At 44.3% G+C, this 144,179-nt stretch overlaps 1 long non-coding RNA gene and 2 other non-coding genes across 3 annotated transcripts; 1 reads left to right on the top strand and 2 right to left on the bottom strand.

Moving 5' to 3' along the window:
- Positions 1–33,610: 33,610 nt before the first annotated feature.
- Positions 33,611–91,625, bottom strand: LOC133369775 (uncharacterized). Its single transcript, XR_009758977.1, has 3 exons — positions 91,379–91,625; positions 85,857–86,088; positions 33,611–35,065 (listed from the first exon to the last, which is right to left on the bottom strand). It is a non-coding gene; the product is annotated as an uncharacterized LOC133369775 (long non-coding RNA).
- Positions 42,267–42,339, top strand: TRNAV-UAC (transfer RNA valine (anticodon UAC)). Its single transcript has one exon. It is a non-coding gene; the product is annotated as a tRNA-Val (tRNA).
- Positions 91,626–117,903: 26,278 nt separating the features above from the next.
- TRNAS-UGA (transfer RNA serine (anticodon UGA)) lies at positions 117,904–117,975 on the bottom strand. Its single transcript has one exon. It is a non-coding gene; the product is annotated as a tRNA-Ser (tRNA).
- Positions 117,976–144,179: the final 26,204 nt, after the last annotated feature.

The raw sequence follows: 144,179 nt of genomic DNA on the forward strand, positions 1-144,179 counted from the left end.
CCACGAATCCCAGGTGTGGAGAGGTTGGCTGTGGTTGCGTAGCGTTAAGAGACATGCATTCTGCTTGAGCTCAGAGATACTCTTTTCCTTACTGTTGAGCAAAAAGGTGTTTGTAATATACATGCTCTGTATTTTAAAAGTGTGCTGTTCAGCTGTAAGGGAACCTCTTGTTATGTAAACATGAGACCTAGAAACTTATGTTATTAAGGTACACTTGCGTGCACGCTGCTTTAGCAAAATGATGGGGTATGATGATGTGCTGTGTTGTTGGGTGGTGGTGGGGTGTGTGTAAAGAGGCTGCCTTCCTCATTTATAACTAGTGCATGCTGAAACAAATGTAGAGTGTATTCATGTGTTTTTCTCGCCTGAACAAACAGATGAGCAGACCCAGGAAGTTGGTTTCTACTTCTTCTGCAACCACAAAACTCCTTAAGAGTTTTTTTTAAGTGGACTTAATACTGTAGCAACAGTAGTGTGGTGGCAAATTCAGAAGTGCAAGGTCCCTTCATAATAGTCATACCACGCCCCCTCACTTGCTTGCTCTCCTTCATCATCTCCATGCTCCTCAGTCCTTCCCTTTCTCCTACAACAACATGTTCCCAGGAGCAAATCAGCATGAAAGGGGAATGTGCTGGCTGCTGAGAAGAGTCTTCACCCTGATCTGCTCCAATCAGCAGAAAAGGACAAGGAAGTATGTTAGAAGATTCTTCTCAGTGGCTAACACACTCCCCTTTCATTTTGGTTGGCTTGTAGGATGCTAGAGACATAGGGACTCTGCTCTCCAAAACACTAAGGGTTCTAAGACCCCCAAGACCCTGGATGACTACACCCCTGGACAGCAGCCCACTTCAACAGATTAGGAGACCCTTTGGGGGCTCCCCAGTATCTCTGCCCAGACCATTACTGTTAACAAAACTCAAAATAAATCTTGTTTACTTAATGGCCCGTTCGGTAAAACATCCCTGACAAAGAATTCTGTGTGTGTTTGTAAGCCTGCCATGCTACCTTTTACAGAGAAATGTCAATTCAGACAGTTAATGAAATGGCTCACAGTACAACCATGTCTACTCAGAAACAAGTCCTCTCAGGTGAGGTTAGTGTTTTAGCCTAAAAGACAGGACCTTGAAGAAGAACTTTATATCTTTAAAATCTGGGAAGCAGTTGTGTTTTGTTTTTAAGAAAAGAAAGTGACACAGGAAGGGCCTTAGCTCAGTGGGAGAGCATCAGTTTTGCGCGCAGAAGGTCCTAGGTTCAACCCCAGCATCTCCAGGTAGGGCTGGGAGAGACAACCTGATCTGAAACACTGGAAAGTCGCTGCCAGCCAGTGTAGTTAATACCAGAGATGATCGCACTGGGAAGGAACCGACTGTCCAGCCACCAGGGCTCATCCTTTCTGCCAAATCATCACACTCCTTATGTACCTCGTAGGGCTGTTGTGACGGTCAAATGTGGCAAATCCTACGTCAAAAGGAAAAAAAAGAGCCAGGTTGGCTCTGAAATGCCCTTACGAGAGCACTTTGGAGGGAGTCCATCGGCAAGGCTCCTCTCCACTAGTTGATTAGCAAGGATTTTCTTCACTTGCAGAGTTCATTCCTTTTCCCCCCCTGAAGATGGATTATTGGGAGGGGGGACACTGATCCTGTTTCCTCGCCTGCCATTCGCCTCCACTGACTTCTGTCTTACCTGCTTAGCACAAACCCTTACCTCTAGTGTATGTCTCTTAATATCATCTCAATCCGGCCTATTATTATTATTATTAATAATAATAATAATAATAATAATAATAATATGCATTCAGAATCTGTAGTGTGTGTCTCCTTAATATCATCCCATTTCCGCCTTGATATCGTTTCATCATCATCATCCCGAATCTGTAGATGACGCGTGATAACCTCCCTTCGCACGGACTCCGCTTCCCCTGGCTGCATCTCCGTTTCTAAAGGCCGATGTTTGTGTATTTTCTCCCTTCTTGCCACCCTCTTTTCTCCCGTCCCCTTTCCACCCGCTGCTGCGTCGGCGCCCCCTCCCCGATCTGCCTCCTCATGTTAATAGCATGCAAATCGCCTCATTTGCATGTTTCTCTCTCTGGCCCGGAGAACGGCTCGGAGCCGGCGAAGGTAATATATTTCCTAACGTGGCGCGCACAGTTGCTTCCCCGCTCCCCCTGATCGGCGGCCGTGAAAGCATCCGCTCCTTCTGGCGAGGGCGCGGGGAGGCGGGGCTTCGCCGTCCGCGCCGTCTAATTGGCCTGCACCAGCCTCGGCACAGGCACCTGCTACAAAATGGCGGCCCGCGAGGGGGGGGAGGCGGATCTTCGGGCCTGGCTCTCATTCCCCCCCCCCCGTCTCAGCCTCCCCGCTTGCTGGAGGGCAGGTGACCCAGATGAAGCTGCTGACGGGGGTCGGTGAGATCGCGCTAGCCAAGGTGCTCGCCCACGTACCTCTCTCCCCGCCCCCTCTAGGCTTGCGAGAAGCGCAGGTGTAGTTTGGGTGGGAGGGGAAAGGAAAGGGTGCGATTCCCCCCCCCAAGGATTCAAAGAGGCAGGGTGATGCTGCTGCGGCTGGTCTCCCACAGGCGCGCCCACGCAAAGGGTGGTTATCCCTGTTTACTCAGAGTAGATCCATTGACGTTAATGGACCCAGGTTAGTATGGGAAAGGGTCCTCGCTCAGTGGCAGAGCATCTGCCTTGGATGCAGAAGATCCCAGGTTCAATGCCTCAGGGGAGATAGAGCCAGGGTCCTCCAGCTGGCTAGGCTGCCTGTCCTTACCTGTGCTCCTCTGCCATCTTCCTTTCGTTGTAAACTGATACTCTCAGGGAGCTGACCTCCCTTCCAGGCTCTCCTTCCTCCTCCTTCTTGGGCCATCTGAGGGAGAACAGGCATCTTCCCTTTGTCTCTCCTGTAGCAAGGGGGCAATGACCACGCCTGGCCATTGCGCCTCCAACTTAGTTAGCTAGAACTGGTGTCCTTCCCGGCAAGTATGTATTTCTATTAATAAAGTGGCCTTTTTTTTAAAAAAAATGAAACAAATCTAAAGTCTCAGCAATTCAAAGTGAGGTACAAGCTTGCTTTCTCTCTGGTAAATCACAGTGCAAAAACCCTGAGCAAACTACACGAAGCTAAGCTCTGCTAATTTACCAATGCTCTAACATTTTTGTAAAAAGCACAGCAAAATGAGTAACAAGACATACAGGATCAAAATCTAGCCAAGGCAATTAAGGCTCCTGTAAAGGCCTGCTGGACTAAGTGGGTTTCCCCGTTGGCCTCTTGTGTGCTGTGACCTAATGATTGAGGGGAGGGAGGTTAGGGGGCCCTCAAGGAAACTCACTAGCCTCTCCTCCTGACTCCCTCCAGGTTTTGGCCAATCATGCCCCCCCCTCGTTTAGGCATTTGTAAAAACAGTAGCTTAGGGGGCCATCTCAAAAAGCTTCTGTTCCCCCCCCACTTCATTCATGTTGGAAGTGGGGTAAGAGCAACTCCTGTTTTGTTCTTTCGTTTATGTTCCAGAAGGGAGATAGAGTTGGGGTCCTCCAGATGGATAGGCTTGACTACCTTTACCTGTGATGCTCGGACTGACTTCCTTCCCTCACAGACTGATATGCTTAGGGAAGCTTATCTGCCCCTCCTCCTTCTGCCCTTTCCTTACTTCTCTTCTTCAGCTGTCTGAGGAGAGAGGAGACATCTTTGTCTTTGCTCTCCCTCCTTAGCCATGAGGACAATATCCACATCTGGGCATTGCGCCTCCAACTTAGTAAGTTAGTTAGAACTAGGTATGCCTTTCCTGTCTAAAGTAGCTTTTCTTATTTTACTAAGTCTTAAGTCTCAGTGATCTCAATGCAGGGTAAAAGCCTGCTACTTAGGTAAATGCCGGACCCGTTGACTCTGCTCATTTATACAAATTTACATAACAATTCAAGCCCTATTTGTGTAAAGTAGTATTTCCCTTTCTCTGTCTTGGATTTCTTGCAAGTCAGTTTGATAAGGCAACCCATCCATCCATCCACCAGTTATAGAGAGAGAGAAAAATCTTCCTCTGTCCACTCTCTCCAGACCTCCTCCCACCTGTCTTAGAATCATAGAATAGTGGGAGGGGCCTATAAGGCCACCGAGTCCAACCCCCAGCTAATTGCAGGAATCCAAGCGAAGACTTCCCCCCCCTCTTCTAAACATAAAAAGCAAAAAAAAGATGTACTAACACACACACAAACACTTTCCCCTTCTCCTAGCTGAAAAGTGGTCATATAGTATAAAGGATTTCTTGGGAGTCGTTTACAGCCCCTTCTAAAAGTAATTGGGGATACACACACACAAATAATGTATTTCCAATCTGGAGGAGAGGATTGGTAGTCAGTTAAATGCACACCCTGGGTAATGGAAGTAGCCTGAATTTGAGTTCTGGAGGGTCCATATAAATCAGTGGGGATTGGATTTTTTAAAGTAGATTCGGGCTACCACTTACATTGATATAATCTCCCTTTGAAACTTGGAATTCTGTAAAAGATAACTCTAGTCTTAGCCTCGCAGAAGAATCCAGATTGTAACACACATTGGAATCATTGAAATGTCCGAGTCTTTTCGGAAAATGGTGAATACAAGGTACCACTTGAACTGTGGTGATGTTACTGTATAGCATGTTATCATGGTATTTGAAATACCTGAAAGTATATTATTTTTATGATAATTGTAAGATTTCACAGATATATAATAAGGCACATGAAGCTTTATTGAGATAAATTCGCAAAACAAACAAGCACAGGCCCCTGACCTCTAGGAATTCACTGTCTGTCACCAAAGGTCTGCACTTTAGTGTCATGCATCCTAAGAACACTTGAAAATGGAAATGGACTGCCTTCGATTCTGACATAGTGACCCTATCAACCCTTTCATGGTAAGCAGTAAGAGGGGGTTTACCATTGCCTCCCTCAGAGGCTGAGAGGCAGTGACTGGCCCAAGGTCACCCAGTGAGCTTCATGGCTGTGTGGGGATTCGAACCCTGGTCTCCCAGGTCATAGTCCAGTATCTTAACCACTACATCACACTGGCTTACTTGAGAGTAAAGGATCACTGAGGTCCATGGGCCCTATTGTCGAGTAAATAACATGCATAGGCTTCAGTGGCACAAGCCCCATTGATTTCAATGGGAAAGGAAAGGGTCTGCTTAACATGCTCCCATTCAGAGCAATGGGACTCCTGGCTGAGTTGCATTTGACAGCTGGGAGGGAGGGAGGACTGTTCACAGAGATAAGGAAGGATAATAAGGGATGAATGTTGGAAGAAGCAAGGATATCTTGGAATGAAGTGTCTGTACCAGAAAGGCCTCCCCTGCCCCTTCCTAAACATCAGGAAACATTGCAAAAGATGTGTTTCCACATTCTGTGAAGCTCCTTGAATGAAAACCTCTTATATTTGGCAAGGGGCATAGCTCAGTAGTAGAGCAGAAGGTCCGAAATGCAATCCCCAGCATCTCCAGGTAGGACTGGGAGCGACCCCTGTCCTGGAGAGCCACTGCCAGTCAGTGTAAGCAATACTGAGCTAGATGGATCAATATATATATATATTTGTTGCACGTATATCTCAACTTTCCTCCAAGGAGCTCCAGGTGGAATACACAGTTCTCCTCCTCTCCCTCTCCATTTTATCCCCACAACAATCCTGTGAGGTAGGTCAGACTGAGAGAGACAGTGATTGGCCCAAGGTCACCCAGTGAGCTTCGCGGCCAAGTGGGGATTTGAACTCTGGTCTCGCAGAGTTACACTTTTGAAAGGAGACTATGTAGTGAATATTTAACATTTAATAACTTAATTTAAGATACAGGAATGGTATCCTTTGAACTGAAACAGGTATGTCTGTATTTTATTCCTTTACAATATTTCTCTCCCACTTTTCTTCCAAGGAGCCCAAGGTGGTGTACATGCTTCTTCTCCCCCTCTATAGAAGTCCCCCACACCTGCTGTAGATGGATGGAAGGTGTATAAGAGAGCAAAATTAAATAGAGTAAGCAGTAGTGTAGTGGCAAATTCAGAAGTGCAGGGTCCTTCATGATAGCCACAGCCATGTCCTCTCACAGCCACCTCCTTTCTAAGATTATTGTTGTTGCTGGTATGTGCCTTCAAGTAGATTGCGACTTATGGCGACCCTATGAATCAGCGACCTCCAATTGCATCTGTTATAAACCACCCTGTTCAGATCTTGTAAGTTCCGGTCTGTGGCTTCCTTTATGGAATCAATCCATCTCTTGTTTGGCCTTCCTCTGTTTCTACTCCCTTCTGTTTTTCCCAGCATTATTGTCTTTTCTAGCGAATCATGTCTTCTCATTACGTGTCCAAAGGATTATAACCTCAGTTTCATCATTTTAGCTTCTAGTGGTAGTTCTGGTTTAATTTGTTCTAACACCCAATTATTTGTCTTTTTCGCAGTCCATGGTATGCACAAAGCTCTCCTCCAACACCACATTTCAAATGAGTTGATTTTTCTCTTATTGCTTTTTTCACTGACCAACTTTCACAACCATACATAGAGACTGGGAATACCATGGTCTGAATAATCCTGACTTTAGAGTTCAGTGATGCAACTTTGCATCTGAGGACCTTTTCTAGTTCTCTCATAGCTGCCCTCCCCAGTCCTAGCCTTCTTCTGATTTCTTGACTATTGTCTCCATTTTGGTTAATGTGCCAAGGTACTGATAATCCTTGACAAGTTCAGTGTCTTCACTGTCAACTTTAAAGTTACATACATCTTCTGTGGTCATAGATTATAGAACCTTCTAAAATTATAGAATAACTTGGCCAGGTTTGAATACTGCTTTTTTCCTCTCTGTCCTTGTTAATGCCTTTTCCTACAAATGTCCCTAGGAGCTAACCAGCATAAAAGGGGAGTGTGTTAGCTACTGAGAAGAGTCTTCTCCTCTGATTGCCTCCAAAACATCAGGAAAGGACAAGGAGCTGCCAACACACTCCCCTTTCATGCTAATTGGCTGGAGACATAGGGAACCTGCTGGCACCTGGCTCCCAAAAAAGTACAGGGTTTAAGATCCCCGAGACCCTGGAGGTAGAAAAGGAGGTAGACCTGAAAGAAGTAGAAAACAGGGGGGTGACAAGCAATGCTACATGATAACTAGAGTGTCTTTGCATGGATCCCACTGGCATCCTTACCCTGAACATATTCTTAGCAGTTGTATTTACAATCAAGCGGTATACAAATTCTGTTATATTAAATAGCCGATCATTGGCCTAGCTAGACCGACATTGCCTACACCACACTGATTGGCAACGGCTCTTCAGAGTTTCCCAGCCCTACCCTGAGAGATGCCAGGGATCGAACCTGGGACCTTCTCCCGCATAGAACGGGCTTTGCCTCTGAGCCGGCCCTTCCCCGCCCTGTGTCTCTGTCTATCAGGACAAGGTAGGCGGGTTGGGACCGGGGGATCCAGCGCAGCGGCCTTTGGAAATGGCTTCTTTCCCCTTTAACTGTGCAGATGAAGGCGTTCCCGAAGGCCGCCTTCCCAGCTGCCCACGCTGGCATGGCAAATCTGATGCCATATTCGTTGCTTAGTGCTGAGCGTCTTCCTTTGCGCATCACGAAAAAGAGGGCTCGCCTTGGATGTTGACAGAGGGGGAAGGCGTGGGGCTTTCCGCCGCTTCGAATTTTCCTTCACAGGAGCGGATTCTCCTGTTAGCTGTGTTTTGTTACCCCCAAGAGCTTGGCCGGATTCGCTTTCCAGTCGCGTGTCTTTTGTAGATGTGCGGTAGCCTTGCGTTAGGTTGTTCATGAGCTTCTCTGCTGACTGGCAGGCGATTAGGGGCAGGCCCGTAGCCAGCCTACATTTTTTTTGGGGGGGAGCAAAAATGTAGGGGGGGGCAGACCTTTTTTCTGTAATAAATTTAATAATTTATTTTTGTAAAAAAAAAAGTATATTACGGGGGATTTTAGCGGGCGGGATAGGATTTTAGGGGGCAGGCCCCCTCCCCCCCTCCCGCTATGGGTCTGCTTAGGGATACATCCAGGATGGATTTAAGTATTCTTAAATTCAGAGATACCCAAAGGACCTACTAGCCATTAGCCCTGGGAGCAAAATGGAACCTACATTTGCAGACGCAGTCTGCTGCTGGAACACACAAGTAGAGAGGGCTGCTTGCAAGCTTCACAGAAGCCTTTGCTGTTGGAATACTGACTGTTCTGAGATATTATAGATCTACTTGTTACAGTTGCAAGTCTATGCATGTCTACTTGGAAGTAAGTCCCACTGTGGCCAAGGGACTTGCTGCCTAGTAATTGGATTTAGGATTGCAGCCTCACTTTGTATGTGTATATTTGTGTGTGTATGTCTGTGAGGTCTGTGACTGTGTTCATATTCCTCGTACCTTCCTTAAGTACCAGGTGGGTACTTAAACATAGGTTCACCCTGTGACTCATTTGATGAGAGCAGCCTCAAGTGATGACATCTTGCACAAGTAAATGAATCATCCAGGACCAGTCAAATGATACAATCTGGTTTATACACTTTCAAATGGCTTCCATATACATCTATACAGGCCTTTGCAGGTCAACTGGCAATGGATATCAGAACAAACACATCATTATCCAATGTTGTACCATCCATAAATCAGGTTTGCCAAAGAAACAATCGAACTATTGCACCTTACACCTATAGTTTGCAACAAGCAAACTATTTTACCTTGGTCTGTGACTTCTTTAACCGGGGTGGACTAAGACCTGTTGCTGGCAGAATTGTTGGAATATGTGGTTCAACTCCAATTTGTGGGTTGAGGCTGCATGGGATTAAAAAGGGTAGCTAGAGAGGAGACCTCCTGATTGCTAGGCTATATCTATCCTTTAATCTCCTGCTGACTCTCCCTTCCTGGTAGACTGATATGCTTAGGATGTTGACCACATCTTCCTGTCTCCTCCTTTCTTCTTTCTCTTGAGAGGGAGAGCAGATATCTTCACTTTGTCTGTCCCTCTCCTCCCAGCATGAGGGCAAACGCTAGGTTTAGTGTTTGCATCTACAACTTAGCTAGTTAGCTAGATGTAGAACTCTTTCCTATCAAGTATGTACTTCCAGAATAAAGTAGTTATTTCTTCTTTTAAAGCTTAAAGTCTCAGTCTGACTAATTTGCAGGGAAGGTGTAATCTTTAGCAAGGATTCAAACACACAAAGCTCACTCAGATGCTCAACTGCCTAATTTCGCTACTCTGCAACAAGCGGCACATCCACATCACACATTAGTCACAGACAGCAGTGGCTGGTGCCAATGGGACCAGTAAGGCAAAAGGGAGCGAGCCCAAACACTAGGTGGAGCAAATGGCAGGCAGAGACAAGTAATTCTAGTTTTGTCTCCATCCTTTTTCATGCTGAGTTCTACAAGGGCAACACTGAAGCTAAGGAGGATGGAAACTAACATGCTGTGCCACCCCATGGAGAGGTAGCAAGCAAGAAGGCAAGCAGTGGGGGCTGGCAGAGGGCAGACTGAGGTTGGTGGGCTGTGCCTATTTGCCCAAATGGACCAACCTCCACTGGTCATAGAGCATCTCCAACACTTCATAGTAGGGGTGTAGTTATCTGGGGTATCGGGGGGCCTAGACCCTTTACTTTTTAGGGGGCAGGGTCCCAGCAAGGTCCCTATGTCCCCAGCATCCTATGAGCCAATCAGCATGTGTGTTCACCACTGAGAAGAGTCTTCAAATGTACTTCCTTGTCCTTTCCTGCTGATTGGAGCCAATCAGAGTGAAAGGAGGTGAGTCAGCCACTGAGAAGACTCTTCTCAGTAGCTAACACCCTTTTCATGCTTATTGGCTCCTAGGGATGTCTGTTGTTATGGGAGAAGGCATTAACAAGGATCACATTCTCAACCCAGCAGCAAAAAAGGGGGTGTGGCTATGGCTATCATGAAGAGACCCTGCACTTTTAGATTTGCTACTACACTACTGATTTTTATTGTATGCCTATGCTTTTTATTGTATCAGCAGGTCACATTCATCTCAGGGATGGGGAACCTGTGGCCCTCCGTATCTCATTGGATTCCATCATCCCTAACCATTGGCCATGCTGTCTGGGACTGATGGGAATTGGGAGTCCAACAACATCTGGTTTCCTATTCCTGCTTTAGCTGATCAAGTGTTGAGAAAGCAAGTGATTTTATGTCTTCAGGCAGGCTCACTCATATATTTTTATGTAGTTATTTTTTCTTATTTAAAAACACTTCTAAACTCAGTATTTTAAAAATCTCTTAAGCAGTATACACTATGTACAATATAAAAACAACAGCCATTAAAACAAAACTATAGCCTAAAATCAATAAAACTGCATAAAAACATAAAGACATATAAAAGCAATTAATACAGGGGATCCATACACATAAATCAGGGCCCAATCTTATGGGTCAGAGAAAGTCTGGGCCAAAAAATATATGTCTTTACTGATGGTTGCTGCTTCACATATGGCAGAGGAAAAGGCATTCCACAGAACGGGCCACAGCAGAAAAACCTGCCCTGTGATATTCTGTCAGGTATGGTGCTGCGAGTATTATTTCTCCAGGTGATCTAAGGGATCTTACAGGTCTGTACAGGCACAGGTGGCCTTTCAGGGAAACTGGTCCTGAGCTGGTCAGGGCTTATATGTTAACAAGACCTTGAACATGGCCCAACAGCTAAATGGCAACCAGTGCAGTTCCCTCAGCACAGGTGTAATATGTGCACATCCAGGGGGTCCACTCAATAACCTGGCTGCAGCATTCTGCACCAGCTTCAGCTCCTAGACCAATCTGAAGGGACGCCCCACACAGAGTGCATTACAATAGTCCAGTTTATATTCTTCGAACGGGAAGCCATTGCCACAAACACAGCAAAAGAGTCTGATGGCACCTCAAAGACTAACATATTTACGATGGCATGCGCTTATGTGAACTAGAGCCTGCTTCTTCAAATGCGTCAAGCTGTAGGCTTATTATTATTAAGCCACAATATTTTTTTTCAGCTTTAAGGAGCCACAAGCCTCTTCTTCTGTCTTGGTTGCAACAGACTAAGAAAAGCTGCCCATCTTGGGGTCCACCCAAGAAATTTTGCTGCCAGAGGCAAATGATAAGATGGTGACTCCCTCCATTTCACGTAGGGAATGCAGCTGGACTGGACATTTTTTCTCACTTCAACACTGGCAAGGGGACAGTGTCTACAGCTGAAGGCAGCAGAGCAAGTGGCATGGCACACACAGCTCCTTCCCACAGAGATGAATGAAATCAGAAAGAATGGCAGGATGGCTCCCATTGCTGCACACACACACCCTAATCTGCCTACTGAAGTGGTCACCTCACTGTACCTAATGGCAGGGCCAGCCCTAACATCCCTAGAAGTACATATATGTGTGCACCTCCTCAAAGACACACACAAAAATAGAAATTAAGGGTGGGGGAAATCAGGTGTGCCCACCGCTCTTAACAGGTGTGTGTGGCGTAGTGGTTAGAGTGTCTGGTTAAGGACCCGTGTAGACTGATTTTTTTTATGGGTATATTCTGCAACATGTCATTGACACAAGAATAGTGCATTAGTGGTGGCTTTATACTAGACCATCCACACATCATTCTGCTTTATTAGTTCTGCAATGCTTCCTGCATTTCACCCACTATTACACATTATTGCCATCTGGCGGGACCCTCTCACACTATAGAGCAACAAAGTAAGACACACACAAAAAACCTAGAACATTTGCGGAATAAAAAATTATGGCATTTCAACAGAAAGCTACAGGACATGCATGGAAGGAAAAAGAAGCAATATGTCTGCCCCAAAATATTTGCAGACGCAGACAGTATTGAAAGTGTACAGGGTGCATACAGCAACCTGATACAATGATGAGCGCAAATCATCATGAGTGCACAATAAAAGGGATGACTGGAGGAACCCTAGGAACTGGGAGACCAGCATTCAAATCCCTGCTCAGCCACGAAGCTGACTGGATGACTTTGGGTCATTCACTGTCTCTCAGCCACACTTCCAACAAGCCCAACCTTACAAGGTTGTTGTAAGGATAATGGTGGCAGAGTTAGGCTGTTGATCAGCAGCAGCACAGTGAATGGAGAGTGTGTGTGTGTGACTTCACCTGTAAGGAGGCAGACTTTTGCAATCACTGAGGCCTCAGATAAAGAAAAGGTAAAATAAGAAAAGCTTTCTTTCAATAAAGACGTAGCAGATAGGAAAGGGATTCCAGTTCCACTAACTAGCTAAGTTGGAGGCACAAAGACCAGACATGGTCATTGCCCTCATGTTGCAAGTGAGAGACAAAGAAAAGATGCCTCCTCTCCTCCAGAGTTAGAGAAGAAAATGGAAGGAGAGTTTGGAATGTGTGGTCAGCTTCCCTAAGAGTATCAGTTTACAGATTGGCAAATGAGCAAAGGACAGGTGCAGTCTAGCATCCTGGAAGACTATCTCCCCTCAGACATGCAAGTATCCAGTTTCAAGGTGCATTCCCACAATTCCAACAGATAAAATGGAGGTGGTAAGAACCCACTGCTTTGAGATCCTTTGAGGAAAGGCAGGATTTTAATGCAGTAAGAAAAATCCCACAGATATCCCTATCCAACAGGGTTATCCTCTTTTCCTGGCAGAGCTCCTGGCCCTTAAACAACTGCAGACAAACTACTGATCACTAGGGAGAGTGTGACTCCCATAGTACAACAGCGTCACTGGCTACCAGGCCATTTCTGGGCACAATTCAAAGTGCTGACTATGGCCTACAAAGTCCTACAAAACTTGGGACCATGTTATCTGAAAGCCTGCATTATCCCATATGAGCCTGCCCAGATTTTAAGATCCCCAGGAGAGACTCGCCTTTCCATCTTTCCATAATCTGAAGCATAATTGGCAGAGGGTCAAGACAAGCCCTTCTCAGTGGCTGCTCCCAAGTTCTGAAACTCTCCTTGCCGAGGGTGGCTTGTCTCATCCTTGCATTTTAAGAGATGTATTTTATTGCTTCCTGCTTGGGAGGAAGAGAGGGATATAAATAAAATAATAAATAAATAAAATTTTGGCATTCGCTTTTTGTTAATTAGAGCTCGCAGCATTAGATGGACCAGTGATTGAACCAGTGGTTGAGTTACAGAAGAAAACATCATTAGATTTTATTTCATTGTTAAAAGCAAAGATTGTGCCAATCCCAGCATCCAGCCATCTTTGGAGTGATGTTAAATTCTATTTAGGCTGCATTCCTATGATACTTACCTGAGAGTAGCTCCTATTTATGTGAATCCAGAAGGAAGCCCCATTGCAATCAATTGGACTTGGTCCCAGGTTAAGTGTGCAACATTGGGTTGCAATCTTAAGCATTGTTTAGCCTTGCAATATCTGGGGTCCTTGTGGTATTTTAACTCTTTTGCACCAAATTAACTCCTGTAATACCATCCAGTTTTGCAATATTGCCTCTCAATTTCTTATTGCACCAAAAAGACCTTTGTAACTCCATCTATATTTACCCCTCAAAAGTGCTTCAGTGCCATTCTGACTCAAAAATGAAGTTTTAAGGTCACAAAACCCAAGCTGCAGCATAACTGCAACTAAATGTGCACATGGGACAATATCTGTGGCATAAATTGAACTGATTAATAGATTAAGCACTGAACAATGAATGTGTGCAGGTGGAGCGGAGTCAAATTTGGAAACAGCTCATACAAAAATCTACTGCTTGGAATTGAGAAAATGCATTTATTGAAAGATACAGCTGGTATAGCACAGTGAGGAGGAGAGCCTGGCTGGGAGTCCAGAGTCTGTGAGTTCAAATCCCCGCTTGTGTCTCCTGGGTGTAAAGGGACAGCTAAAGATCACCTCCACAGGGAGTGGCTCAGGGGTTACGTGCCCTGTCACTTGTGCAGCCGTGGGCAAGCTGCATAGTCCATAGGAGCCCAGTTGCCCCCCAGCTGGCAGTTGTGCACAAGGAAGGGGCTGGCTTGTGCAGCTGTGGTAAGCTGAGCAGGCCCTAGCCAGCTGGGGAGGACTAGCCTCAGAGGGAGACAATGATAAACTCCCTCTGAATACCGCTTACCATGAAAACTCTATTCATAGGGTCGCCATAAGTCAGGATCAACTTGAAGTCAGTAAAAAAAAAAAACCATATTGAAAGAATCCCTCTTGCAGGTATTATCCATCTCCATAATTCCCGGATGTTGCATTACACAGAAGCCCAGTATGGTTACTGATGATGCCCCCCCCTTTTTTAAGTGACAGGCAGGGATGGGCAGGGGTGTAGTCATCTGGGATTGCGGGGAGTCATAGACCTGTTACTTTTTAGGGAGCAGGGTCCAAGCCAGGTCTCTATGTATGAGCCAATCAACATGAAAAGGGAGTGTGTTAGCCACTGAGAAGAGTCCTTGTCCTTTCAAATCAGAGTGAAAAGAAGTGAGTCAGCAACTGAGAAGATTCTTTTCAGTCGCTAAAACACAACCGCCCCTTGGGGATTGGAAAAGGGGGTGTGGCTATGAGGGAGTGTGGCGTGACTATTATGAAGGAACCCTGCACTTCTGAAGTTGCCATTACACTACCAGGGAGCAGGGGTGTAGTTGTCCGGGGGTTTGGGGAGGTCTTAGTCCCTTTACTTTTTTAGGAGCAGGGTCCCATCAGGGTCTCTATATCTCCAGCATGCTATGAGCCAATTAGCATGAAAGGGGAGTGTGTTAGCCACTGAAAGGAGTCTTCTACCATGCTTACTTATCCTTTCCTGCTGATTGAAACCAATCAGAGTGAAGGAGGTGAGTCAGCCACTGAGAAGACTCTTCTCAGTAGCTAGCACTCTCCTCTTTCATGCTGATTGGCTCCTAGGACTGTCTGTTATTGTCAGAAAAGGCATGAATAAGGATCTCAATCTCAACCCCACAGCAAAAAAAGGGGGAGGGGGCGTGGCTGTGACTAACATGAAGGTACCCTGCACTTCTGAATTTGCCACTACACTACTGCCAGGCAGGGAAAACCTGTATCCCTGCAGATGTTGTTGGACTACAACTCACATCAATGCCAACCAGCTTGACCAAAGGTCAGGGTAATGGGAGTTGTAGTCCAACAACATCTTGGGGGACACAGGTTCCTTATACCTTTAGAACATAGGAAGCTGCTGTATACTGAGTCAGACCATTGGTCCATCTACCTCAGTATTGTCTACACTGGCTGGCAGCAGCTTTCCAGTGTTTCAGGTAGGAGTGTCTCTCAGCCCTACCTGGAGATGCCAGATGAAAGGAGGTACGCAGTCAGAGGAATTCACTAGATGGCTTCTAAACTTCATCTTATCATCCACCTCCCCTGACTCCACACCTAGTACTGGAAGGGATATTTGTTTGTTTGTTTGTTTACTTATTACATTTACATCCTATGTCATTCAAGGAGCTTGAGGTGGCATACAGACATGGTTTTCTCGCTCTCGATTTTATCCTCACAACAACCCTGTGAGGTAGGTTAGGCTGACAGACAGTGACGATTCCAGTGCCACCCAGTCAGCTTCACGGCCAAGCAGAGATCTGAACCCTAGTCTCCCAGGTCTCAGTCCAACACTCTAACCACTACACACCACACTGGCTCTGGGGTAACTAGCTACTCCCCCCCCTTCCCGGTCTGGTTTAGTTATATCTTTTCATATCCTACCATCTGGTATTGGGGAGGGATGCTCTTTTCACAGGTTACTACTGGCCTGCTGCTATGAAGGGAGAAAAGAGGGTTGTATGTGCATGGGGAAGTTATAAAAAGAGGGCAAGTTTTTAAAGTCTCCCCAAAGGGAGAAAAAAGAGAGAGAGAGACAGAAGGAAAGCATACTTATACAGATAGGTAGATACAGGTGCATTAGGTCTTGAGGGTGCACGAGAGCACGTATGCACACACAGTTATTACAACCTGACCTTTGCTTGACCTTCTTTTCACCCTTGACGCAATAGGAGCCCACCCACCCCTCTCTTCACACAGGACTGGGATAGTGACCCTAGCCCTTTGTAAGGTTTATTGCCTCCGTCAAGCGAGAGGAGGGAGCCTGAAGGGAGTAGTTTTGCTGTTTTAATGGCAGCAGTCCTCATTGTGTCCTAAAGACCCTTCGCAGACCAGAGCGTCAGCAGCCCACCTCTATGGCGATCTTGCCCAGGGTCAAAAACGGTGACCTTCTTAAACCGAACAAGGCAGGGCTCTGCCAAGATACAGCAACCTTTGAATTTCTGCTGGAGCCTGCTGCCATACTGGGGAGGTGAGGGCTGCTTAGGAGGAGGTGGGGGGGAATTGAAACCCCCTCCACACACCCCATCCTCAGAAGAGTAAAACCTTCAAGGGAGAAAGTGGAGAATGACAAAATAATAATAACAACAACAACAATAAATAGGATTTTCTCTCCTTACCTGCGTGCAATTTCTCCAGGGCACTGCTTCAGATGCACCCCAAACTGGTCTCTCTTTCCTGCTTTATCCTCTGGACCTTTTTTTTTTTAAAGGATAGATTTTGCACAGCTTCAGAAAGATCTTTTGGAAAAAAAAAAAACTTGGAAGGCAAACTCTCTTTGAAACTCCCCACCCTCCCATCCACCTTCCTTCCTTCGGATGTTGGGCAAGAAGGAAACCTGCCTGGCGCTGGTCCCCTCCATCCACCTTGCACAGCCTTCGAGTGGAAAGGGCCGAGAGCAGGGAGAATATAGTCAGATATACATATATGTGTAGAAAGAGAATAGGAGTGATTTGAGTGCTTATAGAACCAACAAACCGGAGCGGTGTGAAGTTTTTGCAAGCCCAGGCAGCTCAACGGTGCCAAGTATAGAGAGCGGGGCAAGGCAGGCGGGAGGGTGTGTGTGTTAGAGCTGGATAAAGAGCGATTGTCAGCGGAGGAACAAAAGGCCGGCTTGGAAAGGAGTGGAGAGCGCCGGGGCCAAGCGCCCGTCCCGTCGACTGAACTTGAACTTCAGCGTCGGGACTTTGTCTGATGCGGAGACAGCCTGAGAACCTTGGAGGGGGGGGCATGTCGGGGCCGCCTGTCTGGGTCTGGGAAGAGGGTTGGAGGGGGATGGGGGGAAGAGAGAAGAAGGGGGCGGCTGTTTTCCTCAGTCCCCGAGTTCCTGCGCAGAATGCAAAATCAGGCTTGCTGGGGATGGGGGGCGCTGCAGAAAAAAAGGGGGTGAGCAGCGTCTGTTTTCCCAAAGCACAGTTGATTGAAGGAAGGGGCCCACAAACTTTGCACCCCTCCAAACAGTGATGCAATTAACCCCCTCTCTCTTTTTTGGAAGGGGAGGGGGCTGAGAGGCAGCGTGTCCTCCCCTTTGAAGTACAGTTAGTGGAAGGGGGCATAATGACTGTGCCCCCCAACACTGATGCAATTAAACACCTCGTTCTTTTATTCACACACACCCTTCAGAGACACAATTAAACCAGCCTTTTTTTAAATACATGCTCTCCTCTAATAATGTATTATTGTCCTTCCTATAATGCTTCCAGCCCGCCCCTCCCACCCTCAAAATTGGGTGAAGGAAAGAAAAGGCTGGATAACTGGCATCGGAAAAATAAATCTTACTGCAACGTCTTTTGAACCATTTTCTTGGCGACCCACTCACCCACCCTCACTTCCTCGCCTCCTTTTGGACATTTTAATTTTTTTCCGTTGCAAAATGAATGGCCTTTTTTTTTATCAATGCGTGTGTGAGGGTTTTTTTTGGGGGGGGGTTTGCATTAGAAGTCCTCATCCGTTCCAAAGAAAATGTGGCACAACTGGCAGTTTAAATAAAGAGCCTGCATTGTCATATTAAGAACTCACTGGGTGACCTTAGGCCAGTCACTGCCTCTCAGCCTAACCTACTTCACAGGGTTGTTGTGAGGATAAAATAGAGAAGGGGAAAACATGTACACCACTTCGAGCTCCTTGGAGTAAAGGTGGTATATAAATGTAATAAATAATAATAAAAGAATAACAGCTAGCAACTCCAACAACTTTACTTTGCAACAATATGTTGGGAACCTGCCCTCACTCCCCTTAGATTTGCCTTCCCCAGTCCCATTGCAAGAGTTTAAAACTCTGTCTGTAACAAATTGTGTTGTTGTTTTTTTGGTGGGGGGGGGAGACAGCAAAGTGGAATCAGCACCTACTGTCCGATTCCAGGCATGTTTATTTTATTTATTTATTTATTTATTTAATTTATATACTGCCCTAAGCCAAAAAGGCTCTCTGGGCGGTGTACATAAAAGATAAAACATTTCTATTTCTAACTACTTGTTCTACACTGCATTGTCCTCCATGTTGACCCGCAAGGCAATCCAGTGGCGCTTACTCCAGAGTATACAGGTTTAGGAGTCCAGTTTTGCCATCGGATCCTATGCATTCTTATTGAACTGGTTCAGTGGGCACTTCCTTCCTGCTACTCGTGAGGCCGTTTTGCCACCTTAAGCCTCTATCCGTTTACAGGGAGGTCAACCCTGCTGACTTCAGTGGGGCAATTCCTCCTGAGCGCGGGAGGACAGCTTTTAATAGTGGGCGACGAAGAGTTTACTTGGCAGCCATTGAGGCCAGTAGGGTCTACCCCCTGAAATAGACATGGACTGCTTTCAAGTCGATCCTTGGCGACCGTATGAATAGGGTTTTTATGGTAAGCGGTATCCAGAGGTGGTTTACAATTGCCTTCCTCTGAGGCTGAGAGGCAGTGACTGGCCCAAGGTCACCCAGTGAACTTCATGGCTGTGTGGGGATTCGAACCCTTGTCTCCCAAGTCCTAGTCCAGCACTTTAACCACTACACCGCACTGGCTCTCAGGAGCTACTTCTTAGTAAGGGCGTTTTTTGAGGGCGGCCTAATTTCCCTTTACAAGGCACAATTGTGTGGTTTTTTGGGGGGGGGTCTTAAAAAGTGGTGGGGAAAAGATTGCAAAGCAACGATCCAGAAAGTCAAACGTTGACCAGGTTTTCAGATTGGGGAGACGTGGGGGGCATTTAGAACAAGCTCTTTCCTCTCCCCACCCCCTGACCACAGCATAACTGGATGGGTGCGGAGGGGGGGACAGTCAGCTCTGGATTGCTCTCGGCGCCCCTCCCTGCATTCCACCAGAGGAGGGAGGGGAAAGGGCGAGAAGGGGGGGTAGAAGGAGCAGTTTCTCACACTTTCCTGGCCCAGCCTGGATTCTCTGCACGTCCCAGTCTGTTCTCCCAGTGCTTGTTATTCAGCATATAATTGAACGTTAATGGCAGCTGGGGATGAGGTCATTGGCGCCGTCTTTTCTCACACATTTTCCATGCAAATCCGTTCAACTCTAAACAAATTTGAATAAAACCCCCATTGTGCCGGCCCTCTATGGGTTGTTGGGGTTTTTTTTCCAAAAAAAAAAAAAAATTCCATTGGTCTCTCTCAACAGAAAGCTCCACCAACTCGAAATAGAGAGAAGAGCGGCAGAGGAACGTGGCCGAATGCCTAGGGCTGGCAGGTTGCTTTTCTCTCCCCTCTCCCCTAAAAAAAAAAGAAAGAAAGAAATTAGTGGTGGGTTGGGAGGAGGGAGGAAGGCCAGTCTGGGGCAAGTCTGAAGCTGCATTGAAGGAAGAGGTGGGAGGGGGAGGGAGTTTGCTATAAATAGTGAGCAAGACCTAAATAGTTAGATGGCGAGGTGGCCCTCAGCAGGGATGATGAAAAAGATGGTCAGGACTCCTGGGGCTCCAGGAGTGAGAGCTGTTTAGGGCAGGGAAGCCAGATGCCAAAGGACAGGGCTCCCGAACCTGAAAGGAGAAGTGTTCAAACTCCATCCTCTCCATAGGAACACAGGCAGCTGCCTTTTGTTGAATCAGACCCTTGGGCCATCTAGCTCAGTGTTGTCTACACTGACTGGCAGCAGCTCTCCGAGGTTTCAGGCAGGGAGTCTCTCCCAGCCCTACCTGGAGAAGCTGAGACTGAACCTGGGGCCTTCTGTATGCAAAACAAGTGCCCTGCCTCTGAGCAAGGGCTCTTCAGTCACTGCTACTTGAAAATTATTGGAGGTCTTGGCAGGATCACTTAATACACACAACTGTGTCTTCTTCTGTCGTCATCAAGAAAAGGGCTGTATTCCCAGAAACCCCGATGAGTAGCTACCAGGCAGGGTGGACAATACTGAGGAACATGTCCTAATGGTCTGACTGAGGCAGCTTCTTGGTTCCTGTGCTCTTATTATGAAATTCATGGGGCCAGGCCAGAGTTTTGTTAGCTTGTTTGTTAATCCTGCCCTTATCAAAACAGCTTCCATCTGTGTTGTCAGAGAGAGAGAGAGAGAGAGAGAGAGAGAGAGAGAGAGAGAGAGAGTGCAGATCAAGTGCAGATCAAGTGCAGGTATTCTCAACTATTCTACAACTTATCCATGGACCACTTTGAAAAATTCTGCCTCCAATAGCAATACAGACGAGGACATTTTGGCAGGTGCAGCTTGCTGTCTATCTCCTACTCACCTCTCCTGCCCCCATAGCTGGCTTTGCCATGTCTTAATTCAATTTAAGCTGGCTATCTGTCCCTAAATATCTGTTCCTTATACAGGAAAGCCTTTTCTCTTGACACGCTTTATTGCCTTACCCTCAAAGCTTTCAGAGGGCAGATATAATAAAGTTCCTGTAAATAATAGATACTGTCCTTGTAATCATGAATAGGTGGGGTTGCTTTTACATGCCCTTTTTAAACACGGTTTTTACCAGCAGGCTAGAGAAACTCTGACATGGCTAGGGATGGAGAGATCTGTCAGTTTCAGTTCTTTCAGTTTCTCATTTTTCCAATGTTAAATTCTGTTTACCATTTTAGTGCGAATTTCTCCAAATAAACACATTTTTGTGGGCAGTTCTGACAAAGGTACACATTTTTGCAAGCCATTTCTCATCGTTCAATTCCTTTTTGCATTTTGTTTTCACTCGTATTCATTTTTATGCATGCTTTCCCCTAATATATGCATTTTGGTAAATGTTGTTGGCGAACTGCATCCCAAAATTCTAATAAATGCAATTTTTGAGGCATGGCTGTATTTCGGTTGTCATATTGTTTTGGAAATTGCAAATTTGACAAATTCTGCTTGAAATGCGAACTGAATCGAAATTCTCACCCATCCCTAGACATGGCCCATCACAGAGTCCTTCCCAGGCTGATCTTCAGAGCCCCTGTTGATCATGATCCTGGAGGCGTCCAGTTTATTTAAATTACAGAGCATGTTGCAAAATTGTAGCAGTCTCACTTAGACAATCTAGGCTTGCTTTCTTATTCATCTCCCTCCCCTGCTGCCTTTTAATGAACTTACATATTTTATATGCTGTCATTTTTCTATTTTTATTTGTAATCTAGGACAGGGTATACACCATACATTTAAAGCACTTTTAAAGCACACACACCCCAAAAAAGAATCCGGAGAACTGTAGTTTACCCCTCACGGAGCTACAACTCTCAACACCCTTAACAAATTAAAGTTCCCTGGATTCTTTTTGGGGGTGCTTTAAATGTGCTTTACGTTGGGTATTGGCAGAGATTAGCTGTGGGGCATCAGTGGCAGCAGAATTGAGAGCAGTTGTGTGTGTGTGATTCACCTGTAAAGGAGCAGACTTTTACCCTGCTTTAAATCACTGCAGACTTGGTTAAAATAAGAAAAAAATTGAAATGGACTGCCTTCAAGTCAATTCCAACTTATGGCAACCGTATGAATAGGGTTTTCATGGTAAGCGGTATTCAGAGGGGGCTTACCATTGCCTTCCTGCGACGCTGAGAGGCAGTGACTGGCCCAAGGTCACCCAGTGAGCTTCACAGCTGTGGGGATTTGAACCCTGGTCTCCCAGGTCATAGGCCAACACTCTAATCACTACACCACACTGGCTCTCACAAAATAAGAAAAACTTTTATTTATGGAAATACAGAGTTGATAGGAAAGGCAGTCTAGTTCTAACTTACTAAGTTGGAGGTGCAATGGCCAGGCTTGTCTTTACCCCCATTTTATAGGAGAGGGGGGGAAGGCACGATGTCTCCTCCCCCTTCTGTGATTGGAGAAGAAGCAGGAAGGAGAGTTTGGAAGAGTAGTTACCTTCCCCGAGAGTATCAGTTTCCAAAGGAAGGTACAGGTCAAATGGACAGCTTAGGCTCCTTGGAGGACTGTCTGTTTCCCCTCTGGCATGCAGAAATCAACCCCCAAATTTAAATTGCAGTCTTCCACACTTGCAATGCTTTAAATGCCTTTAGGTTGAGACCTACCCCAGTCAGCATCTGTATTAGAATTGCTAAATATGTTTTTTAATAATGTTTTTAACCCTTTAAAAAAAATTTAAATGTTTTTAACACTGTTTTGTTTTAATGTATTTTAAGATCTGTTTTTATGATGTTTTAAAGTGTTTTTAGTGCTTTGTTTGCCGCCCTGGGCTCCTGCTGAGAGGAAGGGCGGGATACAAATTAAATAATTAATAAATAAATAAATAAATAAATAAATAAATAAATAAATGCATATGCTGCTTGCACAGTCGAGGGATCATTAATTAACTATATTCCAACTGAGAGGATACACCAGCTGAACTTCTCCTTTCTATACAACTATTCAAGGCGCAAGTTGTTTTTATTTGCATCTGGCCACCCTAGTTTGATGGCAAGTATATTGTGTGTATGCACGTGTGTGGTGTAGTGCCACATCTTGTACCCTGACTTACAGTAAAACCTTATTGCACATCAGTTCAGAAGCCAGTTGCACTGAGTTCAGTGGGACCTAATCTCAGATTAAGTGTGCATAGAATATTTGAGTTTCTTTAGAGAAAAGGTGAGTAAGATGGAAATGTATAAAATTATGCATGGCTTGGAGAAAGTGGATAGAGAAACATTTTTCTCCCTCTCTCATCACTAGTACTCATGGACATCCAATGAAGCTGAATATTGGAAGGTTCAGGACAGACTTCTTCACACCAGTGTGTAGTTAAACGATGGAACTCGCTCCCACAGGAAGCAGCAATGTCCACCAACTTGGATGGCTTTAAAAGAGGATTAGAGACATCCACGGAGGATAAGGCTATAAATGGCAACTAGTCATGATGGCTGTGCTCTGCTTCCAAGGTGGGAGGTAGCATGCTTGTGAATACCAGTTGCTGGAAACCGCAGGTAGGGAGAGTGCTCTTGCACTCAGGTCCTGCTTGTGGGCTTCCCTTGGGCATCTGGTTGGCCACTATGAGAACAGGATGCTGGGCTAAATGGCCCACTCGCCCACCAGCTTCAGTCTGCCCTCAGCCAGCTCCCACCTGCCTGCCTTCTTACTGACATATAGTCCAGTGGGTGGCAGCACAGTCTGTTCCCTTCCTCCTCCTTGGTCTCCGTCTTGCCCTTGTAGAACTCAGCAGGGCAGAGGGTAGGGACAGAACTAGAATTAGTTGGTTCCACCTGTCGTTGACTCTGATACTGCTTTCTCTTGGCTTGCCAAGCTTCTGCCCTAACTAGCGATGGCTGGAGACCATTGAGATTGGTGGGGCGGAAGGCAAGGAGCCCAATAGTAGGTGGAGCCAGATCCAATGGCAGGCAGAGCCAACAAATTCTAGTTTTGTCTCCAGTCTCCTCCCTGCTGAGATCTATAAGGGCAGCACTGAGACTAAAGAGGATGATGCTGACAGGCAGTCTCTCTCTCTCTCTCTCTCTCTCTCTCTCTGTCTCTCTCTCTCTTACACATACACACACACACACACACACACACACAGAGGGGGGGGGTTAAGGAAGAAGGCAGGCAGGTGAGGACTGGATGCATGGTGAGGTTGATGGGACAAGTGCTGCTGTTGCACTAATGGACCAGTCTCCCCTGATCCTACCAGTCCTATTGGGCACCAATCACCACTGGCCCTGACCTGAAGTGAGTTGTTTTACCTACATGAGCCTGCAAGATCCCTAAGCTCAGTGAGGTTTACTTCTGAGTAGATGTGGATTGTGCTCGGATGGAGCAATCCAAATGACTGGGAGCTGGCTGAAGGGGGGCCGGTGGAGGAGGAGTCGGCAGAACGCCCCACAGGATCCTCCTGCTTGGGAGCTGTCCGCCTGGCTGAATGCCGGCTCTGTCAGGAGCTGTGTGCATGAGCTGGCTGGGAAGCATTGGCTCCCCTGAACAGGCCTCCCAGGGAGTAAGCACTCCCTGCAGGCCACCATGGAAATGTTTTCACTGTGCCGGCCTTTGGCCGGTGGAGATTCTGGGTGGATTTGGAACCAGGGGAGGGCTCCAAATGTGTGGAGGGCCTCATGCAAGTCCCCCCCCCATGGATCTGCCTGTCCCCACCATGCCCTGTTTTGATGGCTTTCGCTGGCCCTCCGTCTGCCTGGCTGGCCATCCTGGTGGAGCCCCTGCAGTGCCCGCAGTGCCTGCCAGAGCAGCCAAGGAACAACAGGATCCAACTCCCTCCAGCCTAGCAGAAAGGGGAGTTGGGTTGTGCCCTTAGTCTAGAAACATTCTTTTCACAAGCCAGAAATCCACACACACCCCAAATCATTATGGAAGCCAACAACAAAAGTGGCTGCACATATCACTGTCTATTCAACCAACCTGCCATACCTTTTTTTAATATTTTCTACCCAATATCTAACTTATCCCATCTATATTTATATTTTAATATGTAAGAGTGGTGATGAAATCTAATATCTAACTTTTAATCAGGTCGACCTCTCTAATAACTTTCTCTAATATCTAATCTAGTCTCCATCTAGCACATATATTTTCTTTCTCTTGTTTCCATCTAAGAACATCAGAAGAGCCCTGCTGGATCAGGCCAGTGGCCTATCTAGTCCAGCATCCTGTTCTCACAGTGGCCAATGACATGCCAATAAGAAACCCACAAGCAGGACCTGAGGGCAAGAGCACTCTCCCCTCCTGCAGTTTCCAGCAACTGGTATTCAGAAGGATGCTGCCTTTGACCATAGAGGCAGGCAGAGCACAGCCATTTTCGGCAAGGTGCTCGAGAAGGTGGTGGCAGTCCAGCTTTAGAAATACTTGGAGGAGATCCATTTCAGTCTGGTTTTATGCGGTCATGGCACTGAAACTGCCCTGGTTGCCCTGGTTGATGATATTTGTCAAGAGAGAGATGGGGGGAGTGTAACCCTGCTTGTTCCTATGGATCTCTCAGCAGTTTTTGATACCATTGATCATGATATTCTTCTGGAGAAGCTCAGGGAGGTAGGGGCTGGGGGCACTTTACTTCAGTGGTTCTGCTTCTATCTCCAGGGATGTCTCCAGAAAGTAGTTATGGGAGGCTACTGTTCATGGGAGCTTTCTTGTAGAATCCCTCAAGGTTTCATCTGTCCCCATGCTCTTTAATATCTAAATGAAGCCACTGGGAGCTGTCATAAGGAGTTTTGGAGTAAGTGTTATCAAAATACAGATGACACCCAGTTCTGTTTCTCTATTCCATCTGAATTCGGAGAGGTGGTTGAGGTGCTAGGCAGGTGTTTGGAAGCAGTGATGGACTGAGTGTGGGCCAATAAACCGAAACTCAATCCTGAAAAGACAGAGGTGTTATGTTTTTCAGGTTGTTGAGTCTGGGAGTTGAGAAGATGGCCTGTTCTGAATGGGGCTCCATTCCCCTGGAAGGAACAGGTTTGTAGTTTGGGGATACTCCTGGATCCAACATTATCACTTGGGGCCCAGATGGCCTCAGTGGCTAGGAGTGTCTATTTCCATCTTTGGCTGGTTCATCGACAATGGTCCCTTTTGGACAGATAACTTGGCCACAGTACTCCATACTTTGGTAACTTCCAGATTGGACTATTGCAATGCACTCTACATGAGGCTGCCCTTGAAGACAACTCAGAAACTTCAATAGGTTCAAAATGCAGTGGCCAGATTACTGGCTGAGGTTGCTTTTAGAACCCATATAACCACTGATCTAAAACAGTTGCATTGGTTGCTAGTTCATTTCCAGGCCCAATTTAAGGTTCTTGCGCTTGTGTATAAATGACTCAGGGCCCAAATACCTGAGAGACTGTCTCCTTCCCTACAGACACTTTCGGGTGATAAGATCAGCAGAGGGGGCCTTCTTCACAGTTCCACCACCCTTAGAAATCTGGGGGGTGGCCCTGGAGATCGCATACTCTGTGGCACCCCATACATTGTAGAATTCCCTCTCCACAAAAGTGTGCCTAGCACCTTCGCTGCACAGTTTTCAGCAAATACTAAAGATACACCTCTTTACTCTAGCCTTTGGCGCTTCAGATGTATGTTTTCAGGACCCACTCTATTCTTGTGAATGTGATTTGTTTTAATTGCTTTTAATCCTGAATTTTAGGCTGCTGTAACTCACCCTGAGACCTGCTGGAGAAGAGCAGGTAGTAGTAGCAGCAGCAGCATTATCATGGTCATGGTCCAAATGTCTAAGTGATATTTTGTGGGTTTTTATTGAATCAATTGCCTTCACAGAACTCAGTGCAATATATGGAAATTCACTTTATTTATTAAAAATGTCATTTCGTTTTCAAAAATAAGTATAACAATGCAAAACAATGAAACAAGGTTTGGAAAGCCTATATGTTTTTACACACATTTGCACAAATAAATACCCAACTATACATTAAGCCTCATTGGGGTCAATGGGACTTACTTCTAATTAGGCATGCATAGGATTGCACCATAAAAATAAATGTGTAACATCTGTAGAGGTAGGTGCCTTGTTTTGCCAAAACTCAATCAAAGGTTTCCATCCCAACAAAAAAAACTGTCTTTCTGTGTGTGTTCCTTTTCTTGCTCTGATATAATTACATAGTTTAAATATCACTATGTAATTATACCTTTTATTTTTCCATTCCTCAAAGGTAGGAATTGATGTTGTTCTCAGTTTAATACCATGGCATATTCTTGTGTTGCTAACATTATACATAATCATTTCATGATATGTATATTCTTTGAATAACAATTACAAAGAATAAGGTATCCTTCTGAAGTTTGATGTGTGTAATTAGTTCTATACTATTTCTAATTGTTACACAATATGCCCTTGCTATCGTGCCATCATAGAGCATCATGTGGGGGGGTTGGGGTGCGGCAGCAGGGCGGCAGGTGAGGTGAGGGCATCAGGGAAGTGAGGATGGCTGGCATGGGTGGGATGGGTGACCAAGTGACCGGGGTGGCTGGATGTAGGACAAGAGAGGTGAGTAGGCAGCTGTGGGGTGGGCAGCTGGGTGGGCAAGCAAGGTGAGTGGGTGGATGTGGACTGAGCAGGCAAGCAGCTAGGGGTGGTTGAGCAGCTGGGGGCCAGTGGTGGTGACAGCCTGGGTGGGAGACAGGTCAACACCCTAGGATGCAGACTGTGAGTGCTGTGTGGAACTATGTGGCAGTGTCATTTGTCGACTGAGAAGTGGCAGTGAAATGCAGCAGTGGTGCAGGGCAGAAACAGGTGAGGAGAACTGGCTGGCCCATGGTGGCCAGCATGCGCCAGTGCCTGGAGGCACTGGGGGAATTGTGGGGGTGTGTGAGTGGATTGGGGTGCCTGGGGGCATCTGGGAGGCATTTGCAAGTGCCTGGAGGGCCATATTTGTGTGTGTGTGTTGGAGTCTGTGTTTGTGTATGTGTGTGTATTTGGGAGGGCCTGGTGTGTGAGGGAAGTCCGTGTGTGTGTGTGTGTGTGTGTGTATTTGGGGTGCCTGGGATTGTTCCGGGTATTTGGGGGTGCCTGGGTGTGTGTGTTTGGGGGTGGGTTTGGTGAGCAAGGTGATCAGGGGAGCAGAGCCCCCCTAGCATTGCATGAAATTTACAGAGAGATAGCAGTCTGTTGCAGCAAAACAACAACACAGAGTCTTGTAGCACTTTAAAGACTACCACATTTATTCTGGCATAATCTTTTAGAGTATAGTCCACAAAGGTTTATGACACAATAAATATGTTAGTATTTAAAGGATTGTGAGAGTATCACTTTAAAAAAGAGGGGGAGGGTAATGCCTTCAGCACTGGAGTAGAGGACAGCTCCACTGAAAATACAATTTTTAAACCTGAGATTAAGCCAAAGTCATTCTTGCAGCTCTAATCTCAATTTTAGAGAATTGTATTTATTCGGGGATATATATATATATATATTTGTCCTGCTCTTCAGCCAAAAAAGTCTCCCCGACCACACTAACACATGGACATCTGTAGCTGGGGCCAGGCAGTCCCAATGCTGGGACCGGAGCAGAGCCATATTCCTTAGTAATCATGCGATGCTCCCCTCATGCGAGCAATGTATGAAGGGGGCTTATATGAGATGGAAAGCCTATGTCTGAGTTGTACCATTTCAGATTGCAGGTGAAGGTTCATATGACAATCTTTCCCTATTAATTTTTTAATCCCTTTACCTGGAAAAGTAGCATGTCAGAGGGCAAGGCTAGAATCCCTCTTCTTGATATTTAGATTTCTATGTGCAAGGAATATTTTTCATGGAGGAGCATTTAGTTAGATCTGAAGTGGTCCAGCACAGCCAAGATGCAGTTTTACCATCTTATCAACTGTTTATGAAAAGATATGTGACACAGGAAAACTTGTATCTTGGACTGCCACATATTGAAATATCAGGTTAGCAGACAAATAGCATATTGATCCAGTGACACCCATTGAGCTGCAACCCTTGTGGGATTTAGGAACATAGGAAGCTATCTTATACTGAGTCAGACCACTGATCCATCTAGATCAGTATTGTTTACACAGACCTGCAGCAGCTCTCTTGAATTTCAGACAGGATTCTCTCCTACTCCTACCTGGAGATGCTGAGGATTGAACCTGGGACCTTCTGCGTACAAGGCAGATGCTCTACCACTGAGCTAAGGCACTTCCCCAAAGATAAAGCCTCATCTGCACTATACATCTAAAAGTATTATAATACCACTTTTACAGTCAACAGAGTTGATAGGACACCCCTATTCCCCCCCCACAGCTACAGTTACCTGTAGCTCTGCAAAGGGAGTAGGGGTCTGCTAACAAGAGACCCTTAACTAGCACCCTTAACAAACTACAGTTCCCATGATTCTTTTGGGGAAGCCATGACTGTTTAAAGTGGCATAATAATGTTTTATTTATTTATTTATTTATTTGATTGCTTTTGTATACCGCCCCATAGCCGAACCTCTCTGGGCGGTTTACAACATTTTAAATGCATAGTGTAGATGTGGCCTTAAAACTCACTTATTTCAGCAGGCTTTTAATATATATCTTTCACCTGCCATTTTTATGTTTTTAATGATAGCACCGTTCATATGATTTGTATATTGTCAGGTTTTATTTTATTCAAAGATCACTTGGTGCACAGCTTTTACAGCAGCCTTTCCCAACCAGTGTGCCTCCAGATGTTGTTGGACCACAACTCCCATCAGCCTCAGCCAGCATTGCCAATGGTCAGGAAAGATGGGAATTGTGGTCCAACAACATCTGGAGGCACACTGGTTGGGAAGGCTGTTTTACAGGAATGACATTTCATAAGGAAATACAAATGAGACAAAGAAATGATCAATATATGATCCAACCACAACTGGCTTTTATGAAGCTCACCAGATGGGCCCTTGAGTTACTTGCTAGCTTTGCTAAACTTCTCTTGTAGCGTGGCTGTGAGACACAAAGTGTAAAGAACTTTATACACTTCAAAAATGCCATAAAGTTATGAAATAATAATAATTAAATAGAGATTAGAGAGTCAGTGATGGGATTCTGTAGATCTGACAAGCAATGTGTAACTGACAGCAACAATGACCAATATTAGAATGATATGATATACGATCAACACTCTTTTATGCTGTCTGATAAGAGACCTGCTACATAATAATACATCTGTCTGCCTATCAATCCATCCATCTAAACTGTCATTTCTCTCTCTCTAAGGTACGTGAGGGGGAACCTTGTCTCTCTTTCCACCCATCCCCCTTTAAGCAGAAGGCAATCAGCCTCCATTGTTTCTCTTTAATGTGCTTGTGGGGGGAGATCAAACAGAACCAGCCTGTGGTGGTGGTGGGGCGGTGAATATATCACCTCATGTAGATTTTCTAGCCTTTGCACAGTCGAAATTAGCATGCCATCCCCACCCTCTAACAGTCCCAGCCAACCCACCCTCTCAATGCTAGCCTTGAACTTGGCCTTGCAGGAGATCCTGCTTCCCGAGAACAATATGGGCATTCTTTATCCCACCTCCTTTATTTTGTTTGTGGAGTTCTGGATGGGAAATTTACATGACAGCTGGGAGAAGAAGAGCCTTGAGAGACAGAGAGAGAGAGAGAGTTCTGAAAGCAACAAACAACTTCACCCAAGCTTGTTCTGGATCCCTGTAAGGATTCCATTAATCACCTAAAAATATATGCACGTAACTGTGATTAACAAAACAGAGTTTTTTATTGTTCTGCAGAAATGTTTCAGCTTCCGCCTTCAGCAGCTGCTGTCATACAAATGCTGTTACCAAGGTGGCAGTTATAAAGTTTTGAGGATGGAATGCTCAGAGGGGCTTCCTTTGCAGAAGCCAAGTAATGCTGGTACTGCACTCCGGGTTCAGGCCATGTGGTGCCAATGAGTCCAGAGAATATATCCAAACGTCCTCCCTCTCAGTCAGTGCTGCTGGATCTGTTGGCATCTCTATAGCTGTTATAGAAAAGTCCAACAGACTGTGTCCCTCAGTACTGAAATGTTTTGCAACTGGTTGCTCCACTTTTTTATATACACACTTTTTTTTGTATACTCTCTCTCTCTCTCTCTCTCTCTCTCTTCCTTGGAGCTCGGCCCAGGTCAAGATCATGCAGCCATTGTGTGTATGAGGTGAGTTTATGTATGGCAAGAGCTCCCAGCTGAATGAGATGTACCTGCAGAGTTGTTAACTGGAGGAGAATATGCACAAACACTGGGCATTGTGTCTATTCAGTGGACATCACCGGTCAAGCAGAACAAACAAGAAATTTCACATATCAAGCTGCCGATGTGCATTGACTCCAAATGGTGTTGTGGATTAAGCCCAACTTGATAGCATAATCTGGTTATTTCATAGATTTCATGGCCATGATAGATATTGGCCTCTCTGGACATGATTCAGCTTTCCCAGCCAAGGTCTGAGACACTTACATCCTCCAGCCTCACTTGCATATTGACCAGACAATATATACGCAGCTCCCTATTCATGCTGCTAATATGTGCATCCCTTATGGCAAATGTGGACAATGGCCAGTATTTATGCACATTCACCATTCAACTCACATTAACCCCAACATATAAACTGCTGACAGACATGCAGAGAGACAACTCAGACATCAGGGGTCCCCAAACACTGTTGCCAGGCTGTCAGCAGTGAGCATAAATCTCTTCTCTGGCAGCTGCCTGCTTGGCCCAAGATGCTCAGCATAAAGGGGCAGGCATTTATTGTGCCAAGTTCTCTGGCACATACACAGAAGTCCGCAGGAGGGTCTAGTCTCATTTTGCACTGGGTTTGTCACCTCTGGGAGCACCAAGAATCTCTCATCCCGATTCTGAATATGTCCAAAGGCTGGCACAATGAGAAAGATTGCCTCTTCCCTTCACTAGAGTCTTCTGCATGTGCCCAGCGACTCAGAGGAGAGGCAGGTTTGGTGACAGTGACACAGCTAGGTAATTTTAGACTGTTAATTTAATGGTCTTAACAGGGAGCTCTTAAGATTGTACTGTGTACCGGAGGTCACTGGGTGACCTTGGACCAGTCACTATTTCTACACCTAACCTACCTCACAGGGTTGTTGTGAGGATAAAATGGGGAGGTGGGGAAAAACAAGTACTTCACCTTGAGTGCCTTAGAGGAAAAGTGGAGTATAAATGTATTAAATAAATATTTCAAAATGTTGTAAGCCAGCCTTATTGAGGTTTGTTTTTTTAGTTCTTCAGCTCATTCTACTCGGGGGAGGTGTGGAATTTGGCCTCCAAATCTTGCCTCATCAGTACAACTGGGTGGAAACTAAATATGATGGCTGGCTACCAAGGCCATCAAAATATGTGAACCTCTGACTTCCACCCACCCTATTGTTCAGTCACAGCAAAACCCACATAGATTGATTGTGATGCCATCAAAATGGTTTACTGTGAAAATGATTGAGCTTTTATTGTAAAAATAATTAGGGATTAGATTACAGACAATCATTTGTTTGTGATAACGGCAGCTATAAAAGAATGTAAAAAAATAGCAATCCAACAATAAAATATAAAAACATATCACAACAAGGGGTGAGGCAGCAATAAAACCACAAAACTGATAACCCACAGGGAGCCAAGACAAAACAAGAATCCAAACAGCAGAAAATTCAAACACTTGTAGAAAAAGAAAGCTTTCCAAATGGCAATGTTTGAAGTCAGCCAGTGCACATCTGGCCAAAAAAGATACTTCATGGCAGAATCCTATACATATCTACTCATATTACTCCCAGGTAAGTAGATACAGGATTGCAACTTTAGTAGTTACACTCCAGCATTGATAGTTTACAGTGTGGGAAATGCTTCATGTCATTCTATCTTGTTATATCTTTACAATAACAATCCCATAACGTGGACTTCCTCAGCCTGGTGCCCTCGGGCTGTTTTGCACTACACCTCCCCTCAGTCCCAAGCAGCCAATGGCCATAGTGGCTGGGACCAAGGGGAGTTTTGGTTGAACACAGCTGGAGGGTGCCAGATTGGAAATGGATGCCCTAAGGTAAGTATCATAGCATCCCCACATTGCAAACTTAAGCCCAGGGGCCAAATGCAGCCATCCAAGTCTCTCTGTCTGGCCCTTGAGACTATCTTCAGGCCACGCCCTCTCCTGAGTCACATCCTTCAATTGGCTCTCCTTCATATCTTCCTTGAGTGTTTTTGCCTGGTTAGAATGTCCTTGAACTCTGATAATGGCTCCCGTTTGCCTGGATGGAGGATAGAGGAGCATGCAAGTGTGTTTAGAAATTAGCCTAGCATGTAAAATTTACATTTGCTTCTTTGCCCACTTTTACTTTTGGCCCCACTCACCACTGGCATGTGGCCCCCAGAAGGTGGCCCAGGAGTGAATCTGGCCCTTGGGTTGAAAAGTGTTCCCTACCTTTGAAGTAAACCATATCAGCTCAAAGCTTTCAGGAAAAGCAAATTGTAGGCCGTGCACCTAAGACTATGTTGTTGGGACCTGGCAAATCATTAGGCTGGCACCACCACCCAGAAGGTCCTGCTCCTGAAGGATCCACTTCATTTGGCAATAGCATCCAGGGCAGATGTTGAATGGAACATACATGGAGACATATACCAAAGGTGGCATTGAAATAATTGGGACTTATTGCCCAACCCTGTACAGTCTATCCAAACACAAAAACCATTGAGTGGATTTCTCCCCTCCTCATTTTATCCTCGCAACAACCCTGTAAGGTAGGTTAGGCTGAGAGACAGTGACTGGTCCAAGGTCACCCAGTGAGCTTTATGGCTAAGTAGGGATTTGAACTCTGGTCTCATAGTCCAACACTCTAACCACCATACCACATTGGCTTTTTCCTTTGTGTTAACATCAACCTATAGAGACTGTCAACCTTTTGTTCTGTACTAGAGATGCCTGAGGAATTCTTTTAGTGCATTCTGAAGCACATTCTGAAAATGACCTGATCTGAACTTTCCAGATGAATGTTGAATGTTCTTCTTCTCCAAATTTTGCAAGACAGTTTTTGGCTAAAACAATAACAAAGCCATTCATTTTAAGCTAAAATGGGTTTAGAAAAGCACACATTTGAGATAAGTTTACACGTGTATTTTATTTTATAAAATGTGAAATTTACAGGTGCAGGCAATAGACTGATTTGTCCATCCATCCCTATTCTGTACTCAGAAACAGTTAAGTGCCCATGTCCTTTCCTGATCTTTAACGACATTATAAGTTAGGCCCAACTTGAGTTTTTATGTGTGGTGTGGCAGCTTCCAAAAATGGCGTCTCCATGGTAAAGGTCCATATCCCACCAGTAACGTATCGAAAGCTCCAATTGCATGGGTAAGCAAGGTCATGTGGCTGTTCTCCACTATACTTGACACATCTTCATGGGGGGGGGTCACCAATGCTGGCCGTCAGTGCTTTGAGCCAGGCAACCAGCTTGACTCTGGACAGTACACTCAAGCTCTCTCCCTCTCAACCTAACCTACCTCATAGAGTTGTTGTCAGGATAAAATGGGGGCAGAGCGAACTATGAAACCATCCTGAGCACCTAGGAGGAAGGATGGGACAAAATAAAATAAATTGTTGCTTCCATATGTCAGTGGGGAGCCCAACCAAAAGGGAGAGTATTGTTGGTGCACCTGTAAAAGTAGGTCATAGACAGGCTGGTTAAAGATTTAACTAATCTATGGTAAGTGGTCTTGAATTTGAAGCATAGGTCAGTGCTTGTTTGTGTTCTGGAGAGCCCCAGGGTTCCTGAGTTAAGATGATCAGTAACAGCAGACAAGCTTCCCAATCACTACTGACTTTCCCCCTGAAATTCAAAGCCATGGGGAACTCCTTGGTGAATTCTAGAGCACACTCTTCAGGACCAACAGTGAGGCTTAATAGGCCTACATAGTGCCCTAGATGAACTGAGTTTGCAACCAAGAACATGCCTAGAACCTTTTGCAATGGGCTGGTGTTCTGTGCTAGCCAAGTCAATGTGGAAATGACATGTCTCCAATAGGTAGAAAGTTGGAAAGACTGTCTTTGTTTGTTCATTTTCTGATGCCTGTGCCAAAAAGGCTGAGCAATCCTAGGTGAAATTATGTCCCCCAGCTGTATGTCTATCTCCAATGAGTCACAAGCCATCTCAGTGATATCATATCCCTCTTAATGACATCAGTGACTACAGATAAGAGAGTTCACAATTCAGACACTTCTCTTTCAGCATCCAGCTGTTCAAAGCATTCAGGGGAAGCTTCTAGTTTCCATGTTTGATCCAAGGCAGGGTAGACCCTAGAAAGATGGAGAATGAACACTGCTTGATTTACATGGTGAGAGAGGGACTTTCTGGTTCAGTTTCCCCATCTCACTAGGCAATCCAGAATATGCAAAGCTGGGAGTCTCAAGAAAGTTCTCTCTGTGTAGGGCATCCCAAACACAGCCACTTTAAAAATCAGGTCCATGTGAAACAGGAAAAGCAGGTGTGCCTTCGTCTGTAGTAAACTCGACCAATAAATTGTTTTCCAAGTTCTTGAAATTCTCCATCATAAGAATCTACAACAAGAAAACAGTAGTTATTCATTTCGTTAACATAGTCTCTTCTGAAACGAAATGACAACACAATAAATTGCCCGTATCATTTTATGCCATGGCAAAAATTTCATCGTGGTTTGATTCCTATTCAACCAAAGCAAATGAGAAGTTCTCCAATTATGCAAAAGAAGACAAAGTCAAAGGAACCCAGAAAACAATGAAAATCATATAAAAATGATTTATGAATGGACAACCAAGACTGCATGTGAAACATCTATCTGTATGTATGTATGTATGTCTATGAGTGATAGTCACTATATGTAACAATATAACAGCATCTTCAAACTCCTCAAGAAGTTGGCCTCCAAATACTTCAGTTGTTAGACATATTGCATCTTATTTTGAACTTCATCAAAACATATATGGGGACTATCATGCAGATGACAGCTTTAGATCTCCTTATAGCCTGATGTATACTTTGTCAAAATAAAAGCTGAACAAGATCCAATAGTAATGTTGGGCTCGGGATCCCCCAAAGTGCATTCTAAAGCATCCTCTTCACCACTACAATCAGTGGAGACTGGTGACTTTCAACTCCTTGGACAGCTTCTGGAAAGTGCAGACTAAAACCCAGAGCTGATTCACTGCCCCTCTGACATCTGAGCCACCGGTCTCCACTGACTACAATCCCAAAGTCATAAAACCAGTGGTGGTTGGAGCCCATTGGACTGATAGGGCAGAAGGCAAGGAGGCCCACAGTATGTGGAGCCACAGACAATGACAGGCAGAGCCAACTCATTCTACCTTTGTCCCCATCCTACTCCCTGCTGTTTTCTACAAGGGGCAACACTGAGACGGAGGACGAGGAGGAAGCTGGTATGCAGGGTCACCCCTAGGTCTCGATGCAAGTTAAGAAGGCAGACAGGTGGAGGTTGGCTGAGAGCAGAATGAGGTTGGTGGGGCAGTGCCCCACTCACCCTGATGGTCCAGCCTCCACTGCAATAAAACTGGTATAAAACCGATATCCACTTGTAGCATAGGATGTGCCTTGAGCTCATGCTGACAAGCAGGAAATGCTTCTTCTGCCGCAGACTGCCAGAGCAGCAGCTGCTCTGGAAATCCCATCCCAGAGTTCAAGTGATATAAGTGGAGGGAACCAATGCCAAATTGAAGATAGGAGCACCTGCTCCTTTGCTCAAAACCGCTACCTTGTGAGCAAAGAGTGTGTGTGTGTGGGGGGGAGGTTTCCTCTACTGTGCAAATCAAAAAGAGGGGAGCACTAATTGGTAGGAGAGACACCCGGCATCCAGCCACCCCCACCCCATGAACAAGAAGCTCTGCCATCTGCCATCCTAGAAAGTTTGCACATTGGCACCCCTGAATAAATAAAAGGGAGCCCAGCGACTTGAGAGGGAGAGCCATCTCTGTTTTAACTTCTCCTTTTGCAAAGGTGGCTTTCAAAATGCCAAGGCTCTTTGCAAAAGGTGGACATGTTTTTATTTCATGTTTTATTGATGGTTGGCAGGCTGGGGGAGGGATGGGAGACAGAAAAAAAACACAATGATCCATTGAAAGCCCTTTGCTGTGTTGTTGACCACACTGGAATCTGTCAAAACACAAGCCTAATCTCCACCCTGCTGGAAAATAATCTTCAGACAGGATGGGTGGATTTGTACAGATACACTTGCCTTTTACTTTACTGTAAATCACTGCAATCAACCCACCTTTGCCTCTTATCTGAGACCCTGAATAAGAAGAAATTCTCCTTGTCATTGTTAGAGAACTGTTATTGTCACATAGCAACTGAATGTTCTGGTAAAGCTTGCGATTCTGTTTGGACTTGGATAGTAACCATGTTGTGTAGTGGTTATAGTGTCAGACTGGGACCTGGGAGACCAGGGTTCAAATCCCCGCTTGGTTATGAAGTTCACTGGGTGACCTTAGGCCAGTCACTGTCTCTCAGCCTAACCTACCTGACAGGATTGTCATGAGGGGGAGAACCATGTTTGTCCACCACCTTGAGCTCCTTGGAGGAAAGGTGGGATATAAATATATTAAAAAAAAACCCTAAAGCACAGAAATCTGTCAGTTTTTGGTTACCCTTCGTTTCTCATTTTTCCAGTCTTAAGTTCAGTTCACCTCATTTCCACAGCATTTTGGGAATTGCTTCTAAAGTCCTCTATTCACCAGCATTGTAGTGCAAATTCCTCATAGTATATACATTTCTGTACACAATTTTGCCTAATATACATGTTTTTGCAAGGCAATTTCCCCTGATGTAATGCATTTTGGTATGTTACTTCGGCTAATACGTGCAATCACACTTTACCTAAGTACACGCATTGTGTGCCCATTACTCGGCTGGAGAACTACATGGCAAAATCTGGAGAAGTGCAGATTTCGAAGGATATCTGTGTTTCAGTCTGCGTATTGTTTCAGAAAGTGCGAAGTAGGTAAGTTTGCTGTTAGATGCGAATTGATTTGAATTTCTCCTCTAGCCCTGCACAGCACCAAACTGGAGATGGTAAGTTTTGACCAAGAGGTAGGTGTGTGTGTGTGTGCGCGCACACATAATCATAATAAATAAAATGTCAAGGATTTTTCTGCTTAATCGGATTCTTTCCCTTTGCCAAATTTTCTATTCATGCTCTTTGGAAAGGAGGGACTCTGTCCCTCCTCCTTCGCCTCACCCCATCAACCATTTCATCAACACATGGGGAGAAACTTTCTGGACAATTTAATCTCGCCAGGGTATTACTTAGCAAAACCCCTTTCACTGTCAATTTTTTCCACCAACCCACCCTTTTCCACCCCCCTCTGCAGCCTCAATTGAATGTTGCAGGCCCCTGATATCTTTCTTTTCTTTCTTTTTTTTTTTGTAGAGACACATGCTATTTATGCAAATCAGGGCTTTTCATACCCTTTCCCTGGCTCAAGACCTGCTACCTCCTTAGCACAATTACACCTCCATTCTGCTCCAGGGGCCTGGGGTGGGGGAAAAATATCATTTTAAACCAATTGTGCATGCTGTTTGTCTTGGATAATTACAGGGAGCCTCAGATGCTAAAAAGGTAAGAAATATTCCATTCAGAGAGGGAAAGAAAGGGAGCTTCAGAGTGTTATGCCTACACAGCATGTTTTATCGTCATTACTGGAGCTGTGTGTGTGTGTATAGGACGCACACACAAGGTTTTTGCTAGCTCCTTCGCTTGTCCTGAGTTAAAGCTCCTCCAAGGCAATCATTTACATTTTTTTTACTATAAGCAAGAAGTTTCCCTGTGCTTTTGGGGGGCTTCTTTGGAGGCAGAGGGGGTGGGGGCAAACACGCAGCTGACATTTTCTTATCTCAAATTACAATTTCCTGCAAATATCAAGATAATAAGGACATCAGTGATTTGAAATCCAAAGTCAAGCGAGGCCCTAATCTCTCGCTGGCAGATGCGCTCACGGAAATGGGAAGGGGGTTCAGAGGAGAGGCCACAAATATGGGGCGCACAGAGGGAACTTCAAGGGATGCAGACAAGGCAAAGGAGGTAGACAGGGAGTCTGTCTGGGGCCTCCTTGTCTGAATAGCCCTCCTTGGGTCATTGTTCTCCATCTCTGCCTTGTCTCCCGGGGAGGGTTACGCATGGGAGAGGGTGGGGGCTTGCTGAGAAGTGGAGGGAGTAGCTTCAGCAGTGGCACCCAGGAATGCATCAAAAGAAGGACAGGAGTTGGGGGAGGCAGAGACACAAAACGCAAGAAGGGGGAAGAGGAGAAAGAGAGGGAATGTCAAGGACTACCACCACCCCCACACACACTAATGAATAGCAAGTTTGCCCTTGAACCTCACAGGCCTGAGCCATTCCCAGGCCCCAGACAAGAGCTGAGGCATGCCTGAGCCCAGCTGTAGAGGGTCTGGCCTATGGTTTATCTCAGACATTTTGACAGGCCAGGCTGTTCCCTTGCATAGCTCAGCCTCGGCTAACGGCTTCCTAGCAACAGCTCAGGGCAGGGCCCCAGGCGGAAGCCTTGCCTGCGTTATGCAGAGGGAGAAGGAGGCGAGGCTCTGGCGGCGGCAGCAACGTGGAGAAGAGGAGCTGGGAGAGGGGCCACGTACTGACCTATCCCATCCTGGGCACCCACAAACAGCAAAAGCCAAAGCGCCCCCAGAATGGAATGCAACCAGGAAGGGGGCTGCTTTTTACTGTGCTAGGGCTTAAATGGGCACGCAGGGGTGACGTCAGGGCTACGTGGGGGGCAATGCAGAGGGCCCAAGGGCCTGTCCTGAGAAGGTGGGATGTGTGGGTCCAATGCAGTGAAAGGGACAGGACACAGCATACAAAGCTTGCAACTCATTCTACATTTTAAAGGTGTGCCGGTCCTCAAGCCTCTTAGGAATAATCCTATTTTGGAATGACCAGGGGTCTGGTGATCCAGAGTCTCGGGGGGTCTTAGACACTGGGAATGACATAAGATGACGTTACTGTCCTCACATTGTAAATGAGGTGGGTAGAGTCGAGACTGATATCGTAACACAGGGATGGGGACCCTGTGGCCCTCCAGATGTTGTTAGTCTCCAGCTCCCACCAGCCCTAACCAGCAGGGCCAATGGTCAGAGATGACAGGAGCTGTAGTCCAGCCACATCTGCAGGGCCACCTCGTTATGAGGCCAGAAGGCTTACGGCAAGGGTTCAGAACCTTTTTCAGCTCCAAGACCACATTCCTTTCTGGGCAACTTTCCAAGGGCCACATGCCAGTGGTGAGTGGGGCCAGAACAATGAATGTAAATTTTACATTTGTGGAATAGGCTACTTTCTACACACATTCACCCATCTTTCTCTATCATTCATCCAAATAAGCATGAGGCATTATTGGTGTTCAAAGCACATTTCAGCCCAGCAAAAAAAACCAAGGAGGGTGCCAAGCAAGACCAGTGGAGGGGGTGCCCTGGGGAAAGTCCAGAGGGCCAGACAGAGAGACATGGAGGACCGCATTGGGCCCTGGGTCTGAGATTCCCCACCCCTGGACTGAAGCATAGGCCAGTTTCACGCATACATGTTTATCACACAATGACCACGTCATCAAGCAAATATGCTACATAGGCCACCACAGATATAAAAATCCTGCTGGTTGTGTTGCATTCCCTTAAACCACAATGGTCTTCCCACCACCCAGCCATGCATTCATCTGCCAGACATCAAGGAGGCAGTAAGTCTGTGTCAGAATTGCTTAATATTTTAATAATGTTTTTAACCCTTTTTTAAAAAGTTTTTAAAATGTTTTTAATGCTGTTTTGTCTTAACGTATTTTAAGATTTGTTTTTATGATGTTTTAAAGTGTTTTTAGTGCCTTGTTTGCCGCCCTGGGCTCCTGCTGAGAGGAAGGGCGAGATACAAATTAATTAATTATAATTATAATTATAATAAGTCCAGGCAAGTATAGCTAGATGCATTCATGGGCGACCGGATCAACAGCTGTTGCAAGACCTGGTAGCTCCATGCAACCCCTACATTGAGGGGCAGCATACCTTTGAACAGGGATGAGGAAACTTTTTTCAGCCTGAAGGCTGCATTCCTTTCTGGGCAACCTTCCGAGAACCACCTGCCAGCAGCGGGCATATTTGGCCTTTGTACAGTAGGGTAGTTTCTACACACGGTCACACATACCCCTCTCTGTCCCCCATCCAAGCAAGCAAGGGGCTAAAAGCAGGGATGTGGCACACCAGCTGAAGGACACATTGTAGCCAGGCAAAACACTTGGGACGCAAAGTAGACCCAGCAAGGGTTGTGGCCAGGGAGAGTTCCAAGGGGCACATAGAGCGGCCTCGAAGGCCACCTTTGGCTCCCAGGCCTGAAATCCCTAATTCCTGCCTTTGAATATCAAAGGGGAAAAAAGAAAACCAGCAGCAATCTCCATAATGATAGGAGCATCTGGCTGGCTGCTCTTGGAAGACAGAACCCTGCAGAACATGTGGCTTTGTTTCACCTTATTTTGTTACACAATCCCACTAAAGTTGGCTTCCTTGGAGACACTTTGGGTAACAAATGAGACGACTGGTTAAGGCTGGCCAGAGAAATGGGAGCCAGAGGGGAAAGCATGCAACCCCATGCCTGACAGTCTCTCCTTGTGCGTAGTGGTGCCATCGGGTCAGGGCATTGGGGCAGAGCATCCAGGGCCCACTCAACAGTATAAGCAGGAAGGCAGGACCCCAAACACAGCAGCTCTAACTTACCACATGCTGTAGCTAGTAATACACATTGGGTTGTATCCAACATCTGTGCCATACATTCAAGGGGCATCCAACATATATTTAAAGCACATGTCTTCCTGCAAAGAATCCTGGGAACTGTAGTTTAAGGGTGCTGAGAATTGTAGCTCTGCCCCAGATTCTTTGGGGGACATGCTTTACTTTAAATGTGCATTGAATGTGCTTTAAATTTTGGTGGGGAAACCCCACTGAAATTTATGGATCTAAGTTAGTTCTGTCCATTAATATCAATGGGTCTACTCTGAGTGAGACTAACACTGGATACAATCCATTACCATCCAAAAAAAGGTGGGGGGAATAAGACCATTAAGACCAGAGTCTAAAAAGACCAGTTGTGCATTCTGCTGTTTTTAAAACTGCTGCTTGTTTTTAATTGCTAATAGTTTGTGTTAGCTGGTTTTGTTTTTAGGTATAATTTCAGTCTTATTTGGTCCTGTGTTGATTTTATGCAAGCCATTTCATGTTGTTGTAGAAATAGTGAGGCATACTACTACTAATAATAATAATTAATAACAACAACAACAACAATAATAATGTAGACCAATATCTTCTGAGATACCATCCATGGACAGAGAAAGAGAGTGTAACTCACTATCCAAATCAGGGCACTACAAGAGGGGATTCTGTCCAGGAAGCAGCAGGGATGAAGCCTGTGGAGTCAGTTCTGATCCATTGCCCAGTCATCTGGAAGTGTTGCCTGCTAGCTTTCCAAAGCAGGCTAAGGGCAAGCCTCCCTCCTGGTCAGCTGCTTGATGCAAATCCACTGGCCAAATTTCAGTTTGGAAGATTACAAGGTGAAGCTCAAATTGACAGCATATGCTGTGAATGAAAGAAAACGACCCCTCTCCCCACTTTCATAAAGCTGCTCCTTTGTGCTGATTAGCATAGATTTACTCTTTTCTCTCCCCTCCAGAGCTGCCTCTGAACGATGGAAAATGCATTCACATACACATACATGGGCACCATGGTGAAGGGCCCATAGCTCAGTGGTAGAGCATCTGCTTTACATGCAGAAGGTCCCAGGTTCAATCCCTGGCAATCTCCAGGTAGGGCTGGGAGAGGCCTCTGTCCGAAAGCCTAGAGAGCTGCTGCCAGTCCGTGTAGATCACTGTTCTTTAACCTTGGATCTCCAGATGTTTTTGGACTACAACTCCCATTAACCCCAGCCAGCTTAGCCAATGCCCAAGAATTATGGGAGTTGCAGTCCAACAGCATCTGGGGACCCAAGGTTGAAGACAATGAGGGACAAATGGTCAGTTAAGGGCATCTTCCTATGTTCAGTGACATCCATCCATATCTTAACTTTATATTTACAGATGCTGTTACTCTACATTTGGTCCCTCTCTTTTGTTGATATTCTTCATCAAAAACAGGCAAGAATGTGCTGGTGATCTTCATCAGAGGAGGGGAACTTTGTGGCCCTCAGAATTCTCCCCAGGCCATACCCAACTTTGCAAACTGAGCGTTTTTTGCCCCAGGCTGCAATGTGTCTTTGAGTTCCAACAATGTCGGGATGGACGACAGACAGGAATCTGCAAGTGTATGTAGAAACAAACCTACTGTTCAAAGGTAAAATCTGTATTTGTTGCTCCACCCACTTTTGCCTCTGGCCCCATCCACCACTAGCATGTGATTCTGGAAGATTGTCCAGAAAGGAATGTAGCCTTCAGGCTGAGAAAAGGGGTCTCCACCCGTATTCTTAATCATGAAAATGCTAGTGGCACAGAGTGGAACTAGAGGTCACAAAAGATGTGGAGCTGCTACTGCTGCCAGTGGAGACTGGTGGCTTCGATGCCAGTGGGGCAGTAGATCTGCTCCAGGTTTGTGTTTTAGTCAACACAAGCGATCAGCAAATCTGTCAATGTAAGTTTCTCTTGGTTTCTCATTTTTCCATTCTTAAATTCACTTATCCATATTAGCTTGCAATTTTAAAAAAACTTCACATGAAGACTCATAAGCATTTTAGTGCTAATTTCTTCTAATAGATGCATTTGCATGCAATTGTGCCTAATATTCACATTTTTGCAAGACAATTTTCTACAACACATTTTAATGTTATTTTTTGCTAAAATGTGCATTTTGTATGGACACTACCTTAGTTTATGCATTTTTGTAAACATTACTTGGCAGGAGAACTGCGCTGCAAAATTCAGAGGAGAGCAAATTTCAAAGGGTGGTTGCGTTTCACACATTGTTTTAGAAAGTGTGAATTAAGTACTTTCAGCTTTACACGCAAACTGAATTGAATTCCTCCCCCATCCCTAAACCCAACACATGTGAATGAGTGATGCCACTGCACATTCATTTGGTCCCTGTTAGGCCTACACACACAACAACTGACATGAAGTGAGCAGAGCAGAGCAGCAGCCATGATGGAACAAGATGAATGAAATATGCCATGTCCGTTTCATTTCTCGGTAAAAGCTGTTTGTACCTGTGTCTATAACTTACACTGCTGAAAGCAAGCAGAACGAAAAGTATTCTCATTGCACCTTTAAACTGTGTATAATAAACCAGTGTATTTTTTTTTTCAGTTACAACTTGGAGTTTGTGGTTTTTCACTGGTCATGCTTTGCTTCTTGTTCCACTGGGCTGCTGCTGATCAAATTGAACCAGTATTGACAATTTTATATGAAAAAACAATGGGGTGTTTTTACCACCCCAATCTGCTAACACTGGCTGGGGTAGTAAATATACCCTAATGCATTTCTGGGACATTTTATGCTCTGGATGGTTTCTGTTTCCAGAAGGAAAATGGTAAGTGGTAACTGGCTGAAATTTGGGGACTTTGTGTGCATGACCATTTGAGACAATGTCTTAATTAATTGATTGATTTGATTTATATCCCACCCTTCCTCCCAGTAGGAGCCCAGGGCAGCAGGATATGTCCTAGAAAGACTACCCTGTAGGTCTACTTATGTATAAACTGCGCAATGAAAAGTGTGCCAGGGTATGGTTTTGTCCCACAAGTCTGGATGATTTAAGCAGTGTATTCCTTTGTTTTTGAAAATAAGGAATGGATTTTCCAAGTGTGGCTCCATAAAGCCATAGAAAGCCATAAAGCTACCTTGCCTACAATCCTGTCTGCATTCATTGCCTGAGTTTACTATTAGAGATAGCAATTAGTATGGCATCATATTCCAGTTCTGGGCAATATAATCCTATGCATGCTTACCCACAAGTAAAACTCATTGGGTTCAAAGGAGCTTATTCCCTGGTTATTGTGTTTAGGATTGCAGACATAGAAATCAAATATCCAAGCGACACATTTCCCCACAATTATCAGCATTAATTCAGATGCCCATTTTTCAGTGACAAGCAACAAATGTAAAGCAACTTTAAATTATTTTTTTCCTGCTGTTACTTGTTTGCTGGTGACCAAGCATGTGGGGAGAAACATATTCTTCATACCCAACTTCCAAGCCATTCAGGACTTGAAAGTTGTTAGTGCAGGTGTGGGAAACCTTTGGCCCTCCTGATATTGCTGAACTGCAACTCCCATCAGCCCTAGCAAGCATGGTCAGTGGCCAGAGATGCCAGGAGTTGTAGTTCAGCAACATCTGGAGGGCTAAAGATTCCCCACACCTGTGTTACTGGCTTGGCAAAGGTGACACACTGAGCTGGGTGGCTGAGACAAAGCCTGAGCTCACACCCTTAACTGTAATGCTGCCCAAACTCTCGCAGGGTTGTTGTGATGCTAAATTGCTAGTCTGGCCTCTTTGTTAGGAAGAAAAGATGGAATGGAATGATCTGTCAATTTCGGTTCTCTCAGTATCTCATTTTTCTAATTTAAATTTGGTTCTCCACATTTCTGCAGCAATTAGCAATTTTTTAAAAAAAAGTCCTTAAGAAAATTCTTCAGTATTTTAGCGTGAATTTCTAATAAATACATTTTTCTATGCAGCTTTGACTAATGTACACATTTTTTGCAAACAATTTATCCTCATAACTCATTTTTATGTTATTTTCACCAATATATATTTATTTTGTGCACACTTTCCCTAAATATATACATTTTTATAAACAGTGCTTGGTTGGAGATCTGCATTGCAAAATTCGAACAAGTGTGAATTTCAAAGGATGGCTGTTTTGGTTCTCATGTTGTTTTGGAAAGTCTGCTTTAAATATGAACTGAATTGAATTTCCCATCCTAGATGGGGTAAAAAAACTGAACTGAACTGGGGAATGAAGAAACTCAACAGGACACCACTGCAAAAAATAAATAAAAGCCAACCACAAATAACCCAGGAACCCAACAGAGTATCATTGCACAATAAGCGCAATAAAATTACTGGCTTCACATTGGGTCCAGTCCCAAAGGAATGCTGATGGCAGGGTCCACCATCTGTGTATCTCTTCACTGCAAAGCTGGGAAAGTAAGTCTGTTCCCCCCCTCCCTCCCCATTTCCTTTTTTTCCACCTCATAAGCAAAGTCCTAATAAAGCTCCCATCTCCGTTCCCATCTTTGCCCTGCGCTCATGTTCCCGGCGAGCAACGAGATGCAAAGCCACGCTTGGAATCTGATTCCACAGCTTTAAGCTCCGCTCTGCCAGCAAAGTGCAACTCGAAAGCTCCCCTGTCACCATTACAAAAGCTCAGAACAGCCCTTCCTTGGATAATCGTGCTTATCTCCAGATTAAGAAAGAGAGAGCTGCAGCTGATCCTGGTCACATGGGTTGGGATGGAGGCAAATCTCTTTTAAACAATCCCCCATGTAACTGTACACACACACCTCATTCCCACTTGACCATCTAACTTGAGAAGCAAAAAAAAAGGGAGAGTCATCATCATCTTTATTTACAGTCAACTGACCACAAATATAAAACGTAATACTGGGAGTTATAAAATAAGACTACATAGTAACACGGGGTACAATGAGCAACAAACTGGGTTATATAAACAACTCAAAATATTTAGTTACTGTTGACAATCATGCAAGGTCTAATCCGGATGGCCAAGTTCAGGAATTCTGCCACTTGCTCAGTTATTGCCTTATCTGAACCCTCAAGTAAAACAATCAAAAGGGACTCAAGAATGGCCTGGAAAAAGACTGCATAATAGGGTACATTAGGTCTTTTCTGGCCCCTTCCTAATAACTGCAATTAAACAAGATGTGTGAGATAGACTCTAGTCATTATCACAGGGGCAACACCTGTTGTTTCTTGGAGTTTTTTTATATCTGCCATCCAAATGTTTAGAGGGTAAAACATTAAATCAAGCCAAAGAGAAAGCCCTCCTGTACTTGGGAATAAATAACCAGCTTAGGTAGGGCATCCCGTCTTTTCGAAGGAAACCTGATAGACCCAGTGACTGGGGAGAACAAGGAAAGGGAGAGTCAGATGCAAGCTTGATGAACGGGAGACTGATGGAGGGAGGGGACATTTAAGGCTGGAGATGAACAGCTACATTTGCTTGGAGCGTTTGCTGTGTCAGCCAAACCTGACAAACTGTGGCTAATGTTAACTATTGTGTGTGTGGGGGGGTATTTGTGCTTCTTTTAGAAAAACAGACTTCAAACCATAGTTCAAGATGATGGCTTATTTCTCAACAACCATATTTAACATTGACCACAGGTTAGTTTAGAGTTTGGACAGAAGATATTTTTAGAATTTTGTCCCTTGCTTGCCGCCCTGGGCTCCTTCTGGGAGGAAGCTCGGGATAGAAATGTAAACAACAACAATAATGCTGAAATATGGTTAACTCTAAGATGGAAGAGGAAGCTTCCAGTCTCCTTTGCAGCCACATTGAGGGGAGGAGACTGCAAGACCAAGGTTTCCTACAGCTTATTACAACTCTAAGCCATGGCTAATGTTCTGTGCAAACCAGGCCACAAAGGTTAGTATTTAAAACTATATATTTATATCCCACCATTCCTCAAAGGAGTTAAGGGTGGCAGGCACGCTTCTTCATGCTCTACCCCATTTTAACCTCACAACCACCCTGTGAGGTAGGCTGGGCTGAGAGAGAGTGACTGTCTCAAGGTTGCTCTGTGAGTTCTTCATGGCTGAGTTGGAATTTAACTGTGGGGCTCCCCAGTCTTAGTCTGATACTTTAAGCACCACACTGGAATTTATTTATTTATTACGTTTATATGCCAAGGAGCTTAAGGTGGCATTCATAAGTCTCCCTCTCCAATTTATCCTCACAGCAACCCTATGAGTGACTGGCCCAAGGCTGCCCAGTGAACCTCATGATCGAGTGTGGATTTGAACCCTGGTCTCCTAGGTCTTAGTCCAACACTCTAACCATTACACCACCTGGCTCTCTTGTTATGACAGAGGCATCATTGACCACAGAGTCCACTGGGAGAGAGGAACCTGGTAGCCTTCAGAAGTTGTTGGACTGCAACTCACGTTAGCCCCAGCCAGTATGGCCAACGGTACAGGATGATGGGAGTTGTAGTCCAGCAATATTAGGAAGACCAATAGTTCCCCTCTCCTGGGGTATACACACACTCACCCCATTAATCTTTTCCGTGATGTTCACACACTCATCCCACTGTCATCTTTGATCTGCTACCTACCACATCTCTTTGACCACAGATGACAGTGGGATACAAAAATTCCTGTGTGCACCATGGGCTTCTGTTATGCAGCTTTCAGCTCATTCAGAAAACAAAACTGATTGTATGTCTCCATCCAAGAGGATTTTTTTTAAAAGGGAGGAGAGAGAGAGAGAGAGAGAGAGAGAGAGAGAGAGAGAGAGAGAGAGACTCAGATGTGACACTCCATCCTTGAAAGAGTGTTCCAAGCACTTCACACACAGTCTCTCCAGAATCTTTACCATGACACTCTAGGGTAGGCCACTCAGTATTATCCCCATACTGTGGTGGTGGAGTGTGTGTGACACAGGTTCAGGAAGAATGGCACGCCACCTTGAGCATTTTTAATGAAAATGCGGGGTAAAAAGAATTTTATTCACTATAATAATGTGAGCCAGTTGAATTGTGACTGGTGTGAGATTTGATCTCAGGAGTTTGCAGCCCCCCCCCACATATCAGCATCAGCATCATCACCATCAGATGTTTTGCAGAGGAAAGTTGTCTTTTTCCTGTCTCACTAAGCTCACAACTCAGGATCTTTGCCATTATGCTACACTAACTCTTACACAGCTGACTTTCATTCATATATTGCAGATTTTAATAATGATAAACATTCTAATTAGTTATTATTATTGTAGAAGCAACAACAAATAATTACCCTGCTCTTCTGCAGTCATATCCAGAGTGACTTACAATAAAGTAGAAAATGCTAGTCCTACTGAAGGTACAAAACATGACTAACTTAGGTTCATTAATTTCGACAGGCCTCTGAGTAGGATTCAGTTGAATACTACCCATAGATACAAAAATACAATTAAAATAATTCTATAATTCAGAAAGCAATTCTAAAGAGAGAGAGAGACACAAATCCTATACACAAACCTGGTAATATCTCATCAAATTAAATGGCGTTTACTTCTGTGTTGGCATGTATAGGATTGTGCTGTAAACAACTTAAAACGGAGGCAGTAGCATGAAAGTAAGCCAACCATGAAAAAGACTGCTGATCATCTCTGGATGTTGACCATGCTTGTTGGGGCTGATGGGAGTTGTAGACCAGCAACATCTGGATAGCCAAAGGATCCCAACACTTGGCTTAGAAAAAGAAGCCAACATGCAACTCACTGGGGAAAGTGTTACAGAGTTGTGCTACTACAACGAAAAAGGCTCTGCCCCTCAGGCTCAATTGCTTAGAGCTCATAATGGTCCTAAAAGCAGGGCATTGCCTCTGTGGCTGATCTCAAAGAAGGAGCCTGTATAAATATACATTTTGGTGGGGGGTTTTAGGGGATGTTAATTAATTAATTAATAACACTGAAAGGAGCAAGCTACAATTTTTTTTTTGCAAACACTTCTGCAAAATAAAAAGCAAAATAATAATAATAATGGAAATTGACCTCTATACCACCTGTCTAGAAGCTACTGAAAGAGAGCTTTTTCAGACAATCAGTGAATGTTCTGGGGAGAAGGGGAATTGGGGTTGGTCTTGATATTTGTGCATTCAACTGATCTTCTAAGCAAAGCCTACACAACTTGCAAATGCCTAGGTTCTCTCCGCATTATCTGGTACAGGGTAAAGCCAGTGCAGAAAAAGAGACAGTGGGGTTTTAAAACTATTGTGAGCTGCCTTGGAGATCTTGTTATCTAATCATGAAGGTGATGAATGGTGCATAAAAGTTGCAAACAGGGACAGCAGGTTGTGATCTCAAGTCCTACATTTTACCTGTATGTGTGTCATATTGCCTTAAGTATTAAATAGGATAGCTATTGCTTTAGAGGGTTGTCCTGTATTTGAAGGCACCCTCTGTTTGAAGAGATGACTGGTCCAAGTGCTGTTTAGAAGATAAGGACTGTAAGACAGGAGAGCAAGAACCTTAAAGCTGCCCATCAGCAGTTGACACCTGGGCCGCAGATGGAGCAGGCACACAGGTCATCGAGTCACACAGTCCTCCCCACTATGATGAGATGTATTGTGTGTTCTTTTTCTATTTAAATTATAGTAATGATGCCTCAGGTGGCATTATGCCAATTTATGCAAATCAGCACCCTCTTTTTTTGTGATATGTAAGGTGCCATCCTAACATTACTGTTGCTATTTTGGGACCATTTGGGGACAGAGTCCTTCATCCACTACTACCCTGCCATATTTCAGACCAGATGTGATTATGGAAGAACCACTTCTGGCCATTGTACAATTTTTATTTATTTCTTAAATTTATCTCCCACCCTTCCTTTCAATGGACCACAGGGTAGAAAATGATAAAACAAATAAAACATCTAAAATCATCTTAAAAACTATTTGCAATATGGATTCAGACTGGGATAAAGGTCTGTACTTAAAAGGCTTTTTGAAAGAGGAAGGTCTTTGTTTTAGCTGCCAAAAAGACAACAGCGGCATCTGTCTAATATTTAACAGGAGAGTATTCGAAAGGGTAGGTGCCACAACATTAAGTTTGATTCCTACATTGTGTGGAATGGACCTCGTGTTGAGATGGTATCTGCAGGAGGTCCTTGCCTGCAGAGTGCAGAGTTTAGAAAATAACTGCATATTAATATGCTTAAACTGCAGTGTTTTGTTTTCTGCTTTGCAGTTTGAACTTGGGTCTGTCCAAAAGCAGGCGTCTGACAACTGCAATGAATCTTGACCTGCCAGACTCCCCCCCCCTCCAAAATCTTTTAAATAAATGTTAAAAAACCTTTCCCAAATTGGAAAATGAAATAATATCTCTGGAGAGAAGAGAAAATAGGAAGGAGGTAGTAAGGAAAGATAAAAGATGGGGGGAAAGTGCACGCTCACACACACACAACCCCAAAAGGGAAAAACCTAAGGTATACTCTATGCACATGGCTTAAGTGATGCTTTCATTTAACTGCTTATTTTCTGTCTCTTGCTGGAAAAAGCTCATTTGACTACGTGACTCAGACTGTGCCAAGAAGCCTTGGCAAAGGGAACACATTTCCTGCTATGGATTCATTAAGAAGCTTTGCTCACATGAAAAAAAATATACATATTTATCCCAAGTAGACAATCCCCTACATATGAATCCAGCAAGCACTTTTCGACTGAGCAAAAATTTGCCTGGTGATCAGATTTAAATGAGAAGGTGACTGGTCAAGCAACAAAGAAAAAGAGGGCGGTGGAGGAGAGAGGATGTTTGCTCAGATGAATCACTGTTGAGTAGGCATGGATTTTGTGGGAAACTCTGCTAGTTCTTTTTCCTCTTTAAAGGAACCAAACTCCATCACTAACAAGGAATGCTTAACAAATTGGCTCATATTTTCATATTATCCAACACTCGATGACTCACAGATGAAATGTGTGAAGTGGATTCACAGAAGCATTTGAGTCAATATCAGGTGATAATAAAAGTGAATAAACTAGGCTGGCTGGTTCACACATGCAGGCAGTGGCGTGCTTAGGTCATTTTAGGCCCTGAGCTTAATGGCCTTATGAGAAGGGGCCATAACTCAGTGAAAGAGCATCTGATTTGGATGCAGAAGATCCCACATTCAACTCCTAGCATCTCCCTGCAGGGCTGGAAATGTCCCCCAGGGGGTGTCTGAACCCTGGAGTCAGAGCTGGGGGGGCGGAATGGGGACACCATCCCCTGAGATGTCCCTCACCCCTCTGGATTTTTGGGGAAAATTGTCTTTTTAATTTGTGGCATGACAGATAGGGGCAGCCTCCATTTAAAGAATGACAGCTTGTTTTAAGAACAGGAACAATTTAAGAATAGGACCCTCTGAAAAATTCAGTGAATAAGGCAGGGCAAGTGCACAACAAAAGCCTCATCTGGAAGAGCCAAAAAAAAAAGTCTGCTCACTCAAGACTTTCCGAGTGAGGGACGATTTTTGATACTCACAATCACCCTATAATTACTTAAGCGATCCTGAAAAATACAGGCAATATAGTAACATGACAATTGAAGGGTTAAATATTAGAACTTTACATTATGGGCTAGAGTTAGCCTCCACTCCTTGGACTTTCTTTTGCTCTGCTTTTCAGTGTCAGTTTCAGTTGTGCTCTCTGCACAGCCAGCAACACAGAAACATGTTTCTTTGCCTGCAGTAAGAAGTAAGACTTTGTTTATTCTGCAGTTGTTATGATTGCGCGCTTGTTGCTAAAGGGTGAAATAAAGAGATAACTTAAAGTGATCTGAAAAAATGGCTACCCTAAGTTACCCTTTGCTGTTTTAAAGCACTCAGTATACTCATAGTCATAGTGGCTATTTTTTCTTCTTTTTCTTGAGTACTTGGCAAAGGATGAAAACAGTTCTAGAGGAATAGAACACTGCTGCACACACTACAGTTAGCTGGCTGCCTGCCCACCGAGGCTGTAATTCAGGCCTAATTTCTGATTTTCCCAATGTGTGTAGCTCAACATGAGGCCTTTTCAGGGTTCAAAAATTCACAAGCATTTAGCAACTTTGGTTTTTCTTGTGTTTGAAAAAGAAAGGACAGCTAACCTTAATTTTGATTTTTAAAAAAATCTACATTGCTTTAATTCCCAGAAAAACCAAACGCTGCAACTGTTCTAAAGTGTGATTTTTAGGTGCTATGGTTTTTTTCTCTCTGAAAAGGGATATTATGAACCTATCAGTCAGAATGCTTTCCTGTATGTTTATCAAGCATTTTTATAAGTTTACAAAAGGAAGTCTATTATGTAGTAAATATTTTACACAGTTAAGGACTCAAGTCTCATTGACTTCAACAAAAAAGTTATGCATGTTGTTCTTAACACCACTCTCCCTAAACCCTTGACCATGGTTGCATTGTAATGTGCTCTTACTCGGTTTCTAAACCTTTTCTTTTTTACTGGTGTTGCTGTGGTACAAGATTAAAACTGAATCTTTGAGAAAACAAGCTCCACACTAGTTTTTAATCTCTTAATTATAGCATAAACTATTTTGTTTGTTTTACACCTATTGGTATTCCCTTGTTCACTTTATTCTTAACACCCTTTTTTTTAATGAAACAAAAATTATGCCAGTCATTTAAATTCCTGGTGTTCATATTAAATTTTCTGTTAATGTGACCTTTACATAGCCAACTATACACACACACACACACACATTTGTATACCGCTATTTTGTTAAAACCTCAAAGCAGTTTACAAGTGCAAAGCAAAACAAACAACCATACAGTAAAAACATTAAAAATACAACAAAAACAAAGGTCAGCTACCCCAAAAGGACACTTCTTAATGTACTGCATAAGCCTGGCGGAAGGTTTTCAGCAAGTGCTTAAAAATTAAAGCAGGAGGTGCCTGCTGAATCTCTGTTGGCAGAGCATTCCAGAGAACTGGGCCGATGACACTGAAGGCTCGATTTTGTGTCGATGTTAAATGAGCCTCACCAGCTCGACGACCAAAGCCGCTTCTGCAGATGATCTCAGTGATCAAGCTAGGATATAAGGGTTCATCAGTCCCTAAAATACCCTGGGCCAAGGTTGTTCAGGGCTTTGTAAATAAATTCAAGGACCTTGAACCTGGCTCAGTTGTGGATGGGCAGCCAGTGCAGCTGTTTTAAGAGTGGTGCTACACTCTTGTTGGTCATGTGCTCCTAGCAGCAGTCTCCCATCAGAGTAAGTTAACATGCTCTGCATGGAGGAGGAGTGAGGGGGAAGGTCACTGCCTGTCCCTTCTCCTTCTCCGGCCCGGCCCTCACATCCTCTCCAGTGGGGGAAAGGATTGGCTGGAGCTATATGCCTCCCCCCACCAAATTGTCCCAACCAGAAATGCGGCTGCTCTGCCTAACAAGGCTGTCTGGACAGCCACTGCCAGTCCATTTAGGACATACTGAACTAGATGAAACAAAGGGCTGGTGGTAGAAAGTAGCTTCCTATGTCCCTAAGGGGGGGGGGCTGCTGCATTTGGGGCCCTCAACCTCTGCTTCAAAATCCTGCCCGACAGTACCATTTCCATGCAGATAAACACTTGATGCCACAAGGCAGTGAAAGATTACAATGGGCTGTATCCAATGCTAATCCTACTCAGAGTAGACCCAGTGAAGTTAATGAGCATGACTAACTCAGGTGCATTCATTTCAATTGGTTTACTCTGAATAGGACTACCATGGGCTTCAGCCCCATGCGTATCATGAATGAACCAACTTCCTATTCAATATGGGCAAAACTGGCAAACCAGATGTGGACACAATTGTAGGTATATACTTGTGTGCAGGGCTGGCATCAGCACCTACCATCCTTGCAGGGCTGGAATCAGACCATTGGGGGCTTAAATGGGCCTGGCCGCATCAGTGCATTAGTGCACTAAGTGTGCACACCTGCCATCACCCAAGATGGCAGCAGGGGCATGTTGACACCCCCTCTGCCGTCTTAGGTGATGGCACACGTGCATGCACAGAACACTGATGCAGCAATGCAGAAAGTGGTTCGGCCAGCCCATGCTGGTGATGGGAGTGTTTTCTGGGAGGGTGGCTTCTGCTCCACGATCCACACCAGCATCAGTTTGTGAGGTGCACGCTCCATGACACAATGCTAGCACAGATTGCAGAGTGGGAGCTGCACCTGCCAAACCTCAGCCCCAGAGGCCCTTGGCCAATGCCCAACCTGGCTGCCCACTGGCGCCAAGCTTAACCTTTAGGCAAATGCTAGCGCTCCAGTATCCCATCAGTGCCTGCCCCCTGTACTGTGTGGCTGGGTTACTATTTTAATTACACACAGTACCTCTGGCAGTGTGGGAAGCTGGCAGATCACATCATCATGGCTGCTGCACCAGCATTAAAGCTCGCTCTGGATGCAGTGATGAAGGAAGGACCCAGAAGGCCCTTTGCCAGGGTTCACCCTCAAACTTGCAGCTGCTCCTGCTTGTGTCCATCATTGAATGAGTATATATATGAGTGCCGGTCCAAAAGCATTCTGTCAGCCTAACAGGCCGGTATCAATTAGAGTTCATTCTTTGTCCACAAACCACTGCTTTAATCAAATTTTTTCCCTCGCAAAAAACATTGATATTAATATCAACAGTTTGAATGGAAATACCAATAAAATCATATTCTTAATATCAATACCTTCAGAAATAGCTGCAGAAAATTGTTACATAAAAATCCAATCTGCAATGATAGAGAATAAGCAACTTAATGGAAAATTTGGTACCAAATCCAAATTGGGTGGAATTCTAGCACATCCCTATGCACAGCACAGGGACCTCCCTTTTCTGAGCTCTCTCTCCCCCTCTTGACATCATTGCTTTAGCTTCTTGATATTGTTCCATCAGCATCTGGGCAGCTGCTTGGGGGTGAGGGCAGAGAGTGTGGATCTTCCACTGCATGGTAGTCTGGCTCCCTGCTCTGTCTGAAAGAAAATAGTCCTCTGTTATCCAGAGGGCCTTTTTAAGAGCAGCAACTCCTTTGTGAAATGCTCCCCCCAAATAAAAAGTCAATGAGGACCAGAGTCTTGGGGGAGAATGCTAAAGGAACATAAGGTATTGCTGTTCCAACAGATCTCAGAGAGGAGCAGGGAAATGACATTATTTGCCCTGTTATAGATGCTTGCTCTGCTGGTGCTTTTATCAATTGGATTGGCTCATTCATGTAATTATGGCATTTCAAAATGGCTTTAAGACAAATATTCAGTTTCATTGTCATAAGCAAGAGTGTTGCAAAGTACTTAACAAGAGTCAGGGCTGTGGGCTACGACACAGATTTGCATAAAATGTGCCTATGCTAATTTATATGTATAGATGCAAATTTAAGGCTCTGAGCAAATTAAATTGATGGCTGGCTAGGACCTCACTGGAATTGTGCTTTGCAACATGCCCTGTAGCTCTGTAGGCAAAGGGGTAGGAGAGAAAGGAGGGGAGAAGTAGCAGAGCATCTGGAGCCCAGAACAAAAAGCCCAGAGCTCAGACTTCCTCTAATACTCTTGGTCATAAACCGCATTCAGGAAGGATCCATTGGTAAGACACAGTGCACATTTGTGGGGAAGAAAGAAACAGAACTACATAGCTGAGCTGAATCGGTTGCCTGAAAAAACATCAAGCAGACAGGCATTTTCTGCTACTGAAATAACATTTCTCTTTATTGCAGGAAATGATAAATTTTAAGTATAGTTTTTAAATTTATATTCTCTCTCTCTCTCTCTCTCTCTTCCAGTTGTTGCTTTTAAATAAAGACAAGTAAGGCCTGCAACAGGATGTCGCAGTGTGGAATGCTCCTGTTCAGAGTTTCAGCCAGCCAGCCAGCCAGTCATGCCCTCTTCCATGATACTCCATTCCATCCCCTCACAACCGCCAGTCAGTTGAAATTCTGTGACCAATGGACATGCTTGCTCAGTCCTCATTGGGCTGTTTTTGATAACTCTTTCTCCCCTGTAGAGTATTTTCTTTGTATATTTGCAAATCTTGGGGCTCCCCTAGGCCTGCTGATACCTTCCTCTCATGTGTGGGTAGTGCCATTTTGGCTACATTAAGATCCACACTTGGATAACAGAGTGTACTATTAATATGGGATGGGCTCCCATCATAAGTTTGCATGTATGCCAGTGAAGAGGATTCATAGCAGAACTGATTCATCTGCAAGGCCCTGTACACCTGCAATGGTGGCCGTCCAGATGTTGCTAGACTACAACTGCCATTATCCCTGACTATTAGCAATGCTGACTGGAGATGATAAGAGATGGGATTCCAACAACATCTGGAGGGGCACAGTTTCTCCATTTCTGTTGTGCGCACATGCACTAATTCAGGGGGACATGCATAAGCATAAGATTCACACAAGCAACACATACACCCTTCAACAACTCATCTTGGCACCTACTGAAGAACCTCCTCTTTCAACAACCCTTTTCAATAGATATGCGAGCAAGAGGTGACATGATGGAAGTGTATAAAATTATGAATGGCATGGAGAAAGTGGATACAGAAGTTTTTCCCCCTCTCTCACAACACAAGGCACATAGTTAAACTATGGAATTTACTCCCACAAGAGGCAGTGATGGCCAACAACTTGGATGGCTTTAAAAGAAGATTAGATAGATTCATGGAGGAAAAGGCTACCAGCCATGATAGCTATGCTCTGCCTCCATAGCGGGAGGTGGCATGCTTCCAAATACAAATTGCTGGAAACAGCAGGAGGGGAGAGTGCTCTTGTGCTCAGATCCTGCTTGTAGCCTTCCCACGGGCACCTGGTTGGCCACTGTGACAGCAGGATGCTAGACTAGATGGGCACCTAGCCTGATCCAGAAGGCTCCTCTTATGTTCTTATGATACCTTTATCCCAGTCTGCATCTGTACTGGAATTGTTTTAAAGATGTTTTAAAGATGGTTTTAGTACTTTATTTATTTATTTATTTATTGCACTTGTATACCGCCCCATAGCCAAAGCTCTCTGGGTGGTTTACAGCAATCAAAAACATTAAAACAAATATACAATTTAAAACACATATTTTAAAAACAATTTAAAACACAATTTTAAAATTTAAAACAATATAAAAACAATTTAAAACACATGCTAAAATACTTAGTACTTTGTCACCTGTTTGCTGCCCTGGGCTCCCTTTGGGAAGGAGGGCAGGATAAAAATTTGATAGCAACAGCAAATGAGTCACCAGAGATCAAGCATAAGGTAAAGAACAGTTTTCTTCATTTCCCCTCATCTAACCAAAAATGAGGTTTAGCCAAGAATCACCAAGCCCTAAGATATTAGGTGATTTGCACTGAGGCGTGTGTGCATGTGACCAGTTTAAAACCTCATCCAACAGTGTTTGCATGTAGCCATTGGGAATTCATTCATTCATTCATTCCTACACCTGGGACTTTCTGCATGCAAAGCTCTACCACTGAGGTTGGGTTCTTCCCTTCAGTAGGACTCCTACTGACAATGGCAGCTCTGCATTTCTTTCCCCATCATTGTTACTATATATAATAACAGATGTCGAGAACCTTTGGCACTCTAGATCAGCCCATGCCGGTGGGTGGTTTGTCTGCCCAAGGGAGGAATGCCCTTCCTATGCTAAACAGAGTTGTATTCATGGGAAGCTGCCTTATACTGAATCAGACCACTGGTCCATCTAGCTCAGTATTGTCTTCAATGTCTGGCAGTGGCTTTCCAGGGTTTCAGGCAAGAGTCTCTCCCAGCTGTATCTGGAGTTGCTGGGGATTGAACCTGGGACCTTCTGCATGCAAGGCAGATGCTCCACCTCTGAGCCACAGTTTTATGAGCTTGCCCTTTGACTCAGCTATCTTGTGCATTGATGGTGACTTTTCATTGCAGTTTTATAAAGTAATCCTAAGCATGTCTAGTCAGAAGTCCAAGTTGGTTGGGATTCACTTGCCATGAAATGACAGGCACCTAAGATATTTATTTATTTATTTTATGTGCTGCCTTTCCTCCAAGGAGATCTTGGCAGCATGCATGACAGCATGCATAGGAGTCTTGCCACAGGAAGTACCTCTTTAGTGACCTTATGCATGCAAAACTGATACTGTACCGCTGAGCTACAGCTCTCCCCTCAATTTCTTTTTGTTCCTGGTTCTGATCAAAGAAATTATTGTAATATATTCTCCCTAGTGATAAAGAGGATGGAAGACATAAGAAAAATGTGAATTTGAAGAGTGCATCTGGCTGTGTGCGGTGAGGACTGAATGCCACCACTGAAGGCAGGACTAAGTAGCTTGGTTATAGAAATAAAGACAGGGGAATCACAGAAGTTTAGATTTGGAAGGTATCTTGGAGATCATCTAGTCTGACCCCATCATCCTGCCCAGTTCAGAATGCAACTGCATTATCCTTAGCAAATGGCCATCCAGCCTCTGTTTAAATACCTCCAGGAAAGGCAGGAAAGGCAGAAAAGACAGAAGAGCTCAATTCTTACTTTGGCTCAGTCTTCTTCCAAAAGAGGGCCTATGATCCTCCTGCGCAATGAGAAGTAGAAGGGGCAGGATTGCAGCTTGAAACTGATAGACAAATGGTCAAGGAATACCTAATCACTTTGAACAAGTTCAATTTTCCAGGGTCCAGTGAACTGCATCCTAGAGTATTGAACGAACTAGCTGAAGAACTCTCAAAACCACTGTCTATTATCTTTGTGAAATCGTGGGGGATGGGTGAAGTGCCAAATGACTGGAAGAGGGCTAATGTTGTCCCTATCTTCAAAAAGGGCAAAAGGAAGGAATCTGGGAACTACAGACCAGTCAGCCTGACATCAAAGTCTGGAGCAGGTTATAAAGCAGTCAGTCTGTAAGCACCTTGAAAACAATGCAGTGATTACTAGAAGCCAACATGGATTTATCAAGAACAAATCCTGCCAGACAAATCTCATCTCATTTTGATCAGGTAACCTCCCTGGTAGACTATGGGAATGCTGTGGACATAATATATCTCAACTTCAGCAAAGCTTTTGACAAAGGGCTCCATGATATTCTGATTAGCAAGCTAGCTGAATGTGGGCTGGATGGAACAACTATCAGGTAGATCTACATTTGGCTACAGAATCATACTCAAAGAGTGCTTATCAATGATTCCTTCTCAAACTGGGAGGTGGTAATGAGCGGGATACCAAAGGGCTCGGTCCTGGGCCCAATGTTCTTCAACATTTTTATTAATGACTTGGATGAGAAGGTGCAAGGAATGCTGATCAAATTTGCAGATGATACAAAATTGTGAAGGATAGCTAATACCCTGGAAGAGAGAAATAAAATTCAAAGAGATCTTGATAGGCTGGAGCATTGGGCTGAAAACAACAGAATGAAATTTAACAGGGATAAGTGCAAAGTTCTACACCTAAGAAAAAGAAACCAAAGGCATAGTTATAAGATGGGGGATACCTGGCTCAGCAATACTACATGTGAAAAGAATCTAGACATTGTTGTTGATCACAAGCTGAATATGAGCCAACAGTGCACTGTGGCTGCAAAAAAAGGCCAAAGCTATTTTAGGCTGCATTAACAGAAGTATAGTTTCCAAATCTCATAAAGAATTCCCCTCTATTTGGCAATGGTTGGGCCTCATTTTGAGTACTACATTCAGTTCTGAACACCCACTTTAAGAAGAATGCAGACAAACTGGAACAGGTTTAAATAACAAGGCAACAAGGATGATCAGGGGACTTGAAACTAAGCCCTATGAGGGAAGAATGAAAGAACTGGGCATGTTTAGTCTTGAGAAGAGGAGACTGAGGGGAGATATGATAGCACTCTTCAAGGATTTGAAATGTTGTCACACAGAGGAGGGCCAGATCTCTTCTCAATTGTCCCAGAGTGCAGGACACGGAATAATGGGCTCAAGTTACAGGAAGCCATATTTTGGCTGAACATCAGGAAAAACTTCCTAACTGTTAGAGTGGTATGGCAATGGAACCAATGACTTAAGTAGGTGATGAGCTCTCCAACACTGGAGACATTCAAGAGGCAGCTGGACAGCCACCTGTCGGGTATGGTTTAATTTGGATTCCTGCATTGAGCAGGGGGTAGGACTCAGTGGCCTTATAGCCCCTTCCAACTCTATGATCCTATGGTTCTAAGCAGGGTCCACCACCTTCTGAGGCAGATTGTTCTACTGTTGAGCAGTTCTTACTGCCAGGAAGTTTTTCTTGAAGTTTAGCTGAAATTGGCTTCCTTGTCATTGCTGTCCGTTCATTCTCATCCTGCCCTCTGGAACAACAGAAAGCGAGCCTCCTCCATCTTCTGAGTGACAGACCTTCAGATATTCAGAGACAGTTATCATGTCTCCCCTTAACCTTTTTTTCTTCAGGATAAATGTACGTAGATCTTTCAACCATTATGAAAAGGACAGGAGCATCAATGGAATTTGAGATTTCATGAGTTGGTAGGGTGATAATTCCAAATCATCCTCCTCCTCAAAAATACATAAATAAAAAGAGCATGTTCAGTTACTGCTGAGTGTTTCTAACATAAGAAGAGCCTGCTGGATCAGACCAGTGGCCCATCTAGTCCAGCATCCTGTCCTCAGAGTGGCTAACCAGATGCCTGTTGGAAGCCCTAAAGCAGGACCGGAACACAACAGCACTTTATTTACTATTACATTTATATCGTGCCTTTCCTCCAAAGAACTCCATTTTATCCTCTATGAGGTAGGTTAGGCTGAGAGGCAGTGACTGGCTCAGGGCCACCCAGTAAGCTTCATGGCCAAGTGGGGATTAGAACCCTGGTCTCCCAGGTCATAGTCCGACACACTAACCACTTTGCCACACTGGCTCTTGTGATTCCCAGCAACTGGCATTCAGAGACATGCCTGCTCTTTAGACAAAGAAGTAGAACATACTCAGTGGGCTAATCTGAGGGAGTTTCTTCTGCTTCTAGCTTTTTTCTTTAAAGGGGGGGCGATTTTTGTAAACTGTGCTAGGGATTCCTCTAGGCCAGCTGATACCTCCACCTTTTGCATGGATGGTACCATTCATATTTTTACTGCTAAACTACCATTGTTCAGAGAACTATTTTTTATTGAGAGCTGCCTCAAGCATAGGCATGAAGTGGGCTAGGAGCATAGCTCAGTGGTAGAGCATTTGATGTGCATGCAGGAGGTCCCAGGTTCAATCCCCAACATCTCCAGGTAGGGCTAGGAATATCCCCTGCCTGAAACCCTGGGGAGCTGCTGCCAGTCAGTGCAGACAATACGGAGCTAGATGGACCAATGGTCTGACTCAGGGTAAGGCAGCATCCTATATTCCTATCAGCATTTAGGAAAGAGGATCTTTGCATAGTGGATGAGAAGAAAACTATCTCTCTTTCTCCACACTCACACACACACACTATCCTGCTGTTTCAATTACTATAAGCCACAACCACATACAAACCTTTCCTAGTTTGTTGTGTTTTAAGTCATAATCTTCCTACCACCCCAGATTACACAGAAGATTCCCAAGAGTATTTAAGGGTTGGAGATTAACTGTAAATAATTATTCATATCTTTATTTTCTGCAGAGCTCTGTCCATGGTACTGAGGGACTCCTTCCCAAAAGCCCTTCACAGAAAGAAGAATGTAAAGGAACACCCTGACATGCATAATTTTAATCCACACCACCACCTCTACTGAAATAGTGGATCTCATATTCCATTTACCTAATACGGAGATCATAATGGTAAGTTCTGCTTGAAAGCCACAAATAGACTTTGACTTTTGGTTGATACAGTAGGGCCCCACTCATATGGCAGGTTACATTCCGGACCCCTACTGAAAAGCGAAAAACCGCTGAAAAGCAGAACTCATTAAATAGAATGCCGCGTGATGCCCGAAAACCTCTGTAAAAGCAGAACAAGCGCCGTATGAGTGGGGCTTTAGTCTAATTGTGTCTAATTGAGATCGCCGCATTAGCAAAGTGCCATAAAGCAAAGTGCCGTAAAGCGGGGGCCTACTGTACTTATTTTAATTAATGTCATACTTTCAGCATGAAGAAAAACCAAACAGAACAATGACCATATAAAAACAGAAGGGTGGCTTCATCACGCTCTCCAGAAAAGGCCTTGGAGAAGGGTCTTCTCTGTAGTGGTGCCCTAGTGGTGAACCTTTCTCCTCTTGGATGGTCGTAAAAATGACGGGGCGCTACTCTGTGATAAAAATGTTTTTCTCTAACTTTGGGAGACTAGGTTATGCTTAGATTGACTTGAGATTTCAGCCTATTTGGTGGTGTCATTTATGTATACTGCTGATGTTTTTTATTATTATTATTATCATCAGTATTATTATTATTATTATTATCATCAGTATTATTATTATTATTATCATCAGTATTATTATTATTATTATTATCATCAGTATTATTATTATTATTATTATCATCAGTATTATTATTATTATTATCATCAGTATTATTATTATTATGGTCTTCATTGGGTTTTTTATTATTTTGTATTCTTCTTGCTATGGAAGCTGCTTTAAGGTACCTGGTGATGAAAAGCATCATAACTAAATAAACACATTAATAAATAGATAGATTAGACAGATAGAAGAGATATTGCCAAAAGGATCGAATCCTATACACCAGCATTATAAAACCCTTAAAGATCTCAAGAATTTAAAAATGCCTGGAAAAATAAAGAGGTGTTGACTTGGTGCCAAAAGGATCCTAGCATGGATGCCAAGCAAGTCTTTCAGGGGACGGGATTCCATGTATATATGGGAGTGGATGAGAAGGAGATGGGCTTGTGATTAATTTACTCACACAGAATACTAAAATAGATTAGGTACTTCCTATGAGATATAAAACTCAGTATTTGATATGTACATATGCCACCCTGGGCTCCTACTGGGAGGAAGGGAGGGATGTAAATCTAATAAATAAATAAATAAGACATACTCTTATCATGATAATTGGAGATAAAAACCAAAAGGACATTTGCATGCATTTCACTTGAGGTGAAGGTCATATAAATTGGACCCCCAAATGCTATTATGTGGTTACACTAGCTAGACAAAAGAAAACCCACAGCATAAGCCAGCATCTCATTACTGAGCGGGCCATGTTAAAATGTTGGCCTGTGGGAGTTTTAACTGGTCTTCACACACTAGTCCCAGATTGGATTGGGGGGGGGTACTAGGAAACTTACACACATCACAGTAACACAACCACAGTAACACAACCACACAGCAAAGCCAACTTCAGGATTCCACCAACATGGAGTATATAAATGTGAATGTGAAAATAATGAATACTGAAATAATGAATTGTGAATTAACCACTGGAAGTAGCAAATCCAAGATCTATGGGACTGTTGCCAAAAAGAATATGAATTGCACCATTACTAATGGCCAATTAACAAACAGAGTGCTTCTGCATTTTTCCAATGAAGTACAATCTCATCTAACCAAAATGGCCAGGGGATATCCAAAACGCTCAGATAATCAGAAATTTTGTACACAGGAGTGATAATTTACATATCATTATACTGACACAAAACTCCTTGGGTGATAACACAATGAATTGGGACTGTTGCTCTATTTTGTATAACAGATATACAGATAATAATAACGATAATGCAAAGGGGGAAGTTATGTTTGACAGTCTGTTTATGAATTGTACAAATATGACAAGGTTTTCTGTGAGGGCATCAGAGTCTCTTTCAACTAGTACATAATAAGAACTGCCTCATAGGATCTCACCAAAGGTCCATTACAGAAATCCACTTTCAACAAAGACCAGTCAGATGACTATGGAAGCTCACAAATAGGATATGCAAGTTCACCCCAGTACTCAGAAATATACTACCACTGCACCTGAAGATTCAACTTTGGCCGTTATAGCTAATATCCTTTGACAAGTAGAACCTGCATTGAAACATTGCAGTGAATCCTCATACCTTAGAGGAGTACTCCCATTCAGGGCTTCTAGACAGTCAGTCCCTGCACATTCTCTGCCCCCCAATTTTCTGCTTTTCTTCCTCCAGCTGGCACGCAATGTTCTGTGGCAACTGAGCATGCTCAGTCATCATTTGCCTGGCCTTTGTTTTTGTTTGCTTGTTTTAGAGAGGGAGAGATCAGGTTTTTCCCCTTTAGGGCTTATACTTCTCCAAATCTTGGGTTCCCCTGAGCATTCCAATACCTTCCTCTTGTTTCTCAGTGGCCCTGTTTTGTCTCCATTTCTGTCGGCATGCACTACCCAAGTTAGCTATTAGAGGGATTTGCTACTAACAAGTCAACATCTTTGGATGATCCTGACAGAAGGAGAAACATTTTACTCTACCCACTTTCCCCACACCATCTGCAATCCTCTTCTTCTATACTCCCATACGTTAACCATTTCTTGTAAGGAAAGTTCTCCAAACCATTGATCATTTCCATTGCCCTTTTCTGCACCTTTTCCAGGGGCAATATACTCCCTTTTAAAAGGTTTGGCTAGGTATACACAATGATCCAAATGCAGCTACATCACAGATGTTTATATAAAACTGTATGCAAGTTATAAATAACACCAGATATTGCTCTCTCTGCAAAAATAACAAACAGAAAATACTATTGAGTTGCTGATCACCACAGCTGGAGCTGCGAAGGAAATTTCCCCTAATTATATCAAGATGTTCATGTGGGTATCAGCACTGATAAGACACTTCCCCATGAGCTAGAAATTTGGCATGTGTGTATTCCATGACACCCTTATTACTACAAAGCCATGGAAATGAATAATCAAACTGTATACACAGGAATATAAAGAGTCTTCTTACACCAAGTCAGATCATTGGTCCATCTAGCTCATTCTTGTCTACACTGACAGGCAGCAGCTCTGTAGGATTTCAGGCAGGGGCTCTCCCATCTCTACCTGGAGATGCTGGGGGCTGAACCTGGGACCTTTCGCATGCAATGCATGGGTTATGCCACTGAGCCATGGACTAAGTGATGCCGAGGATGAGAACTTGCCAGGGTAGCTTGTCTCACTCCCTGGAGTTTCAACTAGTTCACGTTTCTTTACCCTCCCCTTACCATACACAACACATGCTTTACTGGCACTTCATGACAGTTTTGTTTTAAATTTCCTTTTCTCTACTCATCTTTTGGAAAGTCAGCTTGCTTTTTGCAGGCCTGTATAAAGAGGTGCTAAAGACTGCCACAAACAAAACAAAAATATCCTGAAAAAGGAGTGAGCCCCCTTTGAAAAAGCAAGAAGGAGGAGATGGGAGGGGAAGGAAAGCAAGAAAGAGGAAATGGAGCCCTCACCCTTTCATCCTCTCCACCACCACCACCACCAAAGCCCAGGAGTGTAGTTATCTGGGGTCTTAGGAGCCCTTAGACCCCTTACGTTGTGGAGAGCAGGGTCCCTGTGTCCCAAGCATCCTACAAGCCAATGAGCATGAAAGGGGAGTGTGTTTGCCACTGAGAAGGGTCTTCTACCATGCTTCCTTGCCCTTTCCTGCTCATTGGAGCCAATCAGAGTGAAAGGAGGTAACTTAGCCACTGAGAAGACTCTTCTCAGTAGCTAACACTCTCCCCTTTCATTCCAATTGGCTCCTAGAGACATCTGTTGTGGTAGGAGAAGGCATTAACAAGAATCTCATTCTCGATCCAGCAGCTAATAGCAATAGCAACAGCAGCAACAACAATAATAATATATTATTTATTTATTTATTGCATTTGTATACCACCCCATAGCTGAAGCTCTCTGGGCGGTTTACAACAATTAAAAACATGAAAAACAAATATACAAATTTAAAAACACATTTTTTAAAAAGCAATTTAAAAACTAAATTAAATAGTAATAGTAATAATTGTAATAATTGTAGTAATAGTAATAGTAATAGTAATAATAATAGTAATAATAATAATAATAATAATAATGGGGAGGGGACGTGCCTGTGACTGACATGAAGGGACCCTGCACTTCTGAATTTGCCACTACACTATTGCCAAAGCCACAGAATTATATAATGGAACCTATGCCTTCAATTTTGTGTCTGTATTTACAATGGCCTATGGCTCAAGCAATGAAGTTGACTGACTGACTATAATAGAACCCAGGAAGCTGCCTTCTGCTGAGCCAGACCAATGGTCCATCCAGCTCAATATTATCTGCACTGGCTCTCCAGGGTTTAAGACAGGGACCTTCTCCTAACCCTAATGCAGCGGCCAGATTGGTAACACGGACCAGACGGTCCGAACATATAAAACCAATTCCCGCTTGCATTGGCTGCCTGTATGTTTCCGAGCTCGATTCAAGGTTCTGGTTTTAACCTATAAAGCGTTACACAGCTTGGGACCACAATACCTGATGGAACGCCTCTCCCGATACGAACCCACCCGTACACTATGCTCAACATCTAAGGCCCTCCTCTGGGTGCCTACTCTGAGGGAAGCTCGGAGGGTGGCAGCAAGGGAGAGGGTCTTCTCAGTGGTGGCCCCCAAATTATGGAATGATCTGCCTGACGAGGTGCGCCTGGCGCCATCACTGTTATCTTTTCAGCGCCAGGTCTTTCCTCTTCTCCCAGGCATTTTAGCATGCGTTTTAAATTGTTTTTAAAAGATGTGTTTTAAATTTGTATATTTGTTTTTGATGTTTTTAGTTGCTGTAAACCGCCTAGAGAGCTTTGGCTATGGGGCGGTATACAAATACAATAAATAAATAAATAAATAACCCTGCTTGGAGATGCCAGGGATTGAACCTGGGACCTTCCACACACAAAGCAGATGCTCTACCTCTGAGCTGTGGGCCTTCCATGGGCACATAAAACCAGCGACTAGTTTATCATTTTCTTCCTCCCTTCCTTTGCTTCCTCCCCAGCAGCTGCCCCATCGGCCAATCCAAATTATCAGATTGCATTTCTACAGTGCATAACCCCCAAGCGGCAAAAGAGCCACATTGGTTTTAAACACCATCCCCTCTCAGATGTCCTCTTTTTTGCGGCTCAGTTATCCAAAGCTGCAAGGCAGCATTCAGTACACACCCACAGCACGCACCCTCCAAAGCCTCCCCCACCATTAAAACAGCTTTTGCCAGCAAATGGAGAACAAACATATTCATTGGCACCTTATCAGACATGCATACAAAACTAATTAACATGGGGAGACACACAAGCTGCTCTCCAGCTCCCCCCCATATATGTATATATATTATATATACATACACACACACAAGGCTGCCCTTGTCTAGGGAAGCAGGGAACATAAAGCCTGGGGTGGGGGGGGCATCGAAAAGGCTTTGTTGCTAATTTAGGCATCTGTCTCAGTCTGGCCTGGTCTTCCCTGGCTGGCCCAAGAGAGTTTGTATATATTTTTTCCCAGCCCCTTCCACAATGCTGGGAACACGCCCGGAGACCCCCCTCATTCAATCGGCCCTTGACAATGGTCTCATTGTGTGTGCCATACAGAAAAGCAAAAAAGGAGGAGAGCAAAGGAAAAGGGAGGCTGGGGTGTGTGTGTGCGCGTGCATCAGAGAGAGAGAGAGAGAGAGAGAGAGTGGAATATATGAACCTAAGAAAATGTTTACTAACACAACCTCTTGCAGCTGCCCTCCAGTCTCCCTGGACAGTCTGAATGAGGAGGGGGTACGGGACAGACGCCCACCAAGGGACAGAATAGTATCCTAGATCCACTTGGAAGATGAGTGTGCGAATCCAGACACAAACATGCCAGCTGTTGGAATTGTGGGAATTCATCTCGAACTGGATCAAGGTTTGCATGTTGGAGGGGAGATGGAGAGGCATTCTCCAGGAGGCTAGGCTGGACCTGTCCTTTGCTTATCTGCTAATCTTCCTTCCTGTAAACTAACACTCTTAGGGAAGCTGGCCACACATTCCAACTCTTCTTCCTGCTCTACTCTCGAGGAGAGGAGACATCTTTGCTTTTGTCTCTCTCATCTGTAGCATGAGGGCTAATTGGAACCAGAATTCCTTTCCTATCTGCTATGTATTTCTTTCAATAAAGTAAGCTTTCCCTATTTTACCAAAATCTGAAGATTCAGTGAGTGCAGCAGAGGAAAAGTCTGCTTCCTTACAAGTAGAGTCACACACACTCTCAATCCACTGAGCAACTGCTGATCCACAGACTGCTAACATTGGCAAGCCCTGTAGGGCTACGGCTGACGGGAGGACATAAACTTAGTGTGGGCTCCAAAGAAAATCACATAACTGTGTGCTGGAGACAGCCCAAGCCAAGGATGGGGAACCTGTGGCCCTCCAGATGTTGCTGGACTCCAACTCCCATCAGCACCGCAGCAAGCTTGGACAAAGGTCAGGGTTGATGGGAGCTGTAGACCAGCAGGGTCAAAAGTTCCCCATCCTTAGCCTAAGCTCTTGAGGCAGAAGATCCAAAATGACAACCACCACTGGGGACAGAGGGATCGAGGAGAGATAGCAAAAGTACATCACTGACAATGTGTTTTAACTGTAACCTAAAATCTGCTGCATTATGAAACAGCAAACTAGCCTTAGTGCTATCCTACCAAGAGGCATTTCCTATTTGTGGTTCTGGAACTTTAGTCTCCCCTAGGGATGGGGGAGAAACTTAATTCACTTTACATTTAAAGTGAACTTCCCAAGTTCGCCCTTTCTGAAACAATACATGGACTGAAATGCAACCATCCTTCACAATTCACGCTTCTCTGAGTTTTGAGGTGCAGTTCTCCAGCAAAGTCATGTGTACAGAAATGCATAGGCGAGGGTGAAGCGTACATACAAATGCATATACTGGGTGAATAAATAATATACAAAAATGCATTATGTTAGGGAAAAGTGCAGACAAAAATGTGTGTATTAAGAAAAATTTGCACTGAAATGCTGATTAGATAGATAGATAGATAGATAGATAGATAAAAAATGCAAACTAATGTGAAAATGGGAAGAACTGAACTTAAGAGTGGGAAAATGAGAAATGGAGAGAAACCAAAATGGACATATTTGCCCATCCCTTTGACAGCAGGTTTGTGCAGAGAAGTCCAGCAGAAGGAAAATTTCAGCACCATATCTGTATTTTGGACAAAAGCTTGGGGGGGGGGCTAGGAGGAGGGAGGAGGGAGAGAGAGAGGGAAGGACATTAGACAGAAAAGGAAGATGATTGATGGAGGCTCAGGAAGGCTACTCTAAGCCCACCCTCTCTGGCATTCCACAGCTAAAACAACATTTACTTAAACCTAGCCTTGCAAAGCAGTGTCCCAGCTGCAATGAGGGCACTTAGAGCCCGAGGGATTTTCTAAATTCTGCCACTGCTGGTAGTGGATAGAGGAAACAAGAAAAGCAAGAGCCGGTGTATAGCTTATCTGGAGCGTGGGTTCTTTTTTGGAGGGGGGGGCACATTGAACTTGCTTAGTGTTTGTTTATTCCCTTTGTAAGCTAATACATTTCAAGGAACATCCTGATGAGGTGGCTTTAATTTTGAATTTTTTCCCTTCCAGTACACCCCATGGAGGGAACGTCAACATACCCATGTGAAACAGATGGGGCTCAAACAACACAGTGGGCCTCAGCTACACCTGGCTTGCAGAGCAGCTGTCACTGTGGGTCTCAGTCACAGAGGATGTCTCGCCTAGCTCTTCAGAGCCCAGGGGTACTCAAAGAATAACGTTTTTTCAACATGCAAATGTGCATGCTCCAGACATACATACACACAAAGAGGCCTCTATTTGGTAGGGGGGTGGGGAGGAGAGGGGCAGCCAGACGACAGCTACACATTACGGACCTCCCCAAGCTGCAGAAGTACTTGAACTCTCATCTTGTTAGCCCCACTTTTTAATCCATCTTTAAGCACCCAGTGTGCACAATTCATGCACACATGATTATTATGTGAAATGTGATCTAGGACTATGTTTCAGGATGGCTGGAATGGGAATGTGTGCTTTTGGAGTGCGCATTTGCAAATGCAAAACAAGGCAGACAATTCGATGTCTAGACACCTCACTCAAGCACACCTATATTAACTGTAACGGGCAAAATGCAAACAAAATTTATATTCCTGGCTGTGAAAGATTTAAACGTAAAACCGCAAGGCACCCCTGGGTGTTTCAAATGCAAAAGGCCATACACCTTCCCCTGCAAATACGTACACCCAAGTTCAACATGGGATCTGAACGTGGAGAAAATAGGAGAAGCCAAAACTAAAATATACTGACTCTACACAAACCAGAAAAAGGGACATAGCTCAGTAGTACAGCGCAATGCTTTTGCATGCAGAAAGTTCCCAGTTCAATCCCCAGCATCTCTTGGTAGGCCTGGGAAAGACTCCTGTCTGAACAGCCCAGACAGGCACTGCCTGTTAGTCTGGATCATGCTGTGCTGGGTGGATCAACAGTATAAGATGTCTTCATACATCCAGATCAGTTCCAGAGAACAAACAAGAGCAGAATTTGGATGACTATGAGACTACATGAGCGTTGTAGTTGCTCCTCTCCAGAATCATGCAGCAAAGCATAAAACTATCACTTCTTAAGACAGTTATACATCCTGACTTTGAAAAGGCAGGATTGCTTAGTAGGGTAGGGAACCCTGGGGTCCAAATGCAGCACTCTACGCCTCTCTGTCTGGCCCTCGGGAGTTTTCCCACTCCACAAACCCTTCTCAGCTGCACACTTCACTCGCTCAGCTTCTCACATACCTTGAGTGCGTCTGCCTGGCTGAAATGTGCTTTGAACTCCATTAATGCCTCTTGATTACTTGGATGGAGGATACAGAGGGGTGTGTGAGTGTGTGTAGAAACTAGCCTACCGTACAGAGGAAAAACTCACGTGTGTTGCATCACCCATTTTTGCCTCTGGCCTGTTCCACTACTGACAAGTGGCCCTCAGATGCTTGCTCTACTGCCAAGACCAGGAAAGGGAGGGATCTTTAGCTATCATCCCTTAAAGCCAGTCATACAACATCTTGACTGATAAAGCAGGATTGTTTAGTCTTTGCTTCCATTGTAATCATTAAGCCCTCCTCCCAGGCATAAAAACAACTGCATTGAACAACTAGGGATCTTTTGAATCCCAAAGAGACCACACTTCCCTGCACAGGAACTTTCTTGTGTCCAATCCCTCCTTCCACGCTTCTTCCTATCTCTTATCATTTTCTGTAACTGAAGAGGTACCCCGCACCACATTGAATTCCAGCCTCACAGGACAGGTATTTAAGCCCTCTCTTTTTGATGTTTGAACTGTGTAATCTCTCCCCACACACCCTCTCTCTTGCCCCTTCCCCTACATTCTAATTTCAAGGCCAATCAGGTCTCTCTTTCTTGGGGGCAGGGGGGTCTAATCCCATCCTTCCCCTAACTGTCCTCTCATCTTCTTTCTTGGCTGTTTCATCCCCATTCGGCTCTTTTCTGCAGAAACAGGCCTTTTCTTTCACTCTCAGCTTGGGATGGAAGGATCTGTCAAAATTCGTTTTTTCTCCGTTTTCTTTATTTTACTTTTAAACTTTTTAATTCAGCTTTTCAGAATGTACATCAAAAGAAAAACCATTTTCATAAACTTTCACCAACCCCCTCCCCTCAGGACTGACATAAACTGAAAAACTGCCAACGCACTGCAGCAATGCACTAAAAGCAGAGAGCTTCGTTCCCAACTGAACAAGATTTCCCTTCCAAGCAAAAGGATATATGAATAAGTCCAGGTAAGTGTATCTATTGAGGGCATCTATTGTCCCCCAGTTCATCAATAACAGATCTAATGTTCTCTTTTTGTCCTCTTTTTAGATGGTAGCCTCCGGCGTTGTATAGCTCCCCTGGCTGCCGGCTGGATATATGGCACTTCTAAGATGACCAGAGGTGAGTCTATGGTGCCAGAGGAGAACAGTCTGCTTCTTCAGCATTTTCAAAAATCAATAAATTTACTCCAAACCACAGCAAAGGTGTCCTTTTTCTTCCTCCCTCATATTTCTTTCATTTTCTGCGTTTCTCTAAGGGTGCCACCTGCCAGGCCCTTTGATACCAAGAATCCAAGGTGACTATTCAAACCTCTTTCCAACAATGGGCACTCATTGTCCTTTCTGCAGACAGGAGGCTTTCCTCTTCTCCCAGGAATTTTAGAATGTGTTTTTAAATTGCTTTTTAAAAATGTATTTTTAAATTTGTATATTTGTTTTTAATGTTTTTAATTGTTGTGAACCGCCCAGAGAGCTGCGGTATACAAATGCAAATACACATGATTCAAAAGCTCTTTGTGAGTTAGATGCAAGTCCGGTCCTATGAACAGTGTGAGGAGGGTCATTTGCAGTGATGGATGAATCCATTGTCCAGTTGATGATGCTGGCCTCCTGGAAGTCCTTTACCAGAACTCCTGTACGTGGGGCAGGCCCACCACATATGTTCATGCTTCCTAATCATATCCCAGCCTCTCCAGCAAAATGGGGAGATCTGGGGATACATGAGGGAGAGCCTCCTTGGGGTAAGATACCATGTTTGACAACGCTTAAGAGACTGTTCTCTGACCCCTGCTGAGATGGATTTGTAGGGAGGTTTTAACCACAGAGAGATCCAGACTTCTGGTTCAATTTCTGTGCCTAGATCGTGTTCCCATAGCATCTTGAGAGTGGTGCTGGGGGCAGGTCCCGTATCTTGCAGCCACCCATAGATATTAGCCACCAACCCCTTGATTGCCCCATTGTAACTCAGAAGTTCCTATTCAAACCCAGTTAACTCCCTGGAGTCAGCTTCAGCTATCTGCCTCTTAGTTAAGATAGAAAGGAGTTGCATCCACAGCATCCAATGAGGGCGGTGTGGGTCCACTCTCCTCCTCCTATCTTTTGCGCCATCAACCTATTGCCCTTCTAAAAATCACAGAGACGGTAAAGGCCTTTAGATTCCAGAGTACTGCCTCTGCCAGGGTGAATTTTCCAAGCATGAGGGGGGGTGATAGGCAATGAGAATCAAAGCTGAGACAGCTGGGGCTAGAGTGCCATCCCCTATTTTTTAGACTTTAAACAATGTTTGGGTAAAATGGTTTTTCTATCCAACCCAGGGAGTGAAACTTTCCATTAGGGAAAATAGTTTCCAATAGGGGTATACAGGTTTCTCTCCGTTCCTCATTTTCCCCATTTTAATTTCAGTTCTCTGGATTTTTACATTAATATGCAGATTTTTTTTAAAGCCTCATGAAAATTCTGCAGCATTGTAGTGAGAATTTCTAACACACACATTTTTATATGCAGTTTTGAGTAATTATACATTTTTGCAAATGTCTTCTAATATAATGCATTTTATACCTTTTATGTCTTTCACTAATATGTTCATTTTATGTACATGTTCTTAATATATGCATATTTGAAAACATTGCTTAGTTGGCAAACTAAATCACAAAATGCAGGTATGTGTACATTTTAAAGAATTTCAGTTTTCATACTGTTTTGGAAAGTGCAGATTTGATAGATCAGTGTTAACTCTTTTTAAATACTAGCCTACTGTTAGCACACTGCTGAAGAAAATCAGTTGACACAGACATTTCATAAACGTATTTTAATTTTAAAAAAATATCCTAGTTCCCTTTTATTATAAGAAATTCTTCTAACGATTAATTGGTAGCATTCTTCAACTCCTTAAAGTAGCACTTTGGGGGGACTCGCGCTCTGTCACTTTGATGTCTCTCTATCAAAAGTTCCTAAAATGAGTGTGCCAGGATTGCATGCGAGAACTGCACGTTCGCATGCAAACTGCACATTTCATAACAAAGGGCACCCTAGAGTACATCCAATGCTCGCCTGTACTTTTGCATTGCAGGGGAAAGGTTGGCAGTAGTGAGCAAGCGGTCCTTTGGAGAAGCTCATCTGCTGTTCTGAGAGGGGCTATAGCTCAGTGGCAGGTTACATGTAGAGGGTCCCAAGTTAAAGCCCTAGCATCTCCCATTCAAAAAATCTCAGGTACCAGGTGATGTGAAACACCTCTGCCTGAGAGCCATTGCCAGAGTAGACAGCACTGCACTAGATAGACAAATTGCCTAACCTGGTATAAGGCAGCTTCATATATGGTATTACCGGTCTTCTCATTGAGAACCCATTGATAAGCTTCTGAAGAATCTCAGTGTTCCTCAGGCCTCAGCTAGAAAACCATCACACCAGGGCAGTGTTATTAAACCTTGGCTCCCCAGATGGACTACTGCTCCCATAATCCCTGACCATTGACAAAGCTGGCTAGGAATGATAGGAATTGTAGTCCCCCAACAACATCTAGAGACCCAAGGCTGAAGAACACTGCACTAGCACAGAGATAGCCAAGGTAGTGCCCTTCAGATGTTGTTGGATCACACCTCCCGTCATCCCTGACCATTTGGCTATGGTTCCTGAGGCTGATGGGAAATGGAGTCCAACAAAGTCTGGAGGGTACCCCATTGGACTGCCTTTGCACTAGAGAATAATATAGGGCACGCAGCATAAGACTCTGTGTGTCTGGGTTTTCTTCTTCTCACTCTTAATAAATAAAATCAACTGCCATCAGATTCAGTCAGTTAGAAAAACAGGCAAACGAAGAACACGTCTATAAGAGGGAGGTGTTACAGAGGAGTATCTGAAAATGATAGACGTGTCAGAATACACATCCTTCTGTATATATGTGCCCAAGTGTGAATATGTGGAAGGATACGTGCCTGTTGCATGTATATACTGCAAAACCATATTTATTGTATTTACAAAGCTTGTCTAATCTAATTAAATGTTCACACAAATAATAAGAGGATTACATCCAACATTATTTCGCGCCCAATGCTAGTTGTAATAGCACATGCAGAAATAATAAATTAGTATTTAATCCACTACTTTCTCAGCTTTTCTTGCAGTAGATCCCAGTATTATCTAGTTACCAGACCAAAAAAAAAAGACTAATGAGAAAGAAATAATCTCCTTTATCTTCAAGTTTGTTTCAGTTTTGTCTGACTTCGAACAGATAAATGGTTAATTTTTTCATAAGAGGCTTCCTTACAAGATGTCAATCCTGCGTGTTCTACTTTTTAAAAAATCCGTTTACTAGCAATCCCCATGATCCAATGAGACTCAGTGTGGTATAGCATTTAGAGTGCTGGACTATGACCTAGGAGACCAGGGTCCAAATCCTCACTCAGCCATGAAGCTCATTGGGTGACCTTGGGCCAGTCACTGCCTCTCAACCTAACCTACCTCACAGGGCTGTTGCAAAGATAAAATTGGAAGGGGGAGAACCATGTTTATATACCATCTTGAGCTCCTTGGAGGAAAGGCAGGATATAGATTCAAAAATAAATAAATGTACATTCAATTCTCAAACCAAGGCTGCATATTCAGATTCCCTGAGGACTTAAGTCATAACTCAACTGTGTTAAGGGACCTTGGTCAAAATCCACACAATGGGTTGTATCCAGTGCTGGTGCTACTCAGAGTAGGCCCATTAATGGACATAACTAGGAACATAGGAAGGTGTTTTATACCGAGTCAGACCATTACTCCATCTTGCTCAGTATTGTCTACGCTGACTGGCAGTGGCTTCCCAGGGTTTCAGGCAGAGTTCTTTCTCAGCTCTTCCTGGGGATGCTGGGGACTGAACCTGGGACCTTCTGCATGTAGCAGATGCATTATCACTGAGCTACTTAGGTTCATTAATTTCAATGGGTCTACTCTGAGTAGAACTTAGGTTCATCAATGTGTATTAATACACTTAAAGCACATTAAAGCTGCAATCCAACACTTATGTTCCTAGGAGTAGGTCCCATTGAACCCAGTGGAGCTTACTTCTGAGTAGGCATGTATTGGATTGCAGCCTAACCCTTTAAAAGCCATGGCTTCCCTCAAAGAATCCTAGACACTATGACAGAGCTGCAATTGTGGACAAAGCTACAATTCTCAGCACCCTTAACAAACTACAGTTCCCAGGTTTCCTTGGGGGAAGCCATGTGTTTTAAATTGTATGGTGTGAATGTGACCCTCGAGTATGAATTCTTGCTTAAGAATAGAAGAGCTTGCTTTTACAGTTTCTGGGCAAGTCTGTCTAGTTCACCATCCTTTATATGCGTCGCACAAGCGCCAATATGGCCCACCAAAACTTGAACAGCAATTCTTTTTTATTTTATCTTTCTCCCTTCGTGGAACTCAAGGCAGCTTACATGGCCTTTCATGGATAGTCACCCATCCAGGTACTGACCAGACGCAGAGCTGCTTAGCTTCAGCAAGAATGGTGGCATCAGGTGCCTTCAGACTGTGCCCTGGGACTATTTGTGATTCATCATCTGTCTAAATGTGAGCTACAGGTAGGTTAAATACTCAAAACCCTGCCAAAAACAATGCTTAAACAATTATTTCATTACCAGGCACACTGGCCATAGAAACAGTGCCAGATTAGACCAGAAACCTACTGAAAACCAATTAAACGCAGACTAAAAAATCAAATCAAACGTTGAGTTAATATTTCCAGCAATGGGGGGGGGGGTTTCAAGAGGGAAGCAAATCTGCTTCAAGGACATTGTATTCAGGCATAGCTCCAGCTACCTCAGTTAGAGACCATCGCTGAGAAGATACGGCAACCTAGAAGGGCCATAGTTCAGTGGCAGAGCACATGCCTAACATGCAGAAGGTCCCATGTTCAATCGCTGCCACCTCAACATTTGTTAAAGGATGAGGCAGGAGGTGATGTGAAAAGCCCTCCGCCAGAGGGCTATTGATGTTCTTAAGGCCAAATTCATGTAGAATAAGGTCGTCAATAGCTACTAGCCACAAAGGCTAAGTTCTACCTCCACTGTGAAAGGCAGGATGCCTCTGAACATCAGTTTCTGGGAATCACACGTTGCACTCAGGTCCTGACTGAGGGCTTCCCATGGACATGTGGTTGGCCACAGTGAGAAGAGGACGGTGGCCTAGATGGGCCTTTGGCCTAATCCAGCAGGGCTATTCTTAAGCACCACCATGCTAGATGGACAAACACAAGTCTGATCTGGTATAAGGCAGCCTCCTCTGCTCCTCTCCAGGTAGAATGAGTCAGGCAGGCAGATACAGTGTCTGACCTTTACCCAGTCCTGTTACACGGCCACCAATTGGACTTTGCCCTAAGGTGGGAATACAGACAATTCAAGTCCATGCCCCAGCCCTGGCTTCCAGGAATTATCACTGCCGGGACCCTCCTGCTTTCCAGCCCTCGAGCCGTTGGCTTCCCTTTAACTGCTCAGCACCGTCTTTGCATTTGGCTATTGATCATTACTGACGCTTCTAGAAATCTGCATGGATCCCCCTTTCAGCTTCTGACAGAAATACAGTCCTCAACAGCAACAGAACGGGAGTCTTCAAAACTGCAGGCTGAATCCCTTTTGAGCAATGGAAAAAAGAGGGGAGAGCCCAGAGAGCACAAATCTGGCTGTCATGCACATCTGTCCTTTCGTGGCTGTCATTGTCCACACATGGGAACTTCCTCTCCTCGCCACCACTGAACGTCCACGTTTCTGCCAAAATACTCTACACCCTGTGCTAGGGAAAAGCTGCACAGGAATACAAGATGCAAATGTGGTTATTCGGTATCACTTAGCAGCATGGGTGGGGAACTTTAGGCCTGGAGGCTGAATGCAGCCCCCTCCCCCCGGCTTCTCTGTCTGGCCTTTGGGACTCTCTGCAGGTCCCAGTTCCTGTCCAGGCACACCCCCTCTGCCCAGGCCACACCCCGCACTGACTCTGCTTTGCAGCCCCTTGTAGTGTTTTTGGCCTGGTTGGAATGTGTTCCCAAACACTGAAAATGCTTCTTGCTTGCCTAGAGGAGAGGAGAGGAGAGGGGTGTGTGTGTGTGTGTGTGTGTGTGTGTGTGTGTGTGTGTGTGAAAACGAGCTTACTATACAAAAAGAATATTTATATTAATTGCTCTGCCCACTTTTGCCTTAGACCCTGCCCACCACTGGCATGCGGCCCCAGAAAGGTTGCTTAGAAGGGAATGTGGCCCTCTAACTGAAAAACATACCGCACCCTGACTTACAGTAAATTGGTACTGGCTGCTAATTAGCTGCGAGGCCAAGTTCAACGTGCTGGCAGTGATGTGCAAAGCCCTATAAAGCTTGGGGCCAGGATATCTAAAATATTGTTGTCATCACCACCATCACAGCCAACCTTGGCTGTACCTCAGTCACTCGCCTTACCCTGACGGAAAACTATCCCAGTTCTGCTGAAAGGCCAAGGATAACTTAAATCAGAGTCCTGAAAGAGAAATGTACCAAATATTCTTCTCATTTTTGGCACCTGAAACTTGCAATCCCATTTCCGATTATTAGAATGAGGGTTTCTCAAGCCAGGGTGGACCTCAAACCCAGACTTTGGTTAACAGAGGGAATCCTTCCCCCCAAACATGTTGGTTTTCATGAGCTGTGAGATTTGCAGAAAGGGTGGGGTATTTAAATGCCAGAAAGCATTGTAATATGCAAGTCCACACTTGCTGCCTGAAGTGGTACAGTCATGCTTTCTCTGCATGTATGAACTTTCGGGCACCCCAAATGCATCCACACACACATTCACAGCTTCAAATGATACTGTCTGAAAAAGCTTTACGATTCGACTCTGATGATTGCATAACGGGTCAGACAAATCAACCAAAGTCTTGACTTCCAGCTCTGCAAACTCTGTCACACAGTGTTGTTCCCTAATTTTTTTTAAAAAAATTAGTTGATCATCCACAGTTTGATGACGTTACAACTTGACTGAATTTGCACGCATCAAAATTTTCTATTATCTTTTCTTTAAAAATTATCACCTCATATACCAAATGATACAGAGAAAATTACAAAATATAAATATGGTACGCAGTTATAAATCCAACAGGATGTGTGTATGTATGTTTTTGTGTGTGTGTGTGTGAGAGAGAGAGAGAATGACCATTTTTTTCTAATTCTAATTAATTCATACTATTATCTCCATTAAAAAGGTAAAGGTGTCCCCACACTTATAGTTCGAGTCGTTTCCGACTCTTAGGGTGACGTCTTGCAACATTTACTAGGCAGACCGTATATATGGGGTGGGGTTGCCAGTTCCTTCCCCGGCCTTTCTTTACCCCCCAGCATATGCCGGGTACTCATTTTACCGACCACGGATGGATGGAAGGCTGAGTGGACCTCGACCCCTTTTACCAGAGAGTCGACTTCCTCCTTCTGTTGGAATCAAACTCGGCCGTGAGCAGAGCTTCGGCTGCGTTACCGCCACTTACCACTCTGTGCCATGGAGGATCACATTACTAAATTTATATCCCATCCCTCTTCCCAAAGGAAGCCAGGGTGGCAAACATACAAAGCAATGAAACATCTAAAAAGAATGGCCATTGATCAAAGAATTGTGCAATATAGCAGAACAGTTCGATGCTTATATTAGGTCTCACCCTTTGAAATGCAATAAAAGGCTGCATCTCAGCCATAACTGTGATGTTTTAATTTATGCATTTCAAAACCTGATATTGTGATATTATATAGTTTGTTTTAGTTACCTTTTTCAACCAAACAATCTTTTTTGGGAAAAACCCAACAAAATGAGGTCTCTCCAGCCAACATGGCCAATGATCAGGGATGATGCAAGCTGTAGCCCAAAGTCATCTGGGGTATAGTTTCCCCCCACTGGGCTAGACAAAATCCAGCTTCCTTAATCATTATCAGTTCGCTCAAAAGAGGTGGTTACTAGTGCAGCTCTGAGCTGCAGTAACCCCTTCCTCTAGTTTTCCCTTTTTCTCCCATGCCAATTGCAAGGGGAGCATAGGCAGCTGCCTTATTATACCAGATTAGACTGCAAGCCTTCCACTGGCTGGCTGTGCAAGCTAGAACCTACATAGAGAGGAGGACAACAGAGCAAAAATCAGTCACAACAGATCTGGCTGTCCAGCAAATTCTAGAGGAAGATGCACATGTTCGACCTTTACTCATTTGCTTCTTGGCACCTCTCCCATGTAGGTCCTTAGATGCATGCCTAATCTTTCATGCTTGGACCTCTCATTTTTCCCTTGTCATATGCATGGACAGCCACAGCATGCGTCCCTAGGCATGCACCGGGAAACACCCCCCAAAAATCCATGTCGGCTCAATTTCATAGTGAAAACCTTCTTCCTATTAAAAAACAAACAAACAAACAAGGAAACACACACACACACACCAACAAAACCCCTGTAAGCTAAATCCTAAATAATAGATTGCCAGGCATGCGCTCAAAACATCAGACAACAAAAGGCTGAGAAAGCTGTAGTTGGCAGGGAGCCAAACTCGTGCTCCCACCTCCCTGCGCCAGAGCAGAATATTGTCCAATTTGGTTCACTTTCACCTCTTATCCAGGCAGACAAAGCCATGGTAAACCCTGACCCAAGGATGGACAAATCTGTCAATTTCGGTTCTCTCCATCGCTCATTTTTCCCTATCTTAAATTCAGTGCTCCACATTTCTGCAGCAATTTGCAATATTTTTATTATTAGTGTGTTTAGCATGGATTTATCCTAATATTCACATTTTTATATGCAGTTTTGACTAAGTTTAACATACACATTTTCTGCAAGCAATTTCCCCCAAATATATGCACGTTTGTACACTTTTCTTGGCTAGAGAACTGCATCACAAAATTCAGAGAAGTGCGAATTTTGAAGGAAAGCTGTGTTCACATATTATTTCAGAGCTTGCATATTAGGCAGGTTCACCTTTAAATGTGAACTGAATCAGGTTTCTCCCCTGTGCCTAGCTCTGACGTAGGGTAGTCGGATGTCCTTATTTTAAAGTCCTACCCCCTTCTCACATCATATCTTGGTTTTAACAGACTATGTTCAAATTGATACAGAGGCTCATGATATACAGGACAGTCAAACAGACCTTCCTGTTTCAATAAGCCTTTTGAAGTAGATACCTTATCTCAGTCTGCATCTATATTATGTGTTTTTAAGGTTTTTCATTTTTAGCGTTTTTAAAAATATGCTTTTAGTGTTTATCACTTGTTGTTTGACATCTGGGCTCCCTTTGGGAAGAAGGGTAGGATACTACTACTACTAGGAGTAGTAGTAGTAGTAGTACTAATAATAATAATATATACTTCCCATTCATCCTATGTTGCCCTTGCCTTCCTGGTCTAGTTCTCTGTATTTTAAAACAGCCTTCACAAACCTGATGCCCTGCAGATATGTTGGACTACAACTCTCATCAGCCCCAACAAGCACCTGGGATTTTAGAGTGTCAGTTCCTTGGGAAAGGGTCCTATCTTTTGCTTATGCTGCCGTGTAAAGCACCATATACATGGATTGTGTTATTTTAAAACACACACATACGCACGAATGAATTTTACTTCAGATACTACAGCACCAAATGCCCTTCTTGTGTTTTTTGTTGTTGTTGTTTAAACGTAACATACATACTCAGTGCACACCTTGCACTTATGAGCAATTACAGAGAAAGAATTCCTGTATCTTTTTTTTAATCCACAGAGCTTGGAAGAGCATAGCGACTAACAGCGCAAGCTCCACCAATTCAAAAGGTCAACCCAGCCACAAAATTCATTAGGTGGCTCTAGGGAGTCACTATTCACTCAGAGTGTGCACGCACACATACACAAATGTGGTGATAATACTGGCCTACCTTGCATGACTGTTGCAAAGATGATTGAGGTAGTGTGCAACAAAAAATTTTAAAACCTACTGAAGATTGCGGCCTGCCCAAAGCCTTCCAGAGAGTTCAAGGCTGAGGTCAAGATACAAACCAGGAATTTCCCAGGTCATACTGTGCAATCCTGTACATGCCTACTCAGAACGAAATCCTGCTGAGTTCAACGGGAGTTTCTCCCAGGGAAATGTATTTAGGATCACAGCCTTAAAGCAATAGTGACACCAGCTCCACCACCCTCCAGAACTGAAACTGATATGTGCAGAAAAGAGAGGCTCGGATTGGCAAAGGCAAAAACAAAGGAAAAGAGTAGGAAATAAAGTGCTGGATTTTGATTTGTAGCTGTGGATTCAGGACAGGCTTTACACAGAGAAACTCAAGTCCCTCAGCGTACACATGCAAACTCTATCACATTCTTATTTTGTTTTGTTTCCTATCACCTCACTGCTTACATGGAAATATTGTAGCTCCCTTGTACCGAGTCAGATCAATTGGTCCATCTAGCCCAGTACTGTCTACACTGACTGGCAGTGGCTCTCCAGGGTTTCAGGCAGAAGTCTCTTCCAGCTCTTTTTAGAGATGCCAGGGATTGATCTTGGGACATTCTGCATGCAAGGCAGGCACTCTACCATCAAGCTTCAACCCTTCCCTTACTCTCCCTCCTTCCACTTTTACGTCTGTGTGTGTCACTGCCAACTTTGCATAATATTTCATGCATCTGGTGAAGTGGACTCTCGTACAGTAAAGCTTACATCATAATAAACATGTTCATCTTTAAAGTGCCACCTTCATCATTTCTGCTGCAACAACCTAACACAGTTATCTCTCTGGAAATCCCAATTTCTCTTTCACAAAATTCCAAAAACATTTTCCTATCAATATCTTGGCACAGTCATTAACCAAAATGGAGACAATTGTGAAGAAATCAGAAGAAGGCTAGGTCTGGGGAGGGTAGCTATGGGACAACTAGGAAAGGTCCTCAAATGCAAAGATGTATCACTGAACACCAAAGTCAGGATCATTCAGACCATGGTATTCCCGATCTCTATGTATGGATGTGAAAGTTGGACAGTGAAAAAGGTGGATAAGAGAAAAATCAACTCATTTGAAATGTGGTGTTGGAAGAGAGCTTTGCAGACACCATGGACCGTGAATAAGACAAATAATTGGGTGTTACAACAAATTAAACCAGAACTATCACTAGAAGCTCAAATGATGAAACTGAGGTTATCCTACTTTGGATACATAATGAGAAGACATGATTCACTAGAAAAGACAATAATGTTGAGAAAAACAGAAGGGAGTAGAGGGGGGAAAGGAAGACCAAACGAGATGAATTGATTCCACAGAGGAAGCCACAGACCTGAACTTACAAGATCTGAACAGAGTGGTTTATAACAAATGCTATAGGAGGTCACCAATTCATAGAGTCACCATAAGTTGTAATCAACTTGAAGACACATAACACACACACACACCCCTTTTATTTCAATTGTGTGGTGAGAGAGGGGAATTACACTGAATTTTACATGTTGAATTTGTATACACAATCCTTCTACAGCCTAGAGATCAGAGCCCTCATATTCACATCGTGGAGATTGCATTAGTTTCTGCCTGAAAGGTTATATTTTTATCCAATCCAAGAGCGATTAGGCAGGATCACTGGTTGCACTGAGAAGTCTAACCACTTGCAGGAGGAGAGGAACCTTGAGAGAAGGATTTGGGAAAGCTGAAACACCATCTGGTCACTTCTGGCTTCTGACCCAAAGCCTCCCCCATTGGCACTTTTATACCAGCCAAACAAATTCCCATCTCTCTCCTCCCGCCGTCTAATGACACTGATAACTTGGTTTTTTTCAGTCCACAGCACAGCTCAAGAAACAGAAGAAGAAGAAAGATGGATAGAAAATAAGACAGACAAGGAAGGGAATGCAAGACAGACAGACAGATGTGATGTATGTAGTGCTGGTGTCCATCATCACAAACACAGATGAATTGGTAAAGGGCCATATAAGAACAAAATGAAATTCAGGAAGCCACTGTTGCCAATTACCAGCTCCCACTGCTGTCAACTCTAGTGAAGACTGTCAGAGCCATGTTTAAATGATTTTTTTAAAGAAACAAAATGATGAAAGCAGCAGAATTTGAAACCCTAGTTATTGCGGTTTGGGGAGAGCGACCTTGGACAGAAACCCAGGGGTGCATCTTTATTTGCTTCTCCTTCTAGTATATCTGTTAAGCCTACACAGCCCAGCTTCTCTCCATGAGGCATAACGAAATGTATTCACCTGAATCCTGCTCAGAGCAGGCCCACTGAAATTAATGACCCTAAATTAGTCATGCCCTTTAACTTCAATGGGTTAACTCTGCGTAGGACTACCATTGAATACCACTATGTCCCAAAACAGAGGCATCGCTTCAAGACCTCTGTTAGGGATCGGTGGGCATCCAAAAGGGATTTCTGCAGAGGTGGAAAGATTCTCAGCAAGGTGTGAAGGGATAATCTTTAGCATATGTTCAAAAGGACCATGGTGCCCACGGGGTCCTCTGCTGAAATTAGGTGTGAAAGATGCATTCTACTGCAGCCAATAGAATCAATTGTGGGTGTATGGTGTGCCCAGAACAGTTTCTCTGGTTTGCTGCTAAAAGAAAAATATTTCTGCAGAAAAGAAAAATTAAAATTGCTTTTAAATAAGGATAGGACTAAGATTGGATCTCTCCCCCTACACACATGTTAAGTCCATAAAAGCACTTGTGAGGCTGCAACTCTATGCCTACTTTCCTGGGAATAAGGCCTATTGAACTCAGTGGGACTAATTTCTCTGAGTAGGCATGTATAGAAATACAGCATCAAGGGAGGAAGCAGAGCAGTGACCTTAACACCATGATTCCCCCACATTAGATGACTAACATGCATTCCAGTTAGTGCTTTTTAGGGAATACATTTGGAACAGGAGTGGGATTCCTCTGCTGTCTCTTTTCCAGAGTTGCTAAGGAAAAGCATAGCTAAGAGCAAACAACATGATTACCCTTCAGCTTCAAGTGACTGTCCAAGCTGATCCTCTTGAGAAGAAATTTATACTATGCCTTTTAACAGTGATGCATATACATGTGTGTGTTTGTGTAGACAGAGAGAGATGACAACAGGTGTGATTTCAGTTAATGTTCCAGTAATAACCTTCAGGACCAGCTTGATTCTGTATTGTTTCGATGATGATATTCTAAGTTTGCGCGAAAAGCCTGCTTCCTTTTGTCTTTCATAGGGAGGGAGGTGGGATGGAGATGACAGATAAATAAATAAAATATTAATAGGCAGAGCAATCATAAGAGTCAAAACAAAGGAACAGGTGGATTTGTACCTGTTGTATTATGTCAAATTACGCACAAATATTTTTGAATACGATAACATATATTAAATCGATAATTTAATATACAGAGGCTGTGTATATGTGTACATGTATGTATATATATATATATATATATGTACACACAGGCACACACTATATATATGTATGTATATATATGTGTGTGTATATATATATGTATTTATGGAAATATATATTTATATATATATATATATATATACACACACACACACACACATATGTACATATTTCCATTTGCTATTGCAATAGCAAAACAAGACTAGCTCAACCTGTCACATACTGCAAGGTCTGCGTGCCATTTCCCAGACGGATTTTATATGTGGTGCATGTGTCACTCCCTCTGACCCCCTCTCCATTTAAATATCATTAAGAATTTTTTTATATGCAAGCAAGCAAATAAAAGCATCCCTCTCTTCCCCATTCCATCCTACCCCACCAATTTCTTCCCGCCCTCTTTACCCTCCAATTTGGCTAACAGGATGGACAACAGACTGACAAACTACGGAAGCACAAAAAGGAAGAGCAAACGGGAAAATCCGCTAGTTCAATTAGCCATGCGGGAGGGCATGGGTTTCCCTGCCTGAGGAAGGAGGTGGCACAGACGGAAACAGGGATGTGCCAGCTTGGTCTATTGTTCTGCTTTCATGGGTTAATTAATTAGCGAGATCAAAAGGGAGGAGAGGGCGGGCTTCAGGGGCATGGTAACGATTCAGCAGCTGTGCAACCTACCTCATGTCAACGCGGCCATCTTACAAAACGGCATTTGACTCCATCAAAATGGCTTCCTGGCATCGAGAACCCTATAAGCTGCGACAGGGTGGCCTGGAGTAGTTGAGAGGGTCGTCCCAGGGAGGAGCTTCCCTTCTTTCTCTCCCCTTCACACACGCACACTGCCACCGCCACCTTGTTCTCTGAGGGCACCACATGGCACCGATGGGCTTTGAGGGAGGGGAGAGTTGGCCTAAGGAGGAAGAAGTAAGACAGGGGGGATTAAAACCAGAGACACATACAGGGGCCCTCCATCTCCATTGCTGTTTACTGCTCGTGCCAAATTGGAAGTTTCTTATCTAGGCAGCAGAATGTTGCACAGCCTCTGTGCGGGAGACAATAAGGCACAGCGTCATTACTCACAGAGTACGGTACACGGGCATAATGCCATGGTTACACAGAGGAAGACAAAAACACAGATAATCCCTGTGAACTGATAGATCACTGTATACTCCTACACTGTACTCACAGATGCTCAGCATTCAAGGCCTTAATGCACAAGAAAAGCTGAAGGGGCCAGAATTTCTTATACTAGGGCAGATATGTGGGGCCATTTCCCCTCCACTCTCTGGGAATATCTAAACCACAACCTCATAGAAGTAACATAACAGGGAGCCCTATTTGATAAAAATGTTACTGATATGTAAAAAAAATGTAAATGTACTGCCTTCAAGTCGATTCCGACTTATGGCGACCCTATTAACAGGGTTTTCATGAGGCTGAGAGGCAGTGACTGGCCCAAGGTCACCCAGTGAGCTTCATGGCTATGTGGGGATTCGAACCCTGGCCTCCCAGGTCGTAGTCCAACACCTTAACCACTACACCACACTGGCTCTCTGTTACTGATATAGATATATATAATTCTGGCAGCAAGCCAGCTTGTAAATGTAGGTTTGGAATCTGCCAGAACAACCTCAGTTTAACCATGGGAGCTCTCCCAGGTCCTGAAGTACCCAATTCTGACTGGTGGCCTCAAAGTCTGCTCTCTGCTGCCTGCCACTCACACACTCTTTGTTCAGGGTCAGTTCCCCTTCACTTTTGCCTGAATACCCAACATGGCCAAACAGGACATACACCTTGCTCACCCTTGAATAAAGAAGGCACTTGGTCACACCCCTGAGGCAGCAAGTCTGCCACCACCTATGAGTTGAAGCGTGAACACATCTGCTACCAGGATAATTGGTACTTCGTTCCTAGCCATTTGCAACTCACTAATTGGGTGTGAATTAACCTTTGCTACCTTTCTGAATTCAATATGATTCAAATACCTCCCCCCCACACACACTCACTTGATCTTGCTGGATCATGGGACCATTTCCTACTGCATTGTTGATATGATGGGGAGTAGCAGTTAAACCAGTAGAAGTTAGCTTTTTGGAGGGAAAGGGGACACCACAGTAACCCAGTTTATGGATGCCCTGGCAAGCATGCTGAGATTATATCATTTATCATCCCAGCCTAACCCATATCTTGAGGGTTTTCCCTGGGAAATGGGGGTAGAGATAAGTAAATAATGGTCTTGGTAGATCAGAATGTTGTTCTCCTTCACTCTGCCTCCAACATGTGCGAGTATATGAAACTGCTTTAGACTAGCCAAATATTAGCTACCTCAGGAATGGGGAACCCTCAGGCTTGGGAGCCAAATATAGCTCTGCAGGTCTCTCTACTGGACCCTTGGGATTCTTCTCCAGGCCATACCCCTCAACAGCCTTGCTTTGGACCCCCCTTGACTGTTTTCACATGGCTGGAATGGACCCTTGAACTCTGATCATGCCTCTTACTTGCCTGAGTGGAGGACAGAGGGGATATGCAAGGACATGTAGAAACTAGCCTGCTGTGCAAAAAGGTACAATTCGTATTCATTGCTCTACCTGCTCTTGCCTCTGTCCCTGCCCACCACTGGCATGTGGCCTCCAGAAGGTTGCCCAGAAAAGAAAGCTGCCCTCAGGCTGAAAAAAGTTCCCCACCATTGATCTGCTCCAGCTAGCTTACACTCTCCAAGGTCTCAAGCAGAGCTGTGCTATCTGGTAGTCTTTCAACCAGAGACAGGACCCCAAGACCTTTCGACATGAGGAAGGTACAGAGCTCAGCGGTAGAGCATCTGCTATGCATGCAGAAGGTCCCAGGTTCAGTTCCCAGCATCTCCAGGTAAGGGATGGGAGAGAACCCACTACCTCTAAGTAGGGCTGGGAGGTAAGTGAGTGGATTGATGTCTGCCTGGGAACCACATGCATGCCACCTTGGGTTCCATGACAAAGAATGGTGGGGTGTAAGAAAAAAAATAATCTAAATGTGGAGAAGGGCCATAGCTCAGTAGCAGTGCACCTGCCTTGCAGGTCAATTCCCGGCATCTCCAGGAAGGGCCGGGAGAGAACCCTGCCTGCTGCCAGTCAATGTAGACAATACTGAGCTAGATGGACTGTTGGTCTGACTCAATATAAGGCAGCTTCCTACATTCCTATGTTCCACATGCTCTACCTCTGAGCTGTGGTACAACCTGAAGTGGTCCACTCCAAGACCAGCTGAATTCTGCCAGTTGTATTAACTGGCTTCCAAGAAGCAACAGCTTCAATACATTGCAGAGGGAGAAGCTACTGAGGTATCCTGTTGAATCGCCTAGAGGAATTGGGAATGGGGGGCACTGTTTTGCAGTGGTTCCGTTCCTATCTCTCAGGCAGGTGTCAGCGGGTGGCATTGGGGGATGAGGTTTCAGACCCTTGGCTCCTTAATTGTGGGGTGCCACAGGGTTCTATCCTCTCCCCCATGCTATTTAACATCTATGTGAAGCCGCTGGGAGAGATCATCAGGAGTTTTGGGCTGCAGTGTCACCAATATGCGGATGACACTCAGCTCTATCTCTCGTTTAAGTCCTCACCAGAGTTGGCTGTGAAAACCATGTCCAAGTGCCTGGAGTCCGTAAGTGGATGGATGGGCGAGAACAGGCTGAGGCTAAACCCCGATAAGACCGAGGTATTGCTCGTGGGTGACAAGAGAAGGCTGGGAGACATCGACTTGGTCCTTAATGGGGTAAGATTACCCCTGAAAGATCAGGTCCGCAGCCTAGGGGTCATCCTTGACTCCCAGCTGTCCATGGAGGCTCAGGTTTCGGCAGTGAGCCGGGCAGCTTGGTATCAACTTCATCTGATACAGAGGCTGCAACCCTACCTTCCTGTGCATCTGCTCCCTCGAGTGATACATGCCCTGGTCTCCTCTCGCTTAGACTACTGTAATGCGCTCTATGTGGGGTTACCCTTGAAAATGGTCCGGAAACTGCAGCTGGTACAGAATGCGGCAGCACGCTTGATTAAGCATAGCCGTCGCCGAGATCACATTACCCCGGTGCTAGTAGATCTACACTGGTTACCAGTGGTTTACCGGGCCCAATTCAGGGTGTTGGTGCTGACCTTTAAAACCCTATACGGTTTTGGCCCAGTTTATCTGAAGGACCGCCTCCAGTATCATCAATTAGGCTGCCTTACAAGATCAGCCACACTGGACCTCCTCTTGGTCCCACCAGTCAAAACAGCTAGGCTGGTGCGGACCCGGGAGAGGGCGTTCTCGGTTGTGGCCCCCACCCTCTGGAATCCTCTCCCTTATGATCTTCGACATGCTTCCTCCCTGATGAGCTTTCGCAGAGCCTTAAAGACCTGGCTATTCAGGCAGGCCTACAAGAACCTTGGGGTGGATTAGCTTTTTTTGTTGTGTTTAGATGTTTTGATATTGGATGAATTGTATATTGTATTTTAGTTGTTGTTGTAAGTCGCCTAGAGTGTCCGTTAAGTCGGACAGATAGGCGACTAACAAATAAAATTTTATTTTATTATTATTATTATTATATTCTCCTATCTGCTATTGCTCCCCAAGACCCCCTGCAAACTTCCACACCAGATTAAGTGTGTTGGGTTACATGTAAACCCATTTTGGTGGGAAATTTCCTGTAAACCCATTTTGGTGGGAAATTTGCTTTGTCTATTAGGGCCCTCTAAATTCAGAATAGAATCACCAGAATGGGATGTCACCAGCGTCCTGCTTTCCCAACCACACACAAGGTTTCTAGGACAAAACCAGTAAAATATTCACTTAGTTTTACACATTTTGGTGCCACACACACACTTGGCATGTGGAAGGTCCCATGTTCAGCTCCTAACATCTTCCCTAAGAGAATGCCAGGTAGGAAAGCAGAACTAGGCTAGGCTATGTGCACACCATGCATTTAAAGCACAGTTAAAGCACATAGCTTCTCCCAAAGAACCCTGGGAACTTTCATTTACCCCTCACAGAGCCACAGTTCCCAGAATCCTTAATAAACTACAGTCCCCAGGATTCTTTGGGGAAGCCATGTGCTTTAAATGTATTGTGTGCACGCAGTCTCAGAATAAGACAGTGTCAAATGCACATTTTTCTTTCACCTCACTTTTTCCCTGCTCATGTTAATGCCCTGCATATCCATGCACTCTTTAGCTCTGTGCTCCCATTCATGAGAAAGCAGGAATATATATTCTCCCATCTTGCTTTCCCCCCTTTATTAATATTGTATTTATTACTTATATCCTAGCTTGTACATGATCCCTTCATTTATCCTAACAATCACCACCCTGTAAGGTGGGTTAGCCTGAAAGAGAATTCCTGATCTGAGTCACATCCACACATTTACATTTTATCTGCAATAAAAGCACATGGCTTCCCCAAAGAATCCTGGGAACTGTAGTTTACTCTTCAAAAAACTACAATTCCCAACTGCCCTTAACCAAGTACAGTTCCCAGGATTCATGTGCTTTAAGTATACGGTGTTGATGTGACCTTTAACCTGGGTCTCCCCCAACCATCCTACACTCTAACCACTACGCACCCTGACTCTCTTCCCACTATATTTAAAGTAACATCTTGTTGTCTTGTGTGTTTTACCTTTAGGGATGGAAGGATCTGTCAGTTTCGGTTCTCTGTTTCTCTCCCTTTTTTCCATTCTTAAACTCGGTGCTGCACATTATGGCAGCAATTTTCAATTTTTTTTAAAAAAAAAATCCTCATGAAAATTCTTAGGCATTTTAGTGTGAATCTCTCCTATAAAACACACATTTTGGCATGCAGTTTTGACTAATGTGCCCATTACTGCAAGCCATTTCTCTTAATATAATGCGTGTTTGTATGTCATTTTCACTCATATGTTCATTTTTATGCACACTTTCTCCTACAGCATGCATTTTTGTAAACATTGTTTGGTTGGAGAACTGCATCTTAAAGAGCGAATTTTGAAGGATGGCTATGTTCCGGTTCTCTTTCAGAATGTGTGAATTTGATGGATTCAGCTTTAAATGTGAACTGAATCCCCCATTCCCTGTTTACAGTTTACAACTGGAGCAGCCAGAGCATCCAATAACAAGAGCTGGTTTACTGGGGGAGATGCTTCCCAAGCACAGACCATCAACATTAACAACATAACCCAGCCAGCCTTCTGCCTTCAGTATACAAGTCTATTGACTCACCTCTGCAAGCCGAGAGAAAGAGAGCCATCTCCTCGCTTTGCGTTGCTGCATCCCAAAGCCATGAACTTTCAGTCGTGTCTGATTAAGGAAGAAAAAAATTCATCTCAATTAGAGAAAGGCTCCCACACGTCTGGATGGATGTCAAGTAATTACTGCATGCCATTCACAGACAAATGGACGCAAAAGAGAATTTAGTTTTCGGGTGATATACACAGGCCTTAAAGAAGGAATTTGAGGCCTCTGTTTAAACACATGCAACACAATCAAGTGGTAGAGCCATTCCTAAACAATATCACTTTAAGCTGCAGGTGTATGTTTGGAGGCGGAAACATTGCATACTTGATTGCTCACCCCCCAAAAAAAGAAAGAACTCCCCATATTTGCAGAAAATGACTATATTCTATCTAACCTTTCTCCCTAATGAAGTATTGTATTGTATTTTCCAGTTAGCAATTGGGGGAGGGGTTGAGGAAGATATTTAAGTTGCACTCTGAAGTACTACAGCTCCCGCTCCAAAAAAGAGTTTTACTATTGCATTCTGTTGATTGTAGAGACAGGCTCTAGGAGCTCATCTATGCATTAAGCAACATGAAGAAGTAGGATCCTAAATGGTGCCATTTCAGACTACAGTTAGGAGTATTACCCACACTCACACACCTCCTTGCACATTGTTAGCTAGTAGGTTAGGGAGAGGACTACACTAGCACACATTCTAGTGCACCATCTAGTTTATTAAATGCCAGGATGCTTTTTCTATAAGGAAGCATTACAAAAAATAGACCACCCACATGCCTGCAGCCTGAACTGATACAATCTAGCATGTCCCTTAATACATTCTAGCCTACCACCACAATCTGCACAATCATAGAATAGTAGAGCTGGAAGGGGTCCCATAAGGCCATCAAGTCCAATCCCCTGCTCAATGCAGGAATCAAACTTAAAGCATACCCAACAGGTCGCTGTCCAGCTGCCTCTTGAATTCCTCCAGTGTTGGAGAGCCCACCATCTCCCTAGGTAATTGGTTCTATTGCCATAACATTTTAACCGTTAGGAAGTTTTTCCTGATGTTCAGATGAAATCTGGCTTCCTGTAACCTGAGCCCATTGCTCCATGTCCTGCATGCTGGGATAATGTACTGGATGATGCTTAACATAGTGCTTTGACTATTCATATCTGTTTGTCTGTGTGGGCCCATCTGAATCATACATTTACTCCTTTAAACAGCCATGGCTTTCCCCAAAGAATCTGTAGTTTGTGGAGGGTGCTGAGAGTTGTTAGGAGACCCCTATTTCCCTCACAGAGCTACAGTTCTCAGAGGGGTTTAACAGTCAATCCCTCTTCCCAGGGATCCCTGGGAAATGTAGCTCTGTGAGGGGAATAGGGTTTTCTCTTAACAACTCTTGGTAGCCTTAACAAACTACAGTTCCCAGGATTCTTTGGGGGAAGCCATGACTGTTCAAAGTGGAATAATACTGCTTTGAATATATAGTGCAGATGGAACCAAAGTTGCATACGACCAGTTCTCGCTTCAGTGTGCACTGATAGCAATAATGATGAATAACTAATTATTATGATGTTTTATTTCAAAGGTCTGTAGAGCTTCAGGTATACTATCTCAGGCCCCACCCAGGGCACAGCATGTACCAGTAACTACCAAAGACCTTATCCCAGACTGTCTGTTTTGGAATTACTTTTTAAGATGCTTTTAAAGTTTTTTTAAAAAAAGATGTTTTAAGGTGTTTTTAGGATGTTGTGCCTTGTTTGCCACCCTGGGCTCCTTCTGGGAAGAAGGGCAGGATACAAATTTAAGTAATTAATTAATAATAATAACAATAACAACAACTCAACATGCTTTAGCGTCATGGTGCTGTGAATCGCTCCACTCTCCTCTTCCAGACCAGAGTCACCTATTAGTGCAGACAGGGAGACTTACAGCATCATGGCATCAGATCACACAGGCAAACCATTTGTAATTTATTTTATTTATTTATTAAATTTATATCCCGACTCTTCCTCCCAAAGGAGCCCAGAGCAGCAAAAGCATCAAAATAAAACAATACAACTAAAAATAAAGTTAAACAGATTCAAAAGTTAAAAACAAACACTTAACGCAATCAAACATCTAAAAACATGCAAAGCTACAAGCATCGAGAGCCAATGTAGTGTCGTAGGGAGGTGTAGGACAAAGATTGGTGGGACCCAGGTTGAAATTCACAGTCAGCCACAAAGCTCGGTTAAAATTTAAATTCATTGCTCCACCCACTTTTGCCTTTTGGCCCTGCCCACCACTGGCATGTGAGCCCCAGAAATGTAGCCCTCCAGCTTAAAAGCAAAAAAGGTTCCCCACTCCAGTTTTAAATAACATTGTGTGCATAACTGTCCTTGCAAATCGCTTTGGGGCTTCTTTTGGATGTGTGAAGTTTTGCATGCATAAAATAAACCAAACTAACTACACTATGAAGTGAAGCTTTGGCTATTGTGAATTCCCTTCACAACAGCCCTGCAGGGTGGCATTATCCCCAAACTGTAGAGGGGGGTGAAGATGAGAAAATGTTGGCTTGTGTAAGGCCATCTATGAACATAGGTAAGTGCCGTATACTGAGTCGGACCACTGGCCTATCTAGCTCAGTATTATCTGCAATGACAGGGGTTCAGGCAGGGGACTTTCCCAGCCCTACCTGAAGACGTCAGGGATTCAGTCTGGGACCTTCTGCATGCAAAGCAGATGCTCTACCACTGAGCTACAGCCATTTGCCCAAGTCTAGTAAGCTTGACTTAAGGCTAAGAGGGAATTTAAGCCAGAACTTCTCACCAGTACATCACAACAGCGACCTGCCAAACCTTGGCATAGGGAGACCTTGTAGGCTCCCAGAGAGGAGCTTGCAGCTGCTTTGTTCCTCCCTGGACCTTTTTGCTCCCATCAACCCAAGGTCCAAACCGGGACCCATGGCGAAGTTCTCTCATCCACACTAACCACAAGCTGTAGCCAAGATGTGTTCATGGCTCGCTAACCACAACCTTAACCTTGGTTTGGCTTAGCATGGACAGGACCAAAACCAAACAAAGGCACAAACAAAGACCAAGGAGAGGAAGTAAAGTGGCTGAAAACTCCTTTTCAATTGCCCGCACACCCGTGCGGTCTCACTAAGTGATGCTTTGGCTTAGCGGCTCCCTGGAATCAGAAGGAATGCTAGAAGCTCCCCTGTCGAAAATAACAAAACAAACCCCTCACTGTTAGACACTTTTACTCCCATGCACATGCACCATAAGTGCGAGAAACTGCAAGAAAGCAAACAAGCACAACTGTGCCTCTTTAATTCCCACCCCCACCCTCCTTCTCTCCAACTGGGTTCATCCCCCTGCAAGAATGCTTTCCTTTCCCCCCATCGGTTTCATCCATCCCAATGTGCAAAGTGGGAAAACATCATTAGGGAGGGAAAATAATTTAGTTTGTTAATCGACATCCAATGGTGGGAAAGCAGAGAGAGAGAGAGAGAGACTGACTGGCAGTTGGAGCTTAGGAAAGGCCAACACAAAGCCACCATTCATGATGTCCAGGGCTGGGGATTCGCATTGAATTAAGCAGACACAAAGAGCAAAGGCATTTTTATCCTCTCTCTCCATGAGAATTATCATATCTCACTGGCACTAGGAAACCTCCAGCATGAGAGGAAAGAGGGAGAGAACAAACTGTGGCCCAAGGTACAGAAGGCTTTGTTCCCACAGCGGCGTATGGTTTTGTGGCAAGCCACTGGCCATTGCATGCCAGGTTTTAATAAGAACTCTGCTAATGTGAATAAGTACTCCGCCACACACCCATGGCTTGGCCTGCTCTATTCCATGTACTTCCAAAGCAAGGGATCCCTTCCCCTTTGACTCCCCCCCCGTTTGAAAATACACAAACAAAATAGCTGTTTGCATTTCAAGAGCTAGCAAAGCAGCCCCCAAAACATGCACAAAACCAGGGTGCAGGTGCGTGAGAGAATGACAAAGAAGAGAAGGACCAGACAACCACCAGTCAGTCGTGAAAATTAATTAGCCACTATGCAAAATCTTGGCTGACTGGTTACCTCTTTTAGATGCCCGCCAAAGCCTCTAACAAAGTCAGCGTTAGTGGTTGCCGTGATAAGTGTGTTGGCATTTCCTGTGGCTGGATGCGTATCCTGAAAATGCTCATGTGCACATGATGGGGATGTTCCATTGGTGTACAGCTCCCCAACATGTGCATGAACATAGGTGCTGAAGGCATGGATCTGGCTATCAACACCGAGGTGCTTGCTGCAGGGAGATGCCCTCTGCTGAGAGCAAACACGGTTGCCCTGTAAAGCGTATCACAGTATAAAAGGGTATTTCCTGCTCTTAAACTGGTTTAATCATGGCCACTTCCTCTCCTACAAGGAACTCTGCAGATGATAGTTCAGTGAAAGGGGAGGTACTCTGGTGCCATCATGGCTGGATTTGGGGGCAAATGCCCAGGGCCCCATTGAGCAGAAGGCCCCAAAATGCAGCTGGGCTGGCTTACCACATTTTGAAATGAGTTAAGTAATACCTATTACTAGTTAAAGAGAGGGGCCCATAAGACCATTAAGTTCAGAGTCTAAAATTACTGAAGTGCAACATTGGATAGACATCAACAAGCAAACGTGAAAGCCTCCGGGTAGCAAGTCAAGCCCTAAGGAAATGAGTGAGACCCTATCAGTGCATAACACCTGTGCTCAAAGATTAGCACTGGTTGCCAATTTATTACCAGGCCAAGTCCAAGGTGTTGCTACTGGTACACAAAGCCCTTAACAGCTTGGTACCAGTTTACTTGTGGGACCACCTTACCCCATATGTGCCCGCTTGAAGACTTCAGTCTGCAGAACTGGCCCTGTTACAGGTGCTGTGAAATACTTGTTCTACACTTGTAGAAATTGTTCTTTTAGTCTGGCAGCACCTACTCTTTGGAACTCCCTGCCTGTTGACATCAGACTATCCAGACACATAGATGTTGATGTGCTTTAGTGGGTTTTTTGTTTTTGTTTTTTTTGTTGCTTTAATTGTTTAAAATGTTTTTAATTTTAATTAATTTTTAAAACTGTTTTATTGGTAATTTTAATGACAGAATATGCTTCTGAATACCAATTACTGGAAACCACAGAAGGAGAGAGTGCTCTTGCGCTCAGGTCCTGCTTGTGGGATTCCCATTATCTGGTTGGCCACTGCAAGAACAGGATGCTGGGCTAGATGGGCCATTGGCCTGATCCAGCAGGCTCTTCTTATGTTCTTTGGTCTTTTGTGAACTACTTAGAGGGTTGCGGGGTTTTTTTTTACAATCAAACAGGGTATATAAATTTTGTTCAATAAATAAAACATTGAAGATGTGTATATATCTAGGTACACCTATAGCTATATGGCTAGATATATAAGGTTGTCTCCAGCTACGTCCCACTCTGAGCAGACACACAGAAATTAACAAACCTAAGTTAGTTATATCTATTAATGGGTCTACTCCAAGTAGGACTAGCACTGGATCCAACCCATATATATCTGCCTATCTCACAATTTGTAAAATATATCACAAGTAGTTTACAAACTTAAAATACAGCCATAATTGACACATTAAAAGAAAAAAGAAAAAAAACTGCCACATCAAAATAGACATGAAACAAGGGATACAGCTGTAGGGTTTAGGAAGGAAAGAGGATGGAGAATCCCCTTGCGAAGGGCCATAGCTCAGTGGTATAGCATCTGCTTTGCATGCAGAAGGCCCAGGTCCAACCCCCACCATCTCCAGGTGGGGCTACAGAATGCCCCACATCCAAAACCCTGGAGGACCACTGCTAGACAATGTAAACAATACTAAGCTAGATGGACCAACAGAAAGAGAAACTACCAGGGCATCAAAGCCAGAATAGAGAAAGCCTTGTTCTTGCTGGAAGTCAGCCTTGCCTAAGACAGAATGTGAGTAAGGACTACCAGATTTCCTGATCCTAGGAATGTCCCTGAAATTTCCATATGTTCATGCTATACTTCATTATATCCTGATGCCCTGGAATTTGACAGAGGGACACCGTAGCTGGTCCATGCATGCTTTATTAGTGGCCAAGCAACTGCCCTTGCACCACTGGAAGGATCGAACAGCTCCTCCAGTTGCTTGTTGGTCTGAGGACCTTTCTTTCCTTCCAGCATATGAAAGAGCTACTTTTCCTGGCACAAACAACATAGATACTCTGAGGTATGGGACTCTTACTTGGAGCTGTTTGCATTACTGGTACACCATGTGGACGCTGCCAGAATCCATCCCTCTTGTCCCCTGACTGAACCATTCTCTCCCTGATTATTTGTTTGTTTTCCCCCCTCTCTTTTTTCCCTCTCTTTCTTGTTTAAAAAATATGTAGGATTTTCTTAATGGTATTATGAACTGACATGTTTTGCTGCTCTGTTTCCCCCTCCCCTTTATTGCTCATGCTTGTCTTGAAAAAAAAAGAAAAACCAATAAACTATGCATAAAAAAATAAGATGGAATCTTGAGTAGGACATTGGGGTTTTATTTCCTACTAAAAGCTTAGGAAGCTACAAAAGATGCCACGGGCTGAACCTTGATTGGCAGCTGCAGTCAATGTAGACCTGGGGCCCTCCAGATGTTGTTGGACTACAGCTCCCAACATCCGTGACTCCTGGCCATGCTGGCTAGGGCTGATGAGAGATGGAGTCCAACAACATCTGAAGGTACCCTATCATTGGTGTAGGGAAGTACTTCTTCATACAAGACACTGAATCAGAGGTGGAAAGGGCCTTTGTAGACAGTGGAAGCTGGGCCATAAGGGCAAATGCCCCACCAACTTCAGTCTGCTCTGAAGTCAGCCCTACCTGCCTCACTTCTTAATTGCAGCCAGTCAGGAGGTGACTCTGCCTGTCTTTGGCTCTGGCTCCACCTACCATTGGTTTCCCTGACTTCCACCCTACAGTCCCAATGGGTACCAATCACCACTGCTTGTAGACAATCTCATTGGCTCCCTTGATCAAGGCGGGACATCCAGAGCTATAACATCCCCAACAGATAAGTTGTCCAAACTCTGCTTGAAGGCCTCCAGGGAGAGAGTGCCCCACCACCCCTCTAGGTAATTGATTCCATTGCCAAACTGCTCTTAAGATGTTTCTTCACACCAAAATCCACCCTCCTGTACCAAAAGCTCATTTGATCTAGTCCTATCCTTCATGAAAGTGAAGAACAAGCATTTCAAGACTTGTCCCTCCAAGTCTTCTCCACAGTAAGAATATCCAGTTGGAGAAGAGCCATAGCTCAGTGGTTTGGCATCTGTCTTGCATGCAGAAGATCCCTGATTCAATACCCATCATTTCTACGTAGGGCTTGGCAATAACCCTACCTGAAACACTGGAGAGCTGCTGCCAGTCAGTGTAGGCAATATTGAGCTAGATGGACCAATGGTCTGACTTGGTATAGGGCAGCTTCCTATGTTCCTTCAACCTTTCCTCAAGTGACTTCTTTTCCATACACCTGACAATCTTCATTGGCCTCCTCTGAACCCATTCCAACTTGTCTAGATCCTCCTAAAAATGCAGCCCCAGAACTGGATGCAAGTAAACCTATGGAACTCGCTCACAAATGACAAAAACCACGGGTTTGCTTTTGAAAATGTAAATATATGCACAGAGGAAAGTTCTATCAATGGTTATTCAGTTAAAAGCCTCCATGTTCAGAGGCATTATATCTTTGAATACCAAATGCTGGGGACAGACAATTGGAGATTTCCAGCTTATAAGCTTCCCAAAAGGCATCCACTTGGCGACTTCTGGAAGCAGTGTGGTTTGGGCTGGTCCAACAAGCCAGTCCTTAAGAGAGATTGAAGCTGCAATCCTATTCACCAACCTTCCCCACACCTGGTGCCCTCCAGTTGTTTTGGAGTTCAACTTGCATTACCCTCACCCAGCTTGGCTAATGGTCAGAGATACTGGGACTTTGTAGCCCAACAACCTCCAGAGAGCACTAGGCTGGAAAAAGTTGCCATACATGCTTACCTAGGCATTAAGTCCAATTGAACTCAACAGGGCTCACTTCCCATAGGAAACGTGTAGGCACACACAGGATTTCACTGCAAGACCCAGTTCAGACATCCAGAAAATATCTCTGCTTATCTGGCTTATATGAACTAATGAGAAACAAAGGCCGACAAGCTTAAGGGAAAGACTCAGAGAGTGTATAGGGTTAGTGAAAGTTGGTGGGAGGAAAAAGAGAGAAAGAAGCACTAATTAGCACTGGGCCCATCACCTCCCATTAATAGCTTGTCACTGTTTCCTTGATGTTGCTGAAGGCAAGGAAATTGAGATGTGTGATGCTTACCTGTCTCTATCTCATTAACAGAACGTAGGGTGAGAACAGACGCTTATTGCCCGCATAGCAGACAGAGCATCACAGACACAGGCATGCCCCTCTTGCTCAGTCTAATTATTGAACTGATTTTTGAGCAGGTGTGTGCCATCACATGCGCCTCTATGTTCATGCATAGATAATGGGAACAAGGGTGTATGGGCATGTATAGAGCACAGCCTCTTTTATCTGGCTGGCGAAGAACTACCTACAACATAGAGGTCATGTGAAACTTGGATACAGAGGAGTGCTGTTTACATAGGGTTACAAACCCTGGAAAGCAGGTCTGCCAGCTTTTAACTCGATAGGTTAGTGACCTAAAGTTGATTTACCCGTCAGGGCAAACTTTAATCAGCGAGCTTAAATGGGGGCATGCTTGTTGACTTTTTAAAGCTATTTTGGTCAGAGGAAATAAAAAGAAACTATTAAACATGGTGTGAAGTGGTAGATATTGTTTATTCAATTATTAAGGTGCACCCATCTATCAATATCTCAAAAAAACCCACTCAATATTATTAATCTGCCCTTCATCCTAAGATTAAAAACAGTTGAGAACAAATTACCATCACAAGAGTAGGATGGATCCTAGAAACATCTCAAGTGTCAAAGGCCAGGATAAAAAGGTGCATCTTCAGCATAAGATGAAGACTATATAGTGAAGGTGTCAGGCACACCCCTGTGGGGAGGGAGTTCCACAACTTAGGGGCTGCCCCAGAAAATGCCGTCTCTTAGGCCACCAGCAGCAGCACTCCGAGCTTCTGAGGTCAATGGAACCACCAACAAGCCTCCCCTCTGCTGATCTTAACATCTGAGAGGGTCTGGAGGGAAGGAGGCAGCCTTTCAGATATTTGGGGCCTAAAAACAGAGTTTTAATAACAAATCAGTTGTTATTAAATAGCAGATGATCAATTAAATGAAAGCATATTTCAGTAGGGTGTAAATCTGCTGGAGAAAGACAAGGGGGTGGATAAAAAATTATTTACAGCAGGGATGGAGAACCCAACAACGTCTGAAGGGCCACCACTTTCCCACCTCTGCTTTACAGAGTAAAAATAAGCACAGAAGCTTGAGGTCACTTTTTCCCCACTTCAAAAAGCTAGATTTTTGTATCAGCAACAATTGAAATACTCATGTGCCATTAAAAATCCACTGATGTCAGTACATTATACATGACTAAGTAAATGGGGGAAATCTGAATACATCTTCACATAGATGCAAGGTCCAGTTTGCTACCATACATTGGCAGACATACATCAGAATACATCTCTCAGTCACGGAGGGAAAGAGCTTTTGAAAGTGAGGATAAATCTCTGACAACTATCTGGGTAGGGGAAAGAAATATAAACCAGCATTTTTTTTTAAAAAAGGCTCTTCTTCTTTAGCCTCCAAAGGGATTCTCTTGTCACTATGTGCAAATCAGATCCCATTAATGACAGCATGAATGTACACTAAGGAAAGATGCAACAGTAGCAACTACTTCCTAGTGCTCAGGACCCCAACATGGTGCCCATGGACAACATGGTGCCCATGGACAACATGGTGCCCTCAGATAACTCTCTTGGTGACCACCCAGCCCCTCCCATTTTTCAACATGTATTTTTGCTTTTCTGGTCATTTGAGAAGGGGGGCTCTTAGGGGGGTGTTGCCTGCTCTCTTTTGTTTCATCCTGTTGTACTTGTTCTGGGGTATGTGAAAGAGGTTAGCCTGTTTGGAAAGGGGGCAGTTCTGAGCAACACCCATTTTCCTCCTTGAAATGGCTATTCTGCCCAGGCATTCTCTGACCTATAAAACTGGATGTTTTATGTCTTTAGATCTTCTCAGTTTGTTTTATTCATTTTAATGTGTTTTAAATATTACTGTTTTACTAGTTTTAGGTTGTATTTTTGCTTTAATGTTTTAATGATATATTGCTTGCTTTTTTAAGACTGTACACTGCTTAGCAATTTTTGAAATATTAAGCAGTATATAAATGCTTTTAAAAAAATAAAATATTGTGGTTTCCACACAGGTTTCTTATATTCTGATATATGCCTCTGGTCCCACAAAGGTTGGGGTCTCCTTTCCTAGTGCACTGGGTACTTCAACATGGCACAAATCCAGGTGTGTGGACCATCTGATCACAAGCATCTGCACCGGGTAAGCCATTGGGGGCATCCATAATAAGCAGCCAAACTCTCCCTACAAGTAGAAACAGAACTGAGCTCTAAGGCAAGATAAATATCAGACCTGTTTGGTCAAGTCAATGAAGATCTTTAACCTATAGCAAATTGGAATCTTCCTGGCAATCTTTCACCAGATTGCTCTCCTATTGACTTTCAAAGACCCACTAAGTTTTTTCTCCCATAGCTATCAAATGAATAATGGTATAGATAGTATGTGTATACAATCCAGCAAGGATATGGGTGATAGAAGTACAACAGCTGGGGTCATTCAGTTCACAACCTAAGGGTTAATTCTGTTATCAAGGTGTGGCTGCCCCTAGGCTTTGGAATTCCCTTCCTAGGGATGTAAGAATGACCCCCTCCTTGCAGTCCTTCCGGCATCAAGCAAAGACCTTTCTATTCCAACAAGCCTTTGGTATTGATGGCTGCTAAAGATAGGGCTTGATGGGAACTGCATTGCTAATGCCTAATTCCTCCATTTTTAAACTGGTTTTTTAATTCTCTTTTAGCTATAAGTATGAATGGTTTTAATATTGGAATTAGTTTAATTTTATTTTAATCTAGACTCTGTATGTTTTAATTATCTGTGTTTTTTTATCAGGAAGCCACCGTGAGTTCCAGTTTTGGAATAAAGACAATCATCATCATCATCATCAATAAGAGAGCCAACCAAGAGGGGTGGGTGGAGGTGTGACCCTTGCTGAGATCTCATGCTCTGATTGGCTGTGTAGTTCTGAGGGAGTTTTCCCTTCTACGTTTAGTTATTGAATATCTTCCTGCTATGAAAAAAGGTTTGTAAATAAGACAAACTCCCTCTGTTTATTTCTGCTCAAGTTATACTCTGTTCATGTTCGGTTTTCCCTCCATAAAGAATTATCAGGATTTCTTTTCTCTCTGGACTCCATCTGCTCTGCTAACAGTGGGAGCCACACCTTCAGTAATGGCTCCAGGATGGGGTGGGGAGACTATGGGCAAGATACCCTCAATGGGACTCTCCCCTCCTCTCTGCATTAGCTGCCTCTGATCTCCACCAGTGCTCACAGAGAAAAGGCAGCCAAATAAGCAGGTAGTGGCAGCTGCTGTTCCTTCAAATCCCATTGCTGATTCTGACAGAGCAGGTAGCAATAGCAAGAGGAACAACAGCAGGGCAGGGGCTCTAGTAATCAGCACTGGGCCCCTTTTAAAGCATGGGCCTTGCCCAGTGCCCAACAATGCCTACCACTGACACCAGTCCTGTACAAGTCTGAACTAAATACAATGTGCATTGGTATGCAAGGCACCCAGTACAGACCCAATTGCCACTTCTCAACATGGATGGAGCTATGTACGTTTCTATCCATACTAGAAGCCTACAGCCAAATAATCAACTGCCTTGTGAAGTACAGCATCCCATCCCACTGCCCTGATCTCCTCCTTAAGATTGCCAAGCCACAACGCTGCAGTAATGATGGAAATCACAATTGGAAGAATTCTCTTTGCCATGCTACTTCTAAAGGCACAAAAGGCCCCTTGGGGGGCCAACCCTGGCAACCCTTGACTACCTAAACCAAATGGACAGCCAAATGGATAGATCAGTTCATTTCCAGTCCATGTCTGTTTCACACAGATTCCATTCATAAGTCCCTTCTATCCTGTTTCTGAGTTAAGGGCTATATCCAGAGTAGCGCTAAAGAACATGTCCCAATGACACAAGGGTTTCCATTTGTGCAATGGGACTTCCCCCATCTCCTACACACACAGAGGGAGAGTTCTCTGGGTTACTCCAACACTTCAGAGTAGATTTGGGGAGAGCAGAAGAGTGCGGAAGTCCAGTAGCACAAGTGGAAATTCTTGCATGGACAGGACAAGTTAATTGGATACCACCCTTAGTCTGCAATTTTTTCCCTAATCGTACACAAGCATTTTGTATTTAAATATGCACTCTATCAATGTATGCATTTCTGAATGTATTTTATCCTAAAATAAATGTGGAATGTGGAATGTGGAATGTTTTGAGCCACAGAAATACAAAATACAAAAGGTAATTGCATTCCATTACATTCCAATCCCCATATGAATCCAGGAAGTGCAGATCAGCTTGCTCTGGACTTCAGAAATCAAAGTACTTGTGCATCATAGAAACATAGGAAGCTGTCTTCTACTGAATCAGACCATTGGTCCATCTAGCTCAGTATTGTCCACACTGACAGGCAGTGGCTTCAGACACAAGACATTCCCAACCTCACCAGTAGATGCTGGTGATCGAACATGGGACCTTCTACAAGCAAAGTAGGTTCTCTTAACACTACATTACATTCCTTCCCAAGGAGACCCTCCAGTATCCCAGCCCTACCAAAGATGCTGGCGATTGAACCCAGGACCTTCTGCATCCAAAACAGATGCTCTACCACTGTACCCACAACCCCCTAAACTTCTACTCAGGCACACCTTTCAGCATCTTATATCTATGGCTCATTCTTTCCCTTTCCTTCAGCCGCCCTGCCTCTGAGCTCGCTGGCTTTAGGTTATCTATCTTCTAGAACCTCTCACTCAGCTTTCTAGCATAGTCAATGGACAGGGATAATGGGAGATGTAGTTCAGCAAAGTCTGGATGGCCACAAGTTCCCTATTCCCTACTCTAGACCAGCCTTCATCAACCTACCAGATGTTTTCGACTACAATTCCTATCAGTCCCAGCCAACATAGCTAATGGCCAAGGATAAAGGGAGGTTATAATCCAGCAGCATCTGGACGGCCAAAGGTTCCCCATCCCTTCATTAAAATGTGGACAACAGTGACTATCTGCAGCCACAGGCTGTGGTTTAAGGAACCACAACCAGTCCTAGTTTAATATGAATATATAACCACATATACACTGTGCATTTCCAAATTTGGTGGCTATGGACAGTTCCATGCAAATATTGATAATCCCAAATGAATTTTGAGGATGCCCAGAAATAAGGAGTTGAATCCAACTGAGTCTTACTCAGTTGACTCATTGAAATTAAGGAACCTATGTTAGTTGTGTCCATTAATTTCAATGGGTCTACTCCAAGGAGGACTAACATGGGATGCAACCCAAGATATATTTTCCCCCTTGTCAGGCATACATAAACCAACACTGGCATACTGCAATCACATTTAGGTGCCTATCAACATTCAGTAATATATATCTGAGTTTTTGGACATTCCCAAAATTAATCTGGGACCATTGGCATTCACCAACTTTGAACATTCATGGCAAAATATTAATTTAAAATGCATGTCACATCCACACACACGCTCATCCCAGATGATTATACAACCAACTTTTTAAGATGTTAAGCAATTCCAGGAGGAGGATCAGATTATGCACACACAGGCTCACATCTCACATGGAGTCTAAATTAAAATAAGAATCATTTTCCCAAAGTACTGGATGCGCAAGCAAAGCAGTTTGTGTTCCTTGTGGCCAAATGTTTGGAGCATTCAGAATGCTAGGAATGGGACTGTACCAACATCCTGAAGGGGCAACTTCAATTTCTGAGTTATGAATAAATAATCTTCATAGTGTTAATATTCACTTTCAAGTAAGCAATTCCTATATCTCTTCTGTTCCATAAACTCTGTTTGTTGCTATCACAATGTTCATCTAAATCTGATCTAATTTTCAACATGTATTTTTCACCCAATATCAAAAAGTACTCATACTAACAACTTAAAATGAAGAAGTTAAAAATCAACAGCCATTTTTCATAACATTTTATATAAAATGGAACAGAAAATTTCACAAACCAAGGCTCAGAAATATTCAGTGCAATTAGACCAAATCTATTCTGCTCCTTGCTTTAACAGAGTAAATCAGAGTTACCAGAAAAATGGATGTAGAAGGAACAAGCCTCATTTTGCATATGCAAATTCATTTAAACTAATACTTTAAGTTCAGCTTCAGAGGTCCAACTGTCTGGCCCATGATAAGCAAAGATCCACCTGGAAGGTACCAGGGACAGGACCTTTTCAGTGGTGGCACCACAGCTGTGGAAATCTCATTTCTGAAAGGTCTAAGAAGCTCCCTCTCTTCTCTCCCATTTTTAGTTGGCATTTGAAGATGTTTTCATTTCTGAATATGTTTTTATTATCAAAGGCCCCTCTAGGCTGGTGTTTTATTGCAAGTGTATTCTGCAACATGTTCTTGACACAACATTAGTGGTGGATTTATTCTGTTTAACAGTTATTCTGCAATCCTTTCCCAGTCTAACATATTAATTCTGTCCAGAAGGGCTATAGCACAACAAAAGCAGGACAAAAAAATAACCCCAGAATATTTGTGACATGAAGAGTTACAGGATTTCAACAAGAAGTTACAGGATATGCACTTAATGGAAATGAAACAGTATGGCCACCCCAAGACTTTTGCAAGTGTAAACAGTATTGAAAGTAGGATCGTGTGTGGCTGCCCCAATATTATCATGAACACAAACCATCATAAACACACAATTAAAAAGGATGTCTGGACAGCCCCGAGAGCAGCACAGTCACTGTGCTCTGCTAATTTTTTAAAAAAACCACTGGTGTGTATTTTAGTGCATTGTTTAATTTTTTGTATTGTATTTTATTATTACGTTTCTTGTAATGTAAGCCGCTTTAGAAAATTAGTTTGAACAGCAGGGTGTAAATAAATCATGCAAAAGAGCTTTGTCTGAGAAATGGCTCACAGACAAAGAGATCCAGAATCTCTTCCACACAAGCTAATCACACCTACCCTGCCCATGAGCCACCATCCTTTGTGTAAGCAGGTTTTATAAAGAAAATTTAAAATGCTTCATTGTACTGTTCTGTACAAGTTCAAACGCAGAAAATATCAATTAAAACAACATCCCTAATGATCAATATATCAAACTCTTTCATATCAAATCAGACCACTGGCCCATTTAGCACGGGTGGAGAATCTTTTCTCTGTCAATTGCAACCTTTATTTATAATCTGTCCAAAGTTTACTGTCTGATTTTGAACCAATTCTCACATTAGAAAAGGCTGCACAGGGCAAATCCCCCAGCATAGTCACATTTCTGAAGATCCTCAAGAAGTAGAACTATCTTCCCTGATGCAAGATAAAAATTTAAAATTTCACACACAAAAATGCCAGCACTTTAGAAGAGATGGCTTTTTTAAACATTTTGTTATTTTGTCTTTCATTGAATTTTAGAATACAAAATATTCCCTGTCAAGATCTGTGTTCCCTCAGGAGTAATCTGACAGGGACTACATGCTGGCAGTGGGGTGGGGGGTGGGGTGGGTGATGCCAGCAATGGACAAGACCAGGGCCAAAGCCAGAAGCGGGTGGAAAGCATCCCATCTTCTCTTCTCTCTTTTTTCTTCTGAACCCTTTTCTCTTCTGGTTGACACCTGCATGAGATCAAGCCATGGGCTGCAACCCCGATTTAGCCCATCACTGCATCTCTGACAGAAGTAGCTGTCCAAGGTTCTGTTATCAGAGATGCTTTCAGGTTGAAATACCAGGGAGTGAACCTAGGACTTTTGTACATGAAGAGCTTGTGTTCTGCCCCTGAGCCAAGGGTCTTTCGTTTCAATTTCACTTGAGCATATTCACAGAGAAGAGTAGCCATATTAATACCATATTAATCCTAAAACAGAAACTGGACCTTGCAACAAGACACACATACCCCAAAACTGAAATGCACAAAGAGCAATTAAAGACCCTGCCAGAGGCAACCAGTTAACTTCTCCAGCCTTCTAGGAAGACACACATGTACAAGAATGAATTTCATCAGAGATTGGTCCTTACCACAGATCTGATAATCCTGACAGTATACCAACCTTGTAAAAAACCGTCAAGAGAAGGTTTATGCCAGAAATATCTAGTTGCTATCACTGCACTTCAATGTATCACTGCATTTCAATGACGTTCCCTGCTATATCCCTCAGAAGTAAAGCAAAAAATAAATCCAAGTCTTCAGAAACAAGTTACTACTTTTTCATATAATGTCATCAAAGTGCATCATCATCACTCCATGTTGACGCAAAATGGGTACAGGCCTGCTTCACTCATTTCCAAAAGATGGTACCGCCCACATCAGAGATGCTTCACATCAGGGATTGCCAGAACTTGCCAGATTTACGTTTCAGGGTGACCAGAATCTAGAATGGACTTTGGAGATGGATACAATTTGGTGGACATTTGGGATCAAAAATATTGGGTGTGACCCTTTTTCTAAAGGGGAAACAATGGTTTTATCCAGGTGAGCTACATCTCTACAGTGAGCCTGAGTAGTGAACTGAGAAGATATCTGCCATTAACTCACCAACTGGTCTTTAGCAAGCCGTCACCTCTCGGCCTTAGTATTTCCATTTCCAATAAATAAATCCATAAAAACAAGAACAAGGGAAGGGCCGTAGCTCAGTGGCAGAGCATCTGCCTTGCATTCAGAAGGCCCCAGGTTAAATCCCTGGCATCTTCAGGTAGGGCTGAGAAAGACACCTTGCCTGAAACCCTGGAGAACCACTGCTAGTCAGTGTAGACAATACTGAGCAGGATGGAGCAACAATCTGACCCAGAATAAAGCAGCTTCTTACGTACCTAATAATACTGACCTGTCTTACAGAGCTGTTCTGAGGATGACTGAGAAAATGACTGTGAAGTGCCCTGGACACACTAAATGTGTATCTGAACAGACCCCTTAGTTAGCACTGTAATAATAATGGTACTTAGCATTTATATGAGGGCTTAAGATTCTAAACAATAATGATTATTACTATTATGAGAACTACAGGGTCTGTTCACAAGCAGCAAACACAAGGCTATGGTCTGAAGGCACCTAAGGCCAGCTCCCTGCTGAAGCTAAGCAGGGTCAGGTCTGGTCAGTGCCTGGATAGGAGACCACCGGGGAACCATATGTAAACCACCTTGGGTTTCTATCATGAAAAGGAAGGCAGGGTATAAATGTAATTAAATAAATAAAATAAGATTCAGGGTGTTGGATTTTAAAAAACACATATAGAATTTCACTTTTAGCAAGCAGACATCCAAATGCACAGACAGAACTCTAGTCTTTCTAAACTGAGCAGAGCACCAAACTGCGGTCATCAGTACTTAGGATTAGCTGTTCAGATGGCCAGTTCATATATACAGTTCATATATACAGATCAGTGTTGGCTCTTGAGCTCTTTCGCCACCTCCCTCCACAAACTACCTGAATTAAAACAACATGCAAACAGCTAGCCAATAAGATCCAACCTGCACATTCCATGGATTTATAAGGAGCAAAGCTTTTTCCTGGACTGTACCATTTTCAAGCTGCCCATGGGCAATTATATTCATTCCCCATAGTGGAAGGGGAGAGTCTACCCCCTGTTCATAGAAAACAAGTTCACCAGGGAAGAAGACTAAACCTAGCCTTTCCCCATGACTTATTGGGGTCTGTCTGGGGTGGGGAAAATCTTTTTTTTTAAATGTGATTTACCACCCACCCCCAAACAAAAAAAATGACACAGTCCAGAAAAGCTTTAGTGCTTATTTCTGATGCATTCACAAGCTGGTCCTCAAAGGAAGACAAGATCACAATACCCAGCATGTCAATAAGGAGTGACAGACAGACCAGTGCACATGGGAAGCAATTACATCAGGGATAATTACACAAAGAACAGGCAGAAGCAGAGCCATTATCATGGGATTTTGTTACAGCAGCATAGTCAGATGTAACTAGCGGATTTGAACTGTGAAGACTCCAGTTCAAATCTACACTTGGCCACTGCATGACTGGGCTAGTCTCCATCTCTCAGTCTAGCCTACCTCACTGGACTGATGCAAGAACAACAGTGGGGGCAGAACCACACAAGCTGCAGGATAAAAGATGGATAAATAAATTTCTTTCAAAAAAAAAACACTTCAGGGTTGTATCCAATGTTAGTCCTACGCAGAGTAGATCCACTGAAAATTAAAAGACATGACTAACTTAGGTCTGTTCATTTTAATGGGTTTACTCTGGGTAGAGCTTCGTTGGATATAACCCACAAATTCACCCTCTATGGGGCTCCTGTTTTTCCATTCTCCACTTCTAAGCCATTTCCCCAGACCCCTTTTTTTCTTTTTACCACCCTCCTCCCCTTGCTTGAAGAACTGAGGTCCTGGCGTGGGAAAGCTGCCCCTGGGCTTTTCACAAATCCAGTAGCCCCTTGAACCAAAACCAATTAGAATGGCCCAAGGTCCTGCCATTGAAGGCTGGGCCTTCTTTTCAAATGGCTGTAGTCTCAATGGTTTTAAGGAGCCTGGATGTGAATGCACAGAGCCCACTTAAAGTGGTGCTTCAGCCAGGCCCAAGGTGAAAGGAGCGGCTCTTCTATAGGAGCTGAAGCTTCTGTTTCTAAGAGACCAACTGACCAAGACTTTGTCAAAAAATCTTTCTCTCTCTCGCCTGTTCTCTGAGCTGTCGAGACTCACATGCCCCTAACTAAGCCAAAGTAAGCCAATCAATATACCAATCAACTATAGCCATTGTGATTCCTGTTTAAGAGAAAGGAAGCCATTGAGCATCAGGTGAGATCAATGGGCACACAAGTTCATCAGAGAACTTGCCCTTCTAGGATGAGATGTTAGGGATGGATGGATTTGTCCATTTTGGTTCTCTTGGTTTTTCATTTTTCCAACCTTAAATTCAGTTCTTCACATTTCTGAAGCAATTTGCAATTTAAAAAATCCTCATGAAAATTCAGCAGCATTTTAGTGTGCATTTCTCTTCACACGCACAGGCCATTGCCTAAGATACACAATATAATGCATTTTTGTATGCTGTTTTCACCAATAAATGCATTTTTATGCACACTTTACCCTAATATTCACATTTTTAACACATTGCTTGGCTGGAGAACTGCACTGCAAAATTCAGAGGACGACTACGAATTTCAAAGGATGGCTGTGTTTTGGTTTCCATATTGTTTCAGGAAGTGTAAATTTGATAGGTTTGCCTTTAAAAGTGAACTTAATTGAATTTATCTCCCATTCCTATTCCACAGGCATACACAAAATTTACAGGTGGGAGTAGAAACATTGCAGGGGGGGCATGGTTGTATAATTAATTTATTTGATCACAATCAAGAAGAAAAGAGAAAGTCATGTTCAAAGTAGGACTGCCAATTAGGGTTGAGAATTCATTTGGTTCACATTTAAATATAAGCCTACCTAATTCGCACTTCCTGAACCAATACTCAAACTGAAACAGAGCTATTCCGTGAAATTCACACGTCTTTGAATTCTGTGATGCTGGTCTGCAACCAAAACATGCATTAAAAAGGCATATGTTAGGGAAGAGTTCACCCCAAAATGTGTATAATACTGAAAACATATCAAAATGTATTGTAGCAGGGTTAATTGCTTGTAAAAATGCATATATTGGGCAAAATTGCATATAACTATGTATATTTGAAGAAATGCACATGAAGATGAATGCAAATTTTCATACAGGTTTTTTTTTAAAAAAAATCACAATAAGGATGAAATGGGGTAAAATGAAGACTAGAAAAATGAGAAACTCATGAAACGAACAGATACCCTGTGGAATTCCCTCCCTTTGAATATTAGGCAGGCACCATCTCTGCTATCTTTCCGGCGCCTTGTGAAGACTTTACTCTTTCAACAAGCCTTTTAGGATGAGACCTATCCCAGTCTGCGTCTGTGTTAGAATTGCTTAATACATTTTTTAATAATATTTAACCTATTTTTAAAGTTGTTTTTTAAAATGTTTTAATGCTGTTTTGTCTTAATGTATTTTAAGATCTTTACGATGTTTTAAAGCGTTTTTAGCGCTTTGTTTGCTGCCCTGGGCTCCTGCTGGGAGCAAGGGCAGGATGCAAATTAAATAATAAAATAAATAAATAAATAAATAAATGTGTCCATCCTCACTGCCAACCTATTAAGGACTGTTTAGCTTAGTAGAGTATTACTAATTCTGGTTCCTTTCCTAAAAGAGTGAATACATTGTCCCTCTCTAATTTATCTTCACAATAATCCTCTAAAGTAGCTGATACAGAGAGCGGTGACCAGTCCAAGACTCCTCCACCACCCCCAGTGAATACTTTATGGATGAATGGGTAGTTCAACCTGTGTTTTCTGGATCTTCATCCAACACTCAGTCTAACCACTACCGCAGCACCCTATAAAATAACTAAGAATTGAGCTACACACCAGGATGTTCACAGGTTGAGTCTCACCTCTGCCACAGATGTGCACAGTTGGTCTTATACAAGACCCTGTTTCTGAGCCTCGCACCTCATCTGCAATGAGGACAGTTGTGGTGGTAATATTGACATAAAATAATATAATTTTATGCACTTAAATAATACACAATTTACTAATTAAATATATACTTATGCTCTTAAAGATTTGTGCATAATGTGCAAGTATCATATAGACCAGTGGTTCTCAAACTTTTTTCCCCCCACAGACCCCTTGAAAATTCCTGATGCCTTGACAGAACACTTAATGATTTTTTTCCTGCCAGTTGTAGCAATTGTAATACGCTGTGCTAGATGCTATGATGTTTAAATGTATTTTATTGCTTCTTTTATTTCCTGTATTGTATTACAATCCATAGAATTCACATTGAAATACAATATAAGAAATAAAAGAAGCAACAGAAATACAGTTAAAAATCAATATGAGTATTTAATGCAGATATGCCATGGACCACTTGAATGAAGCTCTCAGACCACTGGTGGTCCATGGATCACAGTTTAGGAACCCCTGATATAGACCACACATATATACACTTTGTAAAACCACTTTGGAAGGTTGTTTGCTCAGAAAGCAGTACAGTATATGGATGCTTTGAACTAAGAGAACAGCAAAACAGCTGATCTGATCAACCTTATAGAGCTGTTGAAAGGATGATGGAGCTCAAGTGAAATGCTCTGAACACTCAGAAAGTGCTACAAAAAACCCATATTTGGAGTTGATTAAACATCTTCCACTTAACTGGCTACAATCGAATAACTGCTCATATTTAAATAAATTTGCGAAGCTGCCCAAATCTCATAATAGTCACCTTTTTATTGACACACTGAAAGAAACAAAAGGAACATACAGTATAATCAACATAAATTATCACACACTATTAGAAGGAAAGCCATCTTTCGCATTTTCTTTTTCTTCCCTTCAGGTAACACCACAAAACCAAACTAGCCTCAAAGAAGAAACAAATGGGTCCTGAACTTGCAACCCCACAAATTAAAATCCGGCCCTCGCCAACCAATTAAAAGCTTGCAACTGTACCATCAAGTGATGCTCTGCATTTGTAGAAACAGCCATTGCAGATCCAACATCAGAGGCTGTGTTTCCGTAATATATCATCACCATATTATCCAATGGAGGCAACTTAAGCATTCAGCGCTGGTCATCAAGTGACAAGTCGCTGAGTGATGAATTATCAAAAAATAAACATGCCTTCATGACACAACCCACAATGTACTATGAGTGGAAGAGAACAGCAGCAGTTGGAGCTCAGTGGTAGAGCACCTGTCTGGTAGGCTGGTACACAAAAACAGTCCCAAATAATGCCTCCAGGTGGGGCTGGGAGAATTCCTCTCTGAAAACCTGAAGAGCCACTGCCAGTCAGTATAAGACAATACAGGGCTAGACAGAGTAAGAATCTGGCTTAATGTAAGGAAACTAAGCAGCAGAGGCCGATGGCTCTGATATCCACCTTGGACAGCTCCTTGAAAGTTTGGACTAAAACCTGGAGTGGATTCACTGCCCCACTGTCATTGGAGCCATCATCCTCCTCTGAAACTAGGTTTACAAGTTCTTTTGAAGGCCTCTTTGATTTGAAACTATTTCCACTAATGTCAGTACAAAGTAAATAAAAATACAATGTGTGACACTTACAGCAAGAAGGCTGGTTTTAATCCATCTTTTGTTTCCCAAACTTTTTTTATTTTTTGTTGTTGTTGGACTACAACTCCCATCAGCCCCAGCCAGCATGGCCAATGGTCAGGAATTATGGGAACTGTAGTCCAGCAACAAAAAAATAAAAAAAGTTTGGGAACCAATTTAAAGCACCCAATTTTCACTTAGGCTGGAATCTTATATGCACATGCTTTGAAAGCAAGTCCCATTGCCTAACTTCTCTGTAGGCATGCAGTGCACATAGTTCACTAAACTTCTGTACCCAAGTTAGAAGGTAGCAAAAGTTCTCAGTGTCCCTGGAGATGAGCTCACTATTATTTGCCAAGTATTTACAGTATTTGTTCAAAGAATTTTTATCCCACTCTTCAGCCAAAAAAAGGCTCCAAGGGCTGCTTACAGATCATTTAAAAAGTGCGGGAGGGGGAAAATCTCTGCTTCCCGGCTTACAATCTAAGATGACATGACACAAAAGGAAAATGTGATGGCAGGGAGGAAGAAATTAGCAGGCTCACATACAAGTTCTTAGTTTCAAGTTCTCCTCACAAGAAGCTGGGGTGGAAATGTTCAAGGGGAGGAAACAAAAAGTGTTCGTCTGGACCATGCTGAGTTGCATGCATGTCCCCCTTCCCCGCATCTCTCTCTAGAGAAACACACCCAGTCGCACGGTGGGTGGTACATGATACATATGCACTTCACCCGCAATGGAGCCCAGGTACATTTGGATCTACATCAGCTGCTCACAGACCCTTTTCTCTGTTTCAGTAGCAGAGCATGTGCCGTGCATGCAAAGAGCTTCACGTTCAATTCCTGGCAGCATCTCCAGGTAGAAAGCCACCCCATCACTTTCAGATGTGCTTAAGCCATAAGTAAACTTTTTCTAGATGGCGTCCAATGTGTACACAGGCTGTAGGCCTATTTTTATATAAATTAAAGAAATTAGAGCCCCACGGCACAATGTTACTGAGAGAAACTGATCACTGCCAATGCATTTGGGGAAGGGCTGTAGCTCAGTGGTAAAGCACCTCCCTTGCATGCAGAAGGTCCCAGGTTCACTCCCCGGCAACTCAAGTCAGGGCAGGGAACGTTCCCTGCCTGAAACCCTGGAGAGCTGCTGCCAGTCAGTGGGCAGTATTGAGCAAAATGGACCAATGGTCTGACTCAGTATAAAGAAGCTTCCTATGTCACTTTTCATTTCTGTCTACATCACTTTCTGGGGCTATGTCCAGAAAGCGATTCCACATGGTTTGGAAAGAACAAACCTGGTTGTTTATATGGTAACCTTCATTTTTATTTGTCTACCATGTTAGGAAACAAATGATTCATTCTCATGTTTCCCAAGACTACATGCTACAGTGGAGCTCCATTTCTGGAAAATCCACACCTTTTCATTCTACCAATGCATGTGGGACTCCAACAAGTCACAGAACTGCTGCCGTAATTTTGGATTAGTAACGCTTCCTTAAATGATGGCCTGATTCCAGGCCTTTATGTTTTCAAGCATTCAAACTCACATAGCCCTTTTCCTGGGAGAAATGGTGCTAATCCGACCATTAGCACCATTGTTACTTTTTCTAGTCTTCCCCCCCCCCAAAAAAATATACACTAACTTCTAGTTCCTTTTTGTGGAGAATCTATGATTTTACATGATAACTGTTCTTTTCAAAGAGTGTGGAACCTTTTTCAGCCCGAGGGCCGCACTGTCTTCCAGAGAGCCATCTGGGGGCCACATGCCAGTGCCACCAGAGTCAAAAGTAGGTGGAGTAATGAATGTCTGTTTTACCTTTGCACAGTGGGCTAGTTTCTATACACACACCCATCCCTGTCCTCCATCAAGGGAAGCAAAAAAGAGGCATGGTCTCCATTCAAAGACACATTCCAGCCTTGCAGAAACAGTCAAGGAGGGTGTAGAGCAAGCTAAGGCATTGTGACTGGAGAGAGTGTGGGGCCTGGTGAGAGTCCCAAGGGTCAGAAAGAATGATCTGGAGGGACACATTCAGCCCCTGGACCAGAGGTTCCTCACCCCTTGCTTTACATGTCATTTGTGTGACTGATTCCTTACACTCAGTTGTCCGTTGTTGACTGTAGGCCTATGACCGGATCCTGAGCCCGGGGAAGGCAAAACATTTAAGCAGATTTGCAAAGCAATCCCATGCACATTTGCTCAGAAGTACATCCTGCTAAGTTCAATGGGACTTATTCCCAAGTAAGTATGCATAAGACTGCTGCCATCATCTCATGGGACTCAGTAGGATGAAATCAATCTGTGTCCTCCTAGTACAGCAGTCTAAGGTGGTTGTGGAACATGCTCTTAGTGGACAATTAATATGATTATCATCTTATTTCTTATACCCAACCTTTTCCATGAAAGCCCAGGGCAGCTAACAAACAAAAGACACCATTAAAAGAAAATCAAAACCACAATGCAAAATATCATATATGATAAAATGTAATAGAGTTAAATTACACATAGGATGCCACTTCCTTTATGCTGAAAAGGCCTGCTGGAACAAAGGGGTTGTATCCAATAGCAGTTCTACTCAGAAAAGGCCCACTGAGATTACTGAACACTGCCGAACTTGGGGAAATTTGCTTTCAATGAGTCCGCTCTGAGTAAATCTTAATTGAATACAACCCAATCGGTCTTAAGGGGTTGCCTGACCAAATGTAAATGTGGGGACAGCCTGTGAGGACAGCATTTGAAAGATGGGGTACCACTACTGAAAAGGCCTTGCTTTGTACAGTGGTCCCCCAAGCTATAATCACTGAGGAAGCTACTAGTAGGGTCTCTCCTGAGGGTCTTAAACAAAACCCCAGGTTAGCTGGTAATAGGGAAGGCTCCCCTTCAAGAACAATGGGTTGTCTCCAACTAATTCTACTCAGAGGAGACCCATCGAAATTAATAGACCCAAGTTAGTCATGCCTATTAATTTCAATGAATCTGCTCTGAGTATGACTAATATTGGATACATCCCAATGTACTCCAAGTATTATGAGAGACATAATAGATAAAATAGAAATGTGAAGAGGAAAAAAAAATAGTCCAGCTCTCCAGCGTTTTCCATCTTTCTCTATTGGGAAAATGCTGATGTTCTAAATAAGTCCACTTGCTTTTCTTATTCCTTCCTTCTCTCAGTTAGGTATTGCCCCTATCTCCTCCTTGTCACTATGAAAGGCAGATTTGTCCCAGAACATTGTCTTAAGACACATGATGCAACAGCAAATTATAATATCATGCTAGACCACTTACATTTCAACTTCTAGAATGGACAATATTGCATAGATAGATATGAAAGTCCTTGTTATAGAAGTGTGAGCATGTGGAAACACACTGTATTGTACACTGTTCTTTATTATATTGTATCTTTTCCCTTTAAAATTAGTAAAACCTGTTTTTAATTTAAAAAATTGCTGAAAGCTAAGTAGGTCTGGGTTTGGTCAGTGTTTGGATGAAGACTCCCCAGGTGTATCATTCATACCACCTTGAGTTCCATCGTAAAGTGGGATATAAATACAAAAGTCTCATATACATGGAGGTACTATATAAATGAACAAAAGGCCTCTCTTTTTCAGGACAAAGGTCTGCTGGCTTGGTGTGACTTTGCATCCTCAACAGAAGGTGCAAGGTATATAGGAAGCTGCCTTAGACACCAAGTCAGTCCAATAGTCTACCTACTTCAGTATTGTCTACACTGACCGCAGCTGCTTCCTTGGGTTTCAGACTGGGGACATTCCCAATCCCACCTGAAGATGGCAGGGATTGAACTTCAGACCTTCTGCATGCAAAGCATGTAACACTGAGCTACAGTCCTTACCCAGGTCTCTTTAGAGGTAAGTGAAGATTTTGCCTCAAGAATATTTGAAACCCAGTGAGTAATTGCTAGTGTCTACTAAACATCTCCCTAATTTCAACTTTCTCCACAAAGGACTAGTTCACATTCCCAGGTTGAATACTTGATGTCAGTTGAATGTCAACTAACCCTACTGAAAAGCATTGCAAAGGAAGGTGCCTTATACCAAGTCAAGCCATTGACCCGCATAGCCATCTAGATCAGTATTGTCTAAATGGACTAGCAGCAGCTCTCCAGGGTTTCAGACAAGGGACATTTCCAGCCCCACCTGGAGATGCCAGGAATTGAACCAAGAACCTTTTGCATTCAAAGCAAATGCTCTGCCACTGAGCTACAACCCTTCCATCATGTTTAAGCAGTCAGATAGAATTTCCATTTGTTATATTATAGCTCATTCATGCATGAGAGTCATCTCCTAATCTTTCAGTCATCAAGTGATGAACCTATAGGTGCTCAACATTCTGAAAAAAAACTGCAACTAGACAAATACTGTCTAGTGGGTCAAAGCAAAGCAATCTGAAATGACCAACTCCTTAAATAAATGGTAAGGTTTTTTTAATAGATCGGGATACTTGAAGTAAATATGTCTATCTAATTCACAGTAGGCACTCCTGACTGCTGACTAGTCCTGGACAGTCAAGGAAAGAGCTCAGAATGATTGTTATTATCATAACAATATCAGGAAAGTCTTCTGCATACCCAACTTTAAATCAGATTCCAATGAAACACATTACATTAAAAGCCGTTGGCTGTGAACCAAACAAAGTGACATTGATAACCAGATAGAGTAGACTTCCGAGACACTTATTCTAAGCTCTCCACCAAACTAGAGCCAATCTTTTTGTTGCATGAATTCCAAATTGAATGGTTCTTTCAAAGAACCATTCAGAGAACTGTCTTTCTGCGCTTTGCATTGAGTAACCACCCGAATTCATATCTTGTAGTTCCTATCAAATCTCATTCAAAAATCACGAATGTAAATCCAGTCAACATATGGAAAAACATCATAGAATATTTCATAACAATACTTCCCAGAAATATTTGCTACACAAGGAAAGAGCAAATTGATGCATTTTTAAAAAATAGGCCCAGTCCAACCTAAATGAAGCACTCTGGATTAGACTGTTTCGAGTCAATTTCATGTGTATTCATTCATAAATTTGCCCTGTCCCATTACTGTATTAATGTGATTTTTTTTAAAAAAAACTGTATTTAAAATTATTTTTAAATCTGTATTTAAATATGTAATTTATCTCAATATACCTATATGCATTTTATCCTAAACACCCCTTTTAAAATGCAATTTAGTACGTTTGAGCTAAGAAAAGTATCACAAAATTCAGAGAAGTGCAAAGTCCAACACATGATGATATTCCAATCCATACATTAATCTGGAAGATGCAGACTATGGGTGGTATTCAATGCTAGTCCTACTCAGAGTAAACCCATTGAATTTAATGGACATGACCAACCTAGGCTCATTACTTTCAATGGGTCTGCTCTGAGAAGGACTTAGTTGAATAAAACCCTGTATCGGTTCACATCGAATTTCACAGAAAACCAAATTCCTCAAGCAACTCTACTCAAGAGTAAGCACCAGTGAAGACTGTGGGAATTACTTCTGAGTGAAAACATATAGAATCATGCTGCCAAGAACATGGTTTCACTCCTTCCTGTTTGCATTCAATGGAATGTACAGCGTGATCCTAGGAATCTTTCATCAGAAGAAAGTCCCACAGAGTTCAGTTGGAATTACTCAGTAGTAATTCAGGCCGTTTTGAAGTTAAGCACTTTTAACAAAGCTGGAACAGACTTTCATTCTACCCCCCATTATTTTGGCTCTATACAGGCAGAAAGAGAACAAGAAGATTGTCACCATTACTGAAACCCACTCAAATTTCATATAAGTGCTAGTCATTTCTTTTTGTAGATCCTACTTTTCCCTCCCCCTGCTCAAGTACTTCCCACACTTCTCCATAACTGCAACCACAGCATTGTAAGTATGATCACAAGGGGTGGGGGTTGTTTGCATTCTATGGATAAGGCAAACCCGCCTTTTTGGCTTGGAGAGGACATCCTAAACATTTAAGTTAAAGGAAACACTAATTACACAGGGCAGTATCCAATGCTAGTCCTACTCAGAGTAAACCCATTGAAATTAATAGACAAGGCTAACTTAGGTTCATTAATTGCAATGGGTCTCCTCTGAGTAGGACTTAGTTTGATGTAACCCATACGGTTTTTGCACTGACTATGGAAAAGGAGACACAGGCTTCCAAATGTACTTGGGAGTAAATCCCAGTGAACCAAGTGTGGCTTACTTCTGAGTATGCATGCTCACACTCAGGACACAAGCGTGATACTGAAAAGATACAGATAAGCCAATCCGGATAGTGGGAAGGGGTCCTATGGTGCGGTCCTCTCCAATTCCACTTTCCTGATTAAGAGGGCTGGACTTCTTCATGGAAGACAGACCCACTGACAACTATTAGGCAGGATAGCTAAAGATGAAGCTCCCTATATGAGACAGGATAGGTGAATGTGAAGCTCCACATCTTAGGTAGGATAGCTGAATGTGAAGCTCCAGCACTGAAAACCAGATGCTGGTCAACGAACAGCAGAGGAAGACTCAGGAAGCTGACTCATACCAAGTCTAGTCGCTGGACCATCTAACTCAGTATTGTCTACTATACTGGCAGCAGCTTTCCAGGGTTCCAGCCAGGAGATTTTCCCAGCCCTACCTGGAGGTCTAGAGCCAGTGTGATGTAGTGGTTGTTGGACTACGACCTGGGAGACCAGGGTTTGAATCCCCACATAGCCATGAAGCTCACTGGGTGACCTTGGGCCAGTCACTGCCTCCCAGTCTCATGAAAACCCTATTCATAGGGTCACCATAAGTCGGAATCGACTTGAAGGCAGTACATTTACATTTTACCTGGAGGTCTCAGGGAGTCAACTTCAGACCTTTTGCATGCAAAACATCAGCTACTATCAAGCTTTTGTCCTTCCTCCATCCATGCCTGACTTGTGAACTTCCTCAAGACATACAATACTTTCTGCTAGGAACTGAATACTGGATGAGATGGACCTGGGTCCAACGCAAAGGAATGTCTGCATTCTTCAGTAATCATGCATTCCAATACACTATCCCTAAGATTTACATTGTTAGACAACATGGTTTCTGCATTTAAAAGCACTTCACACATACAGTATAGATGGGTTAGATCTGGTGGAGGTTACTCAGTTTTGAAAGAAAAGCACTCAGTACATGCTCAGTGGAACGATATTATTCCTTTAAACCAACAGGTTTAAAGGCAGTGCCCCAGCCTCTAGCATTGCCTATAAAGCAGTGTTTCTGGGAGAGGGGAGTAAACTCTGTCCTCTTCTAAATTTAAACTCATTTCAGGGCCTCCCAGTCCCAACCCAGCATTAAGCTGGGTGAACATGCAAAGATCTTTGCACATAGTTATGTGGACTCAGCAAGCGACTGGTGAGCTACAACAGCAAATCCTACATTGGCATTGAAAGAGTAGAACAGGATCACCTAAAAGTTATACTGCAGGGAAACACTAAGACAACAAGGGAAGAGCCTTAGCTCTGTGGTAGGGCACATTGCAGATGATCCCAGGTACAATCGGCAGCATCTCCATATAGAGCTAGGACAGATTCCAGCCTGAAACCTTAAAGAACTGCCACCAGTCATTGGAGAGCCAAGGGTATCCAACATGGCGCCCTCAATATGTTGTTGGACTACAGTTCCCATCATCCCTTACTATTAACATTGCAGGCTAGGACTGATGGTAGTTGCAGTCCAACAGCATCTGGAGGGCACCACATTGGCTACTCCTAACTTAGGCAATGCTGAGCATAATGGATCAACACTCTGACTTGGTAGAAACATGGGAAGCTGTCTTAAAAGAGCAAAACAGCACCTTTCCCTAAGCTTCCCTAGTCACGGTGGGATGATGGGGTAGCTAAAGTGCAAATTCTATCTCCATCTCTCCCTCCCCCTCCCCCTCTCCCTCTCCCTCCCTCTCATTACACACAGAGCCAAGTTCATGGCTGGTGGAGAGGAAAGAACCCCCCATGCTTCATGCCATCCCAACAGATGGCGTCCCACAAATCGAGAAACTGCTGTTGTAACGACCAAGTAATTAAATTGTTCCTAATCCATTTTGCTAGTCATAGCAGACTGAAAACACAGCAGGTTCAGCAGTGTGCCAGCATTTGGGGGACAAGCCACAGACTTTATGGTGACTTAGTGCCTCAGTGCCCCATCTGTAAAATGGGGAACCAGTTGCCCTGCAATGTTGCAAGAGCCAAAAATGTAAATGTTGTACAAAAAGCCATGCATATCAGAGGTGCTACATTCAGGCTTAGTAGCAACTACACCCATATTTTACTGAGCTCCCCTCTTCCGGGGGGGAAAAAAAAAAGCTCAAGAGTGAAGATTGGCAGGGGAGGGCTTGTTAGCAATTCCATTGCCCTCAGAGGCTGATGGGATGGAAGCATACAAAAGGACCTTCTCTGTGGTAGCCTCCAGACTTTGGAACTCCCTACCCAATGTGCACCTTGTGCCAAGTCTGCGTATATTTCAAAGGCATGCTAAGGCATACCCATTTTACCCAAGCTTTTGGGAAAACTTTTAACTTTGCTGCTAGTGATTTTATACTGGTTATGATGCAAGCACCACCTGGCTTCCAAGAAGGAGGAAGAGAGCAAGGCAGCAAAGCTGGGTTAAGACATGCTGAGGCCCCTAGCCATGTCAAGATTCAGAAGCCCCATACCATAAAAAAGAAAAAGAAAAAAGGTGGTGGGAAAGTGGCGAGGAGGGAATTAGTGGAAATGATGCCTGGTGTGGAAGGGGACTTTAGAATGTGTTGGTAGGCTAGCTCCCATTGTCTCCTCTTGAGGCCTGAGGTGAGATTGGACAACCTGTGGATGATGCAAGTAGTCCAGCAACCCTGGAAGGGAAGTTGATGGGACCTGGTATGGATTGGGATGGGGAGATCAGGGCTCAGAATTTTGGTGATGGATTGAAATTGCTTTGGCTTAAATAATCTTTCATATAATTTAAGCCAAAGCAATTTCAATGATAATAAAACTTCTTAGTTACCTCCAACATATTTAGAGGCCCCTCATTACATGAAGCCCTAAGCTATGGCTTACTTGGCTGGTTCCTAAATCTGGCACTGTGAGGGAGGAAGGCAAAGACTACATCAGGGTCTGCTTTGGTCAGACAGCCATGGCCCCATTCCACCACCACCCCACACACACACCAACATTCCCTTTAATATTTCTTTCTTTTAGTATTTCAATATAATGATCTGCCTTGAGTGAGCTATAAGGACAATGAATCAATTAATGCATAATTTTAGCTATTTTTGACATTTATGTGTTTGACTTTACTGCTTTTATTACTGTATAACCTGCTCTGAGACCCTCAGGTGAAGGGCAGGTAACAAACACACTTGATTAATTAAATTAATTAATTAATAATACTAAGCAAGGTTTCCACCCCCAGTGAGGAAAAAAATGAGAAGGGATCTATTCCCTGGAACCTTCCAAACACTGTCGATGCTTGGGGGGGGGGGGGGAGGAGAACAGTAAACAACATCCACCAACTGAGGAGTGAGCTCCTGAAAAAAATTATAGTGATCTTTTTCTGAATTGTTTTCCATGGTTTGGGGTGGGGGTGGGAGGTAGAAGAAAGAGAGAGAATGAAGGAGCAACAACGCGAGTTGCTTCCAACCAAATCAGACAAAAAGCACTTATTTGCCTCAAATTGGCGGCTAAAATGTGCCAGAAGAGAGAGACTAGGCCGAGCTAGTGCGGTGCTTTGCGTTACCATGGGAACGGAATGCAGATTTCCCCAATTGCTTTTTTATTTGCTAGACATTGTAATACATATTATGTTTCAACTGTGGGGTTTGCAGTGGAGGTAAAGAATCCTTTATGAATGTTAACCATTCAGGCCTTGGAGGAGGGGTGAGTGTATGAGAGAGTGGGGGGGGGTGAGAGAAAGAGAAGTCTCAGCAGTTAGGTAGTTTATATGCAGGCAGAGTCTCAATGTTAAAGTCTGGCCCGGAGAACCTGGCCCCTTTCTATTCAGAAACTGTCCCGCTTCCTTTCTGCTCCACTTCACTCTGCACAGAGACCCCCAACTCCACACAAAGGCAGCCTGCCAACACCCGTGAAAAGTGATCAAATTATCAAGAACTTGACCTCACAGAGGGAGCAGAGTTTTTTTGTGGGGGGGGGGAAGAGAGAGACCTGTAGCAAACCCAAGCCAAGGAGGAGGCTGGAAAAGCAAGGAGAGGCAGAGGGGGCTGGAGAGAAATCCCAAATGCTAATAGGCTTTCCGCACAGAATAATTTGATCCAGGGGCATTGTTGGGAAGAGTTCAATCCTTCAGACACCACTCACTCACTCCCGCCTCACTTTCTGCAGGGCCTGAATACTTGGGAATTCATCTCTCAAGTCTTCGAAGGGAACTTTCTCCAGGTCGTGGTTAACAGAATGCATTTTACAGATTTATCCCTCCTTTCTGTTAGGACCCCATGTCCCCTAGGTTTGCTCTGGTTTGATTGTAAGGCATCCGCGCGCGCGCACACACACACACACACACACACACACACACAATCGTTGGAAACAGCAGGAGTCCCTCGTCAGCAACCCGCACACGCACGAAAAGCAAATTAGCAAAACACACACAGAGCAACAAACATCGAGCGGGCTACCTGCAAAGCTCATAGCGCAACAACAATATAGAAGGATACCTGTATGGAAGAGATGCGAGAAGAATGTCTCAGATGCCAGCCGGAGCTAGTAGCTTTGGTCATCTTCTTTTTTGTTTGGCTTTCTTGTCCCTTGCTTCCCGGACCTTTTCCTTCTCCTCTTTCGTCCTCCTCCTTCTCGCCTCCCAGAAGTCTTTGGAAGTCATTTCTACTTTCGGTTATCTAGCTTTATGATGGCTTGATAACACTCATACAGCTAGATAACCAAAGACAGAAACAGCCCTCCCTCTTCCGAGGCGTCTTGGGTTTTCACGTTCTCTCTCTGCTTTTCTCCCTTCCCCACAAGGCTGGGGCTTAGCTTGGCTGGGGGTTAGAAAGCAAGCGTGGGAGGTTGGATCTTCGATCTGCCATCGAGAAAGGGAAAAAAGGGGGGGGGGAATAATGAAAGAAAGTAAATTTTTGAAAGGCTGAAGAAAAAGAAGAGGAATGGAAAAGAACTGCTTGGTTCTGTGCTCTGCAGGCTACGGCTGGGAGAAAGCCCCCCCATTCTGGGTGCTGGCTCTCCCGAACAAGGCATTCCCTTTGGGGGCGGGGGGGGAGCCGCTGGTTTGCATTCAGATCACACCCTGAGTTGCTGGCCTGATGTCTCACCCTCTTTCTACTGACCAACTTCTGTGCTCCTTTTCTAATGTTAATCACCCTTCTTTGGGAAGTGACGTCAACAGAGCTGGCGCCAATGAGCGGCCTCGCATTCAAATCACCGCACCTTCCCGCCTCTTTTGCTTCTCTTCTCCCCCCCCCCTAATTCTTTTTGGCGACAATATTTCTTTGAAGCCCCCCATACAACCCCCCGCTCTCCCTTCCTTCTCGCTCTCCCCCGCCTTCCCAACCTCATTCCTGAGCGAAGGCCTGCACAATCCTTTGCCCCTTAACTTGGGAGCCAACTCCATTGAAGTGAATGGGGCTTCCGCAGGCTCCTGGAAATAGGCTTAGAGGAAGGCAATGGTAAACCACCTCTGAATACCTCTTACCATGAAAACCCTATGAGGATATCCAAAAAAGATTCATAGGGTCGCCATAAATCACAATCCACTTGAAGGCATATAAAAACAGCAAATCTAAGCCCCGAAAGCTGCAAGTGAAGATCTGAAACAGCGCTCAGCACATGACGAATAACGATCTATCTGACTCCCGTTCGTGGGTGGAAGAAAGGAAGAGGAAGGCTGTGATTTTGCCAGTCTTAGGAGGCCTGTGGGGGCAGGAATCGTCTGGTCATTTGGGGATCACCGACGCTGCACTAGGTCGAGATGGCGGGAATTTTCATACCCTGGAACCCAACGCAGGAGTTCTGCTCAAACTCCTGCGCTGGATCCAGCCAAAGCTAAGCCCTCTGGAGTTCCACTGAGTTCAATGGGAGAGATTTATACACGTACGCACTTCTTACGGACCATGAAGCTGCTGCCCTGCAGCCCGATCCTATACGTGTTTAGTCAGAAACAAGTCACATTGAGTGTTTAGTATTGGGGGACTTCCTTCCCAATGTAGGAATGCATAAGATTGCTGTTATGCTTGGGATTAAGTTCCATCGAATTTCGTGGGATTTATTTTTTAGTAAATATACACAAATCCCCCCTCCCCAATACGTCTCACCTATTGAGAGCCAAGGAAATGTAAAGTATTTCCTGTTGGCTGGGTTCCTCGCTCCCACCATGTTTTGCTTTTTTTTAAAAAGGTCTAGAAATGATATGAGCATGGCGAACGAGTGGGTAGCTGAGTTTGGTTATCCTAATCTTTCGGTATAAAACATGTTCTTTTAACAATGCATTTTTCCCAGTTGGCTTTAAAATGGAGAATAGGTATCTTGAAAAAAAAATTAGTTATAAAATTTGAAATCTCACATATTTCTACCGCCTCCTTCCTCCCCCCTTGCACATAAATTTTATCTGTGCAGCACGCCGCTGCTAAAAGGGCAGTATCGAACAAGCACCATCCTACATTAGTGGGTGTATTAGGAGATGAGACGAATAACAATAAATAGTTTTATCTTTTTGTTCTTCTACGTCTTTACTTTGATCCTCTGCATTTGTAAGACATCCAACCAGCAGCAGCCTTGCTACTCAGTGCATTTTACCACACTCCAACTATAGGCAGCATATATTACTCTTACTTTACTCGCCGAACTAATACAAGCATTAAAAGCGCTGACAATCCCGGGAAATCTGAACCTGCGTCAGTTTCCTTAACTTAACTCACTTCCCCAGTCGAGATCGGATCCGGAAACGCAACGTGGATCACATCAGTTTGAAAATGAGCAGAGAGAAGCGGCTTCTAGGAGCGGGAGGTGCAATTAAAAGTTTTGGCAAGAACAATACAAAAGAAATTCTAGAATCGCTAACCAACCGCTTCAGGTTCTTCCTTCCGGAATAAAGCAAACAAACAGGCCGTGAACTTTTGAATGTTAAGCAACCTTAACAGTGCAATCCTGTAAGTAAGGCCTTTTTGAGTTCAGCGGGACCTACTTCCAGGTAACTGTGGATAGGACAGCAACCACAGAAAAAAACTACTGATCTCAGCGGGTTTCACCCCCAGATCAGTGCGTTTGGAAGGTTGTGGCTTTAAAAAATTCTAAAATAACCACGTCTAAGGATCTCATTTACAGCAAGGAATCCCAGATTGCTGTTCATCTGAAAAGGCGGCTGAATCCAACTGATTCCACATCCTGTGCTTATTTACTCAGAAGTAAACCTTGCTGCTTTCATGGAGACTTAGGCTGCAATCCTATCCCCATTTCCTAAGCCCCACTCAATTCAGTAGGATTTACTTCTGAGTAAATAAACTTGCTTCTGGTTAGGACTGCTCTGTTATTCCGTACAGAAAGTGTGTTTAGGATTGCAGTCTAGATCGGCTGACATCCAAGCCTCGCGTCCACCCTTTCTACCTCTTCCACGGGTCGGGCTACTGGAGAGAGCGAGAGAGATTCTCATCATTGGCAAGACTGTCCACATGATGGATTCCGTTCTAGAGCGCGCTCCCAGGAGTAATCCAGCCATTTGGATCACATAGTTTGTAAAATTCTAGATCTTTCTTTCGGGCATGTTAAAAAAAAGCACTTTCCTTTTAACTCTTTTCTAAAGAGCCTCTTTTCCTCTCACTATTCAGGCACACATATGTATAGGCATCTCATAATGAAATAAATACAGATATATGTTTTATGGGGTTTTAATCTTATTTTGTTGTTTTGTTGTTTCGTCCTTTCTATCAATTTCCAAACCTTCCCAAATCTAACTACATAGAGCCCTATGGAAGAAGATCAATAGTTTTTATTCTTCTTCACAAATAAAATCTGCGTTAAGTCAACACATGCACGTGATAATTTTTCCCCTTAGACACGTTATTTTTTTTTTTTTAAAAAAACTAGCTATAAGGCTGAGAGCTAGTTTAAAAAATAGTATTGGAAGTAAATTCCTTTGATTTCAGCTAAACATACTTCTAAGTAATGGGTTCTAATCAACTCCTTTTACTCAGAGTAGATGCATTGCAATGAATGGCCATAATCAGTTTAGGTCCATTAATTTCCATGGGTCTACTCTGACTAAAAGTGAATTGAATACAAGCCAATGTTCGGACTGGAAGTTTAAGGGGACTACAGGGATCCTTTTTCTCTCTGAATGCCCCCAGGCAAAATGTTTACACATAACTTCTGGTTATGCCACAGCCTGTTGAAGCCCATTATGCAACAACTCAGATGCCAAATTTATTTGGAACTGCAGTTTTCCAGTTTCATTGTTTGTTTATATATAGTATTTATTATTTTTTGTAAACTGCTGAGAAACTGTTTTGGTATTAAGCAGCAGATAAATATATGATATATATATATAATATATAACCTTCCAGGTACAGCTGGAGAGGGTCTTTAAGGGGCTCTCAGACCTGTCACTCAACCCGCACTTGGATTTCAGCCGAACTGGTTCCCCTAAAGTCAGTGGGACAGTATCCACTGAAAATCCTGTACTTTCAGTTGCAGATTCGGTTATGAAGAGCGATGACGCTCCACAAGGTCCTGTGTTCGAATTCCAGAACCTTTGAAGGGACTATAGGTCTCAGTGCCGCTCTCTCTCTCAGTTTCCCCTACTACTCCTTGGAGGCAAGTTAAACCCTCTTCACATCCTCCTCCTCCACCCCTCTTCTTCTAATTTTTGACTCAGAATAAATACACTTTGGAAAATACTGATCATCTTTTCCAAAAAGCGCTTTTAAAATGAATGGTACACACGTTTTACGAGAGTAAAGGATCTGACTGGGTGGAATTAAAAACGAAGGAAACAAATTAGGGCAAAAGGAATGAATGCGAGTTGACTTCGGATAAGAAGCAGATTCGCAACTCTCCTCCCCCCCCCCCCTCAATCCCGTGTATGTTCAAGGCAGATTTTTAAAAGGCTAGTCCTAATTTAGGCCACATTCACACCATACATTTATTCCACTACTATTCCACTTTAAACAGTCGTGGCTTCCCCCAAAGAATCTTGGGAAGTGTAGTTTGTGAAGAGTGATTAGAGTGGTTAGAGACCCTGTTCCCCTCCCAGAGCTGCAATTCCCAGAATTCCCTGGGAACAGGATTCATTGTTAAACCACTCTGTAAATTGTAGGTCTCCTAACAACTCCCAGCACCCACAACAAATTTCACTTCTCAGGATTCGTTGGAGGAAGCCATGACTGTTTAAAGTAGAATAATAGTTGGGGGAAATGTATGGTGTGGATGTGGCCTTAGATTCCCTTGGGCCAGAAGGATCCTATACACTGAGAATTCTGGGATTTCAGACAAACTCCAAATATTTCTGATGTTTCTGACTCCGCCTCCCCAGGGGAAAATTAGGGTAGATTTCCCCACACCCGGGAGAATGATCACGGATGGCCGGCGAACAGACACCTCCACCGAAGTACCCTTCCCCAAAATTGACACCTTCCCTTATGCCATTTCCTAATTCTTCAGGCGCCTTCATAGGGTTCCCAAGTTCTGCCCCTAGTGCCTACACTTCTGATGCCTGCAGGGCTCTGCACCTTTGTAGGAGCTAAATAAGCGGAGAAATGGCGGCGGGGTGTGCGCGCGTGGATGCCCTGTCGATTTATTTTATACTTTCCTTGAGAACTGCAGGAAAAGGAAAGGAAGGAAGGCTATCTCACTGAAGGAAGGCCCATGTTCCAGAGATTTCAAACAAAAAGGCGTCAAAAAGGACATTTTGGGATTTAGACTCCCTCCGATTAAATCAGGGACGAGCAACCCGTGCCCCCCCCCAAATTTCCTGGACTCCAGCTCCCATCAGCCTCAGGAAGAGTGGCCAACCGTCAGGGATGATGGGAGCTGTAGTCCAGGAGCAAATCCGGAGGGTCATATCTTCCCCGTCTCCGGATGAAATGCACCCTCGCTAGCCTTTGCAGAAATGCACCGCTCGTTTCAGCTCCGCTGCCCGTGCTATTGTTTCTCTCGCGCAGGAAACAGAGGAAGGTTTCTCCAGGCCAAGCCTGCAAGATTTCTAGCGCCTGAACTAGATGCGTGTGCAAACTATGCAAGGAAGGGCCTTCATGGGAAGCAACACCATTCCTTATAGCTCTATGCGCAAAGGTGCTTTGCAGCTGCGTCTTTCTCTCCCGGATCGCGCAGGTAGAAAGGTAGGTAGGCACCCAATCCTACCTGTGACACCCAGTCTAGAACTGTTAACCTTCCAGGGGCCACAAGACCCTGTTTTTGCTGCAACAGGCTGACACGGCTACCCCTCCAGAAACGGCATCTCGAATCCAAAACGCTTGTACCCTTAGATATCTACATATACACATGTGAAGCAGCCACACATTGAGCCGATTACGGGGGTGTCTCCGCGCCCCCTCTTGTCTATCGTCTATGCATCTACTCCTATATTTGGAGAGGATGGTGAAATCGAGGATAAATGCCACAGGAATTCTCTGCTACGGAGACGGCTGTGACACGTGCGCATTTAATCCGGACAAAATAGATTGGTTAGATGAGTGAGTGGCTGAGTGGACAGAGGAAGGGAGGGAAGAAGGCAGGTGGGTAGGTAGGTAGAATCTGGATAGAACAGATAAATGCAGCGAAGAATGGGTGAAAAGAGGGAGGGAGGGAGAAATTTAAATAGTCTAAATAAGCCAAGTAATAACTGGAACAAACCAATATTTCCGAGGGTGGGGGCTACGAATCTGCTAAACGCGAGGGAGGAAAGGAAAGGAAGGAACGCCTGATGCTAAACTAGTTAGCCTCGCCAAGCAATCATCACTCTCTCGCTCCATCTCTCTCTGTCTTTATCCGATTTCCTTTGAGATCTCTACCCTCGTGCCCAGATAGGTTAGCCCTCGCCCGTGGGGGGCAGTGTTAGGCCTAAAGCCCTGGTGCCGTCTCGCGTTACGGCTCCTCCGAGAGGCTTTTTGGCGAATGGGAGCCCCGGTGCCCGAGCGCACCAGTCTTCCTGCAGCCCCAGCGAAAGAGGCATCAGCCCTCGGATCTCCGGATGGGACAGATACGGTTGGATGCTAAGTCCGCTGCGGAGGACAGTTCGCTACGTATCTCCCCCCTGCCCAGGCTGTCCGAGGAAAATCATTGCGTCTAAGGCGAAGGCACTGGCCAAGGTGCTGGAAATCCGCTCGCGTCAGTTTCCTACAGGGCCGGAGCATCTTTTGGTTATCTGCTCAGTACCCACTTGCCTCTTGCAAAGATCAATCAATCAAATTAAAAATAAATAAATAAAAGGTATTACTTGCCCAGATCCCACCCTTCCAAAAAAAAAAAGAAAACCACAAGAAGCGAAAGAAAGATTCTGGTAAGCTACAATCCACTTCCCAGTAAAAACGAATCGCAAAATCTTTTATCAGGTTACATAACTAAAAATTCTTATTCAACCTTTATTTATTTATTTTTTAAAAATCCTAATCTAGTTATAATCCGCTTCTGGTTAGGGTTAATTTGTACTGGATGAGGATCCTGTCTGATGAAAAATGAACAGTCTTCCATTAAATAAGTAAATAAATAATCCCTTTCCCAGAGATTAAAAGAGAAAAGTTCCCGAGGGGTGTCAGTCTTGTTAGTCTGTGTAGCAAAACCATCAAAGAGCCAGGGGCCACCTTGGAGACTTAAGGTTCAATCTTAAACCCATTTATTTGGGAGTAAGCCCCACTGAACGTCTACTTCTGAGTAGACTAGAATTCCACTCCAACAGCTCGCTTTTGGCCCGTTTAATCGTCTGTCAGCTCCTCCAAGTGGGATGCAATTCAGCTCTAACTGAAACGACAAGTCACAGCTATTGGTTGTTTTATAATGGGATCAGGATTGCACGTAAGGGGGTTCCGCGCCTTCCCAGACACCTTTTGGGCTTGCCTCCAAGTGTTTGGCGGCCTGAGGGATGTCAACCTAGGCAGGCCCAATCCAGATCCATGGAGCTGTAGCGCAAGGAGGGACTGCCCTGCTCCAGCCGCGTCACTCCCCCCCCATAGAGGAGTAGGAGGTGAGAGGAGATTTCTGGCGCGCCACTACATTCAAAAGGCAGCCTTCGTCTCCCCCACGCCCCCAGATGAGACAGAAAGGACGTCTTTTTAGCCAACCGAGGAGGACAGCAATGGGGCGAGGGGGGGGCGGGGAAGAAGAGATATAGGAATGGAAATCGGAAAGAAGAGAAGGGAGGCAGAGCAGGATCTACAACCTTCAATCCACTTTCTGGGGACGTGCCAGATATTGACTGCAGTCAGTCAGACTGCTTTGAAGTAAACGGATCTCTGTTAGGAGACTGGATGTTGCACCTTCAAAGCGCCAGACATTTTCATATGGGGGTGGGGGTGCCATTTAGGGTGGAATCGGCCCTCCCTCCCCACGGCTGTGAACCGGGCCTGGGGTCAAAGAGGTTATCTCCCTTCTCACAGAAGATGCTGAGGCTTGAGCTTTGTGCTTCTGCAAAGGAATGCTTAGATGTGGGACTTTCAAGGCGGGGGGGGGAGGGATGCTCGCGTGGAAGGTCCCAGCAGGGAGTCATGTAACACGGTTGTGTCTGTGTCGGTGCGCTGGTGCAGAAACGGCAGGCTGAGCTGGCATTCGCCGCCTGGATACACCACGCTCGCATGGCGGTGGCGACGAGATTCCCCAGTGAAACTAACAGGGCCGCTTTCTCCTGTTCTCTCGCGCTCTCTCGCCAGTCTGTCTGTGCTCAGCCTGCTTACACAACTCCTGTACTGGCTGTGTTCCACACCGCGGCCTGATTTTGAACGCCCCAAAATCACAGCACTCACCAACACAACCGGGTCGTCATTTCAACGCTACAAAATCATCACACAGAGAGAACTCATTCCTGGTTTCCCTGGGTGGACATTTAAAAATGAATGACAACACCAGGTAACCAACTAGAAGGTATCGTAACCACCCCACACAGAGAGAGAGAGACACACACACCCTCCTCCCGCTTCCCCAAGTCGTTCAAAATGCTTCACTAATAATCAGCTTTTGAATTATTTCTCCTGCTTTTGAATTATTCATTGACTTCCCCCCCCTCAAAAAAAAAAAGAATTGCACGAGCGCACACACGCGCATCTTGGTGCCTTTCCCTTTTCTACGTCTTGCACGTCTGACGTCACTTGTTCTTTAATTAGGGGAAAGTTATTTTTAGCCAACCTCGAATAACACCCCCACACACACTTCCTAGCTGAGTGGACTCCAGTGAACCTCCTCCTTATTTGTTGTGTGCTGTCTCGCTCTCTTACTTTGGCAACTTGACATTGCAGATCCTGACGGGTATTTTTAGTGAGTGAAGGGGACAGGGGAGGGGGGTGCATGGAACGCACCTCTTTACTGAGTTGTTAAGAGTCGGATCCTTGTAAATCCGGCAAAACTGAGAAGCAATCTGAGGAAAAGGGGAGGGCTATGGCTTTTTTATATTGCCTTCCAAACAAGCGATTTTGGGGGAGAGGTGCTTAGGCTGTGACCCGGACAGAAATGCATTTCCCTGGAACCTCTGACCTGTTTGAGAGAGGCTTTAGAGCAATCTAAAGATCATATACTATGTCCAGCACACATGCAAAGGCTGAGGCCTATATCGGTGGGAAATTGTCCGAATTTACTGGTTATTTTAAAAATAAAAAGACTTGAAAAGGAGAGGAAGAAGAGGAAGGGGAAATGTCACCTAATAAAAGAAAATAAAGTTAGGCCGAGGCATTCCATTAAGGCATACATCCACACACTAGCATTCACTGTTCCCCAGATCAATGCAAGGGATGTGGCATAGATGCGATAGAAAATATAGGCAAGGGTTTTTTTTCCAAACGTTGATTAGGGTTTCTCCCTCCCACAACAGAAAATCAAAGGAATCATTCTTGAATTTAGTCGCTGTCCTCATTCCAGCAATGTACGGTTAAGCAATATTCCTAAACACTCTCTAACTCCGTATTTTCAAGGCCAAGCATCTTGTAAAAAGTGGCACTATCATTATAAGTAATAATAATAATAAATAATAATAATATGTCAAAAATATCAATTGCAACCCTGAGATATTTCACACCCGTCTTGAAATCCATTCTGTTCCTTTTACGCGATTTTGTTCTGTTTTGCGCTGAGGGCATCGGAAATACAAGACCCATTGTGTTTGTTGAGACAATTTGCAATAAGCCTTCTCATGCAAATCACCCACACTCACAACAAATCCTCTGGCCCTTCGAAAAGAACAAAGGTTTTGAAATAACTGATTGAGGGGGAATTTTTCTAATGCCCTCACACTAAACATAGTCCCAGGAGTGGCTTTTGCAATAGCTAGTGGATCGATCTCATTCTGATATATTTTAAGCACCAGCTAAGGACCCCTCGATATTCTGTGAGTGTCTAAGAAACCAACAGCCCATGCGTCTCTTCTACAATACATCTTGGAAACAAATCGATAAGCAAAGCCTGAAACTTAAGGCCAGCCCTGTTAGTGGGCAGACTGAGGCAGCTGCCTCGGATGGTGGATTTGGGACGAAATGTGCTGAAATGATGTGTTGTTAATGTTGGGGTAGCTATCGCTACCATTGTTAGGGTTGTTATTAAAATGCTGGAGGTGCATTTGGATTTTTCTGAAGCCCCAACATACGTCGATGAACTTCCCCAAGTCTACCGCGAAGGCCTCTTCCAACCCTGACTTCGTCCCAACACACGATGCTCCTAAATGCCTTTACTTGGGAATAAGTTCCCTCTGCTACCACGGACCTTAAATGCAGAACTACAGACTCGGATAGAAGGTGCCACTACCACTCTCCCCAACGGCAACCAACATAACCGAGCTAGCCTATCCGTCAGCAGGCCACCCCAAACGTGCGTACTCAGAAGTCAACCCCGCACGCAGCTCCAAGAGCAGGTAGCCTCCAATAAGCATGCATGGGATCGCAGTCTCGACCCCCCCACACCCAGTTCCTTGGACCCTCTCGCCCCCACGTGTGCTGCACCCCAAGACTACTGGCACTTTTTTCCAAGCCAGCGATGCCTATATATGACAAGTCTCTCCGGCTGGTGTGGGTAACACTGAGCAAACTCGGACCTCCCTAGCTATCTTCATCCCATTCCAAGCTTTGTCAAGCGGCAGCTGAAGAAGGCCTCGGTTCTCTTCTCGCCCCCTTCTTTTTTCTCCAACCCCCTTTTCTCTCTTTCTTCTACACACTCTTCCTTCCCTCCCCCTAACCCGCATATTCACACGTGCATCTTAAACTCTGGTTTTAATTCTTTGCCTCGTTTGTTTATTCGAACATCGGGGAAGATCAGCCGCCTAGACCACTTTCTCCAACAAAGGGGGGGGCGGACCAAAACCTATCTGTCCTTCTCCCCATCCCCAACTCCACAATCACCTCAACCGTTCCCAAATCTTCTCACTCCCCGCCCACCATATCCTCTCAGAACGCCCCCCCCAGACACTGTTCAAAGGCGGGCACCGTCATCAGTCCACATCTCTCCCTGTCCAGCCCAACCCAAAACCAGCTTTTTCCTAGCCGATGGCGCCCCCCAAACCCCAACGCCCTCCACTGTGATGGTGGTGGGGCCAGGAAGCAGCTACCCACCCAGGCAGGTAGGCAGGCAGGCTTCCCGGCAAAGAGCACAAGCAAGATCAGCACTTACACGCGGTGGCTCAAAGCAACGGGCGATGGAGAGAGCAGGCAGGCAGGCAAGGCGGAAGAAATCCTTGCCCCCCCCCCAAAAAAAAGGCAGCAAGGGAGAGAGGCGAGCGAGGAGCCGCTGATCCTCCAGCTTCAGTCTTGCTGTATGAGCCTCCCCGCCTCCCACTTTCCCCTTTGGCTCTGGGGGAGCACAGAGACGTGCCGAGAGGGGGGCGGAGGAAGCGAAGGTGCCTCTTGCAGGGGTTCCTTCCTTGCGCCCAGCTAGCTTCCCTTAGCTCGAAAAGCTCTGATCGTTTTCCAAGAAAGCCTCGTCTGCTAGCAGGCTGAGTGACGTCAGAGCAGCAGCGTCTTACTCCAGCCAATCAGGGAAGAGGAGGAGGAGGAGGGGGAGAGAGAGGCGAGGAGGGGGGAGGGGAAGATTGGCCAAGCTTCGCCACCAAACAGACATCGCAGCCATCGCAGCCATCCCTCCTCCCCCCCACCCCTCTTCCCAATCCTCCCTCTCTCAGCCTGTAATTAAGACTCTGATGGTGCTCCAATTAAAAAGGGGGGGTTGAAGAAGAAGAAGAAGTCAATTCTGATAGGCTTGCCTAAGGACGGCCTTTTGAAAACAGCCCAGGCAGCCGTAGAATCAGAAAATCAACATTATGCCAACACCCCTCTTATACCAGTCCTGAAAAGCTCCTGGATAAACTGGGAGGGAAATGACCACGGGGTGAAATTCTGGACAGGTGAAAGAGAGAGAGAGAGAGATGTTTGGTTTTGTCACGGTTCTTTTAGGGGCGCCGAGAGGAGTCGCCCTTGTAGGAGGAGCGGGGTAAGGGGGTTTACAGAGCAGACATCCAAGTCTTTGGGCATTTTGGGACGGGGATTGGGGGGCGGAAGAGAACTGGGGTTGAAGGGATATTGATCCGGGCACAGTGGGATTTGGGGGGGGGAGGGGAGGGCTTTTGTATGTTTGTATGCTAAGATTTGGAGGCAAGGATTGTGTGACTCTCTCTCTGTCCCCCTCCATTCTGCCTTTTCATCTATCCATATACCCTGCCCGTCTGTTCATTCTCCTGATGATTGATAGGATGGATGCGTTGAGTGGGTGAATAGACAGACGTAACAAGCAAACTGGACGCTCCCAGGCAGGTCGGATTTGCACCTGGCTTCTGGCAGAGTCTCTTTCCCTTCTTCCAAATCCAGCGAGCCTCCTTACACCCCCAACTTCATCCCATTGTGATATTTGGAGGCAAGGAGCGGAGGGACGTCGTGGGGCTCCTTTTCTGCTGCCCCTCTTCTGAGCTTGACTCCCAGACGAACTCGTTGCTTGGCGCAACCGCTGTTTATCTTGCCCCCGGGGAGCTGTCCAAATGCTGAAATCCGGCCCCGCTTCCTCCACGCCTGCTTTATTGTTCCACCAGGGTGAGCCCCGGGGTGGGGCACCTCACGTCACCCCTACCGACCCCCATCCCATTCCAAGCCAGCAGGGCTTTTAAGTTGTCAGTGAAGGAGCAACATTTAGAAGTCTGCTATGAACCTCGGGAAGCTTCTCCCTTCTCTGCAGCGAGGTAGAAGGGCGAGAGGCTGGAGGGGGGAAGCGAGGGAGAGTACGAGGGAGAGAAAGTCTCTCCCGTTCTCCTCCTCCTCCCCCTCCCCTCCCCCTCTCTCTCTGTCGGCTGCTTCCCAGGACCGCCGAAGCAGCAAGGGAGGTCTCGCCGCCTGAACTTGCCAGCGGGGTATACCCCATCCATCAAAATCCAGACAGACAGACGGACAGGCCAAGTTCATGAGCAATCAGTTTAACCCCTTGCAGGCCATTTTGCAGTGTCGCACTAGAACAGGAAACCCCCCCCCCAAACTAACGTGTAGGCTGTGTTTATGTGAACGTGTGAGTATAGAAATATGAATTTGAATTCTGTCACTTCAGGCCTTAAACCAGTTCTTCTCGTTCTGGTGTTGTTGTTTTTTCTGTCTCTGAGTCCCCCTCCCAGTTCATTCGCCTCTTACAACTCTTAATGCCATATTATTATTATTATTATTATTATTATTATTAATTGCTGCAATTCTATACCCACTTACCTAGCCATAAGGCCCACCGAATTCATGGGACTTGCTTCTGAGCAGACTGTATACCTGCTTTCAGCTCTAAACGTCTTAATTGTTCTCGTTTCCTCTCAAGGAAACTGCGTTGTTATCTTGTAATTATTTCTTTTCCATATGTCAAAAAAAAGCATCTGCCTTTTCAATCTCCCCCATTTTAAAAAAATACACCCATTAAACCGATCCCCGCTTCTGCAACTCTCTTTTTTTCCTCCATTAATGTTTACCAACTTCGATCACAGACTTAATATGTGTACGGCTATAACGTTGGATGATAATGAGACGCTGTAGTACAATGCATTTAAACGCGAGAAAAGGTATTAAACCACTCGATGGTGGTAACCAAACTTAGGAACACACACACACACACATTAGAGAGGACAGCTAGTAGAATCTTGATGATCGCTTGGGAAATGTGAGCAGAGATATGTAAATTTCCATTTGGAAGATGTTCTGGATGACGCCGCGCTCCATCAGAAAAGACAAGGCCCTATCACGATTTCTGTCTTATTTCATTTTTTAACAAACATTAGGGTTTTATTAAATTTAAAACAAACAAGCAAACAACAGACCCCTCCTTCCTTTTGCCCTGGAAGTGTGTGAGATCGTACTGTTCAGATTAGGTTTAACCTCTTACGCAGTCAATGAATGAATACTGCAAAAATCATTCTTGAACTCCGGAGAAGCCCCAGCAAGCAGTGAGATAAAAGAACGACAACAGCGGCAACAACGACGACAATCCGCTTCCCTTCCTACTCCCCTTTCCCCGCGGTTCAGTTTATTTGCCCTAGCAATTGATTTGCCAGCGACGAACTTTTCACGTAAGGGCCATTCGACATTTGGAAATATTCGCGTTTCCTATTGAATTAGCTTTGCTTCGTTGGCGCTGAAATACAGACGCCGAACCAACTTTTACCCGGAGAATTTTTCTCACCAGTTTAAAGAAAAGTCCCTCTCCGGCTCCCCCCCCCGCCTCCCCCCCTTACATGTCTTGTCTTTCATTTTCTTCCTTTCATTCTTTTCTTCTTCTTCTTCTCCTTCTTCTGCTTTAATTCAAGCACCCGGGTTGTTGGACGTGCTTTGCAGTTTAACTACTTCCAACGCCTTTTGTCCCGAGCTCCATTGTCGCCCTATTGAGTGAAGTTACTGCCAAGGCAACTTTCCAAAGGGGGCGACTGTGTGGGTGGGTGGGTGTGTGCGCGAGCCCACGCGCGCGCGCGTGTGTTTAAAGGCACACACTGTAGACCTCAAGGCTGAGGAGGGGGGCCGGGATGGAAACCTTTGGTTGTAAGGCTGTCTTTCTCGCTTGCCTGGGAAGGAAGAGTTGCACGCTGTAAGAAGCAAACTGTGTTCTGTCTATCTATCTATCTATCTATCTATCTATCTATCTATCTATCTATCTATCTATCTATCTATCTATCTATCTATCTATCTATCTATCTATCTATCTATATCCTGCCCTTCCTCCCAAAGGGAGCACAGGGCGGCAAAATATGTCTATACCTAAATATCCATATTTAGATATGGATATTGATCTCGACATAGATATACATCCGACACACCTACAGAACAGAGAGATAAGACACAAAGACACTGCTGGATCCAGGGCAGAGTTCGCTCAACCCGCTAGGTTTCGTAGACGCCTACCATGCCACAATTGCAGGATCACCAGGGCGGGGTGAGAATTCAGTTATATCCTTCTCTCCCCCTTCCCTCCACCAACCAACAAAGCCCTCTCAGTTCCCCATCCCCTTCCCTAACTTCATCCGAGTGAGCAGACATTTCGTCTATACACGCTCACTTGTATGTAACGGGAAGTTGGAGGGCAATCCGTATAAGGGTGCCTATATATTTGCACACAAATATCGCTGCATATATTTGCGTATATATTTCACTCGGCTCGAGTCCCTCGCCTTTCCCATAGCTCCATGCAGAGCAGGGAGTTGAGGAAAGGACTTCCAAATGTCTTACATCCCGGTTTGAAAAGCGAGGCTATAAATGTTTTAAATCAATAAAAGCGGTCATTCAAAATCCTGAAGGAGGAAACACTATGAGCGCCCTCTTTCCTCCATGCAAGGTGCGTGGAAAGTACACACACATACACACACACCAAAAAATGAAGTTTTAGCTTAGGAGTGCTACATTGCTTGACCCGGTCTTGAGGGAGGGGAATCCTCTTTCCCCTCTCTAAAAACTGACCCCCCCCAAAGATGGCGATTAGTTGCCCAGAGCCAGGATCCAAAATGGTGTGCATCGAGTGGGTAGCCTTGACAATCCAGAGTCAATCGGCAACCATCAAAGGGCTTGTTTCACTCACACACCCACACACACCCGCGCACGCACAAACACACAGGCATTTTATATATAGATATATAGTTATGGATGCGTGGACGGACGGACAGACAGATAGATCGACAGACAGATCCCACAAACCCCTTCCCCCAAATCCTAAGAATCTCAACAGAAGCAAGACGCACTGCCACTGCCGCAGCCTCGTCAATTTCAGATCTAAAGGGAATGAAATTCCATTACAGGGCTGTGGTTTGCTGGTGTTGAAAGGGGTTCCCCACCTCCACCCCCAATGTCAGTTTTACTCCGTCTTCAAAGCCAATCCCTCTCCAGAACCCCTGGAAGCACCCCCAGATACATCAGACGCCCCCAACCAAGGATCCTTGTTTTTTTAAGGCTCCCCCCCTTCCTCTTGTCTCCCATCGTAAGCAAATGCTGTGCAATAGGAACAACGATGACCTTACCTTGCAAGAGGTGACTTAAGGATCCCCCCTCCTTTCTGGATCTCCGTCTTTCTTTCTGTGGGATCCCTGAGCAGCTCCCCGACCCTACAAATGGAGGGCCCTTTTTCGCGCTCCCTCCTTGCTCTCGCTCGCTCTGCAACTGGAGCTCTGCCGCTTGTCTCCCGAGAAGAACAACGAAAGCTGCTTCCCCCCTTCCCCTCCTCACCTCAGAAGGAGGGGGAGGACTGCAGGGAAATGTCATTTTAGGATGTAGGAAGCCAAAACACCCCACGTCGGTCTCTACGTCACCTATAAAAAGCCCCTGTGGCTCCTGCCGCTGATCCTCGCCCAATAAATATATGAATATCAATCATAACAATCCTCGTCTTTAGTTCCTTTTCCCCTTCTTTTTTAAGTGGGGGAGAGAAATAATTTGCAGTCTGGCATTGAGGAAGACAGTGAGGCAGAGGCTGGGTGAGTGATGGGAGGACATTGTAGAAGTAGGGGTGTCTCGTTGGCGGGGGACGATAGTTGGCATCCGAGGATAGAGGACCCGCAGACTTTGGGGGAAAGTTTGAAAGGATCGCGCGCTCTCGGACCCAGGAAGAAGAGGCGACGTATGTCTTAGAAAGAGCAGAGAAGAGAGAAATTGACCAGCCGAAGATGGGAAGTGACAGGAAGCGCGCCAGCCCCTGGACTTGGGGGAAACTTTCGAGGAAGGGAAGGTGGCTTCTCCGCGCCGCCGCCCCCCATCCAGGCCTGTAGCAGGGGAGGCTAGGGGGACCGCCCCTGTTAACCCCCCTCTTTTTTCTTTTTTTTTTACAAAAATTAAATTTATTGCAGGGGGAAAATCTCCCCTGCACTATTTTTGTGAGGGCCCCCTTCAACTTTTACGGGCCTGCCGCCATCTCTGGCAACTCCCAGAAAGAGGAAGGGATCCAGCCATTAGGGGCTTCCCTGCAGCCCCCCGGGCCCATCCGGAATAAGATGCCCCGTCTTCAGTTTAGCCCTGAAGAACTTGCCAAGGAGTTTGGGCAAGGGAGCGAGGCAGCATCCAACGCTAAACTGGGGTCGAGGACGGAGCAAGAATGACGGGAGGCTTGTCCTCTGGCGGCTGCCGCTTTATGGATCTCGCAGGAGGAGCCGGTCCCGGTTGGGGTGCTGGTCACAGAGATAAATGCCCAGCCTGCTCTACCACATCCTTTTCGGGAGGTTGTGTACAGCCCAGCACCGGACAGTTTCTCCCAGGCTGAGGCTGCCTCCAAACTGCCCTCTGGGCTTTCTCTCCTTCAGGAGAGTACACCATCCCCATCACTGAAGTAAAGAAACTCGGGGGGATGAGTGCACACGGTAAAGTGAAGGGGCTCCCAGTCAGGAGGGTGGAGGAGGCTATGGAATGTTTGCTGGTCTTAGGTCTGCACCATCACCACCATTTTCCTACCCATCCATCCCCGTAACTCGTGTGTGCCCCTGTGTTTGTTTGAAAAGAGTGTGCATATAGGAGGGCAGATCGATGGTTGGATAGATCACTGTAAGTTACACACGCGCATCTATACACAGATCAATAGTGTGTGTGGGAGGGGGGGGAAGAGAAGTACATATATTTGTTGGCCTGTATGTATGAATAAGCTACTGGCAGTGACTGTTGATATATACATAATTAATTTTTTTATCACACTGGTATGAATGTGTGCGAGAATGCACGTGCTTGTGTATATCAACAGTCATCGGATTTTTGACAGCCACTGTCATACATACTTACATATACACATACACACATACACACAGGTACACACTTGTGCCTTGGTGTAAGATGCCACCAGTTAGCTATAATTTATAGCCACTATTGCCATCAATATACTCTTGTCTCTGTACTGGGATAACTTTAATTTTTCTACACATAACTTTCAGGTTCTATTTCAACTTTTTGCCTCTGCCATTCCCACGCCTCAAATGATCGAGGGAAAGTTACCCACAGAGATTTCCATTACTTGACAGATCAATGTTCAGGAGAACTCACTGAGATGGGAATGCAGTACTATCGAGCTAAATGAGTCTCGATGTCGGAAGTGGACAAAATAAAGCAAATATAAACAAAATCAGCAGTCTTTATTATTATTATTATTATCTGCATTTTTATCCCACCTTTTCTCCAAGGAGATCAAAGTGGCATATATATCCGTCCCCTTTAATATCACTCCCCTAGATTTCATAACTGTATTTTCTATAATTTTTTATGTTTTTTGTGTTTTTTACTGTGTATGTTTGTATTATGAGCTGCCTTGAGTGCCCTATTGTAGGGCAGAAGGGCGAGATAGAAATAGTTTAAATAAATAAACAAAGTCACTGAATATCCATATTCTGTGATGACTATCGTTTTTATTAATAGTAATCCTCCACCCTAGGGGAAAAATCATCTTTGGTTTTGTTTTCAGGTATTATTTTCTTTGTTTTTGTGTTTGTTTGTTTATTTTAAAAAACACTGTTCGAAAATATTGGTTTTTGCATTGGGGGTGTTTTTTAGCTTGGCTTTATAGGCTGTGCTAGCAAGAAGCAGCAGAACAGAAACAAAATCTATGAAGCTCGATCCCAAAGTGAAAACGCTGCGAATGGCCACTGATGTCAGGGAGAGACACTGACCCGCTGAACTCAGTGGGACGTCATAGTCCTTAACTTCGTCCAGAATGTTCGAGCCCTTTGTCAGTCTTTCCCAGCGCCCCTGGCCCCGCGCCTGCCCAACTCATCACTTCATTGGTTTTATTCCATTTCCCTTCTCTTCCGGCCAAAGAGCTTCTGGGGTGGTGAAATTGACAGGGAAGGCACGCCGAGAACGGAACCAAGTTGAAGCTATCCAATGGAGAGGGACAAGGAGAGACTTGGATGCGAAATATTCACATACACACACACACACAGAAAGAGAGAGATGGATGGAGAGGTGTGTGTGTGTGTGTGTGTGTGTGTGTGTGTGTGTGTGTGTGTGTGTGTGTGTGAGAGAGAGAGAGAGAGAGAGAGAGAGAGAGAGAGAGAGAGAGAGAGAGAGAGAAAGAGAGAGAGAGAGAGAGAGAGAGAGAGAGATTTGATGGAGACAAATACCACTAGCAACACCCGACCCTATCTGGGAGAGAGAGAGAGAGAGAGAGAGAGAGAGAGAGAGAGAGTGTTCAGACCTAGAAAGGTATAGTCCGGTCCCTCTTGTCTTGAATAGACTGGATGCTTCGCTTATCTTCCAGAGCGACATCTCCTGTAAGGGAATGCCTAGGAACTCTTCTAGGTCATCAAGCGGCCTTCCTACCCCCCCTCCGCTTTTTTTGATGATCCCCTGAGTGAAAAAGGGGCAGAGAAATAAAAGCCAAGAGAACGGGCGAAGCTCTTGACCCCCTGACCTTTAGATTCTGTTCTTCCCCCACTGAAGCCGCGCGTGAACAAAAAGGAACCCGTTTGTTTCAATGAGAAAGGGCAACAGGGGTTAAACAAATCCCCCTTTCTGGCAATTGTCTGGCCTGTTTATTGCAATCGCGTTAAGGTAACAGGCTTGTTTACTTCTCACCGTGGTTGGGTTGGGTCCCCTCCCCCTTGCTTGTTGGTGTGCTTTAAAAGGGATCGCCTTTCCCTGGGAGACTATGATTATTTTTGGGACTTCGGGGTGTGTGTATGGTTACTTCGGGGTTAAATGCTGGACCTCGATTATTATTATTATTATTATATAAAAACAACAACAACAACATTTCACTTAGGAAATAACTTTGTGGAGGGAACATTACGAAATGCATGGCGAGAGCAAGCTATCTCAGTTTGTTTTTCTAAACCCCACCCGACGCTCCAAGATAGTTATTTCTAAATTCTCAACCCCAACATTCTGGTTGG

This window comes from Rhineura floridana, chromosome 14 (assembly GCF_030035675.1).
Source record: "Rhineura floridana isolate rRhiFlo1 chromosome 14, rRhiFlo1.hap2, whole genome shotgun sequence".
Classification (NCBI taxonomy): domain Eukaryota; kingdom Metazoa; phylum Chordata; class Lepidosauria; order Squamata; family Rhineuridae; genus Rhineura; species Rhineura floridana.